The sequence below is a fragment of the Oryctolagus cuniculus genome, chromosome 18, assembly GCF_964237555.1.
Source record: "Oryctolagus cuniculus chromosome 18, mOryCun1.1, whole genome shotgun sequence".
Lineage (NCBI taxonomy): Eukaryota > Metazoa > Chordata > Mammalia > Lagomorpha > Leporidae > Oryctolagus > Oryctolagus cuniculus.
In genome coordinates this window covers 316,191-457,421 of record NC_091449.1, presented here as the reverse complement: position 1 = coordinate 457,421, position 141,231 = coordinate 316,191, and the positions used below count along the sequence as shown (strand labels likewise).

Here is a 141,231-nt window from a genome sequence, read left to right as displayed (position 1 = left end):
CTAAAAACCAATGTGTATACTTTAAAAGAAAAACCTTTATATCACATGAACAGCGTCTCAATAAACTATTGTAAAAAATTCTTAGGTGGCTACCTCTGGTACGAAGGCTGAGCAGGATAAAGGGAGGGAGACGGCACCTTTCCCACATTAACTCCACTGTCCTGTTTCTCTCAGGAGCCACAGTTGTGCCAAGTCTTGAAGTCCCCTGCTTCAACTCCCTCTATGTGCCTCCGCTTTCACCCTCCTCCCCAGTGTCATGGATGGGTCAGACAAAAGCTCCCCAAAGCCTCCTTCCCTAATACCCACGGAGGCATCTGTACAACCACATTCTGGACTGTGGACCTCTTGTTCCCAACACCAGCAGGATGGAGTCCCAGCCCTGCAGCAGGCATTCAGGGCCCGGCTGGGTTCATCCTAGTCATTCCAGTCTAAAATCTAACTGGGGTCAGTCTACATCTGGGCACTGGTCATATAGTACACCTCCCTCCCTCCCCATTGGCCCAAGATATACCTGTGCTGGTCTAAGAAGTCAGCCCCTGATCACCAGGCTCACCTCAGTGCTCTGTGCCCCACTGACATCTATGCAGACTCTCTCATCTCCCAAGACAGCTGGACTGAGCCCCCCAAGACTCAGGGCTCCCCAAATGCCTGAGGCTTCTTGTGTCTCACAGCGGGTGCAGCCCCAGACAAGCTGTGAGGTATCATTAGTGACTGAACAAATCTGGGTAGGGGTCTAGGGGCTCCTCAGGGTGCAGGCTCCTCACACCTGCCCTTACTCCCCTCACAGTAGGCACAGAGTTCACAGCAGAGCATTATCCTAAATCAGGAGCTGAATATGTGAGCTAAGCTGGGAGGAGGAGAGAGGAAAAAGGTTGCCAGCCAAGAGGGTTACTCCTTGTCCCCCAAACTAACAACCCTGTGGACAGATTGGTTGTCATTGAGGCTCTAAGTCAGGGAAAAGTGCCTGAAATCTCTCTACTTACACTCAGGAAACATTAACTTGCAGCTAATTTCTTCTCTGCCTAAATTCTTACTGTTGTAAATTGAGGAATTACATCAAGTAACATGGCCTGGGACAAGCCAAATACCTATCCTTTGGAACACCCGTCCTTCAGGAAAATGCGGAAGCCCCATCTCACCTGGACACGGGCCGCTGGGAGCCTGGCAGCCCTCCTCTCTTCCTCAGGGCTCCCTTCCACGTGCCAGGCAGGGTCCTGAGGACACAGAGCTGGGGGAGGAAACAGAAATTACGGAGGCAGCTCCCAGTCAGACGTTCACCCATGTAAGCCCTTCCTCCTGGGGAGCTGGGGGATCTGCCCCGCCCCTACCCCTCAGGCAAGAAGACCCACTTCTTTCCACAGATGAAGAAAACGGGGCTCACAGAAGGCAAGAAATGGTCCTGAAGAGATGCGTACCTCACTGTCCCCTATGCTATAAGGCAACATCTCCAAGAGGCACTATATTCCACAGCCTTCCAGGCCAGGTTAATTCTCATGCATCCTGTCCTGGAGACGTCACCACTACTTTATCCCCCCACCGTGTGTTATGATCCCTCCTTGTTTCTACTCTGCACAGATACAGATCTGGGCCACAAATCCTCTGCCCTAAAGCCCAACCCAGTCCCCAGCTCTTAACCCCACCACTGGCAGATGACTTCAAGGATAGGACACAACATGGCAGCCAAGTGGGTGACGAGGACATATGCTCTTGACTCACCCCAGGAGGGCCACGGGTCAACAGCTGCCATCCCCCAAGTCTGGTGTGTAAAGGCACCTGCACAGAAGGATCAGATTACAACTGTCACCAAATGTAGAGACTAAAGATGACAAAATGCAAAAGCGGATTATCTGACATACGTGCATGACAAAGTTCTATGAATGAGCCCAAGGGCATGTGAAAAAGTTCAACATGAACTTCGGGAAATGCACTGGTCACTGTCAGAAAATGTATTGATGTGATGTAGCCACAGGACAGCTAAAAATATAGCTCTTTAAATGGCTTAAGAGGTAACTGGAAAAAGTAACATTATCTAATTTTTTAAAATCTTGATATTCCCTTGAAGTCTTTAGTGAATAAAAAGACTGACATAACATTGTTATTTAACATTGTTTTTAAATTATAGATCAATGCTATATAAGTGAAAACAATAATAGAGTTTAAAAATTCAGCCATAGGGGCCGGTGCTGTGGTACAGTAGGTTAATTTTCTGCCTGCAGTGCTGGCATCCCATATGGGCACCAGTTCTAGTCCTGGTTGCTCCTCTTCCAATCCAGCTCTCTGCTATGGTCTGGGAGAGCAGTAGAAGATGGCCCAAGTGCTAGGGTCCCTGCATCCTGGCTCCTGGCTTCAGATCAGTGCAGTTCTGGCCATTGCGGCCATTTGGGGAGTGAACCAGAGGCAGGAAGACCTTTGTCACTGTCTCTTCCTCTCACTGTTTGTAACTCTATTTCTCAAATAAAATAAAATCTTTTTTAAAAAAAAATACAGTAACAGAAAATAGCATTTTGATTTGTATGTATGATTTTTTTTAAAAAAACCACAGAAAAATCTCTGGAGCCAATGACACTTCTCAGGAGCCATCTGTATTTTATACAGAAGCTATACTATTTTTTATACCGACAGTTTTCCCATCTCCAAACAGTGCCAACAGTTTTGCTCTGTCTCTAAACAGTTCTAACTCTGTACCACTTCCTGCTCCCAAAACCCTCAGTCCTTCCCCAGCTACAGCAGGTGACAACTGGAGAGGTCCGGAAGAAACAGAACCTAGACTCACCCCAGGAAGTCCACGGGTTGATGGCTGCCATCCTGGAAGATTGCTCTCTACCAACTGCCAGACCAGAAGCACAATTCCCAACCTAGAGACAAAAGTGAAAAAAGACAAAATCAGTTTTCTCACGTAAGAGCCAGTGACAACAAAGAACCAAAGGGCTCCCAGGGAGCATTAAAAAATAATAATAATAATATACAGGTCAAAAACATGGCAGAATTCCCACAAAGAAATGAAAGATAATTTGAATAAGCTGACAAAAAGTGTGATCTTGGATTAGAGATTAAAAACTGGTGAACTTTTCCCAGGGGAGAGCCAGACAACTTCGACGGACCTTTTCAACGGATTTGACAAAACTGTAAAATCTACCTGCAATCCTCACTGTGCAGTCAGTGGCAGCACAGAACTAGGGGAAGGGGCAGTGGACAGCGACTTAATGGAGGTGATGGAATTCGAAAGGCACAATGGCTGCACAATTTTCTGACCATACACAGCCACTGAACTGCCTACTCTAAAATGAAGTCGTGAACATCATGGACTTTCATCTGCCTCCCCGCCCCCAACCCACCTGCAAGACCTACCAGGCTCAGCCCGTGTGTCGTGGTGTGGAGTCACAGGCAGGTTTGGCGCCCGGGCTCCCAACTCCACGTCCATTAAGTCTCCAGACCTGTCTGACGGATGCCTGGGGCTTTGGGTCAGGCACCAGCATGCGCACTAGCGCCAAGATCACCTGGTCGGACCCACGCCAAAACCGCTGTGTGCGGTTTGACATCTCCCGGTCACTGCATAGTAAAAAGAACCTGAGGCTGTTCCCAGCCCACTTCCGACGCTTTATGCAAACAGGCCCGGTAGAGAGACGCCTGCTGGGGAACGAAGCGGGGTCGCTAGTCCCCACTGCGGCCTCATCACCGGCCCAGCAAGCCGCTGGCCTTACCTAGCTGGCAGCCACCGCCCCCCGCCCCTCCGCAGGCGTCTCTTCCTTGGGCTTTGGTCCAGAGCCGAAGTCCGGCCTGGCCATGCACTCAGCAACTCTGTGCGCGGCCGTGGGGACAAAGGGCCAGGACCGGAGCGCAGGGACCTCTGGGGCCCGCCGGGTCGGGCCGGACGAGGCAGGGAGCCTTGAGCTGGGAGAAGGCAGGGTCGAGGGCCGAGGGCGACAGCGCGGAGACGGCAAGCCCAGGACCTGTCCTGGCGCCGCGCCGGCCCCAATCGCAGACGCCTCCGGCTCCAACCCGCTCTCCCGAGCCTCTGGTCTCTCCGCGGGGGTGGGTGTAATGGCAGCAGTCCCACAGCCCGGGCGAAGGCCTCACCTCAGCCACGGACAATGGCGGTCGCTCGCCCGGCGTCTACCAGGACGCGCCGCGGGGTCTGCTGGGAGTTGTAGTTCGGGGCGACAAACGTCCGGCCTTGCCGGAAGCGCCGCCATGCTGGGCGGCCGAGTTGCTCCTCCCCAAGTCCCGCCTCCGCTCCGCCGGGAAGCACCTAGGGGCGCTCGTGTCGCAGCCCCTAGCGAGGTTAGGGTTTCCTCTGTGGACCCCTCACCGCCCCGACACGGAGCCCTTGCGAACTTTGGTGGGGCGGGAGTAAGTCGCGACCCCTGCACCTGTCAGCGAAATGGCTGTTGCTGGTAACCGCATTTCGCGGTGGGCTCTGAGGGCTGTCAAGGGATCGTTTCTTCGACAGTTACAAGATTTGCGAATGTGGGTGTGTTAGGCTTTTTAGTTTTAAGATAAGGAACTTAATCCAGAGCGTCCCCTCGCCTGCGAAGCCCCACTGCTGAGAACCTAAGGGATTGTTCGCAAGTTTTTCTGCAGATGACGGAGCTTGCGTGATTTTTCTTTCCTTTCGTCAACATTTACTGAGCGAGTAGAGGACGGAACACAGCAGTGAACACTCTGCCTCGGTAGCAGCCGTTCAACACCGAGATGGAAGGAAAGATGCACAGCTTGCTCACTCAGGGCACCGGCCTCCAGCCCTTGCTGACCTGGGAAGATCCCCCACAGCAGAGCCCGCTAACACAAAGCTTTAGGGGCAGTGCTGCAGGACCCCAGCATCTAGGTCTTCTCCCCGATGTACAGCAAGCCAATCACATCAGTGTGGCCCGAGAAAGTAGGTATTGAGGGTCAGGCGTTTAGCCCAACTAAGACAACTGGATTCCGTATGTGAGCACTTGAGTTTGATACCCAGCTCCAGTTCCTGACTTAGCTTTCTGCTAATGCAGACCCTGGGAGGCAACAATGATGGCTCAAGTGATTGGGTTCCTACCACCCAGATGGAGACCTGGATTGAATTCTGGGGTTTTCTCTTCTACTCTGGCCCTGCCAGGCCACTGCAGGCATTTAGGAAATCACTAAGCACATGGACGGGTGGGCTCACTCTGTGTCTGTGTCTCCTGTCATGTCTATTTGCAAGAGTCAGGGGTTCTAGCCAGTCATTGCTTAATACCCAGCCTTCCCAAAGGGTTAAGAGTAAGGAACCTTACAGACTGAAGCTGGGGTTGAACAGTGTATGATCCACCTGTGTGCAGGTCTGGGGTTGGGTCACAGCACTCCCAGCCTGTCTCGGATGCATCAGCAACAGTATGGCCAGTGTGCTCTGAGAATGCTATGATGGCAAAGTGGGTGCCCATCTGCCTGAGATTTATGGGCAGACTGCTATTCCTTTGTTTATAAAGAGGACCTGGGGTTCCTGTGAAACATCTCAGAATGGAGTCAGGTTAGTTATACAGCAGATAATCGAATTCTGAGTCTTGTGATCTGGGGTCCTGTGGGATCAGCCTGATCTGTGCACCACTCCCTCCATCTAGTGAATTAATCTTCAGTTAAGGGATGGACTTACGGTCATCAAACCGAAAACAGAGGAGCTGCAAGCTAAGGCAGAGAGACTATGGCCTGTGAGGCCTGCACCAAAGGCGCTCAGTGTCACTCTCAGAGTCCCCTTTCTACCTTTGTTGGAGCTGAACTTCCCCCAGAATTTCACATCTCCCTCTAGTGTTTGCACTGATCTGGGCTGGGTGTCTTCCCTTGCTGGCTGCCTCGGTGAGTGATCCACTTTTGATGTGCCACCCAGCAAACTTCTTTGAGCATATATTGAGTGCCTACCATGTGAGCCAGCTGTGGAAGCACCCAAGGCAAGTCAGACCTGTCTGTGGCTACTGAAGATCCACAGTATACAAAGGATGACAGACTAGGGAAGACTGGAATAAAAGTGGCTGAGGAGTGGGGCTGTGGTGTGTGCATGGCTTTCAGAGAAACAATCAGCTCTGTTAGGAAGAGGAGGGAGGGCCTGACAGAATGCACTTGGGCTGAGTATCTGTCAGATGGAGGAGGTTCTCAGGTGGAGGAAAGTGTGTGCAGAGGCTTGGTAGCATGGTGGGAGACAGGTCAGTCACTTAAATCTGCTGAGTGGAGACTGTCAGAGATTGGCAAGATGGGGAGGAGAAATATGGTGCGAGGAGAATTGCAAATTTTTATGTTGGTAAGTTATTGGAAACCATCGAAAGATTTTAGGCATGGAAGTGATGAAGCTGTATGTGAATTTTAATGAATTAGTGAGTCAGCCAGTGTAGAGAAGGGACTGTAGGATGTAAGACTGAAGACAGGATAGCCATTTAGGATGCTGAACTGAGTGAACAGTTGGTAAGAGAGGCCTCTCTCTTGTGCTGCCCTTCAAATAAAATCTTTTTAAAAAAAAAGTATATAAAAGAAAAAAGGGGGAGAGGGAGCCATGTATACACACAATTTGGATGCATTTCACAAACACAATGATAAATGCTATATGATCACATTTATATGAAGTTCAAGGACAGTATGTCCAAGTGGATGTTTACAAAGGTCTTGTGCAAGGATTGATGATTAATATTGTACCAGAATGAACAATTTATTCAGGGTCAGGAAAATTAAGTTGTGGGTTTGGAGGGTTTCTATCAGGTAACTTTTTTTGTGTCTTATTTTGAATTCACGGCTGAATCTTGGTTTTGTAAGTCTTACGTTTCTGTTTTGAAATCTATAGATGGGAACATTTTTACTTCTGACAAATAAGGGGACACCACAGCCCAGGCTTGCGTCTCTGGTTGGCCAGCCAGTCCTTACCTCTAGATTCCCAGATGGAGGACTGGCCTTTCTGGCACAGCTGCTGAGGCCCACACAGCTGGCCTGTGAGAAGCAAGTGTGCTTCCTGGTAGACACTTTTAATCTGTGTCTCTAAAATACAAACACACTGATTTCTGTGTATTGGGTTAATCTCCCACTGTAATCATGCTGGGCATATATCTTTGGCTACACACAGATGAACGACCTATGTTTTATTTTTCTATCCAGTGATGAATAATAATGAAAATTTTGGATTCTGCCATCTTAGTATTATTCCCTGATGGAAATAACTTTGTTTTTAATTCATATGATACTCATTCATTGTAAGATCAAAATCATTTAGGAAAAGGCAAAGAGCAAATATGTCTTAATATCTTGCCACCATAGATAAGCAATGTTACCTTAAGGGTGACATTCTTCCACAGTTCCCCTAGGAGAGTTTTATAATTTTATAAAAGTTGGGACCATCCTTGTTGTTATGAACCTGATTTTCTCTCAGCAATAGATTTAATTTCTGCATCATAATTATTTAAACATTCTCCTACTGATTAGCATTTAGTATATTGGTATTATAAACCATACTATAAAAAGGTCTTGTGACCACGTTTTTTCATATCTGGTCAGTTATTTCCATGAAAGAATTGCCAAAGTGAAATTTCTGAATCAGCTCTTGAGTAGCCATTGCCTCTGAGCATTTCCAATCTAACTTTCCTACAAATAGGGTGTACCTATGTGGTCACTTGTGGTGTTGACCAAAAGGGTCCATTTCCCCACTATTTATGTCTGTGTCCAACACTGTCTTTAAATCTCTGCTAGTTTGGGCCAGCGCTGTGGCGTAGTGGGTAAAGTCACCACCTGCAGTGCCAGCATCCCATATGGGCACTGGTTCAAGTCCCGACTGCTCTATTTCCAATTCCACTCTCTGCTATGGGAAAGCAGTGGAAGACAGCCCAAGTCCTTGGGCCCCTGAACCCATGTGAAGTTCCTGGCTCCTGGCTTCAGATTAGCACAGCTCGGGCCATTGCAGCCATCCAGGGAGTGAACTAGTGGACAAAAGACCTCTCTTTTTCTCTCTGCCTCTACCTCTCTGCTTTTCAAATACATCTTTAAAAAAAATCTCTGCTAGTTAACCTCTTTAGACTGTATTTTCTGCATCTGTAAAATGGAGATCATAGTACTTGCTTTACTAGGATCCTTGTGCTAAATGAAGTTATGTAGATTAAGTGCTTGGGATATTGCTTACCTCATAATAGCTACCCAAATATATATTATAATTTTTATTTACATTTCTGATTTTTAGTTCATTTACTTTTTGATGTATTCATTGTCCATTTGCTCCTTTTCTGAACTGCTTGTTCATTCATAAGGATTAGTGAGCAACCCTGCCTTGGTCTTTCCTAAGTGGGATGGCAATAGCTGTTCATCAGAGATTGGCAAATCTTTCCTGCTGAAAGAATGATGGTACATAGTTGGCTTTTCAAACACTGCATTTCTTTTAATTAACTAATTAATTATATTTGAAAGGCAGAGAGAGAGAGAGAGAGAGAGAGAAATCTATCAGCTGGTTCATTCCCCAAATGCCCACAATAGCTGGGGCCAGGCCAGCTAAAAGCCAGGAGTCAGGAATTCAATCCAGGCCTCCCACGCAAGTGGCAGGGACCCAGCTACTTGAGCCATCACTGCTGCCTCTCAGGGTGCGCATTAGCAGGGCCTGAAACCCAGGCATCCATGTGGCATCTTAACAACTGTGCCAAATGCCAGCCTTGCAATCTCTTGACAATTACTCAACTCCTCCTAATAGTGTGAAAGTGGCTAAAGACAACATGAAAGTTTGTGTGCGTGTGTGTGTGTGTCCTGATCAAACTTTATTTACATGAACAAGTCGGCCAGATTTGGCTTGTGGGCCATAGTCTGCAACCTGAACTCTAGCGTCACCATTAAGCCTGAAACCATCATAATATAAAAAGTGTTTTCCTGACTTACTAGGGCTTTTTCTTCCTGAAGTAATATAATTTATCAGCTTGCTTCTCATTAATTATTGACATGACTTTTTTTCAATTGCCTGATTAAAATGGAGTATTGTAATTATAATGTCATGATCCTGGAGTGAATGTTTCCAGTCCAGGTGTACTAGCTGAACTGTCTTTACTGGCAGTATCTGACTCGCAATTTTTGCATCATTTTTCCTGAAAGATATTGGCCTTTAACTTCTTTTTTTGGGCTCTGACACAATGGTGTCAAATGTAAATGTCGGCTGGCGCCAATGGTTCACTAGGCTAATCCTCTGCCTGCTGCACCAGCTGCAGCGGCCATTATGGGGGTGAACCAATGGAAAAGGAAGATCTTTCTCTGTCTCTCTCACTGTCCAATCTGCCTGTCAAAAAAAAAAAAAAGTAAATGTCCAGGCTTTTACATGTTCCGGAACAGCTATGTATCCAAGAGTTTTCTATGTCCTGAAGGGTGAAAAAAAAAATCACTGGTAAAATATCTTGGGCTTAGAATTTTTTTTGTGATGTAATTATTTAAGAAAATTTTCAATGTAATCTAAAACTTTTAGTTAATTTACGTTTTCTCTTTTTCATTCAATATTAAATTTTTTAGGATTATAACCATTTTCCCAGAAAACTTTTCACCTAGTTTTTTCAAGTGTATTAACAAAAAATGTACAAACTTTTTGATATTATTGCTTTGCTCACTTTTCCTTCCCAATGCTGTAAATTTCTATGTCATTTTTCTTATGTTAGTTTGGAATTTCTGTCAGTCACCTTTTACCATGTATTTTTTGCTTTTATCCTTCCCTGTTTTGCTTATAAATAATTTTTCTCTAACTACTTTTTTGATCACTAGATTAATTTCTATTTCTCCTTGGTTTCTGCTACAACACTGAACCCATTTTAAAAAGGTTTTATTTATTTGAAAGAGAGAGATTTTCCATCTGCTAGTTCGCTCCCCAAATGCACACAACCAGGGCTAGGCCAAGCCAAAGCCAGGACCCTGGAACTCACTCCTCATGTCCATGTGGATGGTAGGGACCCGAATATATGAGCCATAACCTGCCACCCAGGATATGCACTAACAGAAAATTGGGTTAGAAGCAGAGCAGGGCCTCAAACCCAGGCCTTCTATATGAGATGTAGGCATCTCAAATAGCATCTTAACAGATGTGTCACAATGCCTGCTCTTTTTTAAAATGCTGATTTTCATTTTGTTTGAAAGGCACAGAGACAGATACACAGGGAGATGGGTATCTTCCATTTGCTGGTTCATTCCCCAGGTGCCCAACAGTCAGGGCTGGATCAGTCTGAAGTGAGGAACCTGGAACACAATCCAACTCTCCTACACAGAAGACAGGGACTCAAGTTTTTAAGCCATCACTTTCTGCATCCTAAGGTGCAATTGGCAGGCAGCTGGGATCAGAAGTGAATCCAGGACTCAACCCAGGCACGCCTAGTATGGGAGGCCAGCATCCCAGCTGTCGACACCAAATGACCACTGCAACACTACCAGTTCAGATTCACATCTGATGTACATGTCTTTGTCTTTTAATTTATTGTAAAACTATAGCAATTATTCTTGACAATTATAGCAATCTTGACTGTGAGAAAGAGATAAGTCTCCCAACAGTCTGATTCTCATGAAAATTGGTTACATTAATTTCTCTTTCCTTCTAAGCATACAGAGTCTCTTTGAACCCATATAAAAGCAATGAACCCAAACACTGTGGCACCAATGTCTTCACTAAGAGATGGCTCCTGAGGCTTTCTGGTGAGGGCCCAGGGAGACAGCCACTCGGCAGCTCCTTGCCCTGCCTCTTCCCTGCTGAGCCTGGCGTCCATGCCTTATGCAGGCCAAGGTGTTCCTCTCAGGCTTCAGCAAGATGATGTAGCACTTGGGGAGGAAAATGCCACCCAGCAGCCCTGCAGTGGAGGCCAGGATGGAGAAGATCTCCACGGCCACCGTGGACTTGCCCCGGGAACTGTGGTACAGGGGCAGGAAAGCCGTCCAGATGCTGCAGAACAACAGCATGCTGAAGGTGAGGAACCTGGTCTCATTGAAGGCGTCGGGCAAACCCCTCGCCAAAAATGCCATACAGAAGGTGGCCCCTGCCAGGACAGCCAGGTAGCCCAGCATGCAGTAGAAGCCAACACCAGAGCCCTCCTGGCAGTAGATGACAACCTGACTGGGCTCTGACGCCACGTCTCTGTGTGGGAATGGTGGGGAGGTGCCCAGCCAGACCCCACAGAGAACAACCTGCACCAAGGAGGCTGTAAGGACCACCGAGGAGGAGGCATTTGGCCCCAGGCACACCTGGACCCTGACTCCTGGCCTGATGGCCCTGAATGCCAGGACCACGGTGAGGGTCTTGGCCAGGACAGACGAGACAGCCACGGTGAACACAACAGCAAAGGTGGTCTGGCGAAGAAGGCAGGTGGCGGTGGTCGGGCAGCCGAGGAAGAGCAGGGGACAGAGGGCACAGAGCGCCAGGGAGGTGAGGAGTGTGTAGCTGAGAGCCCTGTTGTTGGCTCTGACCACAGGTGTGTCCCAGTGCTTCAAGAACACCCCGAGGACCAGCACAGCCAGGCCAGCCAGCAGGAGCGCCACGGAAGCCAGCGTGAGTCCCAGGGGCTCATCAAAGGCCAGGAAGGTCTCTGTCCTGGGCAGGCAGCGGTCTCTGGTGGGGCTCGAGTACTGCTCCTTAGGGCACAGAAGACACCTCTTCATGTCTGTGGAGACACACACGACCCCACGTCTGCAACACGGCAGTCATGGCCCCAGCCCTGTGGAGGGAGGCTCCCTATGCACCAAGCAGCTCTCTGAACGTCTCACATACACTGAGAGATCTATGAAGTACCCCTAGTTACCCTGCTGAGATGGGCCACATTAGAGCCTGACACACAGGGAAAATGCACACCCCACACTAATTTGCTTTTAATTTGATTTTTTAACAGTTAATTTTTTTCAAGTACTGGCAGTAACTGGTTCTAATTAGCAATTATTATGGGCTGAGTTGTGTTTCTCCCCCACCCCGCCTCCCCAAATTCCATATATGATTTGGATGTGGTTTGTGCCTGAGGGTTTATGTGCTAAAAGTTTCGTCCCCACTGTGACAATGGCAGGAGTGACAGACACTTCAAGGTGGAGGGCCTTGTAGGGGTAGCACTAATGCTTGGACTGGATAACACAGTCCTCAAGTTCTCGCTATAAAGAGAGCACAATGGTTGCCTCCCCAGTCTCTGGCTTCCTGTCTCATCTTGTGACCGCTCCCTCTCCCTGTGCGCCCACCATCATGCTATCGGCCATGGGATGCAGTCAGGGGGCCCTCACAGGAGCTGACACCATGCTCCTGTACCTCCAAAGCTGACAGCTAAATTAACCTCTTTTGGGGCCGGCGCCGCGGCTCACTAGGCTAATCCTCCGCCTAGCGGCGCCGGCACACCGGGTTCTAGTCCCGGTCGGGGTGCCGGATTCTGTCCCGGTTGCCCCTCTTCCAGGCCAGCCCTCTGCTGTGGCCGGGGAGTGCAGTGGAGGATGGCCCAGGTGCTTGGGCCCTGCACCCCAAGGGAGACCAGGAAAAGCACCTGGCTCCTGGCTCCTGCCATCGGATCAGCGCGGTGCGCCAGCCACAGCGCGCTGGCCGTGGCGGCCATTGGAGGGTGAACCAACGGCAAAGGAAGACCTTTCTCTCTGTCTCTCTCTCTCACTGTCCACTCTGCCTGTCAAAAAAAAAAAAATTAACCTCTTTTGGTTATTTTGTTATAGCAGCAGCAAATGGACTAATACAAGTCCATAGCCCCCAGTAAGCGCCTCAGAGTGTCACTGCATTTGCAGAATTGGAGGTGAGATAATTAAGGTCAAATGAGGTCATTAGTGGGGACCCTAAAGGAATATGGCTGACATCCTTATAAGAAAAGTTTGAGTCACAGGTAAGCACAGAGGAGAGACCTGAGAGGACATAGTCAGAAGCCAAGGAGAAAGACCTCAGAAGAAACCAACTATGCTGGCACTTTGACCTCGGATTTTCAGCCTCAAGAACTGGGAGAAGATAAATTTCTGCTGACTAAGCCACCCAGACTTGGGCATTTTATTATGATAGCCCTGGCAAATTAGCACAATGGTTCTCACCAGCTCTGCCCCCTTCCTTTGTGGATTATTTAAATTGCAGCTCCAAATCACAAGAAACAGCAATCTCCTACCCAGTGGCTGGTGATGATGGCACCGTGGCAGATTAAACAAGAGAGCGAGAGACCCCCTCCTTCAGATGCCCTCATCCAGGGAAACTAAGTTTGTTACCTCACACTGGAAAGGCATTTGTAGGTATGATCAGCTAGGGATCTTGAGATGGAAGATTACCAGTGTTACCCCATGAGCTCTGAAATGTGGGAAAGGAAGAAGAAGAGAGGAGGTAGAAATGTGGCAGGAAAAAAAGATAAGCGATCTGAAGCCCGAGAGGGAAGAGATGCCCTATCAGGCTTGGAAGAAAGGGAACAGTTTGGCAAGGAAGACAGGTGGCTCCTAGAAACAGAATGACCTCCACTAATGACCCTCGAAGACATGGGATTGTGGATGGGCACTGTGGCACAGCTGACATTTGAGAAGCCTGCATCCCATAACAGCATCCCTGGGATTGAGTCACACTGATGCTTCTGATCCAACTTCTGGCTAATGCACACCCTGGAAGGCAGCAGGTGATGGCTCAAGTACTTGAGTCCATCACATCCATGTGGGAGACCTGGATGGAGTCCTGGGCTCATGGCTCTGGCTTTGCCTAGAAACAGCTGTTACAGGCATTTGGGGAGTGAATCAGGGGACAGAAAATATCCACCTATCTATCCATATCTATCATCTATCTATCTATCTGTCTGTTGCCCTGCTTTTCAAATAAATAAGAAAAAAAATTTTAAAAGAAAGAAGTAGGGACCTGAGTCCCATAATCACAAGGAAATGAATCAACCTACATGAGTTTAAAGCATATTCTTCTCCAGGACCTTCAGTAAGGAGCACAGCTCCCAACACCTTACCTTTAGCCCCATTACACCCTAAGCAGTGGACACAGCTGAAGTACCCTGTACTTGCTCCTGACCTATAGAATGGGGAGATAATAAATGTGATCTTGTTTAAAGCTGAGGGCTCATGGTAACTGTTACACTAACAAGAAGAAACTAATTTAGGACCAACGAGGCATGGCTTGTACTCATCATAGGAGTGTGTACTGGTGCAAACACCAGCACCTATTAAGGCTGCATGTTGGGGCTGGCACTGTGGCATAATGGGTAAAGCCGCTGCCTGCAGTGCTGGCATCCCATATGTGCGCCAGCTCAAGTCCCAGCTGCTCCACTTCCTATCCAGCTCTTTGCTATGGCCTGGGAAGTCAGTAAAAGATGGCCCAAGCCCTTGGGTGACTGCACCAGTGTGGGAGACCCGGAAGAAGCTCCTGGCTCCTGGCTTCAGATCGGCCCAGCTCCAGCTGTTGCAGCCATTTGGGGAGTGAACCAGCGGATGGAAGACTCTCTCTCTCTCTCTCTCTCTCTGCCTCTGCCTCTGCCTCTTTGTAACTTTTTCAAGTAAAATAAATAAATCTTTAAAAAAAAAAAAAAGGTTGCCTGTGTTAAAGGACAGCAATACCACACCCAACATGTTGCCCAAAGTCACTGCAGCACTGCTTATTACAGGCCCACCCAGGAAACTCACGCAAGTACAATGGATGCAGTAGTCATGACATGATCATATTGTGGGGAACTACCTTGTGTAGGAAGACCTACAACCCCATACAACTGCTGGGATGAATCTCACAAAGGCAACACAAAAGAAAAGAAAGACACAAAAATACACTCACTGTGCACCTCCACTTATGGGAGGCTTAAAAACCGGCAAAACTCAAATGCCAGTAGAAGTCATTATGGAGATTCCCTGGGAGGGTGAGAATGAGGTGCTTCTTGGGTGAGTCATGCTATTTCTTGACCAGGGCTGGGGACGTGGAGTATTTGCTGGGTAAGATCCATGCATGTGTCTTTACCTTACACTTCACAAAAGTTACCTAAAAATAACAGTCAGAGTTGCTTCCTGGCCAGCACTCCCATGTTCAAAGTCCACAGAATAGATCATTCAACAGCTCTCTGGACTGGGAATTTGAGAGACTGGAAGCACTCTGACGGACCCTCATAATTCAGCCTCCATGAGCCCTCACCTCTTTGGTCTGCAAACTGTCCCTCGGGGCAGGGGCTGCAGTCGAAACAGCACTGAGGGGCTCCCTGTAGGGGAATCTGGCTGAATCCTGGAGCACAGCTTCTGCTGCAGACAGAGCTGGGGACCTAGGAGATGAGCAGCGGTGCCGTCAGCAACCAGTCCAAGGGCAGAGTACAGGTCCTGTCCTGAACCAGCACAGTTTCCTTCCCACTCCCAAGATGAGGCTCCTTTCAGTGGAAAGACGATCTCAGCTGCATCAGAGAAGCAAGAGAGGCGCTCACAAGTGGCGTGAATGAGGTAAACCCTAGGAGGGGATGCACCTGACTCACCTGATTAATGATGGGAACACTTAATCTCGCCACATGAACTGGCACCTTTCGAGTCACCCTGAGACTCCCACATCAAGATTGTAGGTTCCCCACCTACACAGGACCTGGAAAGAGACAGTTCTGCCTCCTTCAGCCCATCTCCCACCTCCAGGCCATAGTCACGGGGAGGAAGGTGGAGGAGAGAAGGCGCAGGACAAAGAGTGGATTGTCAGCTCGCCTGCTCTCAGAAGGGTACACAAGGCCTGCACTAGCTCAAGCCGAATGAAAAGGACTTCGAGAGAATCCTCTGCCTGTGTTCCCTGGATCTGAGAGATCCAGGGATGCTGGCTTGACTCTCACTTGAAAAATACTAAGGCCAACCCTGAACAGACAGCTGCCAGAAACAAAAGCAAGGTTGCACAGGAGGCAACCTCATGTCCATTGATGGTGGCCAGAGGTTGATTCTGAGAGCCAGAGGAAACACTTAGAAATACCCATCTCAAGACAGCAACCACATTTGTTAAAACGGTAATGCCTTGTAGATATTCTGAGATTATGTTTGGTGAAGTGTATTGCTGTCTTTCCAGGTACCTTTTCAGCTCTTCATTGAGCAGATCCCTGAGTAAGACGTGAAAAATACTCTAGAAGAAATTCCTGATATAGCCTCTGATTCAATTTCAATTCAATTCAACTGAATTTCTGAATTGAAATAGGTCTGACATTTTCATTTTTGGTGGTGAGCTAAGACCCTTTTCCCCTCAAAGAAGGGTTTAGTGTGGCTAAACAACACGGCCGAGTCATGACTGCCCCGTTAGAGCCACATCGACTTTGTGCATCACACAGGGACAGAAGCCACTGGCGTCTGAGTTCCTTCTGCTCCAGAACACCAGGACTGAGGTCATCCATGCACACAGGGAGCTTACCTGGAGGTCCTCCTTCATCAGGTGGACAGTCATTCTCTTCTCTGAAGTGGCTCCTGGGTCAATCACGCCTATGTGGACAAAGCGGAACAGGCCATTGGCAGTCTTCTGCCCATAGAGAATGTCAAATTTTGTAAGTAAATCTCCATTGGAATCAAACATGATCTCTTTCCCATCAGGGGTCTTGAAATGCACCTTTCTGAGGGGATGAAGAAGCTGGGAGAAGGAAAGGTGACATTGTAGAATTGCCAAGGCCAGAGCTTGGGGTGTGTCTCAGGCCACTGGCCACTGCAATGAGCAGGTGAAACTCCTGGCAGGGCCAATGTATCCCTGAGGCACAGAGGCAGAAGGCCTGTGATTTTAGCAAGGGCTTATGGAAGTGTATAAATTTTAACTTCTTATAAAAGCACAAAAAAAAACCTAATAAAATAATAATAATAATAATATATAATAATGAATCTATCCAAGATTGTATTTATATTTATATAAAGGCAATCACAAAATCAAATTTTCAATGTTTTTCCAATGGACAAAAGTCACCGCGCAGCCCTGGCTCCAGCAACCATTTGGCTGTGCACTCCCATCCTCAGCCTTCCCATCACATTCTGAGTGGCATCCAAACATCAGCAGGGCCTACCCAGACTGTCCCCTGCCCAGCTACACATCCTGATCCCATACTCAAGTTTCCCACGTGTTCTGCCACACACTCCTCTTGCATGTTCCCGTGCTGGTGCCTCCACACGTGCTGTGCTGCCACGTGGAACCCATTACTCTAGTCCACGGCTGAATCCTCCTCGTCCTTCAGGCTGAAGTTCAGGTACCTCCTCAAAGAGATTTTCCCTGACTTTCCCATCACTCCATCCACTCAAATCTTCAAAGCACAGAAATAGACGTAGCCCAACCTATGGATTTTTAATGTCTCCCCCTGTTAAAAAGTCAACAAATATCATTGTCTTCCCTTCTCACAACCAGAGATATCTTGGGTCCTTAGAGTAGCACCTGGCACAGAGTAGAGGCCCAGGTCATCTGAGTGATGTTAACAAAAACACTCCCATCCCCTTCCTTGGCCTCAGGCCTCTATGATCATCTCAATACCCAGGAACACATGCCTTGAGAGATCCTTTTTATTTTTTTTAAGATTTGTTAGTTTGAAAGGCAGAGTGACAGAGGAAGAGACACATATCTTCCATCTGTTAGTTCACTTCCCAAATAGCTGCAATAGCTGGAGATGGACCAGGCCAAAGCTGGGAACTGGAACTCCCTCCAGATCTCCTACATGTACTTGAGCCATCACCTGCTGCCTCTCGGAATACACTTACTAGGAAGCTGGATCAGAAAGAGAGCAGCTGGGATTCAATCCAGCCCTCTAACACGGGGGCTGGCATCTCAAGTGGAGGCTTAACCTGCTGTACCACAACATCTGGCCCAAGGGAGCCTTTTTCAGCTCTGGGCCTAGGCTTTCTATCTGTGACCTGAATGGGCTGGAAAAGACACCTTCTTGGCTGTCTCCCTCTAGTACTCTCAGAGGGCACTGGGTTAGAGGCTGTGTGGAAACTGCATGCTTAATGATGAAAGTGAGAAATCCCAAGTGTCTAGACATTTACAGTGCTCAGAATAGGCCAGCAGCTTGTAAGAGGCTGGAGTTCCCACAGACTTCTGGGCCCTGTCAAAATTGCCAAAGGGGACTACTGCTGACAAGGCGTTTCAGGATGACTAGGAAGGCCCCATGAGGCATCACTGCCAGGTACATGGATGGGAGCACAGCAGTGTGTGACTGAAGGTATTGGATCGAGGTGGGAGAGGCAGGTTTATGTGGTTGGCAGTGGTGGGCAAGGTCTCTAAGATATGTCAGTACAGAGAAGATGCTTAGCAGGGTGTGTCTTTGTCTACAATGCTGGAGGAGGAGAAAGGCAAAAGGGGACTCTGGGACCAGGAGCACAGAAGGCCCTTCCAACATTTACATGGGAGGGGGCCCTCACTGGGAAACCCTCTCTGGTGCAAAACTGAGTCATACACATAAAGCACAATGAGAAAAGTCAACAACAGGGCTGTCTATCAGATAAAATCTTTTGCAATCTGAATTGCAGAAAAACAGCATTTTTTCTTCAGTATAAGGATGTCTCATGCAATACTGGAGACATATATACACTTAAAATTATTTGCTGTTTCTCTGAAATCCCATTCCAAACAAGTATCCAGCATTTTATTGGCTGATCTGGCACCCCTACATGCAAATGAGGTGTCCAACTAGAGAAGACTGAGGAAATCCTTTTCCCACCAAGGCATCCCTGAAGGATGGGTTACAGAGGTGACCACCCCAGGAGTGCTCTCTGGGCAGACACCTGCTGGTGCTGTTCCTGCAGACAGGTGTGTGATCACCCAGTGGGCTCACTTGTTTGAGATGGGGTTCTGGGTCCCCAGGTGTGCAGAGAATGGAGAAATTTACTCCTCAGTTGGATTTTCTGCAGTGGCTTGAGTTATAACAACAAAAGAATGCAGCTCAGTACCTACTATGAGCCAGGCCCTAGCCTAGGTGGGTGATATATTAACACATCAATCCTCACAACATCCAAACAGGTAGAACGTCTCTGTTTTATAAAGTAAATGGGGCTTAGACGCTAGCATAAACACACTACTCACCAAGGGTAGGGGGACAGCGAGCCAGCATGTCTACAAGGCTACCTTCCGTCAGCAGGGCCTGGGTATGTCCTGGGATCTACCACTTCATCTTACTGTGAGATGAGTTTACTGGAATTCATACATGAAAGTAGGGTTACCAAATAAAATAAGGAGGCTCGGTTACACTGGAATTTCAGATGAAAGATAACTAGTACATCTGAGAAGAATTTGGGACATATTAATGCTGAGAACTATGTGTAGAGTACCTGAAATTCCAATTTAAGCAGGCATCCTGTGCTTGCTGAACAGAGCAATCCCACATGGGCATGACTCATCTGCGGTCACACAGCTAAGGAGTTCTCCAGAGTCCTCATGCAGGGCTCCAGTTGAGATGCTCTGAGCAGTAAGATGGGGCCTCCTTGCTGGTTCTGTTCCACTCTGCACATTGGACGGCGAGAGGCACCCCTGGAACTGCCCACTCCCCTCCCTTCTCTCTCACCTGCCAGGGCTGGAAGTGCAGAGGGTCTGCACATGCCCCATCCTCATGCACACAGTCCCCCAGGGCCTGCAGGGCATGGGCAACGCTGTAGACCGCAGAGTAGGCCACGTCCACTTTGCTCACTTCCTGGAAAGGGTGCTCGTGGCCTCGCAGGCTCTCATTCCCAGAGCACAGCCGAGTGCTTCCCGACGCTGTGCTGTTCCTAGGCGGCCACTTGCATCCAAACGTGACCTCCCAGAACCTCTCGATGAAGGCATCCTCTGGGGTCCGGCTGGGGTGCAGGCGAGCAAGGAACTCGGGGAAGCCGAGCGCCTGGCTGACCTGCAGCATGAGGCCGAACGAGCCCTGCAGCACGCGGGAGACGCCGGGCACTGTCAGCGCCAGCCCCAGGTGAAGCACGTCCTTGCTGACCCACACCTGGCCCGAGACGCCGACGCCCTGCAAGCCCAGCAGGAGGAGCTGGAAATTGGAGTTGCTCAGGAAGACCAGCACGACGGTGGCCGTGCAGCTGGCCATCTTCTGGACGAGGGCTTCTGTCTTTTCCAGTGACTGCTGGGAGGGCACGTGGAGGTGGAACTCCAGGCAGACGCCTGCCTGGCCCAGCTCCCGGGCGACCAGAGAGCTGGCCTGCTGCCCAAAGTCATCATCCTGGGCCAGAATGCCCACCCAGGACCACCGGAAGTGGAGCACTAGCTGGCTCACCGCGTGGGAGGACGTGAGGTCACTGGCCCGGGTCCGCAGGAAGGAAGGGAACTGGGCCTTGTCACTGAGGCTGGGCAGTGTGGACGAGTAACTGACCTGCAAGGGAAGGAGCCGTGGTGAGAGCTGTGAGAACCAGGAATCCTGGCCCTGAGCCTCAGACGTGATGGAGGGCAGGTGGGCACAGTGAGATCAGAACGAGGGTGACCCACAAGGCCAGCTCCATCACTGCAAGGCCTGCCTTCCGTGAGCACCCTCAGCCCTGAGCAGAGGTGGCCATGGCCCCGGTTAGAGCAGAGCCTGGACTGCAGTCTCTTCTCATGGACATCAGTGTCTGCTGTTCGATCGTGGGGCCTGGAGCCTCTCCAGCATTAGCATGAGACCTCACCAGGGGCACCAGAATGCACATTTTTGAGAGTCTCACCACTCTGTCTTCACTTTAAAAAAAAAAAAGATTATTTATTTATTTATTTATTTGAAAGGCAGAGTTACAGAGAGGCAGAGGCAGAGACAAAGAGAGGTCTTCCATCCGATGGTTCACTCCCCAGATGGCTGCAATGGCCAGAGCTGGGCCGATCCGAAGCCAGGAGCCAGGAGCTTTTCCCGGGTCTCCCATGCAGATACAGGGGTCCAAGGACTTGGTCCATCTTCTACTGCTTTCCCAGACCACAGCAGAGAGCCGGATTGGAAGCAGAGCAGCCGGGCCTCAAACTGGTGCCTATATGCCAGCACTACAGACTGCAGCTTTACCCGCTATGCCACAGCACCAGCACCTAAGTCTTTACTTTTGAGAACCACAGTCCTAGCCCACCACAGAATCATCTAAATAACACTTTGAAAACACCTAGACTGAACCCTCCTCCTGTCCACACCATCAGGAGTGACATAAATCTCACTCTGGGCAGCACTGTCACACAGCAGGTTAAGCCACCACTCACCACAGCCGCACCAGTTTGGGTCCCAGCTGCTCTCCTTATGGTCCAGCTCCCTGCTGATGCACCTGGGAAAGCAGTGGATCATTGCCCAAATACATGAGCCCCTGCCACCAATGTGGGAAACCCAGATGTAGTTCCAGGCTCCTGGGTTTGGCCTGGCTAGCCTTGGCTCTTGGGGCCATTTGGGGAGTAAACCAGTGGATGCAAGACGAATATGTGTTTGTGGTGTGTGTGTGTGTGTGTGTGTGTGTGTGAGAGAGAGAGAGAGAGAGACTCGATCTTTCAAATAGATACATGCATCTTTAAAAATAATCTCTCACTCTCATTGTAGGAGAGTTTGCATGAGGGTTTTGGAGATAAATCTCTATGAATTATGCAGCTTCCACCAAAATGCCCAGGTAGCATCTCCTGTTCTTGTGCCCCTTATTGGCTGGTTAAGCTCCAGTTGTGTCTCCTCTAGGCACCTGAAATGAGACCCAGGGGCAGTTAAATTTTACCTCCATTCCTCTCAGGGTCCTCCTCTTTTGCCCCCAACAATCTGCTTCTTGGCCAGTCTCGGTTCTGACTAGCTTTGGCTTGCACAGAGCAGACCAGTTACTCTGTACTGGTGGCAGCAACGATGCAGAATATGTTCCCGTGGCCTGGTGGTCTGAGCAACAACAGAGAATTTGGTTTGCCAACTTTCACTTGTTTGTAGATTTGTTGAGGAGGAAAAGAGATGTGGACTCACACAGCATAGTGTCTGTGTTTGGGTTTGACCCCTGGAACCCTGTTACAGAATGAAGTGGTTCACTCTCCTTGTCTGGATGCAAAACATTCTCTGACCACCAGAGGGCAGTGATGGAATGGGTTATGTAAAGCTCACGCTGTTTATCTCCAAAGGCTCTGATGTGACTGGTTTCTACAGAGGCTGACTCTGTCTCGTATAAGCAGGGCTGCCAGATTTCACAAATAAAAATACAGGATATCCAGCTAAATGTGAATTTGGTGTAAACAATGAATAATATTTTAGCATGTTTCATGGAATATTTGGGATAAACATACTAAAAATTAGTTGTTAATATGAAATCCAAATTTAACTGGGGATCTTGTATTTTATCTGGCAATCCCACATACATATGAAAACAATAATTTCTTTGAGCTGTGTTCAAGACATGGAGTTTCTATTCTTGTTTATGTGGTTCAATCTGAACAAAAGAAACATCTTTAGAGAAACCTCCAAGTCAGAAGCACCTTATGTAAAAATTCAAGTTTAGGTGATCCTTGGACAAATCTGATTGAACAATTTGGGGTTAAAAACATCAATGGGGGTGCTGGCGCTGTGGCACAGTGGGTTAACGCCCTGGCCTGTAGCGTCAGCATCCCACATGGGCACCGGTTTGAGACCTGGCTGCTCCACTTCCGATCCAGCTCTCTGCTATGGCCTGGGAAAACAGTACAAGATAGCCCAAGTGCTTGGGGCCCTGCCCCCTCGAGGGAGACCTGGAAGAAGCTCCTGGCTCCTGGCTTCAGACTGGCACAGCTCTAGCTATTGCAGCCAATTGGGGAGTGAACCAGTGGATAGAAGACCTCTCTCTCTCTCTCTGCCTCTCCTCTCTCTGTGTAACTCTGCCTTTCAAATAAATAAATAAATCTTTAAAAAAAAAAAACCAATGGGTTCATTTGCAGAGATTATGTGTTTAGTTGCAGAGTTCTATAGGAACTGCATGTCCTTTTTTATCATGATAGAATTGGGCCTATCGTGCAATAAAGCCCATATCTCAAATGCCACTCTTGAAAATAAAAATCACCACATGACAAGCTCCCCCCACCAAAAAAAAAGGAGCAATAGTTGGGCTTCCTCTGGGGGCACAAATAGCCACAAAGCCTGCCTGGAAATGCCTTTTAAATCTGTCCAAGATTCATAAGTAGGAAGGAAAGCCCTACCCAGCAGGCCAGGAAATTTAGCAAGCGTAAGGCATTCAAACAGAGAGGAATTGACCCAAGTTTATAGGTTTCACAGTAAAAAATGAGTGGGTTTAAATTAGAATCCTCATACAATGCTGGTAGGAATTTCAAATGGGAAAGCCACTTTGGAAAACACTCTGGCAGTTTCTCAAAGAGTTAAACATCGAGTTATCATTTGACCAGTTCTACCAATATCCCCAAGAGAAATGTTAACATCAATGGCCACAAAGATCTACACATGAATGTTTATAATCACACTATTACCCAGGGTCAAAAAGAGAAAAGAGTTCAAACATCTGTGAATAGATGAATAAATAAACATACCAGAGAATACTAATTACTGATAAAAAGAAATGGAGTACTGACACACACAGCTCAGTGAAAGAACAGTCACGAAATACATGTTGTGTGACTCCATGGGTAAGAAATTACATAAAAGACAAATCTACAGAGGCAGCGTATAGGCGAGTGGTTGCCTTGGAGTATGGGGTCATGGCAAATGGTAGGTACTAGGTTGGAGTTTGTTCTCAAATTGATTGTGGTGATGATTGTATAACTCTGAACATATCAAAAGTCATTGGGTAAATTTTATGGTACATGAGTTAAATGTCAACCTGTTAAAAATAGAAGCCAAAAAGAAAAAGCCCTCAGACACGGCTCCTGTTATGGAAACCACACTGAGACCTGATATTCAGGACACCAGTCTGGCAGCGTGAGGCTGGTAGCACGAGCCCATGGCCTGGATTTAAATCCTGGCTAATGCATGTCGTGGCTGGGTAAGCTTGGGTCCACTGTTAATTTTTCTCTAAATCTCAGTCTCTTCCTCAATGCAGTGGGGATTACAGTTCTCGCAGAATAGCTTCTGGCTGTCCTGCCCTAAGAGGACAATGGCATCGAAATCGGCATCGGCAAGGAGCCTGCCCCGCAGTGGCACTGCCTCCACCGCGGCACTGCTTCCACCGCTCCACCACTGTCCTCATTGTTACCATCACTTTTGCCAGCGAGGGGAAGGGCTTTGGGGTAACTCACCTGGGGAAATTTATAGAGCCCCAGCAGCCTGGCCATGGAGACTGACAGAGCTGACCGCGTATCTCCAATCAGGGCAGCCTGGGGAGGGCTGAATCCACACGCGTAGTTGGGGATCGGCTCCTCCTGGCCAGTGAGAAAGCCCAGTGTCTCGTGGAGGGCTCCATGCACTGAGTCCCCAGAGTTGCGGATGGAGAAGCCCAGCGTGAGGTTGGGCAGCAGGTGGGTGTCCCTGTTGATCTCTTCAATGGCAAAGACAAAACCCTGGGCCACACGGTAGCCCCACCTGGAAACGCTGAGGGAGAGAGAAGCCAGTTAACCTTTGCTCTGGGTGCAGGGAGCAGAAAGATTGCAGTGAGCGATTTCTAGGTGTGCACATTCTCAAGAGCAGTGTCCCATAAGCCTACTCGAGTAGGCAGACCCGGCTCCCTGGGGGCCCTAAACTATCTCCAGAGTGGAAGGATCCCTGGGTTCTCCCCAGCCCTGTCCGCTCCTCCTCCAGCCACGCTGATGGCAGAGAAGAACTTACAGCCCACTTCTCACCGGAGAGGAAAACTTGTCATCTGGCTTTGCAGAGAAGGTTCCACCTTATGCTCACAGAACATTCTCTTTACCATGTGTTAGGTTATCACATTTGAAAGGACAAAAAAAAAAAAAACCTACTTGAATGAGCTTGTATCATAACATGAATATTATTGAGAGTATGCTTTCCAGGCTGAAGTGGTTCATTCATTGTTCTAGGCCTGCTTTAGTCCTTTGTAATTTGTGGTAATTATGCTTTTCTTTTTAATACAAAATATGTATACAAATAAAAAATTTGAAAAGGCAAAAAAAAAAAAAGAGCAGTGCCAACATACAACCCCTCATGCACATACATAGAACATAATTCAGGATAGCCAAAAGGGGACAAGGAGAATGAGAGATGTTGGTCAAAGAGAAGAAAGTGCACTTCCAGTTAGAAGGAAGAAGTTTCAAGATCTATTGCACAGCACGATGAGTAGAGTTATAAAATTGCTGAGGATGCATGCTACATGTTCACATCACAAAAAATGATAAGTATATGAAATGACAGATATGCTCATCAGTGTGATTTAACAATTCCACAATGTGTAAATATACTAACGCATCACACCGTGCTCCATAAACATGCACAATCATTGTTCATCAATTTTTAAAATAACCTGACAATGTCAAGTGATGCCAAGAGTCTGGAACGACTCAAAGTCTCATGCATTTCTGGTGAGAATGCAAAATGGTGCATTCTTTGAAAAGCCTTTTTGAAATTTTTTAAATAAAGCTAAACATATTTATTTTAAAATATAACCAAAAGGACTATGTCTAGAACTCCTGTCTTCAAGATCACATTGGGAAACTCAGGACGGAACTGGAAGATGTACACACAGGCAGAGATGAACCCCAGGGCCTGGTCAATTCATAAGGAGACCTGTTCATTCCACAACATGTATTCATTGAGCAAACACTCCTGCCATGCATCTGGCACTGTTCTAAACACAGAGAGATGGCAGTGGACAAGAGACAAGAACCCCTGCCTGCCTGTAGGGTTCATGTTTCAGTCAATGAGAAACAAGCGACCCTCATTTCAAACACAGATACAGACAAGAAAACAAAGCTGGACAGAGGTGCTGAGGCAGGACCTGGGACACAGGCTGACCAGCATTCATACAGATGGGACCGACCCTGGCCCAGCCACTGCCCTTGGCCTTCAGGGGCTCCCCACCACCCTGCTGGGCACTTACGCTGAAGACGGCAAGCCAGCTGGTGGAGCAGTGAAATCAAACAGGGTGATGTTATCAAAGGGAAAGATGGAGAAGCTACCCCCAACCACCACATCTCCAGGACGGTCGAAGCGGGGGCTTTTCCCTGGCAACCGCCAGCCTGTTGGCCCAGAAAGAACAGCCCCCAAGAGAGATCCCATGAGGGCAGGGAGCAGGGAGCACAGCCACATGCCTGGAAGGGGGCTCAACAGCTGGTGACAAAGCCCCTTCATCAGACTGAGCCTGACAGCCACAGGGGCTTTATCTGGAAGTCTCCCTTGATCAGGGACCTGGGGGCTGGGGACACACTTGGAACCCTAGGCATGCAGGCCAGAGAGAGAACAACAATGCTTACCTGGGACTGGGAGGCCACCAAGTCCCAAGGCCATTAAAAGTTTTATTTCCATCCCTCTGTGACCCCTCAATCCCCTCCCTCAAGTTAAGCATAATAGCTTTGAGGGGGACTGAGGAGCCCGTACTGCACCCTCAGGGACTTAGGAAGCCCAGGGGCAGCTGTGCCCTGGGTCACCAGGTTGCTGCTTCGGAAAGAGGCCCCAGGAGAGTTCAAGAAGCAAAGAACCTCCTGACCACCACCCTCCCCTCCTGATGCCTCACCCAGCAACATGTGCACAAGTGCGATGTCCCCAGAGCTACAGGTGACCATGGCCAACACTTCCTACACCAGGGCCACCTACTGGAGGGTCCCAGGCAGAGAAAAGGCAAGTTCAGCCCCAGGAGGCAGCTTGAAGGTTAGGCAGGCTGAGCCTGTGGGTCCTGCAGTCAGGGAGGCTGGGCTGACCCAGCTCTCACTGCTGAGCAGGAGTTGGTGCTCCACACCCCCATGAGGTGAGGCTATAGCTCTCTGCAAACAGAAAAAACTGCTCAATATCATTTCCATCAAGGATTTGTAAATGAAAACCACAGTGAAATAAACACCTGTTCACACCTACTAGGACAGCTATAATAAACATTTCTTTAAAATGTTTTGTGAAACGAAAATGACAAGGTTCATGTGGATATAAAGGAACTGGAACCCTGTTTATTGCTGGTTGGAATGTAGACAGTACAGCCATTTTTAAAACAGTCCACCAGATGTTCAAAATGTTAATCAGAGTCACCACATGACCTACCAGTTCCACTCCTTGGTACAGGCTCCACAGACACACTGTTATACCAGCATTATTTCTAAGAATTAAAAAAGTGGTATTAATGAGCAATTTTGTGTAACATTTAAGTAATCCATCCCCACTCCCAACGGTGAACTATTCTCAACTGTTTCTTACTAAAGCACAAATGATTTTTGCTTTTGGTTCTATGCCCTATATCCGTTTGGATTGATTTTTGAGTGTTAGGTGACCATATGAGGTATTCCTTTGAAGAGAAATCCTTTTACATTTCTTTAAGATTTATTTATTTGAAAGGCAGAGTGACAGAGAAGAGATATGGAAAGATCTTCCATCTACAAGTTCATCCCTTAACTTGCTATAATAGCTGGGGCTGGGCCAGGTCAAGAGCCAGGAACTGCATTCTCCCACACGGGTGGAGGGATGCAAGTAGGTGGCCATACACTGCTGCCTTCTCAGGCACATTAGTAAGATGCTGGATTAGAAGGAAACAATCAGTGGACTTGAACACACACTCCAAAATGGATGCAGGTTTTGCAAGCATTAGCTTAACCTGCTGCACCACAACACCAGCCCCTAAGAGAAATAATTTTTTTAAAAGATTCATTTATTGACTTGAAAGCCAGAGTTACACACAGAGAAGAGGCAGAGGCAGAGGCAGAGGCAGGGAGGGAGGGAGAGGCCTTCCATTTGCTGGTTCACTCCCCAGTGGCCACAATGGACGAGAGCTGCGCCAATCCGAAGCCAGGAGCTTCTTCCGGGTCTCCCACGTGGGTGCAGGGGCACAAGGACTTGGGCCATCTTCTGCTGCTTTCCCAGGCCATAGCAGAGAGCTGGATCAGAAGAGGAGCAGCCAGGACTAGAATCGGTGCCCATATGGGATGCCAGCGCTTCAGGCCAGGGCGTTAACCCACTGTGCCACAGTGCCAGCCCAAGTCTCTGTTTCATCTACTGGCGTGAGCCTGCTGAATCACGAGCTTCCAAAAGGCTAGAGCCTTGGCAGGTTCTTCCACCCTCAGTGTCTGGAACGATGCACGTGATCAGCAGCTGACCAGTGGATGTCAGTGCTCAGTCCCGGGCCTCGGAAAGCGGGTCCTCATCTCCTTCCTTAGCTCATAGCTCACTACTGCCTCATCTCAGCATGGGGCACTCCAGCCATCCTGAGCTGGGTCCCAGAGCCTGGAGCCTCCTTGAATATTTCTCACTCCCCACGTAAATTTCAGAATAAAATTATTAAAGGGTGAGGGGGTGGCACACATTTAGCTTAGTGACTAAGACACCAATCGAGATGGCCATGTCCTGTATCAGAGTCCCTGTGTTCAACAGCCTACTCAGCCTGCCGATTCCAGCTTCCTCTTAATGCAGACCTTGGAAGGCAGTGATGATGGCTCGTGGAGCTGGGCTCCTGCTGCCCACATGCAGTCCAGGGTTGAGTTCTATCTACTCCTTTGGGCTTTGGGGTGGGCATCTGGGGAGGAAACTAGTGAATGGGAAGTTTCTTTAAATAATAAACTATATTTTTAAAAATATTTATTCATGTATTTATTTGAGAGGTACAGTTACAGAAAGAGAGAGAGAGACAGAGAAAGAAAAGATCTTCCATCTGCTGGTTCACTCCCCAAATGGCCACAACAGCCGGAGCTGGGCCAGTCTGAACCCAGGAGCCAGGAGCTTCTTCTGGGTCTCCCATGCGGATCCAGGGGCCCAAGCATTTGGACCATCTTCTATTGCTTTCCCAGGCCATAGCAGAGAGCTGGATAGGAGGAAGAAGAGCAGCTGGGACTTGAATCAGTGCCTGTATGGGATGCCAGCACCACAGGTGGAGGCTTAGCCTACTATGGCACGGCGCTGGCCCCAGTAAACTACAATTTAAAATATTATTTATGGAGTCAGCACTATGGTGTAGGAGGTAAAGATGCCACCCATAGTGCCAGCATCCCACATGGGTGTTGGTTAGAGACCCGGCTGCTCCACTTCTGATCCAGCTCTCTGGGTGGCCTGGGAAAGCAGCTGGGAGGGCCCAAGTGCTTGGGCCCCTGAACCCACGTGGGAGTCCTGGAAGAAGCTCCTGGCTCCTGGTTTCAGATCGGCAAAGCTCCAGCCATTGTGGCCATTTGGGGAGTGAACCAGCAGACGGAAGATCGATCTCTCTCTCTGCCTCTGCCTCTCTGTAATTCTTTCAAAAAAAAACTTTTAAAAATTATTTTAAAATATTCAATATGGGACACACTGATATCACAAATATATTCATTATGTAACTTAAATTTAGCTGGGCTTTCTGAAATTTTATTTACTAAATCTGGCAATACTTCTGTGGGCAGATATATGGGACATAGTTATAGTAAAAATTACTCTTATTCATGTATTTATATTTAAACATTTTCAAAATATACTAAATATGAAACACACCCACACTAAAAAAAAACCCATTAACCCATTTTTATCTGAGATTGAAATCTAACCGGGCTTCTTGTAGTTTTGAATCGCTAAATCTGGCAGCCCTATTCTGGGACATACTTACACAAAACACACTCATATTTTAAAAATTAAACATACTACCGGGCACATACTTCTTCATAAAGCAGCTCGCTGTTGATGGGGAATTTCTGCATTCTGCTCGGAGCATGCGTCTAACCGCCCAGCAGTCGGTGATGCGGCGTCCTCGCCCTCGCCGACCCCACTGCCAAGGTGACCGGATCTCGGGTCCAGGATTACTCCCGGGGGGGCTTCCAATCCGCTCTGGCAGCCTCCTGTCCGCCACCTCCGCAGGGAGCCCCGCTGGGCTGGCCGGGTCAGTTGCAGAATGAGCTGTGGTCTGCTGATGTCTTACGCTTGTCCGACACATGCCCTGACCATCCATGTGCCCCTCGGGCCGTTAGCCCCAGGAGAGGCAGCAGGAGCGGGGCACAGCACAAGGGAGGTGAGTGCGGGCTGGGTGTGGGCTGGGGGAGGGTGCCCATTATGGGTACTGCAGTCTCCAGGGACGACAGGGGACTGGGCCCCACAGGAATGGCAGGAGGTACTGCGGGATAATGCAGAGGCCTCGGGCCCTAATTGCCATCCCTCCCCCCATTCCCCCACCTGCCCTGTGAGTATGGACCAGAAAGGGGCCTCCTCCCTGGCCCTCACTCCAGACTTCACGGGCCCCAACCCAAGCCCTCCCTTATCCTAACCTGACCAGTACCTCCCCATTCTGGGCCCATTTATTTATCACTTCATGTGCAGCTCCCACCGTGTGTCATCCTAAGCTCCCAAGCCCTGCTCCACCCTTGTGCCCCATAAGCTCCCATCTCAGACCCAAGGCCCTGTTCACGAAATGCATGTGAGCATGTTCACCACCTCACTAAGCCTGCAGAGCCCTCCTCCCCTTCCCCAACAGAACTCAATCTCAGTGCACAGCCCGAGGGGCTCAGAGACACCCCCCCACACACACACACATCAATCCCTGTGCATCCTAAAGTGACTCTCCAGGACCCTGGGGCCACCACAGCTCTCCCATGGGGGATCCCAGACACCCCTCATTCACCCAAAAGGGACAATATACAATGTTCATGGTCCCATTTTTCTCAGGGGCTTAAATCTGGAAAAGCATTCCCAGGACTTTTCCTTCCCCTGAGGAGCTGCGTTTCCATACACTTTTCCATGTCTGTTTCATGCTTTCCTCTGTCCATTTTCCAAGACACATGGTATAACACTGTCAGTACACACGTTCAACGCCCAGTCACATCTGGTCCTTAAAGGACACCTATTGGATTGGATGGTAAGCACATCTGTGGTTTTGCAGTACCCCTCTGAAACAAACGTAATGCATTTCTTCTTGTATGAACATCTACATTCAAACTGGAAAGTTGAACCCTTAGGGTTCCTACTTAAGCTCTGACGAATCAACAGCTGTATCCACATCAACTAGAGAATCCTTGCACATCTCATCACTGCCCAGGCAGCCAGCCACTCAGTGCAGAGAACTTTAAGAGCATCACAGGGCTATTTAGCTGCTTTAAGAGTGAAATGAGGGGTTGGTACTGTGGCATAATGGGTAAAGCCACCAACTACAACGTCAGCATCCCATATGGACATTGGTTTGAGTCCCAACTGATCCAGTTCTGATCCAGCTCCCTACTAATCTGTCTGGGAAATCAGTGGAAGATGGCCAAGTCCTTGAGCTCCTGTACCCATGTAGGAGACCACGAAGAATTTTCTGGCTCCTGCATCCAGACCAACCCAGCTCCTGCCATTGGGCCATTTGGGGACTGAACTAATGGATGGAATATCTGTCTCTCTCTCACTCTCTGTAATTCTGCCTTTCAAATAAATAGATCTTTAAAAAAGTAAAATGCAGAACACTGAATCTTTAAAAGTTAGATTTCCCTCCTTTTCCATGGGCATGCCTTTTATTGAATACTTCATCTGAACCAGAAGAGGTACTGTAGAGGGTTTTTTTTTCCCCTCATTCAAAAATTGTTTTGAATAAACATATAACACTTGTACATTTTTATGGTGTAGAGGGTTTACATGGTGCTGCCACAGGATGCTGCCATCCAGGCTTTGTTGGCCCATCTACAGAGCACAGGTGGAGTGGATTTAGTGATTCTTAAAGGCCCCTGGACTTTTCAGAAGGTAAATGAGCATTGGCTTCAATGTCAAGTCACCAACTGCAGTAGCCCCTAACAAGAGCCGGCCTGTCCTTGGAAGCTCTGGAGTCAGGCATTGACTTCTCTCCAGCTATGGAAGTCCTACATGGCATCTGCTTCCAATATGAGGCCATTTCATCAACCCTCCTCCTCTCCCTCCCTTCCCCCACCTAACTCACCCTCTCTTCTCCTCTTTCACTTTTCTTTTTTGGTTAAAATACACAGAATTTATCATTTAGCCTTTCAAATTAACAATTCATTGTCATTAAGTATATTTACATGGTTGTGCAGCCCATACCACTATCTAGCTCCAGGCCATTTTCATCACCCCCAGGAAGCTCCACTCGAATCTGCTCTCACTGCCCATTCCCTGCACCCTGCTCCCCTCAGAGCCTTACAATGAGTGAACACCACTCTGCTTTCTATCCCAGTGGGATTTAGGATGTTTTTAGGTCTGACCTAAACTGGCCCATATATGTTTTGTTTGACAAACTGGGGGCAGGGGAAGGAGATGCCCAGAATCCGTTGAACCATGAACACTTGGCTTTTTGGTCTGCTTGGAAGAAGCAGCTCTCCCAAGAGCGGGGTCACTTCTCCTGTGGCTGGAGCAGAGCAGGCAGCTGGCGTCTAGACCCTGGGAGGGGCCTGCTCTTCGTACATTCAGCTTCTCATCCCCTCCCCACCCAATCACCAGCACTTGTCCTCTTTCAAGCAAAATCCTTCTAAGTTTTTGCTCCTTTTTTTCTCCTCTCAACTTCACATGGAAAACCAGAGTGGTCTGCTGACTCTGAATCTTTTGAAGTGGAGATCTTGTCATCCAGTCTTCATGAAGTCGCCTTCAACTCAGCCTTTAACCTGTCTGCCCCGCCCACTGCTGCCACTGGACCAAGCCACCCCCACTCATGGATTCAGTCCCTTGCTGCTCCTCAGACTATGCAGACCCCACCAGACCCTCCGCTGCCTTCACCTTGTCTGCCTTCCCACGTGCCTTCTCAGAACTCTCCCCTATTTAACTGCTACTGGGCTCCAACTCCCCTCCGAGGACACCTTCCCTCTCATCCTGTGGTTGGGGAGCTCCTCCCAGGAGCAGGCTGGAAGGTTAGATCTTGGCCCCACAGCCAACGCACTACTCTTGCAAGTCCCATGAGCCTTCCCTCAGGTATGGCACACATGCAACAGCATATGTGGAGACAGAACTCCAGAATGACCCCACTTGTCCCAGTCCGGGGCTCACTCCACGCAGTGTCCATTTCAATTCCCACAAACTGGAGGCACATTCATAACTCTATCGGTTGGTCCCAGGGCTGGTCATACCCCGACCCACCCTGGACTGACTTACACTGCATGGACCCTGAACCTTCAGGACAGGGACCTCTGGAGACATCTGCATGAGCATCCCACAGACCAGCTGCCTGCCAGAGGCACTGGCCAAGTGTCCTTCAGTCCTCCATCCAAGTCTGTCCAAAGGCCTCATCTTCCTCAGGTGACAACAAAGAGCTAACTGCCGTCCCTCTAGGTTTTTTTTGTTTTATTTTTTTTTATTTTATTTTATTTTTATTTTTTGACAGGCAGAGTTAGACAGTGAGAGAGAGAGAGACAGAGAGAAAGGTCTTCCTTTTGCCGTTGGTTCACCCTCCAATGGCCGCCACAGCCGGCCCACGGCGGCCAGCGCACCACGCTGATCCGATGGCAGGAGCCAGGTACTTATCCTGGTCTCCCATGGGGTACAGGGCCCAAGCACTTGGGCCATCCTCCACTGCACTCCCGGGCCACAGCAGAGAGCTGGCCTGGAAGAGGGGCAACCAGGACAGAATCCGGCAACCCGACCGGGACTAGAACCTGGTGTGCCGGCGCCGCAAGGCAGAGGATTAGCCTAGTGAGCCGCGGCGCCAGCTAGTCCCTCTGGGTTTATGCTCTCCCTGGAGGCACCACCACCTCCAAGGCCCAGAGATTCTTGATGACTCCAGGGGTTACAGTAATGTGTCCTGGAAACCCACCTCCTGGTCTCTCGCAGTTCTCTTCCCCTTTGCACCATCCTGGCCAGCCCTTCCCTCCCTTTCCCAGGTGTCTGCGGAGCCTCTATGTGAACCCTCCCATTCCCTTCCTTCCCATCCCCAACCTGCAGCCAGCAGAATCCCTCTAAACTTGACACGGAAGTGACAGAAAGCCCAGCAGACCAGCTCCACTGCTTGCCCCCACCCCACCCAGCGTGCTTCTGTAGCCCCCAGTGTAGGGTGGCCACCGCTGGCATCACTTACCCATTCTGCCCCTGCCTGTTGTCACACTGACCCCTATCTAGGTCTCTTTATGGATTGCCATCTCTGTGTAGATTAGTCTCCACTGCCACACTTTACCTGTGCCCATCACAGGGCTGGCCCGCCCAACCACGTGTGTTCAGTGAGGAGTGAATACGTGTGCTACAGGTCCTACCAACACACTGCCTTGTGCTGGCATTACCAGCCAACACAGCCTTACTCAGACCTGAGAAGACAATGGCCATGGCGCGATAGGCCAGGGTCATGCTCTGTGCCTGGGGTGACAGAGGCAAGGATGTGGCACCGGGTCCCAGGCCTCAAGAGTCGTTCTACAGAACTGTGGCAGCTATCCCAATCCACACAAGCTACCCAATCAAGTTCTCTGTTCAACCTGCCCACTCACGAGACCCTGCCCAAGCTACAGTCAGAGCACCAGCCCCTTTCTCCTCGTAGGCTCATCCCACCTGTAGCAGCCCAGATGTCCCACTACGCTTGTCTCTCCCTGTGCCTCCTTCTGCCAGCATCTGAAAGACCACAGTGTCCCCTCCATGATGCTTCCTGGCCTCCTTGTCTGTGCTCCAGCCCTTGTTACAGAGCAGCTACTGGGCCTCGTCCTAGGTGCTTATTCTCAGGAGGGCTAGATGCTTACAAGCCACCTTTCCTCCCATTCCGTGCAGGGCCTTTCGGGCCACAGGAGAGCTGGATGCTGCTAGATTTCAAAGCTCCTCAAAGGATATATATATGTTTTAAAGATTTATTTATTTTACTTGAAAGAGTTACACAGAGAGAGGAGAGGCAGAGAGAGAGAGAGGTCTTCCATCCGCTGGTTCACTCCCAATTGGCCATAACGGCCGGAACTGCGCCAATCCGAAGCCAGGAGCCAGGAGCTTCCTCTGGGTCCCCGCGCGTGTGCAGGAACCCAAGGACTTGGGCCATCTCCTACTGCTTTCCCAGGCCATAGCAGAGAGCTAGATAGGAAGTGGAGCAGCCAGGACTTGAACCGGCTCCCATATGGGATGCCGGCACTGCAGGAGACAGCCTTACCCGCTACCCCACAACACTGGCCCCAAATGATATTTATATATATATATATTTAAATCTAATGGAGTACTGGGGCCGGTGCTGTGGGGTAGCAGGTAAAGCTGCCTCCTGCAGTGCTGGCATCCCATGTGGACGCCGGTTCGAGTCCTAGCTGGTCCATTTCTGATCCAGCTCTCTGCTGTGGCCTGGGAAGGCAGTGGAAGATGGCCCAAGTCCTTGGGCCCCTGCACCCACACGGGAGGCCCAGAAGAAGCACCTGGCTCCTGGCTTCAGATCAGTGCAGCTCCAGCCATTGCGGCCAACTGGGGAGTAAACCAGGGGATAGAAGACCTCTCTCTCTCTCTGCCTCTCCTCTTTCTGTGTAACTCTTTCAAATAAATAAGTAAATCTTAAAAAAAAATCAAATGGAATATGCCCACAGAGCTGTAAAATTGTAGTATGTTTTAAGCTTACACATTGAACAAATTAAGTTCAACAAAATGCAACGTGATAGTTCTGCTATTTTTTTACACACTTTAAAAACTTTATTTATATAAAAAACTCATTTGTTTTTAAAAGCATTAACAAGAGAAAAAGAAAATGAGAAAGACTATGGAGCAGAAGGCATGCCCTCAGTAGTGTTCAGTGAGAAGGTGGGATTTTTGGTTTTCTGGAACTGAATGTTTAATGTTTTTATAAATGAAAGAAGGTATTCTGTTTGTTTACATCAGTGAACTGTTATTTTGAGCCATTACATCTTTTCATAATCTCCACTGTTTTAAAGCTTACAGAATTTGAATTCTTCAACCCATTTATGAGCCAGCGAAACATTTCCTAGTGTTTCTGTAAGGAAAATGTAACCAGTATGGTTTTTTTCTTCAAGAATTATTGTCTTCTTTGTTTTCAGAGTCAGAGTTGATTCAGTCAAAGAAAAACTGTCCTTGACTTGAAACTTTTCATCAGCTTTTTTTTTTTTTTTTTTTTTTTTGACAGGCAGAGTTAGACAGTGAGATAAAGAGAGGGAAAGGTCTTCCTTCTGTTGGTTCACTCCCCAAATGGCCGCTACGGCCGGCGCTGCAGCTCCGAAGCCAGGAGCTAGGTGTTGGGCCATCTTCCACTGCCTTCCCGGGCCACAGCAGAGAGCTGGACTGGAAGAGGAGCAACCGGGACAGAATCCGGCGCGCCAACCGAGACTAGAACCCGGGGTGCCGGCGCCGCAGGCGGAGGATTAGCCTAGTGAGCCGCGGCGCAGGCCTCTGTCCTCTCTTAAACAGCAAAAAGCTCGTGACCCACCTGGGATTTTCTTAGCTCCTCGCTCACTGCCACAGGACGTCTGCTGTACGCTGGTGAAAGCGAGTTCTTGAATGGGGGATGGTGATGTCCCTGCTCATCCACTGTCGCCCGCTGTACCTGGGCCTAGGGCCTGGCAGGCTTTGGTGAGTGTCGGAAAAAAGAAAAAAATCACAATGCAGTCAGCAAGGCTTTGAATCTTATGCCACTGTTCAAATTCACAATCACACAGCAACGTATGAAACAGTCAGAAATGTCGAATAGCCTTCACATGGTGCTCCTCAGAACTAATCAATTCACTCTGGGAGCCGCTCAGCCTGTGTTCGGGGCTCGGCGAATGCTTCAGGCCTGAATGTTCTGCGCTGCGCGCGTCTTCGGAATCACACCTTTACTTCGGACAGTGAGGCTGACAGTCTCCAGCGTGCAGGGCGCACGCAGCTGTCTCAGAGAACCAACGCCGGCGTTCCCTGCGCCCTCGTGGGGTCTGCCCCGTCCTGAGACTGGTCCCCAGGTCTTCCCGCCGCTCCCGCCCGAGGTTCTCTCTGGTCTCCCTGTTAGTCCCCGAGCCGGGCAGCTGCGCCAATCCAAGAGTGCAGTCCCCTCACGCGGAAACCCCGGCAGCCACGCCACAACGACAGACTGACGTCAGAAAGACTCCAGTCTCCAAACGGCGACACGCCGCGACGCGCGAGAGGCCCTCTGGGAGTCCTGGCTCGCGTCCCTCCTGCGCAGGCGCAGCTCGGCCGGCGGCGGACTCGGCCTTCGACTTTCCCTCCGGCAGCCGCGCGAGGCGGAAGGGTTTTGCGGCGGACGTGTGGCACTGAGCCCGCCCAGGGCTGTCCCGGGGCTCGATCGGAACCCGAGCCCGGCCCCCAGCCCCAGAGCCCCGGGCCGGACCGGGCGAGCCTGTGGACGACCGGAAGCTCCCGCACGGCCCGCTGGGAGTTGTAGTCCGGCACTCGCAGGCATGGGCACGATCCGGGTTGGTGCGGCCAGGGCTTTTGTCTTGGGGTCCGGTGGGTAAGTGAGATCCGGGGAAGTTTGGGGAGGGGCAGGGTCGCGGGAGGGTGTTCCTGGGGCGCGGTCCGGGCCGGAACCTAACCGCGCGTCAGTCGCTGTCGAGTCCCTTTGGCTGCTTTGGGCCTGAGGAGAATCGTCTCGGGGATGGTGGGTGTGCGGGGCCGCTCGGACTGAGGCGGGTTTGCGGGTGAGAGGAGGCTGAGGATCCGAGAGGAGGGGCCGGGGCTAAGGGTGCTGCTCCTGCTTTTAAAGGAGGGATTGGGATATCCCGGTCCTAGGGGCACAGGCTGGGCCCTTCTGAGGCTGGGGCCAGTCTGACTTGCATCCCGCACTGCCGCGGTGGGACGCCCAGGCTTAGGGGGTCCCACGATGGAGTCCTCTCAGGAGCTCGCACCTTCCTGGGACTTCAGACCCTAGGATGGAGGTGTGGGGGTCGCGGGCACTGAGGGCTCAAGATTTCACTCTCAGCTGCCAGGGACCCAGAAAACTGTTTATTATTAGACTTATTGGCTGCCAGCACCAGGCAGGCCCCTTCGTTAATGTGCGAACATGTATGTGGCTGTGCTGTAAGCACAAGAAGCTCTGTGGAGACGCCAACGTTGTCTCCGACCCTTGGAGCCCATGCGGCAGAGCCCTCAGGGAGATGTAAGAAATCCGTAAATCCGTAGCTGAGCAGGATGGGCAGTGTCACGCGAGGGACCTTCCCAGTCTTGGCCTGAGAGGCTCATTTTGGAAAATCAGTTAGGCCCTGCAGGTAGCAAGAGCTAAATGGCTGCTCACTGAAGCAAGAAGCTTCCATTTCAGCAACAGTCCCGGTATCACATGTAACCTGCTGGGTTCCATTTCAACCTTTAATATACTTTAATTCCTGTAATCCCGGCCATGGATGGGACTGCCTGCTGGGTCGCCACCCTCGTCTGAGGGAAGAGAGAAATTGAGGTATGCCAAATGGTGCCTGGCTCCCATCCTAATAACAGAAATATGACTGTGCATGGATTTCAATATCTTTGGCACTAAAATAACCTTATCTGTTAATTCCATCTTTCCCTGAACTTTTTGAGTGCCTTCATAATCACCCTGGAAGTCACTAGTGCTAGCAACTGATGTGCCCTCCCTGGTCTCAGTTTCCATGTCTGTGGAATAGGGTAGGAAAATATGAGATGATTCTTCAGCAACATCTGGAGTGCACCAGTCACGTAGCAGGCCAAGCCAGTTTCACTGAAGTCAGGTTTGCCCTGGGTGCTGGTCCCCAGGCTCTCAGCTGCAGCCCTTCTCACCTGCACCCAGAGCCCCACAGAGACCAACCCAGCGTCTTCTAGTCCCTCTTCTGCCAGAGCTGGAGCTGTCTGTCCTCACAAGAGGCCAGACGATCAGAGAATGACTATCGGGATCCTAACAGCCAGGGCCCCAGTGAGTATAGACCTCCTCACCCCTCCCAGGCCCTGACCTGAGTCCCCACTTGGCCCGTGCTATCCTCACTCTTCCTTAGCCAGGAGTGCACTTTAGCCAGCTTTCCTTGTCAGTCTTTAGGTCTCAGTCACTTCCTCACTACACTACTCAGTGTACCTGAGGCTGGACAACTTAGAATGAACACATTTATTGACTCACAGTTCTGGAGGAAAACCTGAACCAGACCTCCAGACCCACGTGAACTTTATCACGTCATGACTGGCTGGTGTTCCTGTTCACCAGCTCCCCTCACTAGTGACCAGTGCCAGGCTTGGTCTGGCTGAAGACACTTGGGATGTTTCAGGAGCAAGTGGCCTTGGGGACATGGTTGTGGACTTCACCCAGGAGGAATGGGGGCACCTGGAGCCCACCCAGAGAACACTGTATCGTGAGGTGCTGCTGGAGACATTCAGACTCTGGTCTCTGGGTGAGACCACCATTGTGTTTATCACAGCACATCAGCACAGATTCTGATGCACTTAGGTTAAAAATAGGAGGTGGATCTGGGCCTTATAAGCAGAAATCTGGGCTTCAAGAACCTGATTGTGTTAGTATAGGATATATCAAAGAGGATCAGTATTTTTAGCAAGTCACAGAACCAACCTGGGAATACCAGAAGCAGAGAAGAATGGAGTAAGGGAAACATATGAGGTCCCCGACTGCAGAATTCCAGGGTAGGTCTGGGTTTTCCTTTGGTGCCGTCGCAGGCTTCCTCACTATTGACCTCCCCCATCTAAACTTCGGTCTGAGGCCATTTGGGCTATAAAAACAAAATGCTTGAACATGTAATTTATAAACAATAGTAATACAAGCTGGCACCGTGGCTCAATAGGCTAATCCTCCACCTGCGGCACCGGCACATCGGGTTCTAGTCCCGGTCGGGGCGCCGGATTCTGTCCCGGTCGCTCCTCTTCCTGTCCAGCTCCCTGCTGTGGCCCAGGAAGGCAGTGGAGGATGGCCCAAGTCCTTGGGCCCTGCACCCGCTTGGGAGACCAGAAGCACCTGGCTCCTGGCTTCGGATCAGCACAGCGCGCCGGCCGCAGCGGACATTGAGGGGGTGAACCAACGGAAAAGGAAAGCCTTTCTCTCTGTGTCTACTCTGCCTGTCAAAAAAAAAATTTAAAAAAAAAAAAAAAACAATAGTAATACATTGCTCACAGTTGTATAGGTTTGCAAGTCCAAGGTCAGGGGCTAGGAGATTCGGTGGCTGGTGAGGGTCCACTCCTAATTGATAGCACCTTCTTGCCAAATCCTTTCCAAAGGAGCTCTTGAGCCTCTTTTGTAAAGACACCAGTCCCATTCATGAGAGTGGAGTCCTCAGTTCCAAAAGGCCCACCTCTCAACACTATCGCATTGAGGATTAGTTTCTAGCATATGCATTTTAGGGGGATACTGGCAATCAGACCACAGCGACCTCTTTCTCCGTTCTCAGATGGGCCCCTCTGGAGGTGACAAGACTGCTCCCAGGGTGCTGTTCCTGGGTCTAAGTGCAACAAAGAAGATAGCAGCTGTGTCCCAGGCATATCTTGTCAAGGGCCTGTAAGTTGTCTTGTTTGTCTGCCAGGTGACCTTCACAGTAGTCACTGTTGCCAGCCAGCAGGAGAGGTAGTAAAGCTTTTTTTTGGCAAATCCTGAGTAACATGTCTACCCTGGAACAAGAGGTGTGGCTAGGAACTAATCTGTTGGAATAGAAACGGTGGGGAACATCAGAGGCTGTTACCATGACAGTTGTGGCCACCTGATGCCCACAGCCACCTGGGACCTGAAAGATTGAAGGTGGAGTTGCCAGAGAATCAGGGAGGATCCTATGATAGAAATGTTCACTTCATGGGTCTCCTCCTTGGCAGGATATTGGTTCCCAAAGCCAGATGTCATCTCCCCACTGGAGCAAGAGGCAGAACCATGGCCAGTGCATCCTGGAGTTTCACAAAGTGTGTGCCTAGGTGAGACAGTAGTCATGTGGGGGCAGGCGGAGCCCATTCACCTTTGCTCTCCATCTTCACAGAAAACTGACTACTCGGTCTCTTAGTGAACATTAACCAAACACCAGGGTGAGATGAGTCCTCCTCTTGGCTGAATTTACAATCTTGGTCAAGGAAGAGAGTCAAACAATAAATAGGTAGGAATAATAATATGAGTGAGATTATTACTGAGTGTGGTACATGATGAAAAAATGAAAATGGATAATGAGGTAGAGACTAGAATGAAGATGGAGGAATTTTAGTGCAGAGAAGGAGAGCAGCCTTTTCAAGGAGATGGCATGAGCTGAAGCCTCAGTGTTAGGGTTTGAATATTGGATTGGACCAAAGGTCCATGATTAAAGGGTGGTCCCTACAGGGCACTAATGGGAGGTAGTGGAACCTGTAGGTGATAGGGGTTTGGAAGCAGGTCACAGGGTGGGACATCCCCTTGGGATTCAGGACCCTCAATCTCTCTTTCTGACTCCCTTTTTGGAGACCTAAGATTCCTCTGGATACATGCGCTGCTGCTGCCCTTACCAGAGGTCAAAGCAATGGGGCCCCCTAATCATGGATTTTAGACTTCTGCTGCCTCCGGTATTTGTTACAGTGATGTCAAGCTGAATAATACTGAGTCATGAGACCACTGAGAGGACAGTGTTCCAGTCAGAAGCAGCAGCAAGTGCAAGGCCCTGAGGTGGTGCCTCTGTCAGCTCCTGTGGAACAAACACTCTGACCTCAGTGGCTTAAACCAGAGAATCATTTAAAAGCTACTTGCCTGTGGCTAGTGGATCCACGCTGGGTTCTGCCGTGTGATCTGTGGGTTGATGGAGTGGTTCTGTTCTTAGCTCTTATCCAGCTCTAGGCACCAGCAGGCAATTCTGTACAAAGTGGGGATCCTTGCCCCGTGACAGGCAGTTTCCTACTGGCATTAGGCCCTCCCGCTGAATAGTAGTCCAATACCAGTGTCCAAGAGGGCTGGCCAGTGTGAGCAGGGGTTACAGAAGGATCCCTCCACCTTGATAAATAGGTCTTACCTATTTTATTAACTTTCCATCGTCCCTCTAACAAACTAAAACAACTTTACTGGCTTCAAGCACATTATCTTACAATTCTGAAGGTCAGTCGTCCAAAATGTTCTCAGAGAGCCACAGTCAAGGTGTCGGCAGCAGCCCTTCTTACAGAGGCTCTAGAAATACATGCCTGTGCACCTGTAGCCTCTAGAGGCTGCCCACACTCCTTGGCTTTTCATCACATCCATCTCCGAAGTTACACCTCACATATCACCTGCCTCTGGCCCTGCTGCCTCTCTCTCCCACTTTTAAGGACTCTTCTCATTTCACTGGATACTTTTGATCCTAATGGCAAATGATAAGCAGCCTTAATTTCTCACTGCCATAGAAGGCAACATCATACTCACATTTTGGAGTTTAGGACATGAACATCTTTGGAAGCCACTATTCTGCCAAACCATCTGGCTTTACTTTTTTTTTTTTATTTCAATGGAGCAAAACATAGGATAGGAGACATGCCTCTGTCACCCCTCTAGGTCAGACCAGTGTTGGGATGGGGGCAGTATGCACTGAGGACATGGCTATATGGAGAGGGCTGGGTACCAAGGCAAAAAGGCAGTCCTGCATTGCAGACAGTGGCTTAACCTGCTGTGCCACAACATGGACCCTTTGCTGGTTTTTTTTTTATGTTTGTTATTTTTTATTTATTTAAAAACCAAAGAGATACAGATAGCAGGCTCCCATCTAAGAGCCACAATACCCCAGGCTGGGTCAGGCTGAAGCAAGGAGCCAGGAACTCACTTCAGGTCTCCCACATGTGTGGCAGGGACCCAACCACTTGAGGGGTCGCTGCTGCCTCCCAGAGTCTGCATTAGTAAGAAGCTGGTCCAGGTGGAGTTCCAGGCTCCTGACTTCAGTCTGGCCCAACCCCAGCCATCTGGGGAGTGAACCAATGGACAGAAGGTTTTTCTCTCTCCCTCTTTCGAAATAAATAAATAATTTTTAAAAAGAAAAAAAAAGGCAATCCTGCCAAGAACAAGGAGGAAGGGATGCATGTTATTTGTTCATTCAAATTGTCTGCTCATCTCTTGCTGTGGATTTGGGGGTGTGTTGGTGACTGGGGTAGACTGAAGCCTCTGCCTTCAGGAGGGCTCCTGTTGGATAAATCAAGCCAGACTAAAGTTACTCCCTTTATCCCAGGTCATTGATCCATCCCCTAGGGGTGGATACTGCAGCTACTTCTGGTCTGGGAGAGCTGGTGGGTTTCCTTACATCTAGGGTGAGGTAATACAACGGCAGTGTGCTGCCAAGATGAGATGGAATCCCAGCAACGGGAGGGCTGGGCTCAGTGGTCCTTCCTCATGTGGTCACGTTTCCTTTGTTGTCACCTGGGAGAGTGCAGGGTGTGCCACTCCTTACACCTGTGAACATTTTGCCTAAATGCTGTCTCCTTGGCATCTCCTCCCCAGTCTCATTCGTTGTGCTCCCCTGTCAAACTACCCATACCCATTATTACTAACCCCCTACCCATGGCTAGTCTCCGTGACCCTTCTTTTTCCTGTTCCTTCCATGGTTTGCAGAACTGTATTTTAAAATTGGCAAAGCCACTCTGCGTTGAACCTTTCAAAATCATCGCTTTTATTCTTGTATTCCCTTAACCACCACAAAATCTTTTCTCCGAGGTTGAATATTAAGGGATATGTCCTTGTTTTGTTTCTCTCAGACTTGGAAAGTAGATCTGAAACTAGACAGTCCGCTCCAGAGCAAAGCATATCTGAGGAAATACCCAATGGTGTCATCCTGGTAGAAAGAGTCCTGTGGGACCGTCCATGGATCTCTAAGAGTGAGGCTACCAAGGGCCACTGGGAGTGGAGCTGTGAGAGCCTGCAGAGCTTTGTGGCGCATGTGGCCTTCACACCAGTGAAGATACCCACTCGGAAGCAGTGCCAGGGGAATGAGTTTGGGGAAAATCTGGGTCTGAGCCCTGATCTCCCAACTCAACCAATGACTCCTGAAAGACAAGGCCCCCACACATGGGGAATACACAAAGAGAGGGAAAAGCCCAACTCAAGGTCAAATGCTCAACAGAAAACCTATGCAAAGGAGAAACCCTACAAATGTCAGGAATGTGAAAAGGCTTTTAGTCACAGCTCAGCACTCATCGAACACCACCGGACACATTCAGGAGAGAGACCTTATGAATGCCATGAATGTGGGAAAGGGTTCCGAAACAGCTCAGCACTTAGCAAACACCAGAGAATCCACACCGGGGAGAAACCCTACAAATGCACCCACTGTGGGAGGACTTTCAACCAGATTGCCCCACTGATCCAGCATCAGAGAACTCACACAGGTGAAAAGCCCTATGAGTGCAGTGAATGTGGGAAGTCTTTCAGTTTCAGGTCCTCCTTCAGCCAGCATGAGCGGACTCACACAGGAGAGAAGCCCTACGAGTGCAATGAGTGTGGGAAAGCCTTCCGGCAAAGCATCCACCTCACACAGCACCTGCGGATCCACACTGGTGAGAAACCCTATCAGTGTGGAGAATGCGGCAAGGCCTTCAGCCACAGTTCATCTTTGACCAAGCACCAGCGAATCCACACTGGAGAGAAGCCCTATGAGTGCCACGAGTGTGGAAAAGCCTTCACCCAGATCACGCCACTGATTCAGCATCAGAGGACCCACACAGGAGAGAAGCCCTATGAGTGCAGTGAATGTGGGAAAGCCTTTAGCCAGAGCACACTCCTGACTGAGCACCGGAGGATCCACACGGGAGAGAAGCCCTATGGCTGCAATGAGTGTGGGAAAACCTTCAGTCACAGTTCCTCGCTCAGCCAGCATGAGCGGACACACACCGGAGAGAAGCCCTATGAGTGCAGTCAGTGTGGGAAGGCCTTCCGGCAGAGCACACACCTCACACAGCACCAGAGAATCCACACAGGGGAGAAGCCCTATGAGTGCAGTGACTGTGGCAAGGCCTTCAGCCACAGCTCATCCCTGACTAAGCACCAGCGAATCCACACTGGAGAGAAGCCCTATGAGTGTACCGCATGTGGCAGGGCCTTTAGCCAGCTTGCTCCCCTCATTCAGCACCGGAGGATCCACACAGGAGAGAAGCCCTATGAGTGTAACGAGTGTGGCAGAGCCTTCAGCCAGAGCTCCCTTCTTATAGAACACCAGAGGATTCACACCAACGAAAAGCCTTATGGGTGCAACGAATGTGGGAAATCCTTTAGTCACAGCTCCTCACTGAGCCAGCACGAAAGGACGCACACTGGAGAAAAGCCCTATGAATGTCAGGACTGTGGGAAGTCCTTTAGGCAGAGCACCCACCTAACTCAGCACCGGAGGATACACACAGGAGAGAAGCCCTATGAGTGCAGAGACTGTGGGAGGGCCTTTACACACAGCTCTTCCCTTACCAAGCACCAGAGAGTTCACAGTGGGTAGGCCCACTCATGTGCTAGGGCTGTTGGAAAGCCTGAAACCTTAGGTCATTCCTTACTAGACTTGACCCAGTCGTGCTCTTGAGAGACAGCACTTTTGTACACAGCTTTCACACATAATATACTCCTCAGCCTCAGAATTCACCTTGACAAATGACTGTGGGACTACCAAGCTCTAGGCCACCAATCCCCAGATCTAAACAGCAGAGAAGTGTGCAGATGGTGAGCACTGAGGACTTTCAACCCCGAGTGCCCATTAATGCAGTATTATACAACCTACAAAAGAGAAGTGGGGATGGTTTCTGCCCAAGGACTTAGCATATGCTAAACCAGAGGTGTTCAGAGTAGTGAGAAATCCAACAAATACCTTTCATATAAAAGAACCAAATGTAGTCAGAATTTGCCATTATTGCACATTACACTGGTGTGGGGAGGGTGTTTAGAATGGTGCAAGTTGACCGATATTTCATTAAAAAACAATATGGCATTTCACAAATGTCATGTTCATAGAATCCCCATGGATACCTGACTACCTAGATATGAAGTTTTCTGATTAGTGTCTAAGTTGTACATGGCAGCTAGTCTCATGGATTTGAATCCCATTTGACAAAGTATCAGTGTACTGAAAACAGATTTTAAATTAGTTATCTCTATAGTGCTTTATAATAAATTAATCTTTATATGCAGCAGTTTTAAAAAACTTTGTATGAGAAGACTCAAAAATGTAAAGCTATTTCCATGGAGTCTCACAGATTCTAAGGTAGCTCTTGCTGCTCTGCTCCGGCTATAATTTTCTGCAGGATTCAGAGGCATTAAAAAGCAGATGTTGCTATTTGTTGAAAAAGAGAAAATTATTTCCTTTGTTAAGCCATGATCTTATGAGTGATGGCACCTTGTGTCAGAACCACTTTTTACAAGAGTTCCCTCTTTTGGAAAATGTATAAGTTAATACCCTCCAGAACTGTTTTTCACTGATTCTTCTTCCTAGTGTTTAATAGTTTTATATGTGTGTATAAAAGTTTTAACATGAAGCCCATGTTGTTGCATTGAACACTGAATATAAATCATAGTCTCTCTGACATCCACAACCTTTAAATGGTGACTTGCTGCCTTTGGAATCTGTATTCACATTGCATTGACTGGCTGTTGTTATGTCAAGTCAATTTGGTTTCTCAAATCACAACTCTGAAACAGATTTCTCTTTTGGAGAAAACAGTCTTCTAACACTGCCTCTTGGTATGCTTATGGAATGCCTCTTTTTGGAATTAATTTCAGTGTCATTTCATTTAAAAGCACATTCAGAAAGTCTCAGTAAATAGTTCACAGAACACTGACTGCCCAATAGAAACCATGTAAGGCACATTGGTCGTAGTAGGCAAAGCTTCTGCGTGCAGTGCTAGCATCCCATATGGGTGCCAGTTTGAGTCCTGGCTGCTCCACTTCCGATCCAGCTCTCTGCTATGGCCTGGAAAAGCAGTAGAAGATGGCCCAAGGGCTTGGGCCCCTGCACCCACTTGGGAGACCTGGAAGAAGCTCCTGGCTCCTGACTTCAGATCAGCCCAGCTCCAGCCATTGCAGCCATTTGGGGAATGAACCAACAGATGGAAGATCTTTCTCTCTGTCTCCCCCTCTCTGTAACTCTATCTCTCAAATAAATAAATAATCTTAAAAAAAAAAAAAACATGTAAGCCACATTGCTAACATTAAATATACTAATAATCAATTTAAAAAGAAAGAACAGGTAAAATTAAGTCCTATTTACCCAATATAGCCCAAATGTTACCATTTCAACATGTCATTATAAAGAATTGATGTTTTGCATTTTTTCTGTGTATCTTCAAAATGCAGTGTGCATTTTATACTTGCTGCACATCTCAGTTAACAGTAGCCATAGTTCAAGTGCACATTTGGTATACAGTCCACATCTAAGCTTTTGAAATGTCAGCTTTTAAATTCCCAGCTGAGGCCGGCACCACAGCTCAATAGGCTAATCCTTCGCCTATGGCACTGGCACCCCGGGTTCTAGTCCCGGTCGGGGCGCCGGATTCTGTCCCAGTTGCTCCTCTTCCTGTCCAGCTCTCTGCTGTGGCTTGGGAGTGCAGAGGAGGATGGCCCAAGTGCTTGGGTCCTGCACCTGCATGGGAGACCAGGAGAGGCACCTGGCTCCTGGCTTTGGATCAGCGTGGTGCGCTGGCCGCAGCAGCCATTGGGGAGTGAACCAATGGAAAAAGGAAGACCTTTCTCTATCTCTCTCTCTCTCACTGTTCACTCTGTCAAAAAAAAAAAAAAAAATTCCCAGCTGAGGCCCCAAACATGGTGGAGCAGACCCAAGCCATCCCTGTTGTGCCCCTTCCACAGTACTGATCCACTGAATCTCTGAGCAAAACAAAATGGCAGTGATTCATTTTTGGGGGGATGGCTCGTGACACAGCAATGCTAACTAATACACTCTCAGAGAAGATATTTCTTAAATACAATTGGGTCACTCTTGCCTCACACTCTCCAATGGCTTCCTACCACTCTTCAGAGGAAAGAAAAACCTCTCTGGAAGACAAGGTCCAGCAGAATTGGTCATCTGTACCCTGCTTTGGGTTTCAGTGTACCCCAGACATCTGTGTGCTCTCTACAAAAATCTTGTTTGCCTTTCTCTCTCTCTCTCTCTCTCTCACTGTCCACTCTGCCTGTCCAAAAAAAAAAAAAAAAAAAAAAAATCTTGTTTGCTTTTCTGAACTCATGTTTTTCATAAAGCTACCCATAAATTTTTGGTTTTGACTCAAGGCTGATCCCTGGACCCTGCTCCAGAACATATGTCTGAATATTTCAGGTGGTCACGATGAGGCTGACTCTTGTATTCTCTGGAGTATGACAGCCCCTGCTCCACACACTTGATCTGCCACCCTTCTCAGGGCCTATGGGAAGGTGCTTACTGCTTCTTTAAGGGACCAGTCCCTCAAACTATCAACTGGGTAATACCCGTGCATCCTCCCTTCTCAAACCCTTAAACTATTTCTCAGGGAACCTGTTCTGGAAACTTCATGGCATGCTCCTTTGTAACATTTACGTTGATCGTTATTTGCTTCTTTGTTTAAGGCCTGCTGCTCTCAGCAACCTCTCTGAAGGCAGGGAGCACCCTCTCTGATCCTACTTCTCCCTCCCAGGCAGCCCTAGTGACTCCGCAAAAGATTGCACTTACTGGGTTCCTTCCCGAGTGAGCCGACTGCAGCAACACCTTCCCTCTATTGAGTGCCTGGGTCAGGGCCCAGGCTGCAGCCATTATGAGCCAGGCATTCCCACAGTGACTGTGGTATCCAGAAGTGGCTTGTTGCTTCATTTACACCAAGAGGAAGGCCTCATGCTTTAATAAGACAGATTATCTCTCCCTCTGCATACAAAGGAGGAAGGAGACAGCTCAGTATCTTAAAGGTGAAGGAACCATCATGGGGAGAAAATCAACTCAAGACAGCAGAGCCCAGAGTCGTCAAAAGGTCAAGCAGCTGCCCCACCCTGGAATATGTCTCCTGATCACCTGGGAAATAAGATCTGTCAAGGTGGCTGCAGTTTGGAGTTGGATTTCTGGTGACTAGCGACCAAAATCATACACCTTGAGTGGAAGAATCATCAATCAAAATCATTTTGTTGTCTGGTTAAAATCGGGACAGCTAGGGCCTTTGGGAGCTCTGCAGAAATGCTGCAGGTGCAGATGGAAATACAGCTGTTGTTCACTGGGACTTCTGGGAGCTGCCCTTCCTAAAACTCAGGCTTATTTGTCTTGCGAAATGACTGTGCTGCACTATGTTTTGAGAATCTGGTATCAGGGCTTTGCCACAGTTAATGAAGATGAAATTCTTAAGGTCACTCTCATGAACCCCTTACATTAAGGGCAAGCACCGAATTTTCTTTGTCATTTAGAGTTGTTTCTGAAGAGGGACCCCACCCTAGTGGTGTCAGTTTGAGTCCCAGTGAATCTAGGCTGCAGCAACTCCATTCCTGGAGAATCCTGTGGATGTTCCTGCAGTTCCAAGGGCGGTGGTCCCTGGATTTTGTTGTAAATGAAAACAATCTGAAGTTGTAGGGTGTTAAACCTGAGATCCTGCTTTGGTTGCTCTGCAGTGGGCTGGTAATCTGTCCACAAAGGCACTGGATGATTCTGAAAACAGGAACCTGGACATAATGTGAGAACGGTGCCCTAGACTCCTGAAGTGGTCCCGCTGTAGAAACCCACAGCTCCCAAGTGTGGTCCTGGCCGAGGACTCTCAGGTGAGGGAACAGTGTAATCTCAGTTTTCAATAGATTCAGGCTGGGTAGCAGGGAGGATATGCCTTTATCACATCAGAAACACATTTTGTTTTTGCCATTGTGGTACAGTATTCTCTCGTGATGCTAGGCAGCAGAGGGAGCCACAGCTGTCAGTCATTGGATCACAGGAGTAAATTACCCATACTGTTACTGTCTAGTGTGTTGCTGTTATGATGTCTAATAGGATAATTAAATGCATTTTGATACCATATTCTCAATTTATGATGGGTTTATTGGAATAAAACTGCACCGTAACTCAAGGAGCATCACATACACACAGTTGGGGGGGTGGAGCTACAACAAATTTGTGGACAAATGGAATGAAGAGATGTGAATTTTCCATATTTTAAGCCCCTTTGTAAATGTTTCTATAATCCCATGACCCTAACACAGCTATTTTCATTTTTACACTTTCTCTACTAGGATTTGACCAAGACCACCATGTTTTAGACAATTAAAATTATTTTTATCTTCTTGAATTACACTAATATTTTTCTATGTTGCTAGTTTTAATTACCACTGCCTTTTAAATTCAGTTTCTCGGGGCCAGCGCCATGGTGCAGTAGGTTAATCCTCTGCCTGTGGTGCCAGCATCCTATATGGGCGCCAGTTCTAGTCCTGGCTGCTCCTCTTCCAATCCAGCTCTCTGCTGTGCCCTGGGAAAGCAGTGGAAGATGGCCCAAGTCTTTGGGCCCCTGTACCCATGTGGGAGACCAGGAAGAACCTGCTTCAGATCAGTGCAGCTCTGGCCGTTGCAGCCATTTATAGAGTGAACCAATAGACGGAAGACCTCTCTCTGTCTCTCCTTCTCACTGTCTGTAACTCTACCTCTCAAATAAATCAATCAAATCTTAAAAAAAATAAATTCAGTTTCTCTATAACTGGATACTTACATTCACGCAAATGGTCATCCTAGTTACTTGTGTATATTTTGTTTTTAATACCCTACCTAGGTCCAGAAAGGATTTTAGCCTTTGTTGTAGCTTCCTTCATTTTCATTAATTCTTTAGGAAACATTACCACAGATGAAACTGAAAGCTCGAGTAACAGAATGTCACAGTGGTTCTTAATATGCACAGGGGGCAGTGTCGTGGCACTGTATGTTAAGCCAGCCTGTGACACCTGCATCCCATATCAGAGTGCCTCCCTCCATTTCCAAACCAGCTTCCTGCTAATGATGCACCTGGGAGGCAACAGGTGATGGAGCCTAAGTACTTGGGTCCCTGCCACTTATGTAGGAAACCCAGATGGAGCTCCTGACACAGCCTGACACAGCCCAGCTGTTGTGGGCATTTAAGTGAACCAACAGGTGGAAGATCTCACTTTTACCTGATCTGTCACTCTGCCTTTCAAATAAATCTTTTATAAAAACTGTTGCACAAGGCAGGTTGACACTGATTCACAAAACTTGCCTCAACTCAGATGATGGCAGGCATTAGTCTGCTCAGCCTGCCTGTCTGGGTGACTTAGACAATAGAAATTGATGGTTTTCACAGATTTGGAGGCTACACGTTCAAGATTATGTTGATCCTTCTGTTTTTGGAAGCTGAAAGTCCAAAATCAAGTGCTGTCAAAGTTTTTTTTTTTTTTAAGATGGATTGATTTATCTGAAAGCCAGTTACAGAGGCAGAGAGAGATACTCCATCTGCTAGCTCACTCACTCCCCAAATGGCTGTAACAGCAGGAACTGGGCGGATCTGAAGCCAGGAGCTGCTTCTGGGACTCCCACTTGGGTGCAGGGGCCAAGGACTTGGGCCATCTTCTACTGCTTTCCCAGTCCAGGGCAGAGCTGGATCAGAAGTGGAGCAGCCAGGACTCGAATCAGTGCCCATACTGGATGCCAGCACTGCAGGCAGAGGCTTTTTGTAGTAGTAGTAGTAGTAGTAGTAGTAGTAGTAGTAGTAGTTTTTGTTGTTGTAGTAGTAGTAGTAGCAGCAGCAGCAGCAGCAGCAGCTTGGGAAAGGAAATCCTGAAACTACTGTCCTGTTTCAGGATTCATCAAGTTAATGTTGCTTCCGGGAGGCTAGGGTTCTCAGTGTTGAAGGACATAAACATGTGGGATGAAAGGAGTCACAGAACGGAATTGAAGCACTGCTCTTCCCGTAAGTACATGTATATGCATACTTTTTGTGTCTTGACCCCTTCATATTTACATGCATTTCACAGCTCAGAAGATACTCCAGTGGCAGTGAACACACTTGGCACTCAGATCTTGGTCTCTAATACCACTGGCACTAGGCTGAACCCTTTCTTTGGAGTAATGACTAATTTCAGGGCACAGGAAGAATTGGGGGTGAATAGGTGGGTAAATGAGCTTGGGAGATCTTCTACCAAAGATAAAGTGTTCAAAAAATGGAGGGATGTCGAGGCCAGCACTGTGGTATAGCATTCCATATGGACACTGGTTTATGTCCCAGCTGCTCCACTTCTGATCCAGCTCTCTGCTATGGCCTGGGAAAGCAGAGGAAGATGGCTCAAATCCTTGGGCCCCTGGCCTGTGTGGAAGACCCGGAAGGAGCTCCTGGCACCTGGCTTTGGATCAGCCCAGCTCTGGCCTTTGCAGCCATTTGGAGAGTGAACCAGCGGATGGAAGACCCTCCACCCCGTCTCTGCCTCCCTGTAAGTCTGCCTTTTCTGATAAGGAACAGGGTTATTTGCATGATCTAAGCATTCTCACAAAGCTTACTAGTTAAAAGGAAACAGTACCCATACGATAGAGAAGCTGATCACTTTGACCAAGCAAGCAAAAAATAAAATAAAGAAAAAAGTGTCCCCAACAGAAGGAATATGGGCATTTATAAATAAATATGAACATCTATACCCCCAGATGGGGAGAAGGGCAAGTGCACACATGCAAATCACGGACACACAGGTGAAATGTTAATAGGTGGAGCTGAGAAGTGTGTAGATGTCCTTCTTACTATTTTTGTTTTTGTTCCCCCTTTTTTTTTTTTTTTGACAGGCAGAGTGGACAGTGAGAGAGAGAGACAGAGAGAAAGGTCTTCCTTTGCCATTGGTTCACCCTCCAATGGCCGCCACGGCCGGCGCACTGCGGCCGGCGCACCGCGCTGATCCGATGGCAGGAGCCAGGAGCCAGGTGCTTTTCCTGGTCTCCCATGGGGTGCAGGGCCCAAGCACCTGGGCCATCCTCCACTGCACTCCCTGGCCACAGCAGAGAGCTGGCCTGGAAGAGGGGCAACCGGGACAGAATCCGGCGCCCCAACCGGGACTAGAACCTGGTGTGCCGGCGCCGCTAGGCGGAGGATTAGCCTAGTGAGCCGCGGCGCCGGCCTGTTTTTGTTCCCTTTCTGTTAAACATGAAGTTATTTCTAAATAAAAAGTTTTAAAACATAAACTTTAAAAAGGCACATTTAGCTGCGCACTTAACGAGACAAGCGATAAGACTGAAGAGATGGAGTGCTGCTGGGGTTTATGACAACAACTCCCCACAGCCCCAAGAGTTGAGGGTGGGATGCACCACAGGGAAATCCCCTAGCACAGCAAGTATGTGCCTAAGAATGAGAGTTGAGGTTGTTTTTAGGCTTTTCTCACTTCACATTCAGCTTGGTGAATAGGAGTGGACCAGCTGAGAGGGGAACCCAGTATTTTTGGCAGACAGACAACTGGGCAGACAGTTCCTGACCCTACTCCAGTAACCAGGAGAATGGGGTTACTTCTAAGGACACACAATTGTGGATTACCAGGTGAATGGGTGGCCTTCCACACACTCCAAGGGTCCAGTGGAACAAGGATGGAGCTAGGTCCCTGAATCACTGCACTGAGCAGAGTGCCCCTCCTACCACATGAAAAAGCAACTGCAACAACTACAAGACAATGAGCGATAATGTGACTGAAGAAATAAAGTCTTTATTATGTTAAGTTTCTGTGACTTGGGGTTGTTACAACAGATTGCCTGCTCAAACACAGTGAAGGAAAGAGGCACCAGTTTATCTACAGTGATTTATGCTCAGGCAATGGAAACAATGCTATGATCTGAGACTAAACACAAATCGAAAGATACCTTCTGAAGCCCAGGAAGTTTAGTTTCCTTTGTTCACGCAGAGAGACTGCCTCATCAACCTTTGATCAACCCCAGTAAGAAATACACTTTACAGCACAGCTAATTCTTATCCTTCGATCGATAGCTGGAAGTTTCACAAAACAGTATTTGCCTTTACTACATGATGCATTCTGACCTAGTTGATTCTACTTCATTGTTTTACAAGGCTGATGGTCACCCACTAATCTGATGTCACGATTTCACTAATGGTCTGAAAACCCTCCATTATTAGGCTCCAAGCTTTTGTATGATCTTTGTAAGCCACTGCATACACAAAGACACAAAGTTGAACTAGGAAACAGTTTTTGCTTTTGAGGGTTCGGAAGTGAATTTGACATCAGGTATTCATGAAAAATCAAGCACAGCTGGCAAGAATTCTGCTTGAACAATCTCGGGGAGCTCAAACAGGAACTGAGGCAAGGACAGATTCAAGAAAGCGCTACAGATTACATACTTTAAGGCAATTCTACACTTCGCACAATGTCAAACAATCCAGCACGCGGGTGGTACTACAATGGCTGCAGAAGCAAACAGAACCTTCTTTCATCTCCAGTGACTTCCACTCCTATGTGAGCACCTGCCCAGGGTGTGTCCACTACAAGGTGAGGGCTTCCCACAGGCCTTCTAGTTCTAAGTGCTTAAGCCACAAGAGCTCATTTAAAAACCAGACTGTGTCCACACAGATACTGCAGGAAGCCACCACTGAACAGCTCTGAAGGGGCCTGATTCAGTTCAGGACTCCCAGCCAGACTCATCTTGCAGGATACCCACAGTATAGCGATTTCTCTCTATACCTCAGGATGCACAGGGAAAGCATCATCTTCCATACACTCTGGGAGCCTGCTGAACCTCCCATCAGAGTGGGCTGCACAGATGGCAGGGCGGGGGCCCTGGGGATAGTCGTCCTCTTCAGGGGTCTTCCGGTGCTCAACTGGGATCAGGCTGAAGTGGAAGGTTTTACAGCAGCCCTGGCACGTGTAGCATTTCTTGCTCTTATGGCTCCTCTGATGCTCCATGAGCAGTGAGATCCACGCGAAGGCCTCCCCACACTCAATGCAGGTATAGGGCTTCCCTCGGGACGTTCCAGGCTCATCAGCCACAGGGCAGGCCGCAGCAGAGGTACCTGGGTCCTGCCTAGCATGGAACCCTGCACTACGGCCAGCTGCATTGAGCTTCTTCCTCGTGTCACACTGTTGGCTCGCACTCGAAACACACTCAGGGCCCTGCTCATCTACTTCCTCTGGGTGGGGCCTCTTTGTGCCAACACTTTGCAGTGGGGTCACTGGCCTTGCTGCACCCCAGTCCTGGGCAGGCTTCCGGATGACTGACTGCCTCTGGGCGACAGTGACAGGGCTCAACTCCCCATCCTGAGGCTCTGAAACCTTCCAAGGCTGCTCTTCCTCCTCCTGGGTGGTGCCCAATGAGGGGTTCACAGGAATGTCCCCGGCAAGCCTCTCCATCAGCGTTGCCTGCGTGGAGACCTCCTCACACACGTTCCCTGTGCTTTCCCACCGCCTCCCGCTGCCTGAAACAAGGTCAGAATATAAGCAGACCCGACTGCCAGGGCTCACAGACCAAACTGCTTCACGAACAGGACTAACAAGACAATGTCACAAGCTCAAAGACCTGAGCAAGGAGGACGTGGGCCACCAAATGACAAGTGCTTGGCATGTGTGGCCTTGGTTAACCCTCTCAACCCAGGGGCCACGGACACAAGCAAAATGGCACAGCAAATGCAGTGTCACCAGCTTCCTTGATCTCAGAAGACGGCCACTTGTTCCTCATCTGCTTGGATAGTCGCTGGAACGTCAGCGGAGCTCACGGCTGCCTCTCTGGCAGTTAAGGCGGCAGTGCAACCAAGTCTAGCTAACCAACATTTCTGGAAGGTAAGGACGGGGAAAGACCGCCCTCCCTCCTGCTACAGACACGGGATCGGGAGCAGCCAACCTGGCCTGTGAGGTGACCTTGGCATCACAGGCCACAAAAGTGGAGCTGTGCCTCAGTCTGTCACCATGAGGACCAAATGAGTCTGTAATAAATTAATGGGTTACGCAGTGGCCTCAAATGAAGCGCGTTCACCCAGGAATCATGTCCTTGGGGTCTCCCCGACCCTCATTGGCTTTGCCACGTTACACACTATAACTGTTAGCACACAGGATCCAAGCAGAAGCTTGATAGATGCTTACCTACCTGGAGTGCTCCCTTTCGGAGTCCTGTTACCACATTCTGAGGAAGCCCAAGCCAGCCACTTGGAGAGGCAATGTGAATGACCACCCAGGCCAACAGCCTTAGCCAAGCTCCCTGTTGGCAGCCAGTGCCAACTGCCAGCTACGTAAGCCCATGCGAAACATTCTAGCCCTTGTCGAGCTTCCAGAGCACCGCAGATGTGTATGTGTGGTCCTAGCAGCCAGTCCCTGGGTCACACAGCTGAGCCCAGTCACCCCAAAGGGTCACAGTTAATTCATACTGTTCCTGTTTTAGGTAACAAGTTTTGGGGTGGTTTTTTCTGCTGCAAGAGCTCATACCTGGATTCTTGCTTCAAGCTCTAATGCAGTAGTGGGCAGGAGAATGATGTGAGAAAGCCAAGGTGAGGTTTCAGCCGACACTGACAGAGCTCTGAGGAGGCCCCATCCACTCCGGAAGAAAGGTGTGCCCTCCACCCCACCCATCCCCAAGTCATCTCTTTCCAACTTGACCTTACCTGAGAGGCTGCCTCCTGGCAATTCTCTTTCCACCAAATGAAGCTCCTCTGTCTCCAGTCCTGGGGCAGCATCTGGCTGGGAAAGCTGATATCCTGAGTGGGGTTAAAGCACCAAAAACGCAAAGAGGTGTTGAGACAGAAAGCAGCAGGTGGGCCTCACATCCTGTGGGCTGCCTAGGGCCGAGACTGCAGCCCCAGTCCTTTCTGCTACATTAGTCCCTCTCCCCTCCCCTCTCCCCCCCGCCCCTCGCCCCCCGCAAAGCTGCCTCTCACTTGGGAGTCCTTGGAAAGCTAGGAGTTCTAAGAGAAAAGGACCAAGAAGAGGGTCTGCTGGTGGGGCTCGAGGGGCCAGCGGGATAGGTGGGAGGGGAGGGCATCTCGGAGGAAGCAAAGTTAAAGACAGAAGAACAAAATTAAAACTGTGAAGGGCTCAGGAGCCTATGCTGGGGGCTCCTGACAAAGGAGGCTTTCTCAGGCAAGAACATCTATGGAGGAGACAGACCTCATGAGGCCACACAGGCAGGGAAGCGCCAGCTCTACACTGAGGACAGGAACATTGGGGCCTGGGGGCCAGGAAGCCCTTCTAAATCTGGAGAGTTCAGCTCCTACAGCAAGGGCTACAAACACAGAGCCGTGGGACCCAGGCAGAACCTGAACGTGTAGACCAGAGAGCAGGGACCTTATACACAAGTCCAAGTTCAGAGACCTGTATTGTGTTTCCAAGAGGGTGGATCATGAGACCATGGGAAGCAGGTCTTACCCCACAGGAGCAGCTTCCTGTAGCTCTTCAGGTTTTCTTCTGAGGGATCCAGGTGGCCCCACTCTCCCAAGTGCAGAGGCTCCTCTGGAAATGACTTCGGCTTCTGAAACAACGGACTTCAGCCATGCCATCCGCCCACCCTGAAGGGCCTGTGGCCCCATGACCACAGCCAGCACGTGGACCGTGACCTTGTCCAGCTGGCCCACGGGTTCTGGCAGACGCACTGCATAGGGGTGTCCCCTCCATGCAGGTTCTACCTAGGGTTACCTCTACAGCCACTGCTCCACCTCGGCACTACCGATACTCAGGGCAAGAAGTCCCTGGCTGTGGCTGAGTACTAGCGACAGGGTAGGGGGAGATGCCGGTAATCCAGGTGGGACAGACCTTCCTTCTCAAGGACAGGTCCTGTGAGCCAGTGGACAAGGCCGGCCGGCCCCTCTCCCCTCACCTTCAGCTCGGCTCTCGCAGCACTGGCTTCTTCGGTCCTTTCTTCCCTGCTGCTCCCCTGTTCCAGAAGCACGGGATGCAGAGCAGGCCAGGCTGGGAGAAGAGACGGCAGAGCTGGGGCACAAGTCCTCTCTGGTGGGCATCCCCCCAACAACCCGAGACCCCACTATCTGCCTGCATAGGTCCCAGGAAGAGAGGGAAGGCTCAGCCTGCTTATGTCACAGCAGGCTCCAAGCCTCACCTTATGAAACAGGGGCCAAGGAAAACAAAACAGGACAACAAGACACTCAAGCTCGGCAGTGGCCCCAGAAGTGCCCACTCAGGCCAAGAGGGAGACGAGGATTTGGTTTTTAACCCACTAGATTGGTGGAAATCTTACAAAGTGGTAACTTACAGTGCTGGCACTTGTATACTGTATATGCCACAGACTTTTTGGAAAACCAAACCATGCGGAAGTTTCTATTGTATGTGAAATACTAAAAATCAAATGCCCTGTTTGCTCAATGGTCCTGAGCAACATCTGCTGTATACACTGGAGAGCTCACATATAGCCACACGCCGCCTACTCAGAGGAGACACTGCAGTCCAACTGAACTCCCAATCAAGGACAAGGAAGGGCCAAGCAGGGGCAGCGCTCAGCAGCTAAGGAGCCATACTTCTGACCATGAGCTCGAGGGGCTGCTCTGTGTGAGTTCCACGTGCTCAAGCACAAGCACGCGGTGACCCAGGAAGCTCGAGAGAAACCCCCTGCAAGTCCATGTGTGACTGCAAAGGGATGCACCAGGGCGCTCAAGATATCTGATTCCATTTCCAGAATTACAAGGGGATGGGAAGGCTACGTTTTCTTTGTATGTTAATGCCTTTTGGCCATGTGATAAGCACACATGATTGGCACAAACTCTGAATTTAATAAAAACAGTATTTATAACGTGCACAATTGCAGCACGGACTTCAGCAGCTAGGTTACCTGGGTGTCTCTCTACCTGCTACATTGCCTCCGGTCCTCTCCCAATCAGACCTCCATCTACCAGCCCACCTAGAGCCTGGTCACTCACGAGTCTCAGGGGATGCTAGGATCTCCACAGGTCCCGGGTCTCTGCTGGGGCTCGCTGGACCACCTGGCAACAGCAGCTCGGCATGCCTCTCACATGCTCCCTCGCTCAAAGATGAAGATGAGCCAGCCGGGGAATACAAGAGCATTCCTGTGAACAACAGAAGTGACCCCGAGAGGTTGGAATGTGGGGAATAACAAGACCCTAGGATTCTGACCCTGACCTCTGGACTCCTGGGTCCCATCACCACCCGTCCCTCAGGCCACAGCCTCAGACATGAAGGAGACCCCCAGCCAGTAATGTATGCAGATTATTTATCCAATTTTCAGGAGGCTGGTCCTCGCATCTGACTGCCCCCTCCATTTCTCCCGTTTCCTTCTAGCAGATATAAGGGCAGGAACTGTAGACTGGCCTAGCCCATGAGACAACCCTGAGGGTGATTCCTCTGGGCAGAGTGGGGGCAGCCGGATCCCCACTGATGAGCTGCCTCACCAGCTCAGGGCTTCTCATCTCCATGACCCTCACACACAGGGAAACTAAACTCAAGCCCCAGGGCTTAGATGCGAGCTCTGCGCTGTGTATTCTAATCCTTCCAGGCCTCACCTGGCTCCTCCAGGACGTCTCCGAGGCCCTCCACCAGGGAGGCCGCCTTCCTGCAGCTCTCCGGATACTGGGCCACCACCCAGGGCCGGACCCTGTCGGGCAAGATGCCCAGGAACTGCTCCAGCACCAGCAGCTCCAGGATCTGCTCCTTGGAGCAGGCCTCAGGCCTCAGCCACTGGCGGCACAGCTCATGGAGCCGGGCCAGGGTCTGGTGGGGCCCGGCAGCCTCCTGGTAGACAAACTCGCGGAAGCGCAGGCGGGAGAACTCGAGGTCGGCGGCAGTCCTCCCAGGGATGTTCTCAGGTTCTTCCCGCCGGCCTCTGGCCGCCGACCTGAGGGTGGGCCGCTCAGGGGAGGCCGGGGAGCTCCTGGGGGAGGCAAACGCCCTCTCCAAAGGCAGCATTTTTCTAGAAGTGCACCAGAAAACGTGACTGTGCCTAACAGGCAGAGATGCCAGGGATGACAGGATGCCCAGAAGTTCAGCCAGCCGCAGGACCTGCAGAAGACATCAACAGATAGATGCCCACCAGTCAGAGGAGCGAAGCTGGGCTCTCTGAGCTCAACTGCGTACCCACAACGCCCAGATCTCATGCCGAATTATTTCCAAAAACATCAGTAGAATCACAGTTTTATACTGTGTATATAAAGGTAACATAAAAAGTACAGGGACGGGGCTGGCACTGTGGCACAGCGGGCTAAGCCTCTGTCTGTGGCACCGGCATCCCATATGGGCACCAGTTCAAGTCCTGGCTGCTCCACTTCTGATCTAGCTCTCTGCTGTGGCCTGGGAGGGCAGTAGAAGATGGCCCAAGTGCTTGGGCTCCTGCACCCGTGTGGGAGACCCAGAAGAAGCTCCTGGCTTTCCATTCTGTTCCCCTCTTATCTACCCCTTCTGGCAAAGGACCCCAACTCTTTTTTTTTTTTTTTTTTTTTTTGGACAGGCAGAGTGGACAGTGAGAGAGAGAGACAGAGAGAAAGGTCTTCCTTTACCGTTGGTTCACCCTCCAATGGAAAGGACCCCAACTCTTCCACAGGGCCCTGTAAATAATACGCTGCCTTATACTCTCTTCCAGAATCACTCGTAGATACTAACTGTACTGTGTCTGGGGACTGGCTGATGGCTCACAGAACATTCACAGGTTTCACCCTCAGATTACCTGCTCATTATAAAAGGGGAAAGTTCCTGTAAAAGAACGGAAAACACAGGCAAGGGACCACTGCTAACATCCCAGCTGCCTCTGCCGTCTCTGCCCAGAACGCACACACTGGATCCACTCCTGAGGACCCAGAGGAACGTCCTGCACAACCTGCCTGGGCTCCCCAAAGGCCGCAAGGGGAGAAATGCCAAAGAAGTCACAGCCCCACGGCTCATGAAGAGAAACGCAACTCACCGCCCTGGCGCGGCTCTGAAGCCAGGAAAGAAACTTCTACAGGGCACTGTGGGGACAGGGCAGATGAAGGTGGAGTCAAGGGCCCAGCGACAGACCTACCTGGCCTCTGAGGAGCCAGCTGGGATAACGTAAGCACTGGGAGAGGGGAGAGAGCAAAACACGAGGGCAGAGCGCAATTTTTTTTTTTTCCTGACGGTCAGAGTTAGAGAGAGAGAGACAGAGAGAAAGGTCTTCCTTCCGTTGGTTCACCCCCCAAGTGGCCGCTATGGCCGTCGCGCTGTGCTGATCCGAAGGCAGGAGCCAGGTGCTTCTCCTGGTCTCCCACGTGGGTGCAGGGCCCAAGCACTTGGGCCATCCTCCACTGCACTCCTGGGCCACAGCAGAGAGCTGGCCTGGAAGAGGGGCAACCGGGACAGAATCCGGCACCCCGACCGGGACTAGAACCCGGGGTGCCGGTGCCGGCGCCGCAGGCGGAGGATTAGCCTGTGAGCCGCGGCGCCGGCCAACAGAGCACAAATGCTAACCCACTGGTGGATGAGGGGCAACGGGCACGCAGCAGGCCTTTCCTGGGAGCTTTTCTGCGGATCTGAAAACTTTTAAACTTTAAAACAAACAAATATATATATATACATACACATATATATACACACACACATATGTATGTATGTATGTATGTGTGTGTATATATGTGTATATACATATATACTACTATCACTAAAGCCTGACGTTCCCCACCCCACTGCCATCACCCTAGGTGATGCAAGGCCAGGACCCCTCGCCCACCAAAGGGCTCCCCGGAGCAGGCGCAGGCCCCTAACCGAAGCTGAACGCACCCCACGCGACTGCGCATGAAGGGTGCCAGCCCACCCAACCCAGAGAGCCGCCCGGTGCCGCCCCTCGACCGGCTCCCACCCTGGTGCTTCAGCCTGCCCCTCCTCGCCCTGCAGGGGCACCCTCAGCCCTGCCTCTCACCGACGCTCTCCTCCACGCAGTACCTCGGCCCCCTCCCCCTGCAGAACACTCGCGGCCCCCAGACTGGAGCTTTACGACCCTCCCGTTCCCCGGCCTAAGCCCCGGGCCTCCCACCTCTCCTAGCCCAAGTAGGGCGCTGTCGACCTTTCCCCCGCCCGGACACCAGGAGGGGGTCCTGGCCCCGCCCCCGGGAATCGCACCCCCTGACGTGCCCCGGGCTCCGTACACGCCCCTCCGAGACCCTCACCCAGAGGAAGCGCCCCGCGAGAGGCGCCCTCGCCCATCCCCCACCACACTCCCCTGGAGGCGCCCTCAGCTCTCGCCCGGGGCCGCCCCCTACCCCCCCAAACACGCTTCCAGTGCAGTGCGCCGGGGTCTGTCCGTTACGACCAGCACCCGTGGGCGACCAACGGCTGCTGGCACCCGACCCACCTAGGCACAGCGACGTCAGGCGGGTCCCAGTTGTCCAAGCTCAGGGCGCTGCGATGGCGGCCGACCGCACTGCGCATGCGCGAAGACCCTTGCCACAGACTACGGCTCCCAGGATGCTGCGGGGCTGCTCCGCGCGGCCCGAACGTCCCGCCCTCCCTCGGCCTGCGTCACTTTCGGTGCCATGGCAACGAGGTAAACAAGCGGATGACGTCCGCGACCACCAGACTGGGGGAAGGTGGGAGAGGGACGGGGGAGACAGTCGCAGGAAAATGAAGAGGGCCCAGAAAAGTGAAGCTGCGGGGACTGAGGCTTCAGATACGGAGACGGACAGGGCGACAGGAATGGGTGCATCCAGTGTTGGGGAGACGGGCAGGCCCCGAGACTAGGAGCCCCAGAGAGGGAGAGGCGGGGATGTGGAGGCTGCGCACCCAGAGGCGCTGCTTGGCCCTGGAGTGCGGCGAGGAGCCGGCAGGGTGTCCAGAGCTCCGGGAGTGGCTGCCACGGAGGGGCGCGTGCGGGAGGCCCGGGGAGAGGGAGTGGCTGCCACGGAGGGGCGCGTGCGGGAGGCCGCAGGCTCCGGGAGTGGCTGCCACGGAGGGGCGCGTGCGGGAGGCCCGGGCAGAGGGAGTGCGGACGCCCAGAACACGTCGGGCCGCCCGGCCGCCAGCGCCGGGCTGGGGGGCCGCTTCTCTTCGGGGCTTCTCCGGATCAGGGCTTCTGAGGATGCCATTTGGGCCGTTTTGTGCGGCGTAACGTTTAAAACGCGTGAACAGGTATTGTTGAATGTCTTCTATTTACATACAGCAAAAGTTACTTTGGTTATTTTGGTATTTTGAATTTTAACTCAGGTGCCACAAGCACAAGCAAGGCATAGAGAACTCTGCTTGGCAGGCACACCCGCCCTCACCCGTAACCCCCCAGCCACCACGGTCTGTACTGCAGTCTGTGACGAGATTGCCTTTACAGAGTGTCGTATGAATGCAATCCTACAGCACAGGGACTTTTCATGAAGCCTAACTCCCTGGGATGCACTGAAACGGTGTGTATCAATACTTTTATTACTCGTGGCATTCAATAGCTTGTTCACGCATTGAAGGACATCGGTCTTGTTTCCAGTACTTCGTTATTACAAATAAAGATGGCACAAAATGTATGTTTGTTCGTTTGTTTGTTGACAGGCAGAGTGAATAGTGAGAGAGAGAGACAGAGAGAAAGGTCTTCCTTTTGCCGTTGGTTCACCCTCCAATGGCCGCTGCGGCCGGCGCACCGCGCTGATCCGATGGCAGGAGCCAGGTGCTTCTCCTGGTCTCCCATGGGGTGCAGGGCCCAAGCACTTGGGCCATCCTCCACTGCACTCCCGGGCCACAGCAGAGAGCTGGCCTGGAAGAGGGCGACCGGGACAGAATCCGGCGCCCCGACCAGGACTAGAACCCGGTGTGCTGGCGCCGTTAGGCGGAGGATTAGCCTAGTGAGCCGCGGCGCCGGCCCTGTATGTTTTTTTTTTTTTCCCCAACACCAACCAGTTCTCTAACGCCAACTGAACATGCGCGTGCAGATTTGTATGTTTTCACTTTTTGGGTATGATTGTCTAGAAGTGCAACTGCTGGGTTATTTAGTAAACGCAGGCTTAGTGTTGTAAGAAACTGCCATACTTTTTCCAGAGCAGCTGGACTACTTTACATTCCCACCACCAATGTAAGTTTGAACCAGTTTCTCTACACTCTAAACAGCATTTGGTATTTAGCACTACTTTTTTTTTGTAATTTAACCATTCATTCTGATAGGTGTGTAGAGTTACCTCACTGTGGTTTTTATGTGTAGTTCCCCAAGGGCTACTAACATTAAACATGTGTTTATCCTACTAACATTAAACATGGTTCATTGGCCGGCGCCGCGGCTCACTAGGCTAATCCTCCGCCTAGCGGCGCCGGCACACCAGGTTCTAGTCCCAGTTGGGGTGCCAGATTCTGTCCCGGCTGCCCCTCTTCCAGGCCAGCTCTCTGCTGTGTCCAGGGAGTGCAGTGGAGGATGGCCCAGGTGCTTGGGCCCTGCACCCCATGGGAGACCAGGAAAAGCACCTGGCTCCTGGCTCCTGCCATCGGATCAGCGCGGTGCGCCTGCCGCAGCGCGCCAGCCGTGGCAGCCATCGGAGGGTGAACCAATGGCAAAGGAAGACCTTTCTCTCTGTCTCTCTCTCACTGTCCACTCTGCCTGTCAAAAAAAAAAAAATGGTTCATGGTGTTTTCCATCCATGTATACTCTTCAGTGAAATGTTTCTTCATGGCTTCTCATTTTCTAGCTTGCAAACTGAGTTTTGAGAGGTCTTTATATATTCTAGATATGTTGTCAGATAACATGGTTTCAAAAGCTGTCCCCTGGTCTGCAGCTTGTCATTTTATTTCCTTAACAGAAACTTTAGCAGAATAAAGAATTTTAATTTAGGTGATATATAACTTGTCCTTTTATGGATCATGCTTTTGTTTTCAATTTTAAGGACTCTGAATAACCTTAGTCCTGGGGGTTTCCTCTTATATTTTTTTCTAACAGTTTTACAGTTTTATTTTTTAAATTTAAGCTCATCAATGATTTTGATTTTTATGTAATATATGATGTTGAGGTTCATTTTTTCTTTTTCTTTTTATTTTTGACAGGCAGAGTGGACAGTGAGAGAGAGAGACAGAGAGAAAGGTCTTCCTTTGCCGTTGGTTCACCCTCCAATGGCCGCCGCGGCTGGCACGCTGTGGCCAGCGCATCACGCTGATCCAAAGCCAGGAGCCAGGTGCTTCTCCTGGTCTCCCATGGGGTGCAGGGCCCAAGCACTTGGGCCATCCTCCACTGTACTCCCGGGCCACAGCAGAGAGCTGGCCTGGAAGAGGGGCAACCGAGACAGAATCCGGCTCCCTGACCGGGACTAGAACCCGGTGTGCCGGCGCCGCAAGGCGGAGGATTAGCCTATTGAGCCACAGCGCCAGCAAGTTTCATTTTTTTCACTGTGGATGCTGGAGTGTTTATTTCTAACAACAAATGTATATCTTTTTCCCCAGCATCAACCAATTCTCCTATACTAACTGAACGTCCAACAATTCAATTCAGACACTAACTACCCTGAACTGGAGCAGACCCAACAGGTCAAAGCCTCAGTCCATGTCAGATAGCAGCCACAGGCGACCTAAATCCAAATTTAGGCATTCCTACGTGGCCATCTCAGGTAAAGTAATTTGCTAGAGTGGTTCACAGAATGTAGGATCACTGTGTTTACCGATTCATTATAAAGGCTATAACTTGGAAACAGCCAGATAGCAGCGATACAAAGGGGACTGGAAAGTGCATAGAGCTTCCTTGTCCTCTCTGGGCTGCCACCCTGCAGATGAGCCTGAAACTCACTAAATCTCATGCCCCACCATGTTCTCACCTTCTTTCTGGAACTAGCCCCCATCCCAAGTCACCTCAGCATAAACCCAGGTGAAGGTCAAAGGAGCTCCGTATAAATAACAGGTCACTCTTCTCAGGAAATGCCTTTCGGCTCTGGGCCAGGAACCAGGGACAAAGACCAAATGTATGTTTTATTCCAGAACATATTTCCAATTGCTCTAGCACCATTTGCTGAAAAGGCTATGCTTCCCCCACTGGATAGATTCCGTTCCTTCATCAAAAATCAGCTGGACACTGTCCACTCTGTCAAAAAAAAAAATCAGCTGGAATATCTTTTTTAGCCTATCCCTATATTCTCTATTCTGTTCCATTGATCTGCCAATGACACACTCTTGATTACCATAGCTAGCATGCAGTAAGCCTTAACACTGGGTAGAGTTATCCTCTCTCCCCATTATTAAAAATTTTCCAAAAACTGTTTTGGCTATTTTTTAAAAAGATTTTATTTATTTATTTGAGAGGTAGAGTTACAGACAGTGAGAAGGAGAGAGAGAAAGGTCTGCCATCACTGGTTCACTCCCCAAATGGCCACAATGGCCGGACCTGGGCCGATTTGAAGCCAGGAGCTTCTTCCAGGTCTCCCATGCACGTTAACGGGCCCAAGCACCTGGACCATCTTCTACTGTTTTCCCAAGTTATAGCAGAGAGCTGGATCGGAAGTGAAGCAGCCTGGACTAGAACCAGTGCCCATGTGGGATGCTGGCTGGCAGAGGCTTAATCCACTGTGCCACAGTGCCAGCTCCCCTCCCCCCCCCTTTTTAAAAGATTTTATTGACTATCCTATGTATTATGCTTTCTCATATAACTTTAGAACAAATGTATGCCCACAAAAAAACTTTGCTGGGTGTTTGATAAGAATTACATTATGTACATTTTTAAAAAAATTTTTATTTATTTGAAAAACAGAGTTAGAGAGAGAGGTAGAGACAGAGAGAGGTCTTTCATCCACTGCTTCACTCCCCAGATGGCCGCAACGGCTAGAGCTGCGCTGATCCAAAGCCAGGAGCTTCTTCCGGGTCTCCCACGTGGGGACAGGAGCCCATCTTCTACTGCTTTCCCAGGCCTTAGCAGAGAGCTGGATTGGAAAAGGAACAGCTGAGACTAGAACCAGCACCCATATGGGATGCCAGCACTTCAGGCCAGGGCTTTAACCTGCTGCACCACAGTGCCAGCCCCACATTACGCACATTTTTTTAAAAAGTCTTGACTAACTGCATTGGTAAGACTATGATTTTCAGTAGCACCAGGGAGAGCAGGCATTCTTGCTGTTTACCACTCATAGGGGAAATTATGCTGTTAATTGTAGGTTGTTTACATATATCCTTTTCAGATTAGAAAGTACCTCTTGTGGCACAGTGGGTTAATCCTCCACTTGCGGCACCGGCATCACATATGGGAGCCAGTTCAAGTCTGAGCTGCTCCACTCCTATCTGGCTCTCTGCCATGGCCTGGGAAAGCAGTGGACGATGGACCAAGTGCTTGGGCCCCTGGATCCACAAGGGGGATGCAGAAGAAGCTCCTAGCTTCAGATCAGCCCAGCTCCAGCTGTCGTGGCGATTGGGGGAGTGAACCAGCAGATGGAAGACCTTTCTCTCTGTCTCTCCCTCTGGCTGTCTATAACTCTCCTTCTCAAATAAATAAATAAAATCTTTTTTAAAAAGTACCTCTTTATTCCTGCTCTATTGATATTAAATTTCGTTAAATGGTCTATTAACAAGATCATGTAGTCATGCTCTTCAGGATGTTAATGTGGGCTTACACAGGCCTTCAGTGAACCAAGCTTGCATGACTATTTATATTACAAGATTTGATTTGCTGATGTTTTCGAGAATTTGGGGATCGACCCTCATGAGCACTATCAGTCTGTAGTTCCCTCTACTTCAGTCTGTAATGCAGGATTCATAAAGTAAGTTGGGAAGGCTCCACTCTCATGAATGGGGTTAGTGCTCTAGAAGACTGAGGGCGCTCCTGGGCCCCGCCCACCACGTCGGGATGCCACGAGGCCAGGACTGTGCCCTCTCCAGACACTGTGATGCTGGGCCGCCCAGCCTCCAGAACTGCAAGCAAAAAACTCCTCTTGTTTGCAAATAACCCAGACTATGCTATTTTTGCTACAGCAGCCTGAACAGACCAAGATTATACCCTTATCCTGTTAATGTCTGTGGTGATATCTCCTTTTTCATTCCTGATGTAGGTAATTTGTGTCTGTTTCCTCTTGTCTTAGTTCCACTACTTAGAAATTCACAAATTTATTTATCTCTTCAAATAAACAAATTTACATTTTGCTTTTTTAAAAAGGTTGTTTATATGTTCATCAAGTGAAATTAAATGTGCAAGTATTTAGAATAGGGAAGCAAATGCCAGGAAAATCAATTGTGAGAACAGGAAGTGGCTGCCTCTGGTGAGAAGTGGTGCTGCCATTTTTCCCTATAAATTTTTTATATTAGTTGACTCTGCAAACTAGGTATATGTTAGTGATACTTTGACAGAAAATAAAAGCAGATTATACTGCAAGGTGGAGGTTGAAAATTGTTTTTTTAAGGATTTATTTAATTATTTGAAAGTCAAAGTTACACAGAGAAGGAGAGGCAGAGAGAGATAGAGAGAGGTCTTCCATCCGCTGATTCACTCTTCAACTGGTCGCAACAGCTGGAGCTGCACCGATCCAAAGCCAGGAGCCAGGAGCTTCCTCCAGGTCTCCCACATGTATGTAGGGACTCAAGGACTTGGGCCTTCTTCTACTGCTTTCCCAGGCCATAGCAGAGAGCCAGATCAGAAGTGGAGCAGCAGGGACTCGAATTGGCGCCCATATGGGATGCCGGCACTGCAGACATTGGCTTTACCTGCTATGCCACAGCGCCAGCCCTAAATTATTTCATTTTAAAATGAATGTAAGCCTCCAAGCCTTATGTGTACATATTTGTTAAAAAAAAAAATTCTACAATGTTTACATAGCACCTTATAGAACAGTACAGGCACTGCCCTAAGAACTTTACATATGTAAAGTTTAATCTTCATAGTGTGAATAAAATCATCCTCATTTATCAGGTGAGAAAGCAGAGGCAAAGACAGGTTCAGTAACTTGTCCAAACTTTACAAAACAAAACGGAAGAGAAAGGGTGTGAGCCCAGGTGATTTGGCCCCACTGTCTTGTTCCTAACCTCCAGGCTGCATATCAAGGTGTTTATGAAAGTACATAAGAAAATAACTTTATAGAGGAAATAATAAGTGGTACAGGGAGCTATCAGCATAGTTTAGCTTTGGTAAGGGTTATCAGGGTAAAAGCCAAATTTTTTTTATTCTCTATTCTTTTTCTACAGGTTTTTCTAAAGATTTATTTATTTATTTAAAAGGTAGAATTAGAGAGAGAGAAAGAGATCTTCCATCTGCTGATTCACTCCCTAAATGACTGCAATGAAGCCAGGAGGCAAGAGCTTCTCCTGGGACTCCCATGTGGGTGCAGGGGCCCAGGGATTTGGGCCATCCTCCACTGCTTTCCCAGGCCATAGCAGGAGCTGGATTGGAAGTGGAGCAGCCGGGACTTGAACCAGTGCCCATAAGGGATGCTGCTGCCCCACTTTTTGTATAGTTAAAAGTAAATTTTATGTGATTTGTGTTATGAGACCTTGCACATGCTATAAAGCCACTGTATAGTTTATGTATATAAAAAGTACAGTACACTCACAGAGAAATATATCAATGGGACAGAATCCAGAAACACTAAAGTACACATTAGAATCTGAATTCAGATAAATGTGGAATTTCAGTATATTAGGAAAAAGACTAATTGTTCAGTAAATGGTCTTGGAACAGATGACTCTCCATTCTTGGGGGAGAAGGGTGGATTCTAATGCCTTGTCAGATGAACCTGAGAGTTAAATGTACAAAATGAAATCATAATAGAGACTTACATAAAACAGGGAGACTATGAAAATATTTCTCAGGTTTTTGTTTTGTTTTCATCCAGAAGACTTTTTTTGTTTGTGTGTGTGTGTGTGTGTGTGTGTTTAAAGATTTATTTATTTATTTACTTGAGATGCATAGTTACAGAGAGAGAGAGGGAAAGACAGAGAGGTAAGAAGATGTTTCAGTCCAAATACTGTCATTTGCCATTTCTGAGAGATCTCTTTAAAAAAAGTACCAAAGAATTAACTAAGTCCTGATTGGTTGTGAATCTGGTCTTTGGGTTCAATTTTGCATGCAGTGCGCAAAGTGAAGCAGGTTCTGAGGATTCCAGCCCAGTGTGAATGAGTACCATTAATCCCCATTTCCATATTGGCAAAACACATCAGAGCACTACCAGTAACATTTCCTGCCATGACAGTATGCCATGACAATAACTGCTTTCTTTTTTTTTTTTAAGGACTTATTTAATTATTGGAAAGTCAGAGTTACACAGAGAGGAGAGGCTGAGAGAGAGAGAGAGAGAGAGGTTCCTCCATCTGATGGTTCACTCCCTAACCGGCTGCAAGGCCGGAGCTGTGCTGATCCAAAACCAGGAGCCAGGAGCTTCTTCCAGGTCTCCCACATGGGTGCCCAAGGACTCAGGTCATCCTCTACTGCTTTCCCAGGCCACAGCAGAGAGCTGGATCAGAAGTGGAGCAGCCAGACCCATATAGGATGCCAGCGCTTCAGGCCAGGGCGTCAACCCACTGTGCCACAGCGTCAGCCCCAACAGTAACTGCTTTCTTATATAGGTCTGATCCAGATATAAGTAAGAAATAAAATCTGAAGACCACAGTGGTGAATATAGGAGCAGGCATTTGACCTAGCAGTTCAGATGTCAGTTAGGGTAGCTGTACCCATACTGGAGTGCCTGGGATGGACACCCACCTCTAGTTCTGACTACAGCTTCCTGCAACAGACACTGCAAGGCAGCAGAGACAGCTCAAGCTTGCAGCTGGATTCCCGCCACCCACGTGGGATACCTTGATTGAATTCCTGGTCCTCAGCTTCAGACACAGCCAGGAGCCACTGAAGGTGTTTGGGGAGTGAATCAGTAGATGGGACATCTGTCTTCCTTTCTCTCATATGACAGTTAAAAAAATTTTAAGGAAAAAATGTGGTAAATTTGACTATATTAAAAACAAACTTTTTCATGGCCAAAAATGAAAATCTGCTGTAAGTAAATTAAAAGGCATTTGGTGTGGTGGTAAAGATGCCACTTGGGATGCCAGCATCTCGTATCAGAGAACTGAGTTCCAGTCCCAGCTCTACTCCTGACTCCAGCTTTCTGCTCATGGGCACCTGTGAGGCCGTGGTGATGACTCAAGTGCTCCTGGGAGGCCTGGACTGAGTTCCTGGATCCTGGCTTTGCCTCTCCCAGCCCCAACTGTTGCAACTGAGGACTGAACCAGCAGATGGAAGCCCCCACCCCTGCCTCTGCATAACTCTGTCTTTCAAATAAATATATATTTTTAAAAAAGAAAAAAAGGCTCATTTCTCATTCACTTCTTACTTTTTAATGCCTTAATACATGTATAGATTATCTTTTCAAGAAAGAAAAAATATTTAGTTAAAAAAAAAAGAACCATAAAATCAGACAGAGGACAAACGTTTAAGGCACTCTTAGTGACAGAATGGGCCCACTCTCCATCTATCAGGCCTCAGTGTGAATGAAGTCCGGACCCTGGGGACCTGAGGAATGCCAATTCTCAACCCTGCTTCTGTCTCAGCAAATCCCTCTCTACAAGTCCGCAAGACCTGTCTCTGTCTTTCTCTCTGCTTCACTCTTCTCCTTGCCTGTTGTAAAAAGTGGTATCAGAGAGTGGCAGCCTTGGCCCCCAGGACAATCTGTTCACCCCAGTCCAGCAACCACAGCTGACTGCACGAGTCTTTGAAGTCTACATCAAGGGCCTCCAGCCCCAGCCGCTCGGGTCAAGGGAGGACACGGCCGGCGCCGTGGCTCACTAGGCTAATCCTCCACCTAGCGGCACCAGCACACCAGGTTCTAGTCCCGGTCGGGGTGCCAGATTCTGTCCCGGTTGCCCCTCTTCCAGGCCAGCTCTCTGCTGTGGCCCAGGAGTGCAGTGGAGGATGGCCCAGGTGCTTGGGCCCTGCACCCCATGGGAGACCAGGATAAGTACCTGGCTCCTGCCATTGGATCAGCGCGGTGCGCCGGCTGCAGCGCATCAGCCGCTGCAGCCATTGGAGGGTGAACCAACGGCAAAGGAAGACCTTTCTCTCTGTCTCTCTCTCTCTCACAGTCCACTCTGCCTGTCAAAAAATAAAATAAAATAAAATAAAATAAATAAATAAATAAATAAAGGGAGGACACAAAACTTGGTGTTCCCTCGGGCTCTGGTAGTGACTCTCCTAGCAGCAAAATGAACATGGTAGCCCCACAAGGACTTGGTAGGTGGAACAAGAAACGTTCTAAGGACTGGTGCACCGGGCAGACAAAGCCACTAACAGTCCCCCTAGATGTGATGAGACTGGAGACAGCCTGAGGGAACAGAAGCATGTGCAGGATCCAATAGGCTGTGCTGTCCAATAGCAGCCACTTGACATGTGTAGTTACTGTCTGAAATGTACACGTGCCATACATTTAAATTATATGTGGTTAGGGCATAAAATAAAATGTTACTGATATTAATCTCAACCCCTCCCCCTTTTTAGTGTGTCATTAGAAAATACAAAATTACAGGGCAGGTGTTGTGGCACAACAGGCCCACATCTCCTACAGGAGTGCCAGTTGAGTCCTAGCCACTCTACTTCTGATCCAGCCCCCTGCTACTGTGCTTGGAAAGCAGAAGATGATGGCTCAAGAATTCAAATCCCTGCCACCTATGTGAGATATGAATTGAGTTTATGGCTGGCTTTGGCTTGGCCCAATCCTGGCCATTGTAAGCATTTGGGGAGTGAACCAGTGGATGGAAGATCAGTCTGTCTCTCTGTCATTCTGCCTTTCAAATAAATACATCTTTTTTTTTTGTTTTGACAGGCAGAGTGGACAATGAGAGAGAGAGACAGAGAGAAAGGTCTTCCTTTGCCATTGGTTCACCCTCCAATGGCCACCGCGGCCGGCGCACTGCGGCCAGCATACCGCGCTGATCCGAAGACAGGAGCCAGGTGCTTCTCCTGGTCTCCCATGGGGTGCAGGGCCCAAGCACTTGGGCCATCCTCCACTGCACTCCCTGGCCATAGCAGAGAGCTGGCCTGGAAGAGGGGCAACCGGGACAGAATCCGGCTCCCTGACCGGGACTAGAACCCGGTGTGCCGGCGCCACTAGGCGGAGGATTAGCCTGTTGAGCCACGGCGCCGGCTCAAATAAATACATCTTTGAAACAAATTCAAGATAACGTGGCTCACATTGTTTTTCTTTTCATCTGCGGGTTCACCCACCAAAGCGCACAACAACTGGGGATTAGCCTGTCTGAGAATTCAGTCAGGGTATGTCATGTGGATTGCAGGGACTCAACTATTGAGCCATTACTCACTGCTTCCCAGAGTGTGCAGGAGGCTGGAATCGGAATGGAGCTGACTTGCACCAAGGCACTACGATGTGGGATGCAGGAGTCAACTGCTGTGCCAAGTTCCCACTCTGTCACATTATATTTCTATCAGTCACTCTGGAAGATTAAATCTGACTACAGCTTTCCTATATGGAATATAGTATGTTTTTTCTGTCTTGTTTGACTTTTCTTACTGCCCTAGAAGGGGGTACTATCTTGAGGGTTTTTTCCTATATTAACACTCTATAGGGACTGGCGCTGTGACACAGCAGGTTAAAGCCCTAGCCTGAAGCACCAGCACCCTATATGGGTGCCGGTTCTAGTCCCAGCTGTTCCTCTTTTGATCCAGCTCTCCGCTGCAGCCTGGGAAAGCAGTAGAAGATGGCACAAGTCCTCGTGCCCCTGCACCCACATGGGTGACCCGGAAGAAGCTCCTGCCTCCTGGCTTTGGATTGGCGCGGCTCCAGCCGTTGCGGTCAACTGGGGAGTGAACCATCGGATGGAAAACCTCTCTCTCTGTCTCTACCTCTCTATGTAACTCTTTCAAATAAATAAAATAAATCTTGAAAGAAAAAAACACTCTAGATTGGTTAGTTCTAATTTGTATTATTTTTATCTAAGAGTTTCAGCAAGACTTACTACTGAAAACCTAAACTTGCCACCACCTGATCTGAATCTTCTGATGCAAAGACAAGAGTCCAGTTTAAATGACTTCTACATTCCTTACACGGATTTTTTAAAATAACTTTTGAATACACATTTGCACGCGATATGACATCAAAAAGAAAAGTCTCCCTCAGCCACCTTACCCCTTCTATCAGCCCTGACACCAATATTCCAAACCTTTCATCGTGATGTGTCGCAGTCTTGTTTAGCAAAAATTAAATCTCTGAACGTTTTAACATACCATATCTGTTGTTGCTGTATTTCCAAGGTTTCTCTCCAGTAAGCTCAGCAACACCGCAGAGGACTTCTCCCAATTTCCTACAAAGACAAAATGTCTCCAGGGTTTCTACTCTAAGGAGTAAGGGATGAATACCTGCACTATTTTCCTTCTTTCTCTCTCTTTCTCTCCTCTCTTTCTTCTTTCTTTTTTTCTTTTTTTCTTGGCAGCATGCCCTGGGTATGGCAGAGCTGCTGCTGAGAGGTTTGTTGCTGTTGTTGTTTTAAGATTTATTTATTTACTTGAAAGCAGAATTACAGAGAGAGACTCTTCCATCGCTGTTAACTCCCCAGATGGCCGCAATGGCCAGAGCTGCATCGATCTGAAACCAGGAGCCAGGAGCTTCTTCCAGGTCTCCCATGTGGGTGCAGGGGCCCAAGGACTTGGACCATCTTCTACTGCTTTCCCGCCATAGCAGAGAGCTGGGTTGGAAGTGGAGCAGCCAGGACTCGAACCAGTGCCCATAAGGGATGCAGGCACTGCAGGCGGCACCTTTACCCACTACGCCATAGTGCTGGCCCCCAACTGCACTATTTCTATTTTCAAACAATTTCTCTACAATACTAAATTTTTGAGTAAGCAAAAAGAATCTGACAGTCACCGCCACCCATATTCACTGCATCCCCACAGGTGTCACTCCCGTGTGCCAACTCTGGTGTCTATTAGCATATTTGCTCTAGAAATTTCTCCCACGTTGGACACACGGGTAAGATGTCCCTTGAGTGAGTATCATCTGGTGATTGGTCAGAGAAGAGCTCTCCCTGAATGCTTTGCCACACTGAGTAGTCATAGGGCTTCTCTCCAGTATGAGTCCTCTGCCGTCAGATAAGGCCAGTAATGTTCCTGAAGTCTGACGCTGGTTACAGCCATATGAGGTAGGTGCTCTCAGTGAACGTTTTCCCACACTCTACATTCACAGGATCTCTTCAGAATTTGTTTTGATGTGCAATGAGGTAACAGCTGTGGCTGAAGGACTTTTTCATATCCGATACATTTGTATGGTCTTCTCCACTGTGATTTCTCCATTTGAAAGGCAGAATTAGAGGGAGGGAGAGAGAGACAGAGAGAGCTTTCCCATTTACTGGTTCATGCCCCAAAATGGCCACAATAGCCAGGACTTAGGCCAAAGCCATGGTCCTGGAACTTCATTCCGGGTCTCCCGGGATGGCATGGTGGCAGTGGTCCAAGCACCTGGGCCATCTTCTACTGCTTTCCCAGGTGCATTAGCAGAGAGCTGGATCAGAAAGGGAGCACTCGGGCTTGAACTGGAACTCACAAGGGAAGTCACAGTCGTCTTAACCCACTGTACAACACCAGTGGAGCAGCCGGGACTAGAACCGGCGCCCATATGGGATGCCGGTGCTTCAGGCCAGGGCTTTAACCCACTGCGCCTCAGCGCCAGCCCTTTATTGGTGTTTTCATGCTTGGTGAATGTCCATCTTGCTCTGGACAGCTCCATGATGCTAAGCACATGGTAGTGCTCACCCTTTGCCCCTCAGGGATTCAACCTGCTAACATCTGAGATGTTTATCAAATACACATTCATTGAACAAATGAACCAGAAGACATTTTGCAAGACATTACTGATGACTGCTAGTTACAAGTGAGATTCTGCATACTATTTTTTTAGGTTCATCCTCTTCCCATACATTCCAATTCTTTCCCCCTGTGCCCCCCCACCAAGCAAAGATAATGTCAGAATCAGAAAAAAACATACTTGACAGTATGGCTACTGATTGTTCATCGTCTTGTCATTCTTTTATTTCTACAATCATGGGCTGAATACCTGCTGTGTAGTGTCTAAGGCCTAGGATACAGCAGGAAACTGAACAAGGTGCTTATGGTCCAGCAAGGGAGCAAAACAAGACCTACAGGAGGTAAGAAGTTAGGGGAAGAGGGTAGCCAGAGACAGTGAATGCAGAGGTCAGGAGATGAGAGCTTCCCCGGCATCTCTGAGGAACTGGGGGGAAGATGGAGGGAAATGGGCCCAGGGAGGTTACCTTACTGGAGACTGCTTACTAGCACATTGTCGCCTGCCAAAACGCAGTTATGAAGCCGACCATGGTCGGCCACACTGCAGCTGGAAGTATCTGCTGCCTCCTGAGGCAGGAACGCAGCCCTGGCCCGGGACTTCACCGCGCGGTGTGCTAAGCTGCTTCTGCAAGGGAGCCCTTGGAGCCTGGACCGCACTGTCCTCCTTTCCCTCTGCGTGAGGCCAGTGGAGCCCTTGGAGCCTGGACTCCGCTGTCCTCCTCTCCCTCTGCGTGAGGCCAGTGATTCAGGAGGCAGCGGGAGGCTGCCTGGGCCCCAGAGTGAAGGCAACACGGAGTCCAGGCAGCCAAGCCACAGCATTAGGTTAGAAGCCTCCATGACTCTTTACAGCCATTGTTTACCACAGCATATCGCAGCCTATGCTGACTGGCACAACAATAATAAACAATAATAATAAGTGACAACAATAATAATAAAAGTGACATATCCCATGCTTAGGAAGACACAGAGCAACAGCAGCTCTCATTTGTTGCTGCGGGAAAAGCAAAGGGGTGCGAGCACTTAGCAAAGGAACTCTGCTGTTTCTTATAAACATAGACGACACGGCCCAGAAATCCTAGATCTGTCATTCAAGAGAAAGGAAAATTTACGATTAGACAGTACTGAATTTTATCAGAGCCTGTGCTCCTGAGAAACCTACACGTCCTTTTGTGCTTGGAGAACTGCCAACCCAGCAGGGGACCACCATGCTCTCACATACTCCAAGATGGAGGTGGACGGGTTCCATCCCTCCTTGTTCACTCCATCCTTCCTCGTGGCTCTCGTAACACTCACAACTGACCATCTTACCGGCCTGTATTAAACTCTAGTCTTCTTCCTTTCCTTTGAGGTGTTACTCATTCATGCAGCCAAAGGATGTGGATTAATCAAAGGAGGAACATATTTCCATATTCTAAGTATCACAAATCTCCACACTGCATGGGAGAGCCCGTCTGGAACTCCACACATCCTTAGCCTCCAGTTGTTGTATGTTGCCAAAAGGTGCCCTCTCCTTGGCCACCAATGGGGAGGAAAATGAGAATACAGGTAGGGATGTCTCTTCCTTAATTTTCCTGGGATTTCACTAATGGCTGCTCATTATTAGGATTTAATTTTCTGTAATCCAGGGCTGTATCCAAAGGGCACCTGGCTGAGTAGGCCATGTCTACTCTCAAGTAGACAGAGATCAAAAGAAGGTTTTTTTCTCACTTTTTAAAAAAATTCATTAACTTATTGGGCAAGGGAACACACACTGAATACTTAACAGAGTATGGATGGTTAGAGGTCTAAAAGAAATAGCAAGGGAGTGTGTCAGTTAACTATGGCTGAGAAAATAAATGACCACACACATCATGGCTTAGAACCCAGCATTCTCTCAGCAGCTCTGCCAAGGCCAGACTCGCCGTCACTGAGCCAAGAGTCGAGGTGCTGACAGAGCTCACTCCTTCCGGAGGCTCTCAAGGAGAACCCATTCTCTTGCCTTTTCCTCTTCCACAGGCCATTCACATTTGTTTGCCCTTCCTCCATCTTCAAAGAATCAGCTCCCACCCCTGCTTCCATTGTCAAGTCTCTTCTTACTGATCCTCCTGCCTGCCCCCTTATGGTTCCACTTAGGGCCTAGTCAGATAACCCAGCATAATCACCAATTTCAAGGTCCTTAATCTGATTACATCTACACAGTCCCTTTGCCAATTAAACCAGCATTATGAGTTCCAGGGGTTAGGATGCAGACGTAACTGGGAGGCCACCGTTCAGCCGTCCAGAGGGGCTGCTCCGCATGGTTGTGTTAACGAAGGCCTGCAGGGGACAGGAGAAGGCCTGAGCTAGAGGGGAGCACTTACAACTAGCCCTACGGCCCTGAGTTAGGCAGACCTGTAAGAGGTGATGCCTGTGTCTCTCATGGTTCATCTCTCAGCTTTGTCTCTGGGAACTGAAGCAGATACAGCCTACGACCAGTTTTGCTAACCCCAACACAAGGGTTGCTACAGATGGAGAACTTTCCTTTTATACTGCCCCAAGGGAGCTATGTTTCTGATTTGTGAGGTTATGACTTGCCTTCCTGGAATCTCAGCAAGCAACATGTCACAGAGTACAAGGCCTGTCAAAGAGGAAGGCTTTCCTTTAACACCTGTTGGCTGTCTCTTGCTGTCATAACAAATTACCCCAAACAGCACCTTAAGAAAACACATCCCACAGTTCCATAGGTCAGAGGTCAGGGTAGGTTTTGCTGAAATCACAATGTCAGCTGGGCAGCGGGGGGTGGTGGGGTGGCGGGGGTGGTAGTGCGATGGCACACTGGGTTATAAGCCACTGCCTATGATGCCGGCATCCCATGTGGGCACCTGTTGGAATCCCAGCTGCTCCACTTACAATACAGTTCCCTGCTAATGTGCCTGGGAAAGCAGCGGACGATGGTCCAAGTCACACGGGAGACCCAGATGGAGTTCCAAGCTCCTGGCTTCAGAACGCCCCAGCCCTTGCCACTGTGACCATGTAGGGACTGAACCGAGCAATGGAAGACTGATCTCTCTCCCTCCCTCCTCTCTCCAGCCCCCACCCCCTCCTCGCTCTGTAGCTCTGCCTTTCAAGTAAATAAATAAAATCTTTTAAAGATGATTCCTTTATTTGAAAGTCAGAGAGAGCGAGCAAGGAGAGACATAGAGAGGCCTTCCATCCGCTGGCCCACTCCCCAGATGGCTGCAGTGGCCAGGGCTGGGCCAGGCCACGGCCAGGAGCCGGAGCTTCTTCTGTGTCTCCCATCTGATCCTCCACTGCTCTCCCAGGCTCATTGGCAGGGAGCTGGACTGGAAGCAGAGCAGCCAGAACTCGAACCGGTGCCCACACAGGATGTCAGCACTGCAGATGGTGCCTTAGCCCACTGCACCACAGCTCTGGCCTCATAAATCTTATGAATATAAAAGAAACTGAAAATAGCTCATTGTAAAAATTAGAATAATAAGGAAGGAAGGAGCAGGGAGGACGGGAAGTATCACTATGCTTCTAAATCTGTATATATGACATACATGAAATTTGTTCACCTTAGAAACTATATAATTTTGACCGGCGCCGCGGCTCAATTGGCTAATCCTCCGCCTGCGGCGCCAGCACCCCGGGTTCTAGTCCCGGTCGGGGCGCCGGATTCTGTCCCGGATGCCTCTCTTCCAGGCCAGCTCTCTGCTGTGGCCCGGGAGTGCAGTGGAGGATGGCCCAAGTGCTTGGGCCCTGCACCCACATGGGAGACCAGGAGAAGCACCTGGCTCCTGGCTTTGGATCAGTGCGGTGCACCAGCCGCAGCGGCCATTGAAGGGTGAACCAACGGCAAAGGAAGACCTTTCTCTCTGTCTCTCTCTCTCACTGTCCACTCTGCCTGTTAAAAAAAAAAAAAAAAAAAAAAAACCACACACACACACAAACTATATAATTTTAAAAAGTCAGCTGGGGCCAGCACTGTGGCATAATGGGCTAAGCCTCTGCCTGCGGCACTGGAATCCCATATGGGTGCCAATTAAAGTCCTGGCTGCTCCTCTTCTGATCCAGCTCTTTGCTATGGCCTGGGAAAGCAGTGGAAGATGGCCCAAGTGGTACCCGCATGAGAGATGGAGAGGAGGCTCCCCGCTCCTGGCTTCAAATTGGCTCAGCTCCAGCCACTGCAGTCATCTGGCAAGTGAACCAGTGAATGGAAGACCTTTCTCTCCGTTTCTCCTTCTGTCTGTAGCTCTACCTCTCAAATAAATAAATAAAATCTTCACACACACACACACACAGCTGGCCTGAAATCTTATCTTGAAGCTCTGGAAAAAAATTTATTTCCAGGCTCATTCAAGTTGTTGTCAAATCCAATGTCGTTGTGGGCCTGATGTCTCCCTTTTCTTGCTTGCTATCAGCTTCTAGGGCAGCCAAAATTCTTGCTCTTGGTTCTCTTCTCCGTTACAAGATGAAAAGCAGGTAGTCCTCATACTTCCAATCTCCCCACCTTCTTCTGCATCTAACCCGAGTCAATGTTCTCTGCTTCTACGTCTGATTAAACGGGACCCATCTCAATAATCCAGGATCTCCTCTCTGTCGCATGCTCCTCTCATCCCAGGATAAACAACCCTAGTGGACCAAACCACCCTGAGATCCATCTAAAACTCACCCAGTCCACATATCAGCATCTCCTCTTAGGTCAGGAGTGTCCATCCTCTGTAACTTAATTATTTTCATTACTCATTTGAGAAATCAGTTTCTAAAAAAGAAAAATACAAAAAACTATGTGGACTCATTCCTAATTTGGAATAGTTACCTCTTCTTCAGGGTGCTTCTCCTGTGGCTGTGGCTGGTTTGGAAATGAACCCATCCCAGAATCTGAAACGTGAAACCAAGTGGCAGGGACATTGATGTTAACACTAAATAACATGTTCGTATTTTACGTGAGGGCAGCAGATGCTGAAAGGGAGTGCCCAGCCTGGCCCCCTGGAACTGGAGCATGTTGTAGGACACACGCATTTCAACAAAGACACGAACCCCAACTTATAAATGAATATACACCTCTGGAAACATGAGACCACCTTTTGTCCCAAATGCTGGGGGGGAGATGGGGGGGATGGCTCATTCTTCTCGAAGCATGGACGAGAAATGTATACATTGCAACACTGGCACTGCTCACTGGCCTGGGCTGGATTACTGCTGTGGGGGCCGTCCCGTACCTCGGAGATTGTTTAGGAGCGTCCTTGCCCTCTACCTGCTAGGCTGCATCAGGCACTCTCCTGGTCCTGTCTCCACACCTCTCCTGGGGAGCAAAACTGCCCCCAGAGGAGGACGAGTGCTCTACAGAATGGATAAATATGTTAAAGTGTGTCCACGCAGTGATAATAGCGCAATGAGAATAAACTACAACCACATGGAGCAACATGGATGAGTCCATGTTAAGCAGCGAGCCATGCTGTGATTCTACACAAAATGCGGGGTCACAAGTCAGGCTGGCGGTTACCAGCAAGGAGCAGGAACTGCTCTGCTTGTCTGGTGCCGAGGATACCCACCTACACGTGGGGCAGACCTTATCCACGGGGCACACTACAGGCCTTTGGCACAAAGGTGAGACGCTGCTGAGGGTGCCCACATCCCATACTGGACTTCCTGGGCTCAAGACTTGGCCCTGCTCTCCATTCCTGCTTCCTGCTAATGCACACCCTGGCAGGCAGCAGACAATGGCTCAAGTACTAGGGTCTACGCCACCCATGAGGGAGACCAGAACTGAGACCAGGACTCTTGGCTTCATTCTAGCCCAGCACTGGCTATTGCAAATATTTGGGGAGTCTCTAATAATTAAATTTTTAAAAGGAGGGGGGCACTGCCATATTATGATTTTGTAGTCCAGTTTCAGAAAATGGACTTTAGTAAGGACAAGGAGGGTGGAGACTTAAAACCAAGTGGGGGTCAGGTGGAAGCATGAGGGATAAGGAAGCATTCCTGCTGGACTGAACAGCATCACAGGCAGAGCAGGCTGATGTCAAGGGCTGGGGATGAGGAATTCAGGTACCAAGGCTGGTCAGACTCAAAGCAGGGGCGGGATTTTGCTAATCTAAGTGGGGAAGGTTAGAGGTCTAGAAGAACTAGCAAGGGGAGTGTATGAACAACATTGTGGCTCAAGCTGGATCCTTCACGGACAGAGAGGAAAGCCCAAAAACTGACCTCTGTAGGCAAAAGAGGGCTTAGAAGAGCCGATTACAGTTCGACTGACAGTCTTGGTCAATGTACTTTCCTGGCTGCAGGTTTAGAAAACAGCCACACAAATCTCTGGAAAGCCTTCTGGAAAACACAGTCCACCAGGTCCTCCATCCTAGCAGTCACCCACAGGCAGGATCCCTCGGGCAGCACAACCATCTCCCAGCCAGGCTTCCACCCAGTGCCTCTCACATCACTGCCTTCCAATGGGTGGGATGTTGTCCAGTTCTCCAGTACCTGTGCTCTTCCCTTCTCCTCCTTCCTCTGCCGCCATTACCCCAATCCTCTCTATTGTCTCTCTCAGAATTTTTTTTTTTTTTTTGACAGGCAGATTTAGACAGTGACAAAGAGACAGAGAGAAAGGTCTTCCTTTGCCGTTGGTTAACCCCCCAAATGGCCGCTACGGCCAGCGCTGCAGCTCTGAAGCCAGGAGCCAGGTGCTTCTCCTGGTCTCCCATACAGGTGCAGGGCCCAAGCACTTGGGCCATCCTCCACTGTACTCTCGGGCCACAGCAGAGAGCTGGACTGGAAGAGGAACAACCGGGACAGAACCCGGCACCGCAACTGGGACTAGAACCCAGGGTGCCGGCACCACAGGTGGAGGATTAGCCAAGTGCGCCCTCGCCAGAACTGGGGTTTTTAACTGTAGCTGCCAATGCTGGCTGCCCTCTTCCTCTGTGAGATTGCTAACATAGGCTACCTATTCCTCTCTGTCTTTTTTTGAAAGATGTACTTTATTTGAAAGACAATTAGAGAGAGACAGAGAGAGCTCAGTCTTCTATCCTCTGGCTCACTCCCCAAATGGCTGCAACAACCACATTTGTGCAGTGTCCCAAGCACTTGGGCCATCCTCTACTGCTTTCCCAGGCACACTAGCAGGGAACTGGATGGGAAGTGGAGCAGCCGCGATGCCAGCACTGCAGGCCAGGGCTTCAACCACCACAGCACCAGCCCCTGCCTATTCTTCTCAAAAGGAAGAGGTGCATGCCATGCAGCCACAACCAAAACACCAGATGTACCTGGGAGAGGCATGTCTGCCTGAAACCCTCCTCGCAGGACCCTGAGGGCCAGGACCTCAGAATCTCAGCACCATGGAGGCACCAAGTCACAGCCTCAGAACCTTGCTGCTGCCAACACCAGAGACCGAGCTCATTCCAGTCCTACAACTTGTCATTAAATCTTAACTATCTGGGCCAGCATTGTGGTGTGGCAGGTTAAGCCTTCTCTTGCAGTGCGGCATCTCTTATGGGTACTGGTTTGAGTCGCAGCTACACCACTTTCTATCCAGCTCCCTGCTAGTGTGCCTGGGAAAGCAGTGGAGAATGGCCCAAGTTCTTGGACCCCTGCCCACTTGCACCCACATGGGAGATCTGGATCCTGAGCCCTGGCTTCAGATCGGCTCCACTCTGATTGTTGCAGCCATCTGGGGAGTGAACCACAGGATGGAAGTGCTCTCCTTATACGTACCTCTTCCTTTCAAATAAATAAATAAATCTTATCTGGTCAGCTGTAATTTTTTTCTTTTGGGGGAGGGTAGTATCTTTTTATCTAAAGCATCGTAGTCACTGCATACACAACAAATGTGTGATGGTATCCTTTTTTAATTTTTTTTTTTTTATTTGACAGGTAGAGTTATAGACAGTGAGAGAAAGACAGAGAGAAAGGTCTTCCTTCCGTTGGTTTACTACCTAAACGGCCGCCTCGGCCCGCACTGCCAATCTGAAGCCAGGAGCCAGGTGCTTCCTCCCAGTCTCCCATATGGGTGCAGGGGCCCAAGCACCTGGGCCATCCTCCACTGCCCTCCTGGGCCTAGCAGAGAGCTGGACTGGAAGAGAAGCAACCGGGACAGAATCCGGCGCCCCAACCGGGACTAGAACCGGCGCCCACATGGGATGGGGACGCCACAGGAGGAGGATTAACTTAGTGAGCCATGGTGCTGGCCCCTGATGGAATCCTTTTAAATTTCTCAAAGTTCAACTAAACTCCAACTCAAAGTTCTGCCTGTCATCTGGAACAAAAGGAGTATTTGGTGAAGAACCCTGGGGACAAGATGGCTCAGTGCTGAGACTGAGAATGTCAGACAGGAGACCAGATTGAGTCTGCAGAACCAGTGAGCAGGGATATTTTTAGATGCTGCGACCTTACTCCTTCTCTTCCTTTGAGGTTTTTTCTCTTTCCCTCCCCTCCTACTCCAGTCTACGTATCTAGGGAGCAGTCAGGCCACTTACAGAGAAGGCAGGTACACCTGAACAAGAGGGGGTGGGCAAACTCATGCAACATTTACCCCTTGGGGCCGGTGCTGTGGCGTAGCAGGTAAAGCTGCCATCTGCAGTGCCGGCACGCATATGGGCTCCAGTTCTAGTTCTGTCTGCTCCACTTCTGATCCAGCTCTCTGCTATGGCCTGTGAAGGCAGTAGAAGATGGCCCAAGTCCTTGGGCCCTGCACGCATATGGAAGACCAAGAAGAAGCTCCTGGTTTCCAATCAACACAGCTCTGGCCTTTGCGGCCAATTCGGGAGTGAACCAGCAGATGGAAGACCTCTCTCTCTCTCTCTCTCTCTCTCTCTCTCTCTCTCTCTCTCTCTGACTCTCCTTCTCTGTGTAACTCTTTCAAATAAATTAATTTAAAAAAAATTTAGCCCTTCCTTCTGGTCACACTGCCCTGGAAGAGGCATGCGTGAAGCTCGGAAACGCTGTGGTAGGTATATTCCCAAGGATACTCTGTCTGGAGATGGCAACTCAGAACAATTCCAACAAACTAAGAATCAGAATTTCTTACCTACCCTTTGAAAATCTGATGAAAGGACCATTTTCACAAGCAAAGAATACTTACACACACACGTAAGCAGGCAATCTGCAAAGGGGGGCTCAATGGGGTTTGCAGTATGGTCTCAGGAACTAGACTCAACTCTAGTAAGGACAAGTGGAGATTTAAAACCAAGGAAGCGGCAGGGGTCAGTAGATGAAAACATCAGGAGTAAGAGTGTATTCTTGCTGCACTGAAGCCAGTGAGGGACAAGGCCACCCTGCTTCCTCCTCTTTGGGCTCATCCAATGTTGTTCCTGCTGGGAAAAACCCAAAAGAGAAGCCTGCAGTGCCTTTGTGCTTAATTCATTCAACTCACAGCCTAATTAGTGCAGTGGCCTTCACCCTGATGTTGCCACCCCAGGAGTCAGGGAACAGAAGGAGCAAATCAAAATTCCAAGAGGATTCATTCACAGGGCTTTGAGGGTCACCCCAGACTTCTCTGTAGCCTCCTGTTCTCCAAGGAGACCCACCCTCCTCTCCACAAGGACATTCCCCTCATGATCCAAGTCCCCAAGAAGGAAATGATTCTCATGTCCTGGAATGTAGGATACTCTGATTCTATAGAAGTTCTGGCCTGAACTGCCGCCACCTCCCGCTACCCCAATCCCTATTTACAGCTGCTCTGTAGCCCTGACTAGCCCCTACTGGCAAAGGTCAAAGAAACCCCAAATTCATTTGCTTTTGGCTTCATGTTTTATTCATTATCAAATTAATTATACCAACAATGTAGGATTTGTAGAAGAAAATACATACTTCCAGTCCCCAAAGAAAACCACTTATTTCTCCATCATCCACTTCCAATCTATATCCATGTGCACTTATCTTTTACATGGCCATAATGATAATAAACCTTTTAATAAGCATTGGCAATATGGCAATAAAACCTTTATAATTATGGTGCAGGGTGGTCAAATTCAACAAATTAGGACAATGGAAGGAGAGGGTGATCATGTAAACATAACTGCTGTTTTGTTTCAAAAACTAAAACATATCACATTTCCTGGAAGCAACCTTTCCATCTTAGTACAAGCTTATTTTCGTCTTAAGAGGGATAAATTCACTGTCCATTCACAAGCAATTTCTTTGTTCAGTTTCCCCTTCTGAAATGAGTTCTCAGCATTCTGGCAGGAGTCTAACACATAAATACATTCAAAAAGAAAAAATCTAAAATTCTGTGATTTATGTGGGGTGAAGCACTGTGTGGGATCTCTTACAGTACAACTTTGCTAATACAAGGAAAACAAAACAGTAGAGGCTCCTGCCAAAAGTTTCTTTCTCTTCCTGTTTATACCTACAAGGTTTGAATCTATTAAGGATTTACTCATATACAATTGGTGGGTAATACCTATTAAATAATTCCTCATACCAATTATTTACTGAATATATTCACAGGTTCTTTCCAGTTTAAGTATTCTGATGCAAAAGTTTTTGAATATCTTTAGGAAAGTGCCTTCCTCACAATCTCATGTTTTATTCCAGTGTATGTGCTATTGTTTGATAAAGGCTAAACAATCCCTGAAACCATTTTACAAATTTGCTACCTTCCTATGTTTTCTATGTTAGTCCCCTAATGAAGAGATTTAACAATATAGCTAAAGAATGTTTCACATTCTTCAATTCCACTGGATAGCTTAAAGAATTCTTTCCCACTGACCAGGGAAGAGTCACATCTGAAGACATACCTATTTCATGAAGGTTTCTGAGAATTTTCTGCAAAACTGGGAGAATAAGGTGGCCCAGATTAATTACGTTTCCACAAGTTGCTCCTTAGGGTGTGTTCTTTGATGTCGGACAAGGGATGAGCTCCTCCTAAATGTCTTCCCACACTGAGGACACTGGCTGGGACCCTCCCTGTTATGGAGTCTCTGATGTACAGCCAGGTGAGAGTTCTGCTTGAAGGACTTCCCACATTCTGGACAATGGTATGGAGTCTCCTTAGTGTGAATTCTCTGGTGCTTGGTCAGACAGGAGCTGTCCCTGAAAGCTTTGCCACACTGATTACATTCATAGGGCTTCTCACCAGTATGAGTCCTCTGGTGCCGGATGAGGCCAGCAATATTCCTGAAAAGTTTCTGACACTGGTTACAGCCATAGGGCTTCTCGCCAGTATGAATCCTCTGGTGCCTGATGAGGTATGCACTCTCAATGAAAGTTTTTCCACATTCTTTACATTCATAGGGTTTCTCTCCAGAATGGATTTTTTGATGCACAATGAGGTGAGAATTGCGATTAAAGGATTTTCCACATTCCACACATTCAAATGGTTTCTCTCCAGTGTGGGTCCTCTCATGCTGGGTAAGGTATGAACCATCTCGGAAAGCCTTCCCACATTTGCTACACTCATAGGGCTTCTCACCAGTGTGGATTCTGAGATGCACAGTGAGGTGGGAGATGTCAGTGAAGGGTTTCCCACACTCATTGCATCTGTATGGCTTTTCCCCTGTATGAGTCCTTTGATGCAAAATCAAGGAAGAATTGCGGTTGAAGGTTTTTCCACACTCTACACATTCATAAGGCTTCTCACCCGTGTGAATCCTCTGGTGTTGTGTCAGAGCTGACCCGTCACTGAAAGCTTTCCCACATTTACTGCATTTGTACGGCTTCTCTCCTGTGTGGATCCTTTGATGCACAATCAGGTTGTAGTTCTTAGAGAAGGATTTTCCACACTCACTACAGGTATAAGGCTTCTCTCCAGTGTGAGTCCGGTGATGCAAAACAAGAGAGGAATTCCGTTTGAAGCATTTGCCACATTCAGTACATTTATATGGCTTCTCTCCAGGGTAACTCCTCCTACTTTCATCAAGAGATGAACCCAGGGTAAAGATGTCCTCAAAGTCCTTGCCTTCATACAGTTTCTTGGCTCTTTTTGTTATTTTCTGATCACCAAGGAAGGTAAAATGATTGAAAGATTTAACATTTTGGGGGTATTTATAGGATTTATCTCTCATTTGATTTCTTCCAAGTTGTATAACTTCCATGGAATGGTTGGAGGATTTTCCGCAGGCATCACTGTTGCTGGCTCTCTTAGCCGTATAACTTTGGGGACAACTGTGTAGGGTTAGATCACAATCCAAACTTTGAACATCTGAGTCATGTATATGAAAGCCATTTGTTATAGGAACTCTCCGAGGTGTTGAAAGGTCTGAGTCTGCATTCACATTCTCCCTAAAACCAGGACATTCGCAACTTGTTTCCTGAGCCCCTGGTTTCTCCTGGGTTAAAGCTGACTGCCTCAAATGTTCTTCTTGGTTCTCATAATCCCAACTGTCACTTACAGTGGAGAAACAGGGACTCTCTGTCCTAAATCCTTCCATTTCTACATCACAGGATATTTCTTCATCAGGAATATTCTGAGTTATCATTTTCAGTTTCATGTCCCAGACTGAAAAGAAAAGAAAGGGCAAACTTAGGTCTAGGAAGCTGTATTTGGAAAAGGAACAGAAAACAATGATGGGTCACCCATGTGGGAGTATATTTTTACTAGCTTTCTTTTTGGAAATCACGTCTGTACAAAGGAGAGGTAAATGAGAAACAAGGGACAAAGCTAAGAACAGATTCAAAAAGAACCACATAGCATTTTCATCCTACTAGAGAGCAGGTACAAGAAGTGGTATTGCATATAAATATCACCAAGGACAGGAGTGACCAAAGGCAAGGGTTCACTGCTTTCCATTTCAGCCACGGTGTTGTCCCCATCACCCACGATCCTTACTAACCATCAGTACAAACTCCCAAAGGCTCAACTTTCTAGTGTACTTACAACTGCACTGAACAGCAGTTCTTGCCCCAGCTATGTGGTCAAAGTTTACCTCCAAGAACAGAGCACAAAACGAGCTTGGTGACCTGAAGTCTCTGACTGGTGAGTCCTACATCTGTCAATGACTGCCCCACAGGCTGGCATGGAAACAAATCACAGGCTGAGAGGGCAATGCACAGAATCTGAAAATGGCTGCTAGTGTCTTCACTGTTATCAATCTTTCTCTCACCACCTTCTCCCCACTCCTTTGACTTCAAATATTTAGATAATTGGATCTTCTTTTTCTTTTTTTGGGGGGAGGGGTAAGTAAAATGAAATTAGACCTACACTGGAGTACCCGGCTTCAAATCCCAACTCCAGCTCCTGATTCCAGGTTCCTACTAATGCAGACCCTAGCTCAAGCAACTGGGTTCCTGCCACCCACAAAAGAGCCCTCGATTGAGTTCCCAGCTCCCAGCTTCAGTCCTGGCCCAGCCCCAGCCATTCCAGGTACTTAGGAAACACAGTGGATGGCAGTTGTCTAACTGTTTCTCTCTGCCTCTCAAATAAACAATTTTTTAAAAGGATTTATTAATTTATTTGAAGGGCAGAGTTACGGAGAGGCAGAGGCAAATAGAGAGAGGTCTTCCAGATGCTGGTTCACTCCCCAGATGGCAGCAATGGCCGGAGCTGAACTGATCTGAGGACAGGAGCCAGAAGCTTCTTCTGGGTCTCCCACGTGGGTGCAGGGGCCCAAGGACTTGGGCCATCTTCTACTGCTTTCCCAGCCCATGGCAGAGAGCTGGATCAGAAGTGGAGCAGCTGGGACTCAAACAGGGACCCATATGGGATGCTGGCACTGCAGGTGGTGGCCTTACCCACTATGCTACAGCGCCAGCCCCTCAAGCAATTTTTTAAAAATAAGACTAAAGATTATATTCCTGTGGATCCTGAACACAGGCTGCATGCAGCAGGTCAATCACAATGGTGACCTCTGAGGTGATCTACAAATTTTCCTCAGGCCATCACTGAGAAGCTACATATACTACTGAAATGAACCAAAAACACACCCTGGGATATCAATGAAGTGTGTGCACTTAGAAACACCTTGTTGGTTTCACTGAATGATGGACAATCCTCCAATAATAAAACCATTTACTGCTCCTAAGTTCATTTGGACAAACCATAAATTCAATGTGAGTGGAACCCCTTAATAATTATGTATCTTATTCCACCACTAGAAAAAAATTCAAGAGTAGGTCCTGCCTTTAACATCTTACCAAATAAAGATAACAAAACAAAGTTTACACATGGGGCCAGTATTGTGGAACAGAGGATTAAGAAGTTGCTTGCAATGCCAGCACCCCATACTGATGTGCCAGTTCAAGGCGGGCTGCTCCACTTCGATGCAGCTCCCTAATGTACCTTGGAAAGCAATGGAAGATGGCCCAGTACTTGGGGCCCTGCCTCTCATGTTGGAGACCAGCATGAAGGTCCTGACTCCTACCTTTAGCCTGGTCTAGACCTGACTGTTGTGGACACTTGGGGAGTAAACCAGCAGATGGAAAACCTCTCTCATGCTCTCACTCTGCCATTCAAATAAATAAATAATCTTTTTTAAAAATCATGTAACATATTGCTCACTGTTTTGGTTTTGTTTTGTTTTGTTTGACAGGCAGAGTGGACTGTGAGAGAGAGAGACAGAGAGAAAGGTCTTCCTTTGCCGTTGGTTCACCCTCCAATGGCCACCGTGGCCGGTGCACTGCGGCCGGCGCATCGCGCTGATCCGATGGCAGGAGCCAGGTACTTATCCTGGTCTCCCATGGGGTGCAGGGCCCAAGCACTTGGGCCATCCTGTACTGCACTCCCGGGCCATAGCAGAGAGCTGGCCTGGAAGAGGGGCAACCGGGACAGAATCCGGCACCCCGAGCGGGACTAGAACACGGTGTGCCGGCGCCGCAAGGCGGAGGATTAGCCTAGTGAGCCGTGGCACCGGCTCATTGCTCACTGTTAACCTGAGTAAAATGATATGACTAATGGGCCAGTGCTGTGGCGCAGCAGGTTAAAGCCCTGAAGTGCCGGCATCCCATATGGGTACAGGTTCTAGTCCTGACTGCTCCTCTTCCAATCCAGCTCTCTGCTATGGCCTGGGAAAGCAGTAGAAGATGGCCCAAGTCCTTGGGCCCTGCACCCACATGGGAGACCTGGAAGAAGCTCTTGGATCCTGGCTTCGGATCAGCACAGCTCTGGCCATTGTGACCATCTGGGGAGTGAAGCAGCAGATGGAAGACCTCTCTCTCTCTGTGTAACTCTGTCTTTCCAGGAAAGACAGAAAGAAAGCAAAACAGAAAAAAAAAAAAAAAAAAAAAAAAAAAAAAAAAAAAAAAACAAGACAGAAAGAAGTGGAAATGGAGCAGCTAGAACTCGAACCAGTGCCCACATAGGATGCTGGTGCTGCAAGCCACAGCTTTACCCTGCTGTATCACAGTGCTGGCCTGACTATGAAGTATTATAATAGCTATTGATGCAATTCTCCACTTTACCAAAAGACAGCTCCCTTATACAATATCTCAATACATTTGGAAAGTGACAGGAAGAAATCTCACCCAGACCCGTGGACAAAACACTTTCAGATTAAAGTAACAGACCTCTTTAACTCAATAAATTCATAAAGTACTCCAAAGAAAGCTCAGACTCCTACTGAAAATTGTTAACAGCATCACAGGAAATTAAGGTGAACATTATGCTTAATGGAGAAATATCAGAATGATCTGTTTTATTTTTTATTTATTTTTAGGATTCTTTTTTTTTCTTTCTTTTTTTTTTTTTTTTTTTTGGACAGGCAGAGTAGACAGTGAGAGAGAGAGATAGAGAGAGAGAAAGGTCTTCCTTTTTGCCGTTGGTTCACCCTCCAATGGCCACCACGGCCGGTGCATTGCGCTGATCCGAAGCCAGGAGCCAGGTGCTTTTTCCTGGTCTCCCATGCGGATGCAGGGCCCAAGCACTTGGGCCATCCTCCACTGCACTCCCTGGCCACAGCAGAGAGCTGGCCTGGAAGGGGGGAAACCGGGACAGAATCCAGCGCCCCGACCGGGACTAGAACCCGGTGTGCCGTCGCCGCAAGGCGGAGGATTAGCCTAGTGAGCCATAGCGCCAGCATAGGATTCATTTATTTCAAAGGCAGAGAGTGAAATACAAAATATTCTGGAAGTAAAATTATGATAATGCCCTGGCAAGACACCTGTCTTGAGGGAAGAAAATTAGTCTTGAGGAAGAAAATAAATGTCCATATTATCTTTAACAGTTGCTCCCGGGGGTAGGGGTAAAGCCACTGCTTGAAGAGCCAGCATCCATGTGGGCGCCAGTTCAAGTCCCAGCCGCTCCATTTCCGATCCAACTCTCTGCTAAGGCCTGAGAAAGCAGTGGAAGATAGCCCAAGTCTTTGGGCTCCTGCACCTACATGGGAGACCAGGCAGAAGCTCCTGGCTCCTGGCTTTGGATCGGCCCAACTCTGACTGTTGTAACCACTTGGGAAGTGAATCAGCAAATGGAAGACCTTTTTCTCTCTCTTTGCCTCTGCCTCTGTAACTCTGCCTTTCATATAAATCTTAAAAAAAAAAAAAAGTTGCTTCCTTTATCAAAATAAGCGCTAAAACACTATCAAGAAATGAGGAAAAATATTATATACTAACATCTAGAACCTATATCATATTAGACTCCATCTTTTTTGTCTTGGCTCCACTCCCCATTCCACCTTCCAGGCAATGCCTCAAGTAGTTGGGTTCCTGCCACCACAAAGGAGGCCTGGACTGAGCTCCCAGCTCCCACTGCCAACCTGGTCTGGCCCAGCCCTCTCCACTGCAAGCATCTGGGGAACAAACTAGCAGATGGGAGCATGTTCATTCTTTCTCCTTTTCTTTTTCTCTCTCTCTCTCCCCCTCCCTCTTTCCTCCCCTCCTGTTCTCCTTCCCTTTAGAGAAGTAATTTTTTTTTTTTTAAGAACCAAGTTTCTTAAAATAAGTAAAGGATTTTGTCTTAGTTAAGCTGCTTTCTGAATTTAAAATAGTCTCACAGTTCTGGAAGTCGGTTAGTCCAAAATCAAGAGGATCGGCATGGTCAGGTGCCAGTAAGGGCCCTCTTCCTGGTTTGTAAAAGGCCACCTTCCCAGTGTGCCCCTACATGGCATAGACAGAGAACAAGCTCTCTTGTGTCTCTTCTTATGAAGGCACTGACCTCACACATAAAGACTTCACCCTCATGTCCTAACTGCCTATCAAAGGCCTCATCTCCAAATATCATCATACTAGGACTGGGCTTCAACATATAAACTTTGGAGGAGAGGCAGGTTAAGTAAGCCACAGGCTTGAGTTACTAGTCAACAAGGAAATGCTAATCCAAATCACAATGAGGGTGCTAGGCATTTAGCCTAGATGTTAAGTGGCCAGTTAGGAGGCCTACATCCCATATAGGAGTCACAGCCAAAGGATTTGATTACTTGTTTTGGCTCCTGACCCCAGTTTCCTGCTAATGCAGACCATGGAAGGCTACAGTGATGGCTCAAGTAATTGGGTTCTTGTCACTAATGTGGGTACATGGGTTGAGTTTTCCAATACCAACTTTGGCCCTAGTCCAAGCCACTGAAGACTTTTAGGGCAAGAACCAGCAGTTGCGAGTATGCTCTGTCAAAACAACAACAACAACAAATCCATCAGTGAGAAACCACTTTAAACTCACTGGTACAGGAGTAGGTGTTGTGGCACAGTCACTGGACTTTTGTTTGTGACACCAGCATTCCATATGGGTCCAGTTTGTGTCCTAGCTGCTCCACTTCCGATCCAGCTCCCTGTTAATGAGCATGGGAAGACAGCAGAAGACGCCCTAAGTGTTTGGGCCCCTACACCCACATGAAAGACCCTGAAGAAGATTCTGGCTCCTGGCTTTGGCCTGGCCAAGCCCAGGGCCACTGTAGCCATTTGCGGAGTGAACCAGTAGATGGAAGATCTCTCTCTCTCTCTGTAACTCTTTCAAATAAATAAACCTTTTAAAAAAGATTTATGTATTTATTTGAAAGTCAGAGTTACAGAGAGAGAGAGAGGGAGAGACAGAAAAATCTTTCATCTGCTGGTTCACTCCCCAAACGGCCACAGTGGCTGGAGCCGGGTCAACTGAAGCGAGGAGCCAGGAGCTTCTTCCAGGCATCTCACGTGGAGAGCTCATGAACCAGCAGACGGGCCATCCCAAACTCTTGGGCCATCCTCTGCTTCTTTCCCAGGAACATCAGCAGGGAGCTGGACTGGAAGTGGAGCAGCCGGGACTCAAACCGCCACCCAAATGGGATGCCAGCAGTGCAGGCATGGCTTTACTGGCTATGCCACAGTGTGGGCTCCGAATCTTTTAAAAATAAATAAATAAAACTCACTGGCATGGCTATTTTTTAAAAAATCAGACAGAGGGGGCCAGCGCTCTGGTGCAACGGGTTAATGCCCTGGCATGAAGCACTGGCATCCCACATGGGCGTCAGTTCGAGACCCGGCTGTTCCACTTCCCATCCAGCTCTCTGCTATGGCCTGGGAAAGCAGTAGAAGATGGCCCAAGTCATTGGGCCCCTGCACTTGCGTGGGAGATCTGGAAGAAGCTCCTGGCTCCTGGCTTCAGATCCCACAGCTCTGGCTGTTGCGGCCAACTGGGGAGTGAACCACTGGATGGAAAACCTCTCTCTCTCTGCCTCTCCTCTCTCTGTGTAACTCTTTCAAATAAGTAAATAAATCTTTAAAAAAAAAAAAAAAGAAAGAAAAGTTACACAAAATGTGATATATCCACATGGAATTTTCTTCTGCCTTAAAAAGGAATGAAGAACTGACATGCCCCAACATGGGTGAATTTTCAAAACATGGACCATGAAAGATGCCAGACACAAAAGACCACAAATTGTATGATTTCATTTAGATGAAATGTCCAGAACAGGTAAATCCAGAGACAGAAAGTAGATTAGGGGCTAGGGAGGAAATAGGGAGTAGGTTCTAAAGGCTATGAGTTTCTTCTTGAGTGGATGAAATGATCTGTAATAAGATAATGGTAATGGTTGAACAACTCTGTGAATATACTAAAAGCCACTGAATTTTGGCACTCAGTGTCAATCACATTGTATATAAATTATACCTCAAAAAACTTGTAATACTCGTAAGTAATTTAAGCCTTAAAGAACGGTGCTAGTGATGTTGAAGGCTATCATCTGTACAGAGACAAGTTTCCTCAGCATGATCTATACCTTTCACTTTGGTGGTACTACCCCTTAGAATACTGGATAGCTTCAGAGGTGTTAGGTTGGTAGAAAGACTGAAGCAGGGGAAATTCCTAGCATCTGATGAGCCTGGGCTGGGGAAACAAAACCTGCAGCCGTGCAAAGAACCAGCTCACATGATGCTGGGCTATCCTGGGCACTGAAGTTCCTGCAGGTTTCACTCTGAGGCACGTTAGAACAGAACAATATAGTACTTGTTTAAAGTCCCTGGGGAAAAGGTTCCCTCACAGAGGAGGATGCTTACAGTGAATCAAGACACTACCCAGAATTTACCGTTCCTCAGTCTGACTTCTCCCTTCTTGATGAAAATTAACCATTCTAGGGGCTGGCGCTATGGTGCAGCAGGGAAAGTGCCGGCACCCATATGGGCAATGGTTCAAGTCCCGGCTGCTCCACTTCCCATCCAGATCTCTGCTATGGCCTGGGAAAGCAGCAGAGGATGACCAAAGCCCTTGGACCCCTGCACCCACATGGGAGACCTGGAAGAAGCTCCTGGCTTTGGATCGGCACAGCTCCAGCCATTGTGGCCAATTGGGGAGTGAACCAGCAGATAGAAAACCTTTCTCTGCCTCTGCCTCCCTGTGGAACTCTTTCAAGTAAAATAAATAAATCTTTAAAAAAGAAAAGTCAAATAAAAAAAAAGAAAGAAAATTAGCCCTTCTAATTGCACCCTAAGCTATCATCTGAATATCTGTCTCTCTCCTCAAGATGTGTCTTGACCCTTCAAGATGATGATGTTAGGTGAGAATTTGGGGAAGGGGATTACATCCATGGGGATAGAGCGCGCACAGCTGGGATTAGTGCTCTTATATAAGAGGCCCCAGAGACCTCCCTTGTCACTTCCCTGTATAGGAAACAAGCTAGAAGTCACCTTCTATGATCCAGAAGACAGGCCCTCACCAGATATCAAATCTTCCGGTTCCCTGATCTCAGACTTCCTAACCTCTGGATATGTAACAAGTAATTTTTTGTTGTTTAGAAGCTACCTAGTTTATGGTATTTTGTTATAGCAGCCACGACAGACTAAGAAATCCTCAGCCAACCGGCGCCAGGGCTCATTAGGCTAATCCTCCGCCTAGCGGCGCCAGCACCCCAGGTTCTAGTCCCGGTCGGGGCGCCGGATTCTGTCCCAGTTGCTCCTCTTAAGTCCAGCGCTCTGCTGTGGCCCGGGAGTACAATGGAGGATGGCCCAAGTCCTCGGGCCCTGCACCCGCATGGGAAACCAAGAGAAACACCTGGCTCCTGGCTTCAGATGAGCGCGGTGCGCCGGCCGCAGTGGCCACTCAGAAGGTGAACCAACAGAAAAGGAAGACCTTTCTCTCTGTCTCTCTCTCTCTCTCTCTCTCACTGTCTAACTCTGCCTGTCAAAAAAAAAAAAAAAGAAAAAGAAAAGAAATCTTCAGCCAAAAAAGGCCTGAGTATCATAGTGAGGTAACAAATGATCACAAGTATACAGAAGGACAGGTCAGGGAAAACATTATTAAATTAGAGCATTTAATGCAAGAATCTAACTGAATTTCATGAACTGAGATTATTGCTTAAATAATGTCTCATTATTGCCCTCCTACAGATTTATCTATTTTTAGGAGAACAAAGACACAAAAATTAAGTTGCAAAAAAAGGTAATCTTGACTTTGTTCACATATTTTGGGAGTTCTTTGTTTCCCACCCCTCCACTCACCCTGACCCTGCCCAAAGATGGCCACCATTTCATTTCTCTGACACCCACTGTACTACTGATTCCTTCTGTAACTTGTCCTCTTCCCATTGCCACCACTGGAGGTGATCTCCACAAAGCTTTCTACACACTGAATGTTGTCCCAGCACATGCTGATACTTCAGGACTGGAGAACTACTTTCTGTGATAAGCTGCCCCAGCGCTGCTTCAGGTCACAACACAAAGTGACAAAATACTTGGGTTGCCTAACTCCATACATGATTATAACCGGCTTCTACCAAGATACTCTCTTCCTCTCCTGTTTAGTCCATCTAGTCTGTGTCTTCCCCAACGCTCACTGTTAGAGCAGCATCTACCCAGTCCTCACTTCACCAGTTTCACTGAAGCCAATAAGTTCTGACTGTCCCATTTCTCTTAATCCAGATGTACAGTTTCTTTTTTCTTTTTTTTTTTTTTAAGATTTATTTATTTATTTGAAAGGTAGAGTTACAGAAAGGCAGAGGCAGAGAGAGAGAGAGGTCCTCCATCCGCTGGTTCACTCCCCAAGTGGCCGCAACGGCCAGAGCTGGGCAGATCCAAAGCCAGGAGCCAGGAGTTTCTCCTGGGTCTCCCACACGGGTGCAGGGACCCAAGGCCATCTTCCACTGTTTTCCCAGGCCATGGCGGAGAGCTAGAATGGAAGTGGAGCAGCCAGGACTTAAACTGGCGCCTATATGGGCTGCCGGCACTGCAGGCAGTGGCTTTACCTGCTATACCACAGCAGCAGCCCAGATGTATAGTTTCCACTACATGACTGCTCCCTATGCCCTTTTGGTTATCTATGTCCAAGTATTTAAATACAAAAACATCTCCTAATAAAAATGCCTTACCTTTTATTCTTTACATGGACTCAGAGCTTTAGAATTATTTTACTTATAAAGGTATGTAATACTACCTGTAAAATGCCTGATAAAAAGCACACTACGAAAGACTGATCATAAAGAGTGGAAATTACACAAAAATTAAAAATAGACCACAGGACTTAACATAAAACTTAAAACTATTACATCAAAGTTAAAACTTTTATGCTTCAAAAAATGACATTAGGCACTGGTACCGTGGTGTAGCGGGTAAAGCCCACCACCTGCAGAGTCAGCATCCCTTATGGGTGCTGGCTCCGCTGGTTCGAGTCCCAGCTGCTCCACTTCTGATCCAGCTCTCTGCTATGACCTGGGAAACCACTGGAAGATGGCCCAAGTCCTTGGACCCATGCACCCACAGGGAAGACCAGGAAGAAGCTCTTGGCTCCTGGCTTCGATCAGCTCAGCTCCAGCCTATGAGGCCACTTGGGGAGTTAACCAGTGGATGGAAAATCTCTTTCTCTCTCTGCCTCTGCCACTGTAACTCCGCCTTTCAAATAAATAAATAAATATTTCAAGAAAATGACATTGAAGGGGTGGGCATTTGGCTCAGCAGTTAAGACACGGCTCGGGATGCCCACATCCCATATCAGAGTGCTTGGATTCAAGTCCCAGCTCTACTTCCAATTCCAACTTCCTGCTAATGTGCATGTGGGGAGGCAGCAGCTGATGGGTAAAGCACTTGGATCCTTCTTACCCATGTAGGATATCTAGACTGAGTTCCCAGCTCCTGGCTTCAGCCTGGCCCAGCCCCAACTGTTGCAGGCATTTGGGGAATGAATCAGCTGAAGGAAGACTCTCTCTGCCAGTCTCTGTCTCTATGTCTTCCCTTTCCTTTTTTTTTTTTTTTTTTTAAGTTTATTTTATTTATTTGAAAGAGTTACAGAGAGAGTTAGAGACAGAGAGACAGCTCTTCCATCCGCTGGTTCACTCCCCTAGATGGCCACAGCGGCCGGAGCTGAGCCGATGTGAAGTCAGGAGCCAGGAGCTTCCTCCAGTTCTCTCATGTGGGTGCCCAAGGACTTGGGCTGTCATCCACTGCTTTCCCAGGCCATAGCGGAGAGTCAGATCGGAAGTGGAGCATCCAGGACTAGAACCGGAGCCCATATGGGGAACTGGCACCCATATGGAATGCCGGTGCTTCAGGCCAGGGCTTTAACCTGCTGCACCACAGCACCGGCCCCTGTCTCTACGTCTTTCAAATCAAATATCAAATTTTTTAAAAACTTCTTTAAGGCAGCCATCGTGGCACAGTTGGTTAAGCTGCCGCTTGGAACCCTTCAGCCCGTCTGAGAGTGCCTGAGAGCTAGGACTCCCTCTACTTCCAATCCAGTTTCCTGCCTATGTGCCCGAAAGGCAGCAGGTGACGGCCCAAGTACTTGGGCTACTGCCGCTCCTGCAGGAGCTTCAGATGGATCTGGCACAATCCCAGCTGTGTGGGCCTTCAGGGAGTAAACCCATGGATGGCTGATCTCTCTCTCACTCTTTCAATAAATAAATAAATCTTTTTTAAAGGTGGGGGAGAGTAGGAGAGCTGGCAACAGCTCTACTAAAGTCAAGGTTCCTTCTAAAGTTCTAGTAATCAAGCAGCCCTGTGAAGATAAGGGGAGGAGAGAGTCCCATATAGATTTGAAGGCATATGACAGTTTGGAAGGTGGTAAAGGTAGCCTCAAATCAGCAGAAATAATTATTTCCTTAAATGCTTTTTTAAAATGACAAATTACAAATTCTAGTTTAAACACAATCATACATACATATACTTAAGAATCTCAGATGGATCAAAGATCTAAATATGAAGAAAACCCTGAAAATGATTAGAATAAAATATCAAACTACAAACTATCTGAGTTATCAGAGTTTCTTAAACAATACCTAAATGGCATAAACATTAAAAATGTGAAACACATGGCTATATCAAAATGAACAGAAGAGGGGCTGGCACTGTGGCACAGTGGGTTAAAGCTTTGGCCTGCAGTGTTGGCTTCCCAGGTGGGTGCCGGTTCAAGTCCTGGCTGCTCCAGTTCCAATCCCTGTCTCTGCTATGGCCTGGAAAAGCAGTAGAAGACGGCCTAAGTCCTGGGCCCCTCTATTCACATGGGAGACCCGGAAGAAGCTTCTGGCTTTGGATTGGCTCAGCTCTGGCCTTTGTGGCCATTTGCGGAGTGAACCAGATGATAGAAGACAGCCCCCCTCCTCATCTCTTGTAACTCTTGTCTTTCAAATATACAAAATATTTTTAAAAACTGAAAAGAAGATTAAAAGAAAATTTTAAAATAACAAGGAATTCAAAGTACCACCCCAAGGATGCTTTACTAACAACAAAGAGGAGAGTAGTGGAGCACCCTGGCAGACAGCACTTATCACAGGACCAAATCCGATCACCACCAACCTCATGTGCCTCTTGACTTTGATATACCAAGAAGGACATCGCAAAAAAAAAGAAGAAGAAGAAGGACATCACTTCACTTAGGTAATTTTCTGTCAAAGATAGAGAACCGAGCTTAATTATTAGAATACCAAGTGAACACTGAGTGGTAACCTACAAAATAATCAGCTGAGTCTTTTTAAAAGAAATCAATGTCATGGAAAGGAGAGTACCATTCAGGAGTTGAAGGAGACAAATAGACATGACGACTACATGGATCCACGTGGATCCACATGGCTCCTGAGTCAAAAAAATTCAGGGGCTGGCGCAGTGGCAAAGCAGGTAAAGCTGCCACCTGCAGTGCCGGCATCCCATATGCGCACCGGTTCGAGTCCTGGCTGCTCTACTTCAGATCCAGCTCTGCTATGGCTTAGGAAAGCAGAAGATGACCGAAGCCCTTGGGCCCACACACCTGCGTGGGAGACCTGGAAGAAGCTCTAGCCTAGCTCCTGGCTTTGGATCAGTGCAGCTCTGGCTGTTGTGGCCATCTGGGGAGTGAACCAGTGGATGGAAGACCTCTCTCTCTCTCTGCCTCTCTGTAACTCTGCCCTTCAAATAAATAAATAAATCTTTTAAAAAAAAAAAATCTAGCTGCATACAGTCTGCATATCGGACAAGAGTTCTTTATGAATAAAAAAGTCATTCGGTGTAATAATTATATTGTAGTTTTGTTCAATAACGTTCTTACTCTTAGGAGATCAAGGCAGAAGCATTTCAGGATGAAGTGTAATATCTACAATATGCTTTCAGTAATTCAGCTAAAAATGTGTATATAAATATATAACTGGATCACACCTTCCTGTGCCATACCCACAGTGGGGAAATGTTTATGTAAAATATAAAAAGACAGCATCTGTGCACTTGACACAGGGAGAAAACAAAAGTAAGGTTAATATGGCAAAATGTTAGCAACTTGAGAATCTAAATTTTACAAGTGCTCACTAAACTATTCCTGCAGCTTCTCTTTAGGTGGGAATCTTCAAAATAAAAGGTTGGGTGAGGAGGACAAAAGGACAGAGAAAAGTTGCTGTTGTGGAAGTGCAGGAACAGACTAATGCTTGGTGTTCAACACACATTTTTACAGGCCCACATCCCTACAAATTACATTTGTTAACTGCCAAATATTAAGGGCTTTGTCTAGGGTGACTATGATGTTGGTAAGAGTTTAGACTATACTTGTCAAAACTCATCCAGCGGTCCAATGAAGACCTGTGTGCTTCCCTCTACGTCAACTTTGCCCCCAAAAGTGTTAAAAAGCTATAAAGAACTCTAATTCATGTTAAGCATAGTTAGGCGTTTGATGAGAAAGTATCCACAGCAACAGTGCTACCTACAACTCACATTGAAACATTTCCAAAAAAAAGCTGAATGAATGGATGGCTAAACGGATGGACAAAAGCAAAGATAACCAGACACATCAAACACGAAGCACGTTAGCAGGTCGGTACAAGATAGATCAGTGAACAAGTTTTTTCAGTTTGTCTACACATATGAAAATCGTTATTACAAACTATGCGAGGCGGAGTGGTCTAAGGAAATACCAGGTCAAACACAGGGCCGCTGAACAGGTGGGAAGCAGCGGCTCTCACTGGAACCGCCGCAGAACGCGACTTTGCGAATCTCCGAGGAGGGGAAGGGGAGCAGGTGCAGACACCTGCGGGACTCGGCGGAAGCCCGCACAGACCTGCGGCGCGAAGCCGCGCGCGCCGAGAGGGACCCAGCGACGCGGGCGCTGCCCCGCGCCAGCCCAGCGCGCCCCGCCGGCCCCCGCAAAGCCGTGGCAAGACCCGCAGGAGACTCGGGCGCGGAAGCCACGGCGACGCGAAGGCAGAGTCCCTCTCACCACAGCCTCGCGCGGACGATCCCACCCGCCCGGGGTCGTCCACGCCCGCCTGGCCAGCGGCGTCCCGAGCCAGAGCCGCGCCCTGGAGAAAACCCGCGCGAAACTCGCGAGCGGACGCGCCGCCCACCGCCTCACCAGGACTCCGCACCCTTCACTCCCACGTCGCCCTCTTGGAGGAACCCGAGAGACTGATGAGCCGGGGGCGAAGACCCACTCACCGCGGGCGGCCGGCGGCGGCCATGTTCGCGCCGAGTGCGCAGGCGCGCTCCGGGACCCGGATGTGCGCGTCGTTCGCGGCGCTGCGGCCGGCGGCGGCGTCCGCCCTGCCCGGCCGGCGGGACCGGTCAGGGGCCGGAGACCGCCGCGCTCGCCGTTCCTGCCCGCCTCCCCGCTCATGTGTTACTTGGTCACGGTTTTACAGCGACGTGGGCTCACGGGTGTTTCTATCACGCTTTAACCCGATGCTGTTTTATTGCAGCGCCTTAGCTTTATTTACTGAATAATTTGCCCAAAAATATGACAAATATGGTAACTTCCGCAAAGTACACCTCATTCTATTTTAAAGCTGAAACAAACTACACGTTTTTAGACTAGACAGTGAAGTAAGGATTTTAGATGGAAGATTAATAATGCGAATGTTATAGAAAAAGCAATATGTGGGCTAGTAGTAAGCAGTAGGAAATATGCTTTGAAATGAAATCTTCTGTATGTATGTCTATAAAAACTATTCCAATAATAAAACTCAGATGAGTGCAAAATAAATAACCCATGTGCCCACCATCCAACATTAATCAGAGGGTGGGGGAACCCCCAAAGAGGCCCTGAAGGGTGTGGAGTGGGGATCCCTGCCCTGGTCAAGAATGAGATGGCAATTCTCAAAGACTCTCCACCAATAGATTTTTTTAAGATTTATTTATTTGAAAGGCAGAGTTACCGAAAGGCAGAGTCAGAGAGAGATCTTCCATCCACTGGTTCACTCCCCAAATGGCAGCAACAATCGGAGCTGGGTCAATCTGAAGCCAGGAGCCAGGAGCTTCTTCCGGGTCTCCCACGTGGGTGCAGGGGCCCAAGGACTTGGTCATCTTCTCCTGCTTCCCCGGCCATAGCAGAGAGCTGGGTAGTTGAGCCAGGCACTCAGATATGGGATGTGGGTGTCCCAAGTGGAGATTTAACTACTGATTAAAATGCTCACCCCGCAGTGTCTTTTACGTTTTTCCTTGCTTTTTCTTAGTATTGTATAATGAGTGTCCAACAAGTTGAAAAAAGTATTGAATAAAATCATGAAGGCAGCAAAGCAAGTGATAACAGCCATCACAATGGAAGACATTGCAACATTCAAAGTCATTGTCAAGGACAATATTATTGAGGGAACAAAGTGATGCTTTAAACATCTGACACACTCTTATTTAAAGTTTACTCCTTACAGGTGGCCATTTCATTGTGTTTTAGGAGCATTTTATTGTGTTTTAGTTATGTTTCAGGGAAGTGATTTGGAAGTTTGGTTGGGAAACAAGCACTGGTTAGCATTTTTACTCAGGGCATCTAACAGGCAGAATAACCAGAAGGTGCCAGAATTTGTCAAAATACCTAGATGTGAGAACTACAAAGTCTTTACAGTTTTTCTCTATAGTAGTAACAGCCATTAAATGGAAACTGTACATTGTTTTCATTCTTTCCATAGTTACTCTCTACTTTCGGTATGGGAAAACTGAAAGCCTGAATATTTGTGACAGAGGGAGAAATTGTGGTACATTCAGTGGAGCAATATATAACAGTTTAAAGGACTGGGGCTGGTGTTTAGTCTAGCAGCTAATACACTGGTTAAGATGCCCACACTTCACATCAGAGTACCTGGGTTCAAGACCCAGCTCAAGGGGCCCTCATTGTGGCATAGTGAGGTGAGCCACTGCCCTCAACACCGGCATCCAATATGGGCATCAGTTCGAGTCCCAGATGCTCTACTTCTGATCCAGCCCTCTGATAATGTGCCTGGGAAAGCAGCAGAGATGGCACGAATGCTTGGATCCTTGCCACTCTTGTGGAAGACCAGGATAGAGTTCCAGGCTCCTAGCTGTGGCCTGGCCTGACCCCTGCAATTACAGTCATTTAGGGACTGAACCAGCAGATAGTCAATCTGTCCCTCCCTCTCTCCTTCTCCCTCTCTTTCTCTCTCTCCAATATTCAAACAAATAAATCTTAAAAAAAAAAAAAAATACCCAACTCCAGCTTCATTCTAATGCAGATCCTGGAAGGTAGCAAGTGATGGCTCAGGTAATTGGATTCCTGACACCCATGTAGGAGACCTGGATTGAGTTCCTGGTTCCAACCCTGGCCATAGTGAGCAGTTGAGGGTGAACAGATTATAGCTCTCTCTTAAATAAAAATTGAAAGCCAAGGAGTAACTTGCACACAAAGCAGTCAGTTCTCCAAAAGACACACTGCATGCATAAAGTAAAATGTGCTTTTATCCACAAAATATAATTTATGTAGCAATAAAAAACAAAATCTATATATTATATAGAAAAGGATACATAGGAAATAATAATTTAAAAAACCAGAAAGCTATCCCAACCTTAAGGAAGTGGCACCTAACTAGAGAGAGGGTAATAGACCAGGAAGAGACAAAGGGAACCCCAAATATACCTGTGATGTAAAAAAAAAATGCAAAAGCTGATTCCATGTTAACACAGGTAAAAACCTCAATCATAATACATGGGCATCATCTCTGTACTTCATATATTTTATTGTTCTCTTCTGCAGTTTCAAATCCTTCACAATTTTGAAGTGGAAATTGGAAAAATAGTCTAATCACAATAGAATATCATTCATAATAATGATAGTGGGAGTAACTGGGAATGAATTAGCAAAAGCAGCAAAGGTTCTTTATGAAGAAAATATAAAATCTTGTTACATGGGGCCAGTGGTGCTGTGGCATAGCGGCTAAAGCCACCACCTGCAGTGCCAGCAGCCCATATGGCAGCCTGTTTGAGTTCCAGCTGCTCCACTTCCAATCCACCTTTCTGCTGTGGCCTGGGAAAGCAGTAGAAGATGGTCCAAGTCCCGGGGCCCCTACAACCTCGTGGGAGAGCCAGAAGAAGCTCCTGGCCCCTGGCTTTGCTCAGCCCCGCTCTCGTCCATTGTGGCCATTGGGGAGTGAACCAGCGGATGGAAGACCTCTCTCTCCCTCTCTATCCCTCTCCCTCTTTCTCTTTGCAACTCTTTCAAATAAAATAAATAAATCTTTTTTTAAAAAATGTTATTCCAGACCTAATATGTTTAGAATACAAAGGATTTAGGTTAATATTATTTTATATAAATATTAACCTAATAATATTAATAACCTAATAACCTTTAGGTTAATATTATTCCTAAATAGAATTTCTTAAATTAATATATCAACCTTATAAAATATCAATCTTCACAAAATTACCAAAGGGATTTATAGCGATTTCATTTCCAGGACATCCTCTGCTCCCAGAATAAAACGACTTACAGGTAACATGGGCGAGGGAGGGAGTCCAAAGTACCTATCTGGTTAGAATAATTAGGCACTCCCTGATACCAAAGTGTGCTACATCAAGCGGATAGGCCTAAAACACATCTCTGCGCAGCCGCACCAAAGGCAGGTGCCCGCCACCAACCCCACGGCCCTCCCCACCCCGTGGCGCATGCGCCGTGTAAACGCCACATCTCCCAGAAGGCCCTGCGCGAGACCGTTGGCCCGGGCAGTGGCTCCTCTTCCGGCTGTGCGGGGAGATGGCGCGGGATCTCGATGGCGAGGTCTTCAAGGCGCTCAGGCGAGATTGGGGATCGCGGGGCTTCAGGGGGACCCCGTCCGCGGTGTTCAGACTCCAGCATCAGGCAGACCAGAACTCGAAAGCCGTCGCCGTGCCTGGTTTCAAGACATCCCGCAGAACGATGAGCCTGGCCTAGTCGGCAGGTAACTAGCCTTGACTTGACTTCTGGTCACCCTAGGGATTCAGGTCAGAGTTGTGCCTTTGCTCTGAGTTTTCATTCATCGCAGAGGTACAGAAACGGAGCGAGCTCCGACCCGAACTGTGGGGTGCAGATGGGAAGGACCCAGAAGCCAACTGAGTGCAGCTCTCGCATGTGGGTGGCCCAGACCCACCTGAGCCCCTACCACGCTAACCACGGTCGCATCAGCAGGCAGCTGGGACCAGGAGCCAGATCTGGGTATCAAACCCAGGTACTCTGATAGGGCCCCGGAGGCCAGTGTCCTGCTTAGCTAAATGCCTGCCTCCAGACTAATTTTTTTTTAAGATTTATTTATTTTTTTGTTGAAAGTCAGAGTTACACAGAGAAGCAGAGAGAGTCTTCCATCTGCTGGTTCACTCCCCAATTGGCCGCAATGGCCAGAGCTGCACCGCTCCAAAGCCAGGAGCCAGGAGCTTCTTCCTGGTCTTCCACATGGGTGCAGGGGCCCAAGGACTTGGGCCATCTTCTACTACTTTCCTAGGCCATGGCAGAGAGCTGGATCGGAAGTGGAGCAGCTGGGACTAGAACCGGCACCCATATGGGATGCCGGCGCTTCAGGCCAGGGCGTTAACCTGCTGTGCCACAGCGCAGGCCCCCAGACTATTTTTTAATTTTAGGAAAGGTGAGTGGCTTAGAGACAATCTGTTGAGAAACTACTGAGGGGTGGTTGCTTCAAAGAGGTCTAAACGTCAAAAAACATTAGATTTATTGCCCTTAGTTTCCTACAACATTTTCCTAAGAATATTTTCAAACATACAGAAATCTTTATAAACTGTGAACACTCAGGCCCTAGATTAGGCAATTAACATTTGATAATATGTGCTTTATTTTATTGCCATTATTGGATTTGTTGTGCTACCCATCTATTGGATTTATATAATCAAATAGGATTAAGAGTGAGTATGAGCACAGCAGTTAAGCATTGGCGGGGTGGGGGTGGGGGGGTATGGGGAATCCTGTATCTGAGTGCTTGGCTTCAACTCCCAGCTCTGCTCCCCATTCCAGTTCCCTCGCACCTTGGAGGCAGTGGAAATGGCTCAAGTACTTGGGTCTCTGCCACCCAGGTGCAAGACCTGGATTGTGCTCCCAGTTCTTGGCTTTGGCCTAATCCAGCCTTGGCTCTTGCGGACACTTTGGAAGTGAACCAGAAGAAAAGAAATCTTTCTCTGTGCCTGCCTTTAAATAAATAAAATGTAGCACAAACTTCAATAGAATTATGCAAGAGAATGCCTTAAAAAAAGATTTACTTATTTATTTGAAAGAGTTACAGAGGAGACAAACAGAGGTAGATCTTCCATCCACTGTTTTACTTCCCAGATGGCTACAGTAGCCAGGACTGAGCCAAGCCGAAGCCAGGAGGTTCATCCAGGTTTCCCACATGGGTGGCAGGGGCCCAAACACTTGGGCCGTCTTCCACTGCTTTCCCCAGGCCATTCGCAAGGAGCTGGATCAAGTAGAGCAGCCAGGACACAACCAGCATGCCCATATGGGATGCTGGTGTCGCGGACAGTGGGTTTACTCAATATGCTGCAGATAGCCCTGAGAGTGACCATTTAAATGTAAGGAATATGAGAAGGGGTATTGAGAGCTCCTCCCATCTTGGGCACAAGAAAATTTGTACAGGAGACAAACTCTGCAGAACAAAAAGAAACCCTCAATGTGAAAAAATCTCTCACAGAGGTATATACTTTTTGACTTCAGATGAATTATAAAAATGTAGTGAGTGCCAAGACACCTTTGAACAGAGATTAGCCTATCTGAGCTGTAAGGCCACCACCAAACACACCAAACATCAGAGTAAGGGAAAGGGCTTATTGGGAAAACCCAACAGACCAGAGGGTAGGGGCAAAGAAGGAAAAGAGGGAGGAGAGCATAGGAGAGAGATCAAGAGACAGAGAGGGCCACCTGTTCAGGAACAGGTCCTTTTAAAACTTTGCCAGGGGGCGGGCAGGGAAGCAGGGGCAGTGAATCCCATTAGGATGGGGGTGAGGCTGACACCAGTGGTTGGGCCATGTGGCTACCTGGCTTCCAGCAGTGGTGGGGCTAGAGCCTAGGATGGTGTCAGGACTGTGCCATTTTACTAACAAAACTTACGGAAGTGTTGAGTGTGACCTAGGATGGTGTCAGGACTGTGCCATTTCACTAACAAAACTTACGGAAGTGTTGAGTGTGACCTAGGATGGTGTCAGGACTGTGCCATTTCACTAACAAAACTTACGGAAGTGTTGTGTGTGACCTAGGATGGTGTCAGGACTGTGCCATTTCACTAACAAAACTTACGGAAGTGTTGTGTGTGACCTAGGATGGTGTCAGGACTGTGCCATTTTACTAACAAAACTTACGGAAGTGTTGTGTGTGACCTAGGATGGTGTCAGGACTGTGCCATTTTACTAACAAAACTTACGGAAGTGTTGTGTGTGACCTACGATGGTGTCAAGACTGTGCCATTTTACTAACAAAACTTACGGAAGTGTTGAGTGTGGGAGAGCACTGAGAAAGATGCCTTTCAGTACACTTTGAACTCATAGAGGAGTAACCAATGTGGAAACTGTAGGCACAAATTGTCCTTCACTCAGTATGAGATAACCTGTGCTTGTGAGAAACTATTTGTAATGAATTTAGGACATTCTTTTTAAGGAATGACCATGAATCTAAGGATTTATAAAGGAGAGAACCCCTATTAATGTGATCATTCAGGGGAAGACTTTACACTTGCTCTTCTCTCATGAATGTAGACACTGCAGGAAAAGCTTTAGACAAGGTCAGCCCTTAATGGTGTGACATCAGAGAACTCATACTGGGATGGGGAATGCTGTATGAGTAGTTAGTATGGAAGAGCCTACGTATATAACACTTCCTCAAGGTGATTCATACTGGAGAATATGAATGGAGTCAGTGTTGGCCAGCTTTCAAGCATGGCTTTGATCTTATTTGATACTAGAAAACTCACACCAATTAGAGAAAGTCACTGAACAGAACAAGGTGAAGCTAAGATTTGTAATACCTTTTTATTTCATATCAGAGATTAAACCAGAAATGAGGTAGAAATGAGCCATAAATAAGTAGAGTATCAAAATGTAATAACACCATATACTCGTGGCTCCTTGCAGTCACAGATGAGCAGGTATGAGCAATTCTAGTGTACCTATGCTTTTGACTTGTTACAGAAACACCATGTAATCACAGCCTAGAACTTGTGCACAATGTATCACCAAAACAATGTTATAATCAAATGTAAATGTTATCAATATCAATAGTATATCCAGCTTTTTTTTTTAAAAAAAGATTTATTTGAAAGAGTTACGGAGAGGGAGATTATTAGTTAGAGAGAGATCTTCCACCAGCTGGTTCACATCCCAAATAAATACAACAGCCAGGGATGGGCCACGCCAAAGCCAGGAGCCAGGAACCATATACAGGTCTCCCTCGTGGGTGCAGGGGCCCAAGTACTTGGGCCATCTTCCACTACTTTCCCAAAAGCATTAGCAGTAAGCTGGATCAGAAGTGGAGCAGCCAGGACTCAAACAGGTGCCCATATAAGATGCTGGCATCTCAAGTGGAGGCCTAACCTGCTACAACACAGTGCCAGCCCCCACATCCAGCTTTTTACATCATATCTGAATCAGAGAACCACCAACCATTAAGTATCACAGAGGGGCCGGTGCTGTGGCACACAGCGGGTTAAAACCCTGGCCTGAAGCGCCGGCATCCCATATGGGCGCTGGTTCAAGTCCTGGCTGCTCTACTTCCAATCCAGCTCTCTGCTGTGACCTGGGAAGGCAGTGAAAGATGGCCCAAGTCCTTGGGCCTCTGCACCCACGTGGGAAACCCGGAAGAAGCTCCTGGCTCCTGGCTTCAGATCAGCTCAGCTCTGGCCGTTGCGGCCAGTTGGGGAGTGAACCAGCGAATGAAGGACCTCTTTCTCTCTCTCTGGCTTTACCTCTCTCTGTAACTCTTTCAAATAAATAAAATAAATCCTTAAAAACACTTGTGTATTAAAAAAAATAATCACAGATATCATAAAATCTGGGCATCATAAGAATCAGTACCATACATGTAAGTTTACAATGTTCATAGAAAAGGCTTAAGGATATGCCATCCATTTTCCCTGCATAATCCACATTGTCACTTCACAGAAATCAAGTGCATTAAACTAAAAAATGTTTCCCCAAAGGCATTCAGCTATTAATGAGAAGTATCATAAAGAATTGTGTGCATTTCATACTTCTAAGGACATAGCCAATGTTCAGGCAGAATTAAAGATGTACCACAGCCTGGTGAAACCTCCATACTCTAAGGATGATGCAGACCTCACAAGTTCCAACCAAAATCGCTTATAAACAACAAATCTAAGCAGCTGGGTTTGCTCTCCTGAAAACCTGAACTCTGGAAGACAAGTAGGGATTCCAGTTTTTCTAAGACTGATTTTATGCTCAACAAAGATGTCACATATGAGGAAAGAATTAGCATTTTGACTTCCAAGGGTTCAGAAATTGTACTGCATATAGAAAAATTCCCCAAAACAACATAATAATAACATAAGTCACTCAACACAGAGGTATGAACTGGGTCCCCAAAAAAGAATGCACTAGTAATACAGAACCTTAGATGAAACAAAACTATCATGTGGAGTGAAAGAATTCTGTCAGAAAAAAAAAATATATGGACTGTATGGTTCCATTTATGTGACGTTTGCAAACAAAAGCTAGCTGATGGAGATAATTAGGATAGAGGCTACCTCTGAGATGATATTGCCCAGGAAGTGGTATAAAGTTTTGGTACTACAGTTTCCCTTGACTTATGTGATTAATACATGTCTATATAAATAAACAGTCATGCAGCTGGAAAGATCAAAACTTCATTTCTGCCATCATATACACTATAAAAAAATCTTTGAGCTGCATGCAGTTAATGGAAAACAGAGGACCCACGCTGCCATTTTAAACAGTTTCAAATTGAAAACAAGTGGGTCTGCCACTGCTGTCGTGTGACTCAAGAGGCTTTGTTGCAAGTACTAGCAAACTCATCTCATACTAACATCGTCAGAATTTTTCACTCACATGCCTGGGGAGTTAGACTGCCAGTGCCACTTTTGTATTAGTGTGATCCAGCAATTCAACGATGTCTCTAAATGCTGCTTCCTTGTACCTTTGCTATGGCTATCTGTAATGCTGGTTATTATTATTTTTTTTTTTAAGATTTCACTCCCTAAATGGCCACAATGCTGGGGCTGCACCAGGAGCCAGAAACCAGGAGTTTCATCCAGGTCTCCCATGTGGGTGGCAGGGGCCCAAGCATTTAGGCCATCCTCCACTGCTTTCCTAGGCATATTAGCAGGGAGCTGGACTGGAAGTGGAGCAGCCAGGACTCAAACCAGCACCCAGGAGATGCCAGTGCTACAGGTGGCAGCTTTACCCACTATGCCACAGCACCAGCCCCATGCTGGTTATTCTTAAACAAACTCCTACTGACAGCAATGTGCCTGCCAGCAGAGACTGATGTCTTTTTGGCTTCCTTCGAGAGACTAAACTCTGCTCTTTGTAATCATTTCCTGTGGTTGCTGTAATTACTACAAGTCATTTTTTAAAAATTATTTTCTTGAAAGGCAGTGACAGAGGAGGAAAGACAGAGAATCTGCTGGTTCTCTCCCCAAATGCTCTTAAGAACAGGGGCTAGGTAAGGCCAAATCAGGAGCTGTAAACTCCAACCTGGTCTCCCACTCGGGCTATCATCTGCTGGCTTCCCAAGCACCACAGCAGGAAGCTGGATGAGAAGTGGAGCAGCCTGGACTCAAACATGCACTCTGATACTGGATGCAGCTATCCCAAGCAGCAGCTAAACCTCTGTGCTGCAATGTGTGTCCCAAGAGAAATCTTCAAACAGGAGAAATTTACCCTTACACTTTTTAAAGTGTAAATACACAAAGAGGCCACATTACTTTTTCACTGAGGACAGTACCCGAGGTGGGGAAGAATCCGAGGAAATGCTGTGAGAATAGAAAGCATCCGCAAGGTCTCTGAGTACAGACGCCAAATCAAGACTTCCTACAAACATCAGGATGAACAGTGAGCGGCCTGAAGGCGGACTCTCCACAGTGGTCGTAAGAATTAACAACCCCTGGCACAAGTTATCAAGCAGCACAGGATGACCTGACGAAGGACAAGGCCACTGAGACGGGGCAAAAACTCCAAGCAACAGGGCACACCGGGCTCTGGGCGGGGCAGGGCAGATCAAGGCGAGACACCACAGCCCCCGGGCCCCAAGGAAGTCCGGACCACACCAGACCCGGGCCCGGGTTCTGGGCAGCGACGGCTTCGCCTTCCCCTTCCTCCATGGACACCTCGGCCCCCGGCACCAAACCTTACTCATCCCGGGACACTGGCGCAGGCTCCTGCAGAGCTCACGCCTCCCTACCGCTGCTCCTCCCGGAACGAGGCGGTCCCGGGCCCAGCCATCCCGGGCCCGCCCACTCTCCGTGAGGCGCCCGCACACCCGCGCGGACGCCGGCCGCGCACGCTCCCCGCCCCTTCTTCCGCGGTGCGCGCGTTCCTCAGCCGCCTCCCCTCTCCCTCCCGCTCCCCTCTGCCGGAACTTGTGAGGCCCTTAGCCCCGCCTCCCCCCCTAAACGACGGGTCAGCAGAGCCAATGACGCCCGCTCTCTCCTCCCTCGCAGGAGGGTCTAATTAGTTCCGGACAGACCTGTCACTCCCCCGCCCCCTCCCTCTCCCTCGTGGCGGGGGCGGGGGGAGGGCGACACAACGCTCTCTCTGGGTCACCCTCCACGAAGCATGGGGCGTCCGCGGCCTAGAATCCCGCACCAGTGACCTCCTCCTGTACAGTTGGGTTGCCGAGGTGCCCCGACGAGCGCCTTCCTCCTGCACACCCGGCCTTCGCCTGCAGCCCCAAAGGGCCGGCCAAGATGGCTGCCGCCCGAGGGAGGTCGAGCGGAGCGCGCCGCGGGGGCGTCTGGGAGTTGTAGTCCAGGTTCGCGTGCTGACGCACTTCACCGCGGGCCGACGGGCGCCATTCTGCAGCGCGCGCCGGGTGAGTGCGGCGTGAGATCCGCGCCCGTCGGGGGCTGCACGGGCTGGGCCAGCGTCCACTCCCTGCGGGCGAAGGCACTCCTTTCCCTACCAGGTTTAGGAGCCCGGAGCCGGCCTCACCTGTTGTCCTTGTGCCGTGGAGCCGGAAGGGGCGGTGTGATCGGGGTCGGGGACTGAGAGGAGACTACTTCTTCCGGCCCTGAGGAGGGTACCATAGCCGACCGTCCCCCCGACGTGGGGGACGTAGGAAGAGGTCTCCTCTCGATCAGGGGGGAACTGATCGCCTCTGGGCGTGTGGGAGTCGGGCCAGACGACTCGCCCTGGGCGTTCTCCCTCTGATGGAGCCGCTTCTGAGCAGAGGCAAGTGAGCCCTTGGGCGTAGTCCTCATGGTCCTCCCCTCTCGACTTCGGTTTTCTCAGGACTCTGCTCACTCTTACGAGAGACACACTGAAGAGGAGGAAAGTATGGCCTCCAGGCTTCCGACGGCCTGGCCCTGTGTGAGTAGAGGCTTCTCCGAGCTTTCGAGTCGCCCCCTGCGGCTGGAGGAGTTCATGCTGCTAGGGCTTTGCTTTCTCAGGGATGCTCTCGAGTGGGGAAAAACTGGGCACGAAAGCCTGCCTGCTGGAGGGACCGCAGATAGGTATACTGTAAGCTAGGGGAGGGACTGACTAGTCTAAGCAGGAATCGGATCCGTGTAGATTTCAGCAGCTACTTGAGGTTACGTGAGTTCAGTTCAGTAGTAGGAGAGAGAGGTGAGAATGGATCCCTGGCCGCTGAAGGAGGTAGGACCAGCAGGGGTTGAAGGCTTGAGTGTGATGATTCAGCTCAGGAGTTCCTTAGGAGTGTGCACACCAGTCTCGGAGTCAGAACCTGCAGATTAATGAGAAGTGGACAAGTTTTCATAGACCAGAGAGGTCTCACCTCTTGTCTGCCTCTACTGTGATTGAATAGGGTCACGCCTAGGTTGGCTCTGAGTTGCAGACAATAGCAGAAACCCAAAATGAGAGAACTAAAATTCTCTGGGATCATCCTGTAGACCATTCTGTGCTGTTATGGCTTGATCAGTCTCCCTCTTTTTGTCATCATGGATGGGGACCAGATGTGGTTAAACAGAAACCTGTGGGTTTTAGGAACCAGTGACCTATGAAGATGTAACACTGGGTTTTACCCCGGAGGAGTGGGGACTGCTGGACGTCAAACAGAAGTCCCTGTACAGGGAAGTGATGCTGGAGAACTACAGGAACCTGGTCTCAGTTGGTAAGGCTGGCTTCCATGTCAATAAAGATCTGCTTTGCTGTATGAGTGTGGTGCCTCCAAAGTATGTATCTGCTTGGGCGCGGGCTGCAGGGATCAGAGGGGTTAAGGTCCCAGAGCCTGGGAGAGAGGGTTTTTCTTTATACCCATAGGAAAGGGCAGCTTCTCAATATGACTTTTAAAGCTTCACCTACTTTGTCCCTCAGCCCTGGTGAAAACTAGGATGGTGATAAAAATCAGGGATGTGTCCAGCACCAGTAGTGGGTGTTTATTTTTTAATACAAATTTGCTTTAATGTTTATTTACATCTATTTCAAAGGCAGAGTACCAAACTTCCATCCACTGGTTCGTTTCCACAAATGGCTGCAATAGACAGGGCTTGGCCAGGCCAAAGCCAGGACCCAGGAATTCCTTACTGGCCTACCACATAGTTGGCCAGGTTTCAGATACTTGGGCCATCTTCCATTTCCCAGGTGCGTTAGCAGGAAGCTTGTTTGGAAGCAGAGTAACCAGAACTCAAACCAGCACTCCAATATGGCATGCTGCAGCAACGGGCACTCCTGCCTATTATTTTCTAACAAGAATTCAGGAGGATGTAATGTCCGTGTTAAACAGCTTAAGAGTATCATTGAAGAACCTGAACCCTTCGGTCTCTGATTAACTTTGATCCTTCCCATCCTCTGGCTAGTCATTGCATGGTGTGGCTCCAGGCCTCCTGTCTTTATTTTAATCAAAGCAGAAACAGAGGCAGGGAAACAGCCCTGCCCATGCCTCCTTCTGAGCTATCCTGTTTAGCAAGAAAGTAAAATCTTTTCTAGAGGCTCCCCAGCTGACCGATCTCCCTTGTGTCTTGCTGGCCAGAACTGGGCTCCATGGCTGCCTCTACTAGAAGGGAATCCAGGCTGACAAGGAAATGGATATGGTTGGCAGCAGCCTATGCCAGAAGTCATGTGAGCCCTAGCAGAGGAGAAGACAGGGACAGTGTATGCTGTAGCAGGACAGCATTTTCTCCTGAACACGGAACCCCAGCCCCAAGCCCTGTCTCTCTTCCGTTGAGCAGAGCATCAGCTTTCCAAACCAAATGTGGTGTCTCAGTTAGAAGAGGCAGAAGACTTCTGGCCGGTGGGGAGAGGAATTCTTCAAGACCCCTTTCCAGGTGAGAACCGATACATGGGAGTTCCTGCAGGGGCAGGCCAAATGGTTAGGCAGGAACCAGTGTCTTGGAAAAGAGGTGGTAAATGGGAGACTGCAGATGGAGTCTGCTCGGCAGTGTTCTGCTTGATTGAAGCAACCTATTGCAGGGGCAGTTGGTATGTGTTATGTTGTGCTCATTATAGCTCTGTCAATCCATTTGGCAACCTCTATGTAATCCACATTTTGTTTTTCTTCTCTTGATGGACATTCAAATTACTGCCAAGAGCAACTTTATACTTTTTTTTTTGCAGATACAAATAGGTGTGTTTTGTTTTTTTGGTTTTTTTTTGGTAAATTGAATTTCTAGGAATGGAGCTCTAAGGTGAAGCATTATGTAACCTAAAAATCTGGTAGCAACAAATTGCCTCAGAAAAAGTTTAAAATACATGTAGCTGCTGATGTACATGAGAGCTACTTTTTCTTCATCAGCAACTTGTAATGGTCTTTGTTAAGATTTTCAGATCAAGGGGCAAAAGATAATGTTTGATCTAGTCCACATTTTCCTTATAACCAATGAAATAGACCATTTGTACTTTTTCTCATGTGAGTTCATTTTTCTGTTTCACTCTTTTTAATTTATGGGAACTCTATGTAACCTGGTGTTAATATTGAAATATATCCTAGACCAGCATTCATGTTCTACCTCTGTGTACACTTTAAATTTTTTATTTATTTATTTATTTGACAGGCAGAGTGGACAGTGAGAGAGAGAGAGACAGAGAGAAAGGTCTTCCTTTTGCCGTTGGTTCACCCTCCAATGGCCACCGCGGCCGGCGCACCGTGCTGATCCGATGGCAGGAGCCAGGTACTTATCCTGGTCTCCCATGGGGTGCAGGTCCCAAGGACTTGGGCCATCCTCCACTGCACTCCCTGGCCACAGCAGAGAGCTGGCTTGGAAGAGGGGCAACCGGGACAGAATCCGGTGCCCTGACCGGGACTAGAACCCGGTGTGCCGGCGCCGCAAGGCGGAGGATTAGCCTAGTGAGCCGTGGTGCTGGCCTGTGTACACTTTATACAGATGTTTTATAATTTCAGATTTTTCTTTTCAAAACTGTCCTTTTCTGTTCTGTGTTTTTTAGTCATATGTAAGCAGATTATCCAAATACTTTAATATATCCAAGTATTTTTAAAGATTTATTTATGTATTTACTCAAAAAGCAGTGGTAGAGAGATTGATCTGGTTTCCATTTGCTTGTTCACTCCACAAATGCCCACAACAGCCAAGGATGGGCCAGGCCAAAGCCAGGAGCCAGGAGTTCCATTTGGGTCTCCCAAGTGTGTGGCATGGGCCCTAGGACTTGAGCTTTCCTTCACTGCCTTCCCAGGCACATTAGCAGGAAACTGAACAGGAAGTAGACCAATGGGGACTTGAACCAGTGCTCTGATACAGTATGCTGGGGATCGTGAGCAGCAGTTTAACCTGCTAAGCTTGAATGCTTGTCCACTAGGGTTTGTTTGTTTGTTTGTTTGTTTTTAAAGATTTATTTATTTGAAAGGGTTACAGAGAGAGAAGTCTATCCGCTGGGTCACTCCCCAGATGGCCATAACGGCCGGAGCTGCGCCGATCCGAAGCCAGGAGCCAGGAGCTTCTGGATTTCCCACATGGGTGCAGGGGCCCAAGGATTTGGGCCATCTTCTATTGCTTTCCCAGGCCATAGCAGAGAGCTGGATCGGAAGAAGAGCAGCCAGGACTAGAACTGGCACCCATATGGGATGCTGGCGCTTCAGGCCAGGGCGTTAACGTGCTGCGCCACAGCGCCAGCCCCTCCACTAGTATTTTAACTTGGTTTTGTTTAGTTCAATTTATCTGAAATTTCCTTTTATATATAATGTGGGGCACCACTTCAACACTGTTTTCTGAATAGATGCTTCCTCTGTTGGAAACACCATCTTTGTGTGAACTAAATTCCAGTCATCGTGGTGTACCAAGCCTTTGGGCTCTCCCTTGAATGTCTTGACTATTTATAGTGTTTGGATGAGTAGTAGTTCCCCTCTTTAAAAATCAAGATTCTTAGCTATCCTCAAACACTTACTTCTCCAGATTAACACCTACCTACCTTTTGGGGGTTCCCTGAGAAAATCCTGTTGGGATATATATTACATTTGATTTGGCTTGCATTGATGCCATTACCTGATTGATTTTGTCTTACCTCAGTCTGGTGCAGTTGGTCCAGATGAACCTGTCATATTGCCAAATTCTTTTATCTTTTTAGTAATTGTGTTAGATTCTCATTGATTTTGCCAGTAAGTATAAAGTAGGAAGTAGTTGTGTTAATGATTATTTACCTCTTTTGGACAATCATGTAATTGTACTCTTCACGGTTGGTATTTCTAAAACATTGTGAAAATGAGGGTGTGAAGAATGGACTTCTAGTCTGACTTAAATGGGAAAGTTTCTAGGTTTTTTTTTTTTAAGACATTTTTATCGTAATCTTTTTCTTTGTTGTTTTTATTTTATTTATTTATTTATTTTTTTGACAGGCAGAGTGGACAGTGAGAGAGAGAGACAGAGAGAGAGGTCTTCCTTTTGCCATTGGTTCACCCTCCAATGGCCGCCGCCACCGGCGCGCTGCGGCCGGCGCATTGCACTGATCCGAAGCCAGGAGCCAGGTGCTTATCCTGGTCTCCCATGCGGGTGCAGGGCCCAAGCACTTGGGCTATCCTCCACTGCACTCCCTGGCCACAGCAGAGAGCTGGACTGGAAGAGGAGTGACCGGGACAGAATCCGGCGCCCCAACTGGGGCTAGAACCCGGTGTGCCGGCGCCACAAGACGGAGGATTAGCCTATTGAGCCGCGGCGCCGGCCCTCTTTGTTGTTTTTAAATATTTATTTTTATGTATTTGAAAGCAGAGTGACAGAGAGGGAAAGCAGATAAGAGAAAGAGATCCTCCATCCATAGTTCACTTCCTAAATGGTCATCATGACCAGGGCAGGAGTCTGGAGCGCCATCTAGGCAGGTCTCCCCCATGGGTGGCAGAGATGCAAGTACTTGAGCCATCATCTGCTACCTTCCCAGACACATTAGCAGGGAGCTGGATCTGAAGCATAGCAGCTAGAACTCAAACCAGCACTGTGATAGGGATAGCAGCATTGCAGGCTGCAGCTTAACCTACAACTTGTCTTTTTCTGTTTCCTCCATATCACCAGGAATAACTGAAAATTTGCAGCTTGGGCTGTACATGTCCCTGTCTTCCTTGGGCAAAACCCAAGACTTTTTTTTTTTTTAAGTTACACAGGTTTCATGTATTTCATATATACAGATTTAGGAACATAGTGGCACTTCCCCCCAACCCCCCTCCCTCCCACCCATGCTCTAACCCTTCCTCCCCCTCCCTCTCAGATTCTCACTCTTAATTTTTTTTTTATAATGATCTGTTTTCAATATACTTAATAATTGTATCGTTAACCCTACTCTAAATAAAAGAGTTCAACGAATAGTATGAAGAGAAAGAAAACAAAACACTTTCATGGAAGAGACAAGGGCTGTGAACAATCATCAGTTCTCAGAATGACTATGTTACTCTGTTACCTCGGATCAGGGAATGTGTCCACGTATTAATGACTGTACTCTGCTTTAATTCAGCTTGGCTTTTATTTGGATGAAGACATATTCACCTAGCCTTTCTAACGAGTGAAAATCAGAAGTGGCTCTAGTTTCATTCCAGAGTTTTCCAAGGCAATCAGAAGCATTTTCTCCCTTGAACAGTTCACGTGGTGACATGGTACACATAGAAGTGCCTTGGTGAATATGCTGTAACGACTTTTTATTTTTAGGGTTTTGTGTCAACATTCACAGTTAGACTGAGGTGTGATTTTCTTTGTGTGTTTGCTTTCTTTGTCAACTTTTCTATCAGAGTACTGGCTGCAAAGCACACTGGATGCTTTCCCTGTATTTTCTGTACTTTGACGCAAGTGGTATTAGAACCACCTGCTGTAGAAGTATTCAGCTGTGAAATCTGTGCCTGGCCCCCATCTTTTATCACGATCTTTTTCCCAGAATAGAGCCAATGGAGTTGGTGTCTCTTTACACTTTTTCTGGTCCCTGTTTCTAGTTTTTCTTTGTTTCAACTGGATGGCTCAGTGTTAATATTTTGTTTGTTTTTTTAATAAATTTGTTTTAATTCCATTTTCTTGAAAATTTTTTTTAAAGATTTATTTATTTATTTGAAAGTCAGAGTTACATAGAGAGGAGAGGCTGAGAGATGGAGAGGTCTTCCATCTGCTGGTTCACTCCCCAGATGGCCGCAACGGACAGAGCTGTGCCAATCCGAAGCCAGGAGCCAAGAGCTTCCTCCAGGTCTCCCATGTGGATGCAGGGGCCCAAGGACTTGGGCCATCTTCCACTGCCTTTCCAGGCCATAGCAGAGAGCTAGATCGGAAGTGGAGCAGCGGTGTCTTGAACCAGCGCCCATGTGGGATGCCAGCACTCTAGGCCAGGGCGTTAACCTGCTGTGACACAGCGCCGGCCCCTTCTTGAATTTTTTTTAAAGATTTTATTTATTTAATTTGAGAGTTAGAGTTACAGACAGTGAGAGGGAGAGACAGAGAGAAAGGTCTTCCTTCCGTTGGTTCACTCCCCAGATGGCCTCAATGGCCTGAGCTTCGCTGATCCAAAGCCAGGAGCCAGGCACCTCCTCCTGGTCTCCCATGTGGGTGCAGGGGCCCAAGGAGCCAGGCCATCTTCCACTGCTTTCCCAGGCCACAGCAGAGAGCTGGACTGGAAGTGGAGCAGCCTGGACTAGAACCTGCGCCCATATGGGATGCCGGCACCGCAGACAGAGGACTAACCTACTGCACCATGGCGCCAGCCCCTGTTTTGGTTTTCCAGTCTTACCTTCATTTCCTTCTTTGAAGATCTCCTTCTAGCCATTAGCAAAGGTCTCACTAAACTATTCATCACCTGCAGGGTACCTGGCAGTGCAAGCACTTTTTATCTGCCTGTGGTAGTGTCTGTTCCCCACTAGTGCTCCCTGTGATCAAACCTGCCGATGTCCCTTCTGATCTTGAGTGATTCAGATTGCTTTCTGGATGTGACAGTTGTGTGTCTCATTCTCCCTGGAACTCAGGTCCCATGTACTGCACGAGCAGACTTCCTGGCCATGCATTTCTGAGTGATCTGTTGCTGTGGGGGACACTGGTTACCTATAGTTCTGAATGTCTGGCAAGAGCCAGCTCCATGAGTGAGAACTGAGAGGTGGTCTTGGAGAGCAGAGGCCATACTAGAGGAGGCTCACTGCCTGACTCATCCTTGCGTGTCATAGTCCTTATGGAGTATTCTTCCCCTCTCTTTCCCTTTTCTCTCAATTTACAAGTATTGGCAGAAGACTTCCTCTGTCCTGTGCAATATACCAAACATGCGGGTGATAAGCCAAGGCCCTGAAATGATCACTGTCATCATAGATTTCATAATCTGAATAGACGATGGCCTGCAGACAGGTCACGCCAGTGTGATGATGATTAGGGGAAGTACTGAACACAAGAACGTGGTGTAACAGGAAGTAGCTGGGACAGTGCAGGGCTGAGAAACTGATTCCTGAAGTCAAAAAAGTGTGCAGACTTGTCAAAGTGGGAGTGAAGTGATCTTCCAGGCATGAGGGCACGGTTTGCAGTCATCAGGAGATAGGAGAGAGCTTGGCAGATTCAGGGAACATGAAGTTTCCTAGTAGGCTAGCAGGTAGCTGAAGTGTTAAGACATGCCAGGTGAGCTTAGCAGAGCCCACAAGGCCTCACTGGCTTGAGGAGAGTGTGATGTTCATCTGAGCAGGAACGTGACATGGCTTTTCACAGCTCACTCTCAGTGACCAGACGGAAGCAGGCGGGGGCCAGAGCAGCATGCGGGGCAGAGGTGGCACTGCCTTGTCTGAGATGAGCAGCAGGGTCGGGCAGAAAAACAGTGGGTGAGTCACAGGGACTTAGTGAAACAAGGTGAGTAGGTGGCTGGGGAGGATGGAAGAAAAGAAGCTGCCAGGACTTCCCACAAGTGAAGAGAAGATTGTCCTTTGTATCTTGTGTGTTTACTACCCATGTTATTTTTGTATGCATCGATTTTTTTTTTTTTTTTTTTTTTTTGCAAGGCAGAGTTAGAGAGAGAGAGAGAGTTATAGACAGTGAGAGAGAGACAGAGAGAAAGGTCTTCCTTCCATTGGTTCACTCCCCTAATGGCCGCTACGGCCGGCACTGCGGCAGTCTGAAGCCAGGAGCTGGGTACTTCCTCCCGGTCTCCCATGCAGGTGCAGGGGCCCAAGCACTTGGGCCATCCTCCACTGCCTTCCTGGGCCACAGCAGAGAGCTGGACTGGAAGAGGAGCAACCGGGACTAGAACCCAGGGTGCCAGCGCCACAAGGGAAGGATTAGCCAAGTGAGCCAAGGCGCCAGCCCAATATTTTGTTCTGAAAATATAAAAGAGGGGCCAGCACTGTCGCATAGCGGGTAAAGCCGCCACCTACAGCGCCTGCGTCCCTTATGGGCACCAGTTTGAGTCCTGGCTGCTCCACTTCTGATCCAGCTCTCTGCTGTGGCCTGGGGAAACAGTGGAAGATGGGCCAAGTCCTTGGGCCCCTGCACCCCTGTCGGAGACCCGGAAGAAGCTCCTGATTTCAAAACAGCACAGCTCTGGCCATTGCGGCCATCTGGGGAGTGAATCAGTGGATGGAAGACCTTTCTCTCACTGCCTCTGCCTCTCTATAACACTGCCTTTCAAATAAATAAAAATATTTAACAACAAATATATATATATATGTGTGTGTGTGTATATATACACACACACACATATATATGAAAGAAAATTCTCTTGAATATCTGGCATTAGTGATACAGGAAAGTCTGGTAAAGACATGTACTTTTTTGAGGATTTTTTTGTTTTTTATGTTAAATATAATTTTAAAAAAGAAGTTACACTAATCATATAAAAAGCTCCCTAAGTTTTTTTTTTTTTTTAAGATTTATTTTATTTATTTGAAAGAGTTACAGAGAGAGGTAGAGACAGAGAGAGAGGTCTTCCATCTGCTCTTCACTCCCCAAATGACCACAACAGCCTGAGCTGAGCTGAGCTGAGCTGAGCTGAAGCCAAGAGCCAGCAGCTTCCTCTGGGTCTCCCACGTGGGTGCAGGGGCCCAAGCACTTGGGGCATCTTCTACTGCTATCCCAGGCCATAGCAGAGAGCTGGATTGGATGAGGAGCAGCTGGACAAGAACTGGTGCCCATATGGGATGCTGGTGCTTCAGGCCAGGGCTTTAACCTGCTGCGCCACAGTGCCGGCCCCATTGATTCAAGCTTTTGAGCTATCTAATAACTTGACTGGTTCTGCTAAGTATGAATGAGAAAAGACTGGAGACATCAAGGAAGTTTGCAAAATCAGTTGAGTGTATCTGTTTGGAGCTCAGAAGGAGATCCAGATAACAAATACAAATATGAGCATCACAGGTGTTTAGAATGGCATGCTCTAACTTTCGACGAAACGATCATGCCCCTGTGTGATCTCTCCCACACCAGTATAGCTGTGCCTTTCGTTACTGCACAGAACTAGCACTGAATACAGAGCTGGGCCTCTTTGAAAGCTCACACGGCTCCATCTTTCCATGATAGTGTAGGCACTGGTTGCTGAGGTGGGAGGGAAACAATAAATACTTATACATATCTCATTCATTCTGAAGATGGCACTGAATTGGGAAAGATGCTGTGAAAATACATTAGATGGCACCCAGACCTTCAGCTGTCACTTAGTGTCCTTTCAGAAAAGCATTGCCATATATATGACCCTTGGTAGAACTCTTGAGATGTGACCTAGATTTAATCATTAGGAAGGCAGTGCAGGCAAGAGACTATTGTCATGGGAAAACTTACGGGATACTTAGCATTTTTTTTTTTTAAAGATTTTATTTATTTATTTGAGAGGCACAGTTGCAGACAGGGAGAGGGTGAGACAGAAAGGTCTTCCTTCCGCTTGTTCACTCCCCAAATGGCTGCAACGGCCAGAGGTGAGTGGGCTGATCTAAAGCTAAGAGCCAGGAGCTTCCCACATGGGTGCAGGGGCGCAAGAACTTGGGCCATCTTCTACTGCTTTCCCAGGCCACAGCAGAGAGCTGGATTGGAAGTGGAGCAGCCGGGACTTGAACCAGCACCCATGTAGGATGCCGGCACTGCAAGTGGAGTATTAACCTACTGTACCACATGTTGGCCCCAATACTTGACATTTTTAACATTGGAAATGAGCCCTACAAATGTGAATGTGGCATTCTCTCAAACATAGAACAAACAATAGTAGAAAAATTTATATAAGGAGGGGATTCTTTGGTGGGAGACAAATCCTTCTTTGTGTAGCCTGAGAAGATTCACACAGGCTATAGAAAGAACATGTAGGGAAATGTAAGCCAGTGGAATTTAATAAAAATAACAATAGAATGTGTATTATATATAACATATAATAATATAATTAATAAAAATAATTCCTTCAGGAACAATAGAAGAAGTGTGTTGAATGTGAGAAAACTTCCTGCTTAGCTGTGCCCTCTTTAAGAGAAGGTTCACATAGGAGATTAACCTGAAAAGACATGAATTAGAAGAAATCATTTTCTTGAGTTTTTCAACTCCTGAGAACTCACACAGGGAAGAAATCTCAGGAATATGACCACAGCAGGAAAAGCTTCTGGCCTAACCCAGTCTTGTTTTTGAGAGAATTATCCTGGAACCAAAAAAAAAAAAAAAAATTACGGTTGTATTGAATTTGGAAAAGTTGTTATCTGAGAGCTCTGAAACCATGAGAATGTGATCACTATAGGAAGGATTTCCTACAGAGCTCCCTTATCCCACATCACAGCTACTAGAGATAGTGTGAAGAATGTAACGGGTCAGGAAGGCTTAAGGTGTCACGGAAGTCACTGTTTTCGAGCCCCGGGAACGCGACAACAGAGCAAGCCCTTCAGTAGGAGTCCTCACTGTGTTCAGTATCAGAGGACTCATATGAGCAAGGGCTCTGAATGTAATCTCTGCAGGCAAATCATCAGCCTTAGTTCTCACCTTATATGATAGGATGGAAAAAAACTTAAAGTAGAAAGAACCCTATTGAATAAAAAAATGAAATGTCTCATTTTTACATGAATGTCATACAGAGGACAAATTTGCACAATGTAAGTGTACAAATGTAGTAAAACAGATCCTTTGATTTTCATTTGGTGTATTTTCTGGCCTGAATGTATAGAACAAATACTAAATAATATTTGTGAGAGCAGGCATCCTGTTTGTGTTCTGTATGTCTATGTCTGCTAGCATAGCAGCTGAGTACTAGGAGCTCGGTAAACTGTAGAATGAAATAGCTGAAGAAGTTCCAAAAGCTAGGAGTGTGCTTTCATATAGGAGACTTCCAAGACAAGGCCAGCTCTGAGACAGGATAGTGGTAAGGTGTGACAAAGGGAGGTCTTGAGATGGATGCTGCTACCAGTAATCCTGCTGGGCTCACATCCTGTGCACTGGGTTAGCAGTATAGATTGTTGAGTGGCTGTAGAAGAGTGAGCTCACAGGCCTTGCAGTCTTTTACTCAAGAACACTTGACGTTACATTCTCTGTTACTTCCTGTATAGTTGCTCCCTAGGGTCTGTGCATATCTTGATCCTCTTTTGGGTACCACTCTCTGACAACCAGGCTTGGTACCCAGGGCCAGTATCAAAACCTAAAAATATTAGCTATTAAGAAGAAAACAGATGTTCTAGTCCCGGTTGGGGCGCCGGATTCTGTCCCGGTTGCCCCTCTTCCAGGCCAGCTCTCTGCTGTGGCCAGGGAGTGCAGTGGAAGATGGCCCAAGTACTTGGGCCCTGCACCCCATGGGAGACCAGGATAGGTACCTGGCTCCTGCCGTTGGATCAGCACGGTGCTCCGGCCGCAGCGCGCCGGCCGCGGCGGCCATTGGAAGGTGAACCAACGGCAAAGGAAGACCTTTCTCTCTGTCTCTCTCTCTCACTGTCCACTCTGCCTGTCAAAAAAAAAAAAAAAAAAATTGAGGGGAAAATAACTCCAAAAGTCCTATGGGAAAAGATAAATTCTTTTTTTAAATCCGGAATAAATGAATCAGAAATGGAGAAAAGGATCCCAAGAGCTCATTTTTCTGGATAGATGAAATGCAAAAAACAATTTTGAGTAAATAGAGAATAAAAAGCAAGCTAAAAACCTGTACAATAGGGGTAAAAACCATATACAGATAATAAGCAATGTAAGTATTGGTTTAATTATGTTACTTTGCACAGCTGTTGTGAAGAATGAGACAGCTCTTTATGTACTGATAATGAAACAATATGTGCATTTCTTAAAATTTGTATTTGAAAAAGTTTCAATATATAAAGATATTTACAAATTTCATTACACACAGATACAGTTGGTTCTAAGTTGGTCATCACTGCGTCATATAGAAATTGATAGACTGTAATTGCTTCCTGAGGGAAACTGGGTGGGAGGGACTTTGTTTTCCTTGTGTCACTTCTGTAGCTTTGGGATTTTATGATTGCATTTTAGAGGTGCTCCCCATAACTGTGCTCATAATATGGAAATGGCTCTCTCCTTACTATGGTGTCTGCTTCCTTGTTCAGTTCCTGACACAGAATAGGTGCTCAGTAATTTGTTCTGTAGAAATACACAGCAAATGGAAGGATTTCTGGGAAAGTGTGTAGTTGCCAAATTTTTTTTTTTTTTAAAGAAAATTGACCAATTTTATCTCATTACTGCCGTAGGCAGTGAGTGGTTTTGAATGAATGGCTTTGAACTTCCTGATAAAAGGTCATTTTCATGGCATATGAACAATAACAAAACATGGGCTGAAATGTTGACATTGTTTTGATACACAAATGAAAAAATTGATAAGAAAATAGTAATAGCTTGTAATAGTTAGCTGCCTTTAAAAAATTGTCCTCTGCAATAGTTAGAATAGTAAGAGTATTCAGCATGGTGACATTTTAAAATAAATTGCAGAAATTAATAGCTCTGGCTTATACCAGTGATAACAAACCTGACACAGATAGAAGAAATTTATTAATACTTCTTTAAAATGGTGCCTTAAGAAATTTTAAGGATGTGTAGGCTCTATTTGAAGAAAATTATAAGTTGATGAGATGTGGAAGTCTTGATTAATTAGAGGTGTTGACTTTTTAGATTTGTTTGTTTTTGAGAGAGACAGAGAGGTCCTCCATCTGCTAGTTCACTCCTCAAATGGCTACAACGGCCGGTGCTGTGCTGATTTGAAGCCAGGAGCTTCCTCCCAGTCTCCCATGTGGATGCAGGAGCCCAAGCACTTGGGCCATCTTCTACTGCTTTCCCAGGCCATAGCAGAGAGCTGGATTGGAAGAGGAGCAGCCGGGACTAGAACCAGCACCCATATGGGATGCCAATGCTGCAGGCGGAGGATTAACCTACTGTATACTACAGCGCCAGCCCCAGAGGCATTGACTTTTTAGAGGGCTCACCAAGTCTAGAAGTAATGAAGTTCCTTTCTTGACTGAAGTTTGGCAGTCATAATGCTGCTGGAGCCATTTTACTATGTGAGCAGTAAAGCAGATGGCTGGACCGGACTGGACAAGTCACTCATCAAATCAGCTTTCTAAAAAGCCAGCGTCACATGTGGCTGATTGAATCTGTCAAAGCGGGCGTGCTCATTTCTGTAGTCGCACTGATCACCTTTCACATGTAGCTTAGTTCTGTGGATAGAACATGCAGATCTAGATCATTCCCTCTATAGAAAATTCTGGACAGCACTGCTCCACAAGGTGGGAGAGGTGATGAATTAATGAACAAGGTACTGCCGACAGCAATCAGTGCTGCCAAGGAAGTGGAACAATAAAATATGCTAGGAGGACTGGGGAGGTGTGGGTGAACAACAGTAGTTTAGAAATGGCTGAGAAGATGGCTCTGAGGAGATGACGTTTGATCCGAGAGCTGGAGGGAGAAAGTGAACCAGATGAAAATGTTAGGAGGAAGACAGACTGCTAGGGCAGGATGGGGACAAATGTGCTGATCTCTGGAGGAGAGCGTATCTAAGGAAAAGTAAACTGGTGTCTGTGCCTGGCCCCTTTAATTTTTACAAAGGGCATAGAAGAGTACTCTGGAGCTTGTGGCTTTGTTGCCAGCATGTGGCCTTGGGCAGGATTCCTAGTCTCTCCCAGAATGAATTTCGTTGGGGTAAGGGTTGGACACTCATTCTCTGCGATTGTGATGGTAGCCACTGTAATTGATTTGGAAGTTGACTGATGGGTTACTTGAACAAAGGCACTGTGCACCAAGTGACGAAAGGGTGCAGGTAGCATGTACAGTGTTGATACACTGGGCAAAAGGACAGTTCATGTCCTGGGCAGGATGGTGCAGAACAGTGTGAGATTTAATCAAGCTACTCAGAATGGTGTATGAGGTAAAACTAATGAGTTATCTCTGGAGCTTTCCATTGAATATTTTCATGCCACAGTGAGCATGAGAAACTGAAACAGGAAAACAGAATCTAGGCGGTTTGGAGCTCCAGCTGGGAGGGATTCTTCAGCAGCTTCATGTGGATGGGTGGGTCAGTAACAGCTGTGGCCTGGAAAGAGAAACCAGATCTACGATCTACCTCTGCCCACTGGTGAATTCAAGGGCTACCATTTTCTCCTCTGAAGTGGACAGGAAAGCCTAGATTTAGGATGGTCCCTTCCCCACAAGCTGTCTCGTTGACGACATTGTGGTTCCATAGCACCCAGTAGAAGCTTTATGAGAATCATTACAGAATGTGAGCCAGAGGGCTGCAGCTCACTGGGCTCCCAGTATCTTACCTGACAGAGCCAGAATGCTGGACGTCCAAACCCAGATGACTTAAAGTTTATATTTCTGAGTGAACATTCAGCAGAAGGCTCTGAGAAAGTGTCTTGGTTCCTTGATTTTCCCAAAGAAGAGGAAGAAGTAAATACATGATTGAGATTAAATAAGAAATAAATAAATTGGAAGAGGAGGGATGAATAGAATAAAAAGAACCCTACTTCTGTTTTCCTGGGTGGGAGAAGGGAACAGCAAATAAACTCCTTCATAAAGGAGTACAAAAAGAACATTTTAGAAGTTAGGGATGAAGCATATGGAGGGAGGCTTGCTTTTGTTTTAGAGAAGGGGTGCTCCCATGTGTGCTGGCTTACTCCTCGAATGCCTACCAACAACTAGGCCGGGCCAGGCAGGGTCAGGAGTGGGAACTCAATCCAGGTCGTGCTTGGAGGTGGCAGGGACACAGCTGCTTGAGCCATCTCCGCTGCTCCCCAGGGTTCGCGTCAGCAGCACTGTGGAATCAGGGAGCAGAGGCTGGACTTGAATCCAGGCACTCCGGTAGGGGAAGCTCCCAGGCAGCCTAACCACTGCACCCCAGCTCCTGCCTAAGGTTGTTTCTGATTGCCATGCATGATTACTTAAGACCAAGCCGTTGGGGAGCCTCATTTGGTAGATTTGCATTTCTGGGGGCATCATCTAGAGCTGCTGGGTCTCCAGTGGATCCTGTCGGCTTCCTGAGTTATCCTCAGGAAAATCTGAAACCTTAAGAAAAAAAGTCTTTGAAATCAAGGGAAATAATCTTGGGGAAAATAAACCCCAAAAGTTCTAAGGAATAGGAGAGGACTTAAATAGCATAGATAAGAGTAATGTGAATGAGTTGGGGAGGACAAACCCCCAAAATAAAAATAATTCAAAATCTTACTGGGAAAAGAGGTTGGAAATAAGTGATGACATGTTTCAAACTCTTCACATCAAGAAAAAATCACTTTAAACACAGAAAGGAGAGGCTAGCAGTGGCCAAGAATTACAAGCATGGCATAGCACATACCTATTTTGCAACCCCAGTGCACCCACGGTTAGTCTAGGCTGCTGGGCGGCAGGCCCAGCCCCTGACCCCAGGCTTAGGCCTAAGTTTGCTTTTTTTTTTTTTTTCGACAGAGTGGACAGTGAGAGAGAGAGACAGAGAGAAAGGTCTTCCTTTGCCGTTGGTTCACCCTCCAGTGGCCGCCGCGGCCGGCGCACCGCGCTGATCCCAAGGCAGGAGCCAGGTACTTCTCCTGGTCTCCCGTGGGGTACAGGGCCCAAGCACTTGGGCCATCCTCCACTGCACTCCCTGGCCACAGCAGAGAGCTGGCCTGGAAGAGGGGCAACCGGGACAGAATCCAGCACCCCTACTGGGACTAGAACCCGGTGTCCCAGCACCGCAAGGCAGAGGATTAGCCTAGTGAGCCGCGGCGCCGGCCTTAAGTTTGCTTTTCAACAGTGAGCAGCACTTGTTAGATCTGTGAAACAGGTAGACAACAAATCCCAGATGAGCAAAGCTTGTAAGTCAAACTTATTGAAGGAAAGACGTTTTAACATCCTAAGACAGCAGAGGAAGACTTCAGAAGCTGGCAACAAAGGGGATTAGGAATTCCCCACCCCTCAGAGCCAAAGCACAAAAGGCTTGCAGGGCAGGAGAGTGCATCTGTGGGAGCCCTCAAGCTACACCTGGTTTCTCATGCCAACCAGGCCATATCCACTGTCTGCGGCAAGCAGGAGAGCCTGGAGCCTGGTGCGGGGTGGGCTGGGTATGCCGTCCCTACAGCCGGATACCAGCAGTCTGCCCCAGGGGCACATGTGGTACACTTCACACTTCGGGGACCCGGGCAGAAGCTGGGCCATGCTTGGAGGGGCCAGAGCACGACTGTGTGGGTGGGATGCTCCAACAAGCAGAAACACTCTCCTGGAAGCCAGAGTAGAAAGCCTAGGACCAGTTCTTTTCAACGTCAGTGAATTAAATGACGCTCACAGAGACAATAAGTGTAACAAAAAAGATTATTATGAAAGTACACTCCATAAGAGAATGCATAGGAGTGGGCCAATGAGTTAAAACTCAAGGCCCTGAATGTGGATTAGGGCTGTATTTTTATAGGGATGACTGTTGAGTGAGGGACAGCCCCTAGTATGGTTCTGAGGTCATCTGGCTTATAGGCTGTTTGGCTATTATGTCTACATACTACATCTAAGTGAAGGTTTTTTAAGCTTGCAGATTTTTTTCCTCACCTTCCTCGATTAGCCCTTCTCTGTCTCCTGCCTCAAGGTCAAGGATAAGGACAGAAAGAGAGAAGGAGAAACAGACTATGAAAAAGCACCCTAATGGGTTCTTGGATAGACACACTGAGAAAAATCCAGACACATCACATGCAAGCAGCAACCAGATTTCAAGAGATGTTTGAGTTCTTTATTTCTTTCTTTCTTTTTTTTTTTTTTTTTTTTTTTTGGACAGGCAGAGTGGACAGTGAGAGAGAGAGACAGAGAGAAAGGTCTTCCTTTGCCGTTGGTTCACCCTCCAATGGCCGCTACGGTGGCACGCTGCGGCCGGTGCTCGGCGCTCATTCGAAGCCAGGAGCCAAGTGCTTCTGGTCTCCCATGCAGGTGCAGGGCCCAAGCACTTGGGCCATCCTCCACTGCACTCCCTGGCCACAGCAGAGAGCTGGACTGGAAGAGGAGTGACCGGGACAGAATCCGGCACCCCAACTGGGAATAGAACCCGGTGTGCCGGCGCCCCAAGGCGGAGGATTAGCCTATTGAGCCATGGCGCCAGCCTTTTATTTCTTTTTTAACATGGCTACAGTTAATGCACAGTAGTTGTTTTCTGCTCTGGTGTTTTTGTTTTTGTTTTTGTTTTTGTTTTTAAGATTTCTTTATTTTACTTGAAAGTGAGAGTTACACAGAGAAGGAGAGGCAGAGAGAGAGAGAGGTCTTCCATCCGATGGTTCACTCCTCAATTGCCCGCAATGGCCTGAGCTGTGCCGATCCGGGTATCCCACACAGGTGCAGGGGTCCAAGGGCTTGGGCCATTTTCTACTGCTTTCCCAGGCCATAGCAGAGAGCTGGATAGGAAGTGGAATAGCTGGGACTCAAACCAGCACCCATATGGGATGCCTGCACGCCACAGCGCTGGCCTAGCTCTGCTGCTTTTTACTTCACTTAAAAGTAACCACAAATGGGCCGGCGCCGCAGCTCACCAGGCTAATCCTCCGCTTAGCGGCACTGGCACACCGGGTTCTAGTCCCAGTCGGGGCGCCGGATTCTGTCCCGGTTGCCCCTCTTCCAGGACAGCTCTCTGCTGTGGCCAGGGAGTGCAGTGGAGGATGGCCCAGGTGCTTGGGCCCTGCACCCCATGGGAGACCAGGAAAAGCACCTGGATCCTGGCTCCTGCCATCGGATCAGCGCCGTGCGCCGGCCGCAGCGCGCGGCGGCCATTGGAGGGTGAACCAACGGCAAAGGAAGACCTTTCTCTCTGTCTCTCTCTCTCACTGTCCACTCTGCCTGTCAAAAAAAGTAACCACAAATGATGTTACTGCCTATTTGAGAGGTTTTCAAAAGTTTTCTCAGGTTGTGTTCTAACTACCTGTTTTTCAAATTTTGCTCCAAGACCACACAAATGAGGACATAGAGGTTTACTCAGAGAGGCTAGGAAGTTAGCCACTGTTCTCTGTGTTTGATTGAGACTTAAAGCAGATGCAGAGTGAGAAGATTTATACATTTACAAGCATAGAGGAAAACTGGCTGGAGGACAATGAAAGGGGGGGTCAGTAACCAAATCCTGATGTCTTGGGCTTGTACCACTAAACTTGTGAGTCAGAATTTTATTTTCTTACGTGGTTGGCCTTTGTATAGTGGTTCTCTTGGTGCCTTTACATCTGTCTTCATGTTTGAATAGTCCCCCGACCATGACTTGATTAGTCCCGAGAAAGCAAATAGACCATTGCTTGATAAGTTTTGATTTCATGCTGAGTTCCTTTCCAGGTAGAATTATGCCAACCATTTATACTCAAATTAGCAAGGATGATAGTGCAGGTTTGATGTTGTTTGAGACATTAAACATTGCAAATATAACCAGAAGTAAGTCATAATCTGATTATTTAATTTTTCTATTTATTTTTTAAGGCTTTCCTTAAAAAGGAAAGGTTAAGCCCCCAAATTCTCTACTTTCAATCCAGCTGCCTGCTAATGCACCTGGGAAAACAGCAGAAAATGCCCCAAGTACTTGGATCCCTGCCACCCATGTGGGAGACCCAGATGGAGTTCCAGGCTCCTGGCTTCAGCCTGGCTCAGCCCTGGCTATTGGGGGCATTTAGGGAGTGAACGAATAGATGGAAAATCTCTCAGTTTTTCTATCTATGCCTTTCAAATAAATAAATCATAAAAAAGAAAAGAAAAAACTTCCTTAAATCATATAGGATTGGCATTTTATCTTGGGGTTATAACTTTTAACTATATTTATTGAAAGGCAGAGATACAGAGTAGGAAAAACAGATCTTCCATCCACCGGTTCCCTCCCCAAATGCCCCCCAACAGCCAGGGCTGAGCTAATCCAAAGCTAGGAGCTTGGAACTCAAACCAGGTGGCAGAGACCCAACTGCTGCTACTGTTGCCTTCCAGGGTGTGCACTAGCAGGAAGCTGGAATCAGAAGCAGAGTCTGGTCTTGAACAAAGGCACTCCAGTATGGGATGAAGCATTCCCAGCAGTGTCTTAACTGCTGCACCAAATGCCCACCCTACTTCTTGGGATGTTTTCTTATTTTGTCTTCCCTCCTTGCAATTCAGGACCATCCTAGACCACAGTTCATTGGATGTGTTCTTGTAGACTCTGTGCCAGAAACAGAGGTCGTGTTCTTGGTCCCATTTAGAGTTAGAGCAGGTTCTTTTATCATTGTAGTTGCATGCATAGGCAGTGTTACAGGTCCCTTCTTAACCACTGCTTCTTGGTCTGGCTTTCTTTAAACATCTGTCTGGAGATATAACTCACATACCATAAAGCGTGTGATTCTCCAGTCCCTTCAATTCCTCTTTCATCAACCACTCATCAGGTCTATGGACTTGCCCAATACGGAAATTTTATATAAATACAGTTGTAAATATGTGGTCTTCTATGTCCTGTTTTTTCCACATAAGATGTTTCCAAATTCATCTATGTAGTACTTTATTCCTTTAAAAAAAAAAAAAAAGGATTTATTTATTTGAAAGGCAGAGTTAACAGGAAGAGGGAGAGACAGAGAGATCTTCCATCCGCTGATTCATTCCCCAAATGGCATTGGCCAGGGCTTGACCAGGCAGAAACCAGGATCTTTAAACTCCATCCAGGTCTTCCACATGGGTGGCAGGGGCTATAGCACTTGGGCCATCTTCCACTGCCTTTCTAGGTTCATTAGCAGAGACCTGTATCAGAAGTAGAGCAACCAAGCCTTGAACTGGCACTAATGGGATGCCAGCATCACAGATGGCAGCTCACCTGCTGTGTCACATTGGCCAAATATTTCACTCTGGATAGACTATGTTTTGTTTATACATATGTTCCCCAATTTACAGTGGTTTACAGTTACTGACTTTATTATAGTACAAGGGTGAAATGCATTCAGTGGAAACTCTTCCATGGGCTTGATTGGTTAAACATATTAAATGCATTTTTGCTTACAGTATTTTCAACTTAGCTGTAGATTGGTTGGGACGTAAGCCCCTGTGACACAAGGAGCATCTGTACATTCAGAACTGACAGACATTGGGTTGTTTGTACTTTCCACTTATGAATAATGCTGTGAAGATTCTTATGCAAGTTTTTTTTTTTAACATAAATTTTTTTTATTTCCTTAGTTTGTGGAAAAACAGTATTAGGATATAAGTTTATTTTGCATGTAATTTTGAAATCCATACATAGTTTTTGCAAATATTTTCCATGATCTTTTTGAAGTACCTTCATAAATATGTTTTTGGGAATTCTTGGGTTGTCTGGTAACTGTATTTTACTTTTTGAGGAACTGCCAGACTGTTAGATGAAAATGTACCTGCAGCATTCCCAAACAGCATGAGTTTCAGTGGTCTGCATCCTCACATGCTGCCATCCATCTTTGATTATAGCTCCCATAGTGGATGTCAGGTGGTAGTTCACCGTGGTTTGGGTCTGCATTTTTCTGATGGGTAATGATCTTAAGCATCTTTTTATGTGCTGATTGGCCGTTTGTGTTGCTTTGCTTTTGATTTACAGAATGTTCTGAGACTCAGCTAGACTCTCAAATTGATCTTCCTGCTGAGAATCCCCTGACAAAGATCAAGGTTGTTGAGGTCCTCACACTGAACCAGGAAGTGGCTGGTCCCCGGAATGCCCAGATCCAGGCTCTCTATGCTGAAGACGGAGGCCTGAGCCCAGATGCCCTCAAGAAGCCAGGCAACCATCCAGCCGACCCAGAGACTGCTCACCAGAGGTTCCGGCAGTTCCGTTATGAGGAAGCATCTGGTCCCCAGGAGGCGCTGGCCTTGCTCCATGAGCTGTGTCACCAGTGGCTGCAGCCTGAAGCACACTCCAAAGAGCAGATCCTTGAGCTACTGGTGCTGGAACAGTTTCTGGGTGCACTGCCAGGGAAGCTGCGGACGTGGGTGGAGTTGCAGCACCCAAAGGACTGCCAGGAGGTGGTGGCCCTGCTGGGTGATGTGACCTGGAGAGCCAACGAGGAAGGTTAGTGCAGTGGGAAGGTGGGGAGAGCGACAGCTCTGTGAAGACATCTTAAAGATCAGATCTCAGATCTCACTGAGGGGTGAGAACTCCAGGCTTCCTGGGAGGGTGGAGGAAGGGTTGTGCCCACTCCAGCCAGACCAAGGACATCTGCATCCCCCCCTGTTACCAAGTCAGAGCTAAAACCCCTGGGTAAGGCCCAGCTTGACATTCTTCATTGAGCCCTCCGTGGGCTTCTGGTAGATGCTCATGGATAAAGTGCTTTCTTTGTATCCCTTTGAGATCTCTGCCTTATCACAAGTTTTCTAGTGCTTGGTAGGGGCTTTGGATAAGTAGTAACTGACGCAGGACTCATGAGCTTGCCAAGCCTGTGGTTTAGTGGAGAGATGAGGGCCTGACAGATCAATGTGCACATGAAAGTGCTGGGGTTGAGAAGCAGTCAAGGGTGTTGCAGGGCCTGTAGAGGCCAAGCTGCTGTGGCTGGCATCTGGCATGGATTAGACCTGGCCAAGCCGGGGCTTCTGATCCCCACAACAGTAAGAGAATAGGGTCACGTCACTTGGGGCACTGTGTGCAGCCGTCTGCTAGAATCTGCTGCCCTCAGTTGGCCTCATTCCTAGGAAGGTGGAATTTGTTTCCCAAATGTTCCCACAAAAGCCTCATTGGCTCTTATTGTCCATGTTCACTCCATATCAAATAATTAAGGCCTGGTGGGCCAGCCTGAGTCATGTCCTGTGACCCCCTGATAGTGGGAGGAGTCAGCATTATGGCAGCCTGTGGACCACATGAGGACATCAGAGGAAGAAAAGATACGAAGGAGCTGTGGTTGGGAGGGATTGTGGGGCTGAAAAGGTTTTGGTTTTCTAAGGTGGAGGAGACATCAAAATAGGGGTACATGTCCTGTGATGAGGGGAAGTCCCACCCTCCAGGAGGCAGTGGGAGACAGCCCACCTGGCTAGGGTAAAGGGCTTGGAGACCAGAAGTGGGCTTTACCTGTAAGGAGGCCTGAGGCCAACTGCCTGAGTGTGCAGTGAGGAAGGTTCCTTGGAGGAGGGGACAAAGGGTTTCAGTCATGGGAACACTGATTACCCATGCTGGTTTGTGCAGGGTGGTAGGACCAGGGCCCGTGCAGGTATGGAGATTCAGTCTCATGATGTGAGGAGGAGCCAGGAGTGGGAGGAGCTGAGCTGGTGAACAAAGAGGGCAAAACCAGGGACCAGCATAGGGTCCCAGCAGGATACAGGTAAGCCATGACCCTGGATTGCTGGGAGGGGCTGTCTCTGCTTTGCCTGAGGGAATTCTCACACCCACTAATCCCTTTACACTGATGTTTCCTCCCAGCACTGCCTGCCCCAGGATCTGTCTGCTCTCTTGAGGTCACTGCTGAACAGAAGGAGGAGAATACAGCCATAGTGGTGCTACTGCCTGAGGTGAGTGGAAAGCTCACGCTTCGCTCCCCTGGTCACACACTGTCTGTGAGGGGTATCTGTCACAGGATACTGTGCGGGCCAGCCACACCGGTCGAACAGAACCTAAGGGAGGGAGAGAGACTGAAAAGAGGGACAAGAGATCGCAGAGAATGGAGCCAAGACAACAAGGCTGATCAAGGCTCGTTTATTCCAATGTCTCGGTGGTATTTATACATAACCAGCACAAAGAAGCACAAAAGATAACAACATATGTAAGCAACTTATTGGGGCCTCCAGTGGCACAGATAATTTTAACAGAGCGTTCTTGATTAACGTCCTCCTTCAGGATGGGAGTATGTGACTTTCTTATCCCAAGAACTCCACAAGCCAAGACTGGCCTTGATTTGTCCAAAGGCTGCCTACAGGATACCACAGGATAGCCCTTGCCCCTGGCCTTGCTGAGGCCTCCCACAAGGCAAGCCATTCCAAACTTTTGGGACCATGCTGGTGTCTCAAGCCACTCGAGTGTGAGGGGCAGCCCTGGCTGTGGCCACTCTGGTATCACTGGAGATCTAGAAAGAAGGCACAGTGACCTGGGAGTTCAGCAAGCACAGGCAAAAGCGAGGGGACCAAGTGTGTACAGAGACTTGAGAAGGGGAGCAATCTAGGCAGGGTGTGGGAACCACTTGAATCCTACTTTAAACAAGGGAGCCCTCGTCCTTCACGAACACCTGTCTATGAGTGAAGACGTAAGAGTCAGCGATTTGTTTCAGAACAGCCCGGAGCTGGGGTCTGGATCAAATCCTGTCTTGCCAGCCATTCAAATGAAGGTGTGTCCATGGTATTGCTCAGTGCTGTTTGCACCGTAGGTGTCTGAGCAAACCCCCAAAGCAGAGCAGCACTAGCTCAGCACCACTTTCTCAGTGTCCCTGCCAGCCTTTCTTCCTGCACCACTGGCAACCCCCTGACCTTGCTGCTGAACAGACACATGTGACATTACAGGAGCCGGTGACCTTCCAGGATGTGGCTGTGGACTTTAGCCAGGAGGAGTGGAGGATGCTGGACCCAACAGAGAGAACTGAATACCATGATGTGATGCTGGAAACGTTTGAGCACCTGGTCTCTGTGGGTAAGGAGCCTGCCACTCCACCTGCTGTGGTTGGTGGCCTCAGGGTCACAAGTAGGGGCTCTGGCCTTTTACTGGACTAGCACTAGGACTCGGATTGCCCTTAAGTGATCCTTGCTCTAAGACTTTTAACTGGAACTGTGGACCTGGAGAGGTGGGACAGGGGCAGCCACAGGTCCAGTGAAGGACTGATTTGCATCCACCTTGAGGGTATTTGAGAAACAGGAGCACAGGAAGCTACTTCTGAGAACACGCCTTGCCCCACCAAATCTCTTAATCGCCAGCTTTCCATTTTTTGCTGCTTCACAACTTTGCTGTCTCTCCCTAGGTTGAATGATCACAGTTAAGGGGGGGGGGGGGATCCCCTTTGAGTACTTAATTATATATATATATAGAGTCCTAGCACTGTCTACAGTCTCTACACCTTTTGATTTATTTCAGGGTGGGAGACTACACTGGGAAACAAGCAGTTAATTCAAAAATCTGATATTCCTGAGGAAGAAGCAGGTCATGACCTCAAAGTGGAAGAATTCTCAAGAAATGACACTGGGTCCTCTACCCCAGAAGATGTCTTGCAGGATGGGGTCCCCAAAGTCCTAGACAAGGCATTGGAGCAAGTGGAATTCACTCAGGAGAAAGTCCTCCCTCAGGAACAGCACCGCGAAAGCCCTGAATCTCAGGTAGGCACAGATCTTGACATGAGCCAAGCTTCTCTCCAGAAAACTCCTCCTAGAAAACGTTTGCGCAAACGTGTCTCATGGGTTTCGAACATGACGAGTAATTCACAGAAGAGCTGTGAGAGGGAAAAGGCCAAGAAAAGCAGTGGTGCTAAGAAAACCAGCCAGAACGCTCAGCAGATTACATTTATAAGACTTCACAAAGGGAGCCAAATTTGCCGGTGCAGTGAATGTGGCAAAATGTTCCGGAATCCCAGATACTTTTCTGTACATAAAAAAATCCATACAGGAGAGAGGCCCTATGTGTGTCAGATCTGTGGGAAAGCGTTTGTTCAGAGCTCCTCCCTCACACAGCATCAGAGAATTCATAGTGGTGAAAGACCATTTGAATGTAAGGAGTGTGGAAGGACGTTCAATGATCGCTCAGCCATCTCGCAGCACCTGAGAACGCACACTGGAGCGAAGCCCTACCAGTGTAAGGACTGCGGAAAAGCCTTCCGGCAGAGCTCGCACCTCATCAGGCATCAGAGGACTCACACTGGAGAGCGCCCATATGTGTGCAGCAGGTGTGGAAAGGCCTTCACCCAAAGCTCACATCTCATTGGGCATCACAAAACGCACAGTAGGATGAAGTGGAAGAAGAAAGAGCGCACCTCATAGTCTCAAGCCAGCTTGATCGGACAGTGCAGTGCACAGGCCTGGTTGTGATTCAGGACTCAGTGGGAAAGGGAAGCACTGGAGGAGGACATTCCCAAGACCAAAGGACAAAACGAGGAGACCACCCAGCCCATGGGGAGTAAACAAGAAAACTGGGGAAATAGTAATACATCTATCAATAGGAGCAAAAGTTTTAATTTCTTAATTAAGTTGCTATTTGTTTGCTCATTCATTTGATCATTAAAAATGATATTACTGAAATATGAAAACGCTAATAATTTTAAGAAGCCAGATACCAAGTTATCTGTGCCCTGATGGTTATATCTGTGGTAAAGTATTTATTATAGATGGATAAGGACTAAAAAAGAATGTAGGGCCGGCGCTGTGACTTGCAGTGCCAGCATCCCATATGGGTGCCAGTTCAAGTTCCAGCTGCTCCAATTCTGAACCAGCTCTCTGCTGTGGCCTGGGAAAGCAGTAGAAGATGGCCCAAGTCCTTGGGCCCCGCACCTACATGGGAGACCAGAAGAAGCTCCTGGCTCCTGGCTTTGGATCAGCACAGCTCCGGCCATTGTGGATATCTGTCTGCCTCTGCCTTTCAAATAAATAAATAAATCTTTAAAAAAAAAAGAATATAGAAAATAAAAGTATATATTTTGGTGTAGAATTTGTGTCCAGCCTATTTAATTAAGTATCTTTACATTAATGATTTGCAATTTAAAAGAAAGGGAAGGGACAGGCATTTGGCCCAAGGTTAAAATAGTGAGTTGAAATGCCCAGGTTCCATTCTTGACTCTAGGGGTCATACAGATGAAGACCCTGAGAAGCGGTGGTCATGGCTCAAATATTTTGGTTCTCTCATGGAAACCTGGATTGAGTTCTTGTTTCCTGACACAGCCTTGGCCAAGCCCTGGGATTGAACTAGCAGGTGGAGTTCTCCATCTCCCACTCTCTATAAATAACAAAAAGAAGATGGTGAGTACTACCAGAATCTCTGCATGGCTGTAGCACCCTGGGCCCAAGATTCCACATGAGTTGGGATGAGTGCATCATTCTCAGGCATCATCATAAAAGTTCAGGGAGGGGAAACCTTGAAGAATCATTGGAGGCCCAGAGGACTGAAAACCTCAGGCCAATGTGGCAGCCTCCTGGCAATCTTCATTCACTCTGTGTTTGATGAGGGACTCCGAGAAGAGGGAGCTGCCCTGGCTAATTGCCTGTCACCATATTAAGCAGTAAGACACTGGCAGTATTTTCCAGTGTGTCACATTTCACATACAATGAAAGACAGATTCTCCAGGTTACATAGCCTGTATCACACAACTCATTCCTCATTTGTTGAGTTCTACATAACACTTAAATACAGTAAAAAGTATATACAGTATACACCTACTTAGGTTTAACAGACATTGTCTTAGTGCTACCTCGCATGGCCTCGTCAAAGCCTATGGGGTCATGCCAACAAGGGCAGGTGCAGTCATACCTTCCTGGATGAGTTCTTCCTTTCTCTAAAGCAGCAAATAAGCCTTGGAGACAGGACCAGATTAGATGCCATGTGTGTACCTGGAGAATGACACTGGGGTGCCAGCAGCCGTATTGCCTTTCACACACCAGGGATATAGTTTGTGTCCGCTATGTAGATTTTAAGCATTTGAACAACTTGATTTGATCTGTTAACTTCTTATAAATGAGAACAGCTGGAGTTAAAGAAGTTGACCAGGGATGTATTGGCAGGTTAAAGCCTAGTCGAGCTGTTCAGAGCTCGACAATATTTCCTTAAGAATGAATTAAAGAGGTGGGTGTTGTGGTTAAGCTATTGCTTGAGATGTTGGCTAGCTATCCCATATGGGAGTGTCTGGCATGGATTAAGAGCAAGACTGTGAGGCTGCCACTGGTGTAGCAGGTAGAGCCACTTCCTGCAGTGCCAGCATTCCATATGGGCACTAGTTCAAGTCCCAGCTGCTCCACTTCAGATCCAGCTCTCTATGGCCTGGGAAAGCAGTGGAAAATGGCCCAAATCCTTGGGCCCCTGCACCTGCATGGGAGACCCAGAAGAGGCTCCTGGCTCCTGGTTTCGAATCAGCCCAGCTGCAGCCATTGCAGCCATTTGAGGAGTGAACCAGCAGATCAAAGACTCTCTCTCTCTCTCTCTCTCTCTCTCTCTCTCCCTCCCTCCCTCCCCCCCCCCCATACCTTTGTTTCTCTCCATAACTCTGCCTTTCAAATAAATTTTTAAAATAAAAAGTAAGGGGGCTGGCGCTATGGTGTAGCAGATAAAGTTGCCGCCTGCAGTGCCAGCATCCCATATGGGCGCCAGTTTGAGACCTGGCTGTTCCACTTCCGATCCAGCTATGGCCTGGGAAAGCAGTAAAAGATGGCCCAAGTCCTTGGCCTCCCACACTGCGTGGAAGATCTGGAAGAAGCTCCTGGCTCCTGGTTTCGGATCGGCACAGCTCCAGCTGTTGAGGCCATTTGAGGAGTGAACCAGCAGATGGAAGACTCACTCTCTTTCTCTTTCTCTCTCTCTCTCTGCCTCTCCTTCTCTCTGTAATTTCTGATTTTCAAATAAATAAATATTTTTTTAAAAATGCAAAGGAAGACTTTGCTTTCTATAGCTTAAAGCACTCCAGCTTATTCTAGTAATGAGCTGGGAACCATGGAAAAACCCAAAATATGTTTATCACATCACTGTGTGTGTGTGTGTGTGTGTGTGAGAAAAGCACTATTTACAGGATTTTAGTGCTTGCCATCACCAGATGAGAAGTTAAGAAGCAGCCTTTCTGTGGAGAATAAGAATAATTGTGTACAAAGTAGAGAAATACCCAATGATGTGACAACCTTTGTGTAGTAAAAATGTGTTTAAAGTTAAAAAAAAAAAAGTACTATTTAGGGAAAACCTGTGGAAAGGGTGTTTGAGATATTCTAAGGCATTCTCACTTTTTTTTTTTAAACTTTTATTTAATGAATATAAATTTCCAAAGTACGACTTATGGATTACAATGGCTTCCCCCCCATACCGTCCTTCCCACCCACAACCCTCCCCTTTCCCACTCCCTCTCCCCTTCCATTCACATCAAGATTCATTTTCGATTATCTTAATATACAGAAGATCAGCTTAGTATACATTAAGTATGGATTTCAACAGTTTGCTCCCACACAGAAACATAAAGTGAAAAATAATAGATGATTTTTTTTAAATGATGATGAAATTAGAGCAGACCTATTGTCATGTTTAATCCCAGTGAGAGTCAAGTTGGGAATTGATAGTTTCTTTTTTTTTTTTTTTTTTTTTACAGAGGATCAGTTTAGTATGCATTAAGTAAGGATTTCAACAGTTTGCACCCCCATAGAAACACAAAGTGAAATATATTGTTTGAGTACTCGTTATAGCATTAAATCTCAATGTACAGCACATTAAGGATAGAGATCCTACATGAGGAGTAAGTGCACAGTGACTCC

General features: G+C 48.2%; 6 protein-coding genes across 28 annotated transcripts in view; 2 read left to right on the top strand and 4 right to left on the bottom strand.

The window, feature by feature from the left end:
- The window catches only part of ZNF606 (zinc finger protein 606), a 39,069-nt gene extending 22,966 nt beyond the window's left edge, over positions 1-16,103 (bottom strand). The window contains exons 1-5 of one of the 8 annotated variants that reach the window (XM_051835253.2): positions 4,078-4,144; positions 3,349-3,549; positions 2,774-2,855; positions 1,717-1,773; positions 1,140-1,228 (exon numbers count right to left, since the gene is read on the bottom strand). In XM_051835253.2, coding sequence (XP_051691213.1) covers positions 1,140-1,228; positions 1,717-1,773; positions 2,774-2,804 — 177 coding nt within the window. In that variant the 5' untranslated portion in view covers positions 2,805-2,855; positions 3,349-3,549; positions 4,078-4,144. Of the gene's footprint in view, positions 1,094-1,139; positions 1,229-1,716; positions 1,774-2,773; positions 2,856-3,335; positions 4,191-15,043 lie in introns of those variants that run through there. The other 7 variants (XM_051835254.2, XM_070063331.1, XM_051835252.2 and 4 more) reach the window with 7 other exon arrangements.
- Positions 6,535-26,434, bottom strand: LOC100352972 (vomeronasal type-2 receptor 26). The gene is given in 6 exon segments (XM_070063317.1): positions 6,535-11,680; positions 16,236-16,486; positions 19,389-20,186; positions 23,999-24,290; positions 25,753-25,891; positions 26,386-26,434. Coding segments are annotated over 6 exon segments (2,613 nt in total). The 3' UTR covers positions 6,535-10,596.
- A 9,853-nt stretch (positions 26,435-36,287) lies between these two features.
- Positions 36,288-49,490, top strand: ZNF135 (zinc finger protein 135). 8 transcript variants are annotated; one of them, XR_011384283.1, is made up of 4 exons: positions 36,288-37,110; positions 39,992-40,098; positions 40,407-40,502; positions 48,067-49,490. XR_011384283.1 is itself a non-coding variant. In XM_070063349.1 (4 exons), the coding sequence occupies exon 4, from the start codon at positions 43,535-43,537 to the stop codon at positions 44,978-44,980; it is 1,446 nt and encodes a 481-aa protein (XP_069919450.1). In that variant the 5' UTR covers positions 36,288-37,110; positions 39,992-40,098; positions 40,407-40,502; positions 43,254-43,534; the 3' UTR covers positions 44,981-49,490. The 8 variants fall into 8 exon arrangements, 5 of the variants coding, with proteins under 5 accessions (XP_069919450.1, XP_051691246.1, XP_017193391.1 ...); XM_070063349.1 differs by having other exon boundaries at positions 43,254-49,490; XR_011384284.1 differs by lacking the exon at positions 40,407-40,502.
- A 3,629-nt stretch (positions 49,491-53,119) lies between these two features.
- On the bottom strand, positions 53,120-61,835 carry ZSCAN18 (zinc finger and SCAN domain containing 18). The gene is made up of 7 exons (XM_008249012.4): positions 61,691-61,835; positions 58,896-59,391; positions 58,296-58,442; positions 57,242-57,333; positions 56,794-56,896; positions 56,034-56,126; positions 53,120-54,857 (listed from the first exon to the last, which is right to left on the bottom strand). Exons 2-7 carry the CDS (start codon positions 59,296-59,298, stop codon positions 54,121-54,123), a joined length of 1,575 nt encoding a protein of 524 aa, XP_008247234.1. The 5' UTR covers positions 59,299-59,391; positions 61,691-61,835; the 3' UTR covers positions 53,120-54,120.
- Positions 61,836-65,990: 4,155 nt separating this feature from the next.
- On the bottom strand, positions 65,991-111,846 carry ZNF329 (zinc finger protein 329). Of its 6 annotated transcripts, XR_011384286.1 has the most exons (5): positions 101,162-101,722; positions 85,744-87,443; positions 79,686-79,775; positions 73,484-73,560; positions 65,991-66,197 (listed from the first exon to the last, which is right to left on the bottom strand). XR_011384286.1 is itself a non-coding variant. In XM_051835296.2 (2 exons), exon 2 carries the CDS (start codon positions 87,433-87,435, stop codon positions 85,807-85,809), a length of 1,629 nt encoding a protein of 542 aa, XP_051691256.2. In that variant the 5' UTR covers positions 87,436-87,443; positions 111,758-111,846; the 3' UTR covers positions 84,736-85,806. The 6 variants fall into 6 exon arrangements, 4 of the variants coding, with proteins under 4 accessions (XP_051691256.2, XP_008247231.2, XP_069919452.1 ...); XR_011384285.1 differs by lacking the exons at positions 65,991-66,197; positions 73,484-73,560 and having other exon boundaries at positions 79,327-79,775; XM_051835296.2 differs by lacking the exons at positions 65,991-66,197; positions 73,484-73,560; positions 79,686-79,775; positions 101,162-101,722 and adding an exon at positions 111,758-111,846 and having other exon boundaries at positions 84,736-87,443.
- A 6-nt stretch (positions 111,847-111,852) lies between these two features.
- ZNF274 (zinc finger protein 274) lies at positions 111,853-138,439 on the top strand. 4 transcript variants are annotated; one of them, XM_008249008.4, is made up of 8 exons: positions 111,853-111,983; positions 112,403-112,480; positions 113,114-113,240; positions 114,298-114,393; positions 133,439-133,906; positions 135,245-135,333; positions 136,315-136,441; positions 136,880-138,439. In XM_008249008.4, the coding sequence occupies exons 2-8, from the start codon at positions 112,448-112,450 to the stop codon at positions 137,773-137,775; spliced, it is 1,836 nt and encodes a 611-aa protein (XP_008247230.2). In that variant the 5' UTR covers positions 111,853-111,983; positions 112,403-112,447; the 3' UTR covers positions 137,776-138,439. The 4 variants fall into 4 exon arrangements, with proteins under 4 accessions (XP_008247230.2, XP_069919449.1, XP_002721977.3 ...); XM_070063348.1 differs by lacking the exon at positions 114,298-114,393; XM_002721931.5 differs by lacking the exon at positions 111,853-111,983 and having other exon boundaries at positions 111,990-112,480.
- Positions 138,440-141,231: the final 2,792 nt, after the last annotated feature.

Coding starts and splice junctions, on each gene's coding strand:
- ZNF135 (XM_070063350.1), top strand. CDS start 38,884: ATGGTTGTGGACTTCACCCAGGAGGAATGGGGGCACCTGGAGCCCACC. Junction 38,987..40,406: donor ATTCAGACTCTGGTCTCTGG/GTGAGACCACCA, acceptor CCTCCTTGGCAG/GATATTGGTTCCCAAAGCCA. Junction 40,503..43,253: donor TTCACAAAGTGTGTGCCTAG/GTGAGACAGTAG, acceptor TGTTTCTCTCAG/ACTTGGAAAGTAGATCTGAA.
- ZSCAN18 (XM_008249012.4), bottom strand. CDS start 59,298: ATGCTGCCTTTGGAGAGGGCGTTTGCCTCCCCCAGGAGCTCCCCGGCC. Junction 56,897..57,241: donor CTGCGAGAGCCGAGCTGAAG/GTGAGGGGAGAG, acceptor CCGTTGTTTCAG/AAGCCGAAGTCATTTCCAGA. Junction 54,858..56,033: donor GCCAGGAGGCAGCCTCTCAG/GTAAGGTCAAGT, acceptor ACCTTGTTTCAG/GCAGCGGGAGGCGGTGGGAA.
- ZNF329 (XM_008249009.4), bottom strand. CDS start 101,339: ATGAGCGGGGAGGCGGGCAGGAACGGCGAGCGCGGCGGTCTCCGGCCC. Junction 87,444..101,161: donor GCCGCCGCCGGCCGCCCGCG/GTGAGTGGGTCT, acceptor TTTTCTTTTCAG/TCTGGGACATGAAACTGAAA.
- ZNF274 (XM_002721931.5), top strand. CDS start 112,370: ATGGTCCTCCCCTCTCGACTTCGGTTTTCTCAGGACTCTGCTCACTCT. Junction 133,907..135,244: donor CTGGAGAGCCAACGAGGAAG/GTTAGTGCAGTG, acceptor GTTTCCTCCCAG/CACTGCCTGCCCCAGGATCT. Junction 136,442..136,879: donor TGAGCACCTGGTCTCTGTGG/GTAAGGAGCCTG, acceptor GATTTATTTCAG/GGTGGGAGACTACACTGGGA.